This window comes from Siphateles boraxobius, unplaced genomic scaffold (genome assembly GCF_051911475.1).
Source record: "Siphateles boraxobius isolate OS27281-9 unplaced genomic scaffold, OSU_SipBor_1 90, whole genome shotgun sequence".
NCBI lineage: Eukaryota > Metazoa > Chordata > Actinopteri > Cypriniformes > Leuciscidae > Siphateles > Siphateles boraxobius.
In genome coordinates, this window is record NW_027509220.1 from 1042509 (window position 1) to 1171507 (window position 128999).

Here is a 128999-nt window from a genome sequence, read left to right on the forward strand (position 1 = left end):
GAACCTAGTCGTTGAGTGCGTCTTCTCTCCAGAGGAGATCCTGAAAGCTTTCGATCACTTCAGTGCTCTCTTTCCTGCAAAATGGGTTGCAGTAGGCTGTTTTCCTTCACCCTCAAAATGATGTTGCCTCGGTGTTTAAACGACGCTCATCGTGTTGCAGAAGTATGCAGAAGCACGTTCTGATCGTCAGGTTCCTGAGGAGCAAGGTCTTGTAAATCCTTGTGTCCCTCTTTATCCTCTTGGGCCTTGTCCCTGGTGCGACTGCACTGCAGAGACCGCCCCTGAGCCACTGCAGGTAGTGAGTTAAAGATTCTGTTATATCAGTTCTCCTGCTCGCGTGGTCTCTACTAGAGGGTAGGGACTTGCTCGCTTTCGGTCAACGTATTGTGCCTGGAGTCTGGGCCGGCTAACTCTCACAAGCTGAGACCCCGGCTCGGATTGTGCCCAAGGTTCCTACCTCTCCCGTAGTAGGAGCAGGTGGTGAGCCTGCAAGCGCTGCCCTGGAGGAGGCAGATCCAGCCCTGGCTTCTCTGTTCGTTCGCTTGGACGTGTACAGAATGCAAGTCATAGACCTCAGACCAGCTCTTCAAATATCTGTTGGAATTCAGCAGAGAGGGAAGGCTGTTTCCATGCAAAGTTGCACTTAGTGCTTGCCTTCATTTCGGCAAAGATCCGAGATGCAACATGTCCACTTAGGTGTTGAGCTCCTCTATGATGAGTGTAAAGTGCTCCGCCTGGGCGTTGACGATATACTTTGCTAAACAGATTCTAGAGTTGGGGGCTGGACGACACCTGGTTGAACCGCTGCTTCCCGTGGGCTCCCTTCTCATGAAGCCAGTTTCACCGTGAGCCCGGTTCAAGTGTCGGCTTGCTGCGCCATTCCCCTCCTATGGACTGGATACGTGCGCTTTTCTACTCCAGTTGAGTTCCCTTAAAATTGAACCCTGTTGAGTTCCTCCACACCCCTCCGACGTCGGACGTGCGGAACGTCTGGTGTTAGGCCTACCACTCGTAAGCAGTGTGGAACCTGTGTTAGGCTGGGTCCATATGTTGCGGTCCCTTCGGTGACCCCATATGTGTATTCTTCCACGATACGGCTCCCTGCGGTGAGCCCGTGTCTTCCCTCGGCAGAGTCTCTCTGCCGTCACTGTCCGGTGTGTCTCCCCCCGTCTTAGGCTGGAGCCACCCCAGTGACATTCCATATGTTAGACTGCCCGGTTTCCGCCCAGTTCATATGTGTATTCTCCACGTTACCTCCCTCGGGTTGGATGTGGCTTCCGCAGCGTCCCTTCCTTCCAACGTACGGGGAACGCTTTCCCAGTGGTCCTGTAGGAACAGCAGTGACTTCCCTGGCCTAAGCCCTGTCCTTCCCCGCCTTAAGTTTGCGGGGGCATCAGGAGGCTTTGGTTTAGGCACTGGAAGGTGGCAGCGTTAGTGGCGTGTTCAATGGGTGATCCCAATTCAGTCGACCGTCGACTACGTCTGACGTTCTCGACTGAAAGGGAACGTCCTGGTTGCGTATGCAACCCACCGTTCCCTGAAGGAGGGAACGGAGGACGTAGTCCCCTTGCCACTACCGCTGGACCACCGCTGACCCCGGGTTACTCTCGGCTCCTCAGCGAAAAGCAACTAGTGCGTGCATCCACTTCCGTATTTATACCCGCGCCGCGGGGGCGGAGTGTGTGATGCGAATCACGCACGCCAATTACATTGGCTCGTTCAATAGTACTCGAAGAAGACAGGCTCTCTAGCGATCTCCCAATTCAGTCGACCGTCGACTACGTCCTCCGTTCCCTCCTTCAGGGAACGGTGGGTTGCATACGCAACCAGGACGTTACTAACTATAACTATAAATAGTTATACTACTAATAACTATAAATTGTGCATAATTAAATGGAACTAATCCTAAACCAAACCCTAATCTTTACCCTATAGTAAGTATACTTAACATTACTTAAATGTATAATTACAGTATAACAAGACACCTTCAAATAAAGTGTAACCATAACCCATAAAATATTTAGGCCTACATTTAAGATTTAAGTATTTCAATTTCATATAAAGTTTTCATCCATTTGGCTTACAAAGTTTTAACATAAACAAACCTTATGTGAAGCATATTTGTCAGTCATACATGAAACGGGTAAGATTTCTGTAATGGTGCTAATAAACTGTGTTTTAAATACAAAATAACAAGCTTTATATATTTATCATCTTTAAATCCAATTTGTTTCAATCTCATACATTTTGACTAACTGAATATTGCTTGTTTCACAGTTAGGCATATTTAATCAGTGTTCTTACTTTTTAACTGAATACATTTAATTGTTTTCAATATTAACAGATTTATGCTGGTTCTAAGCATTTTGAATATATGAATTTTTAAAATAGTATTATTTAAATAGAATCAAATAAATGTAAATAGTTAATAATAAACAGCCAGTTTCATTCATGTATGAATGATAAATAAGCATCACATTAAGTTTATTAGTTTGTTTATGTTAAAACTGTGCAATCAAATTGGATGGAAATTGTATATGCAATTCAAATACATAAATCTTAAATATAGCGAAGAAAAAAGACAAAAACCTCAGAAAACAACCGAACGGATACAGAATGAAAAGCCTCAACCAGACAAAATCTATTTCTAGACTTGCTTGAGGTTGTTCATTCTTTATCCCTTCAGTTGTTTTCAGATGTTGTGTGTTTTCCTTCTTCACATCCCAAAGATGAAAATGTTCTTTTAAACTACACAGAACCTCGTAATTCCCTTTTACAGCTGATGCACAAACCTGCACATGCGAACCCAAACAAACGGCAGATGTTGGCAGTCTGGGAAACACCTCCCGTGCTTCTCATCCACCTCACACAGCAGAGTTTGTTGTGCTGTTTCAATGAAACGTGCAAATTTCACCAGCTAACGCTTGAGGCGGAGGAAAAACCCAGGCCTTTTTATTTCCCGACTAAAAAACGCTCAGTTTATGTGCGCTGGCACTCAGACCTGCTTTCCGACTCAGTCCCTGCCTCTCCCTCTCTGTCTCTCCAGTGTTTGTGTGTGTGTGTGTGCGCGCGTTTATCTGCATGTGTGTTTTTTGATCGGAGGCTGTGTCTACATGGGAAGTGGGAAGGTGCAGCTGGAATGTTGCCCAAAGGCAAGGAAAGCACACAGCTTCCACGCTTCCAGCAAACGCAGAGAGAGAGAGAGAGAGAGAGAGAGAGAGAGAGAGAGAGAGAGAGAGAGAGAGAGAGAGAGAGAGAGAGAGAGAGAGAGAGAAGCAACTTGACTCACTGGGGCACTGCGCTGTCTGGGTCAGATGTGCGAGGAGCAACACAAGACTCTCCTGAAAGGAATAAGCAGGGAACATAGGAGTCAGATCTGTCCATGAAGACCTTGAGATTATTTTCCCCAACTTAGCCAGCTTGGAGAACATCTCATCCCCACTGGAGTCGGATTGAGTCTGGAAGGGACATGAGGAGGGACCGGCTGCTGGTGGCCATCACTTTGGTCACCCTCTTGGCAGCTGACATCCATTTTGTCCTGCTTCCCAGACTCAAAAGCTGGTATCATCTGCCCAGAGAAAGCTGCGAGTGCAGGGTCACCAACGGCAGCCTGGACAACAGAGCCACAACCTTAACATGGATGACGACGAGCCAGAATTTCACACCGGATTCCACCGAGAGAAGCTCCAAGCTGGAGAGGCTGTTCAGTCATCCGCTCTACAACATCCGTCTCCCAGAACTGGGGCCCGACGAACTGCTTGTGCAGCGTGAGGAGCTCAGGATTTACTACAGGAGGAAAGTGAGCCGCTGGGAGAGGTACTCAACAGTCTTTATGTTAAATAATGTGGCATGTTTATGTTAGCAGGAACGCACTCAGATCACTGAATGAATCGGGGAACACTTTAAGTCATTGAGTCAGACACATACTTTAAAGTCTTGGCTACAAAAAAAAAGTGTTGAACATTTCCGCCAGTGTTTAACACACATTGATTATATGGGATAAGTTGTCACAGTTGCAACCTGTTGTTTATTGATGAATTTTAGAAGAAGAATATTTGAACAAAATATTCATAAACAGCAAAGTAAGATATAAAAAAAATGCAATGCTTGAAATCAAACCATGTAAAGCAATTGGCAACTTTAACCTAACTGACATTAATAAAAACACTCATGTCCTGAGAGCAAAGTTCAAGCCTTGCCTGAATTTATGCTAGTGTGTTTTATTTTGTTTAGTTTTTCACTCAATAGCTAAAGTATATTGGATATTCTAGAAAAAAATAAATATTTTAAATGGGATTTTGAACAATATGAAGCATATAAGCATATTAATAACGTTAACTGAAATAAAATTATTTCAAAACAAGTACCTTTTTTATTTTAGGTAGTTGCTGTACTTGATGTACTAAAATCAAAATAAAACCAAAACATAAAGCAAAATTATAATATTTAAATAAATACTAATTACTGTTATATTAATTCATATAATAGTGTATTATTATGATTTTGTTTTTAATAAAAAAAGCAAAATTATAATATTTATTTATTTGAATAAATATGAATTGTTGTGTTAATTAATATAATAGCATTATTATGCCTTTATGTTTAATTTAAAAAAATTGAATAAAGCAATATTTTATATTTATTTCAATATGTAAATATTAATTATTAGTATTAAATGAATCAATATATTATAGTATTATATTATATGCATGGTGTTTTAAAAAAAGCAACCCTACAATATAAAAAATTATAATGTTTTTCATTCAATATTTTTTGACCTTCGTCACTATAGTCTTGCTGAAGAATCGACAGCTCAAAATAAGAGCTCAAATACTCCCTCTTGCTGCCCCATGGAAATGCTGTTTTCAGTTGAGTTTAGTAAGGGCTTGTTTAAGGTCATGCTAAAAGCAGTCGTATTAAAGCCAGGGATGTAGACAAACCACTCTTTTAATTGCACTGGCCGTGTGATGCTGTTCAGCAGACTCAACACAAGTGTCTCCCACATAATCAGAGGTTTGCCAGAAACCACCCACTTAAATCAGCTCGCACTAGTCAAGATTTGTTGTTTCAGAAGTTGTGGTTAAAATCTCTGATTGCTGAACCTTTAAGAGGGGAAAACACCTAAGAAGTTTTCTTGCGTTCACCCGCTATAGGTCTATTTATAAGTGTAAACGCATTGATGAGGCATAATGGGAGCGCTCTGTATGAAAGCACTGCTGGATCCCTGCCACAGAAAACATTTCTGTAGTTTATATTTGTCTTTCAACTCATTTCTCTTTTCTTCATGATGTTGATTCAAGCTGATGCTTCTAGAGGTCATGGTGACAATTTTATGAGGAGCAGCGGCAAATATTTGCTTCAAATAGGATCAATAATCTGTAACGTGGTGATGTTGTGTCTGCCGGAAACTCGATTCCATGACGCATGAATTTGATCAAAGGTGCTGTAGGCTATACATTGAATGCAAAGTGGATAAAAAAAGTGTCATGTTAACTAAAATGTTATATAAAAAAAGTTGCCAGCCAGCACCACCATTTTTGATTATTTCAACAAAACTTTAAAGCCCCCGACAATATTTAAATGAATGAATATCTGAACATGCAAAAAGAAAGCCGGTTTCCACCACAGAATGAAAAAATTTAAAAGATAATCGCAACTTTTTATCTCACAATTCTGACTTTTCATTCTCAGAATTGAGAGGTAAAAAGTCGCAATTGCGAGTTATAAAATCCATTTCTGAGGAAAAAAAGACTTTATTTCTCAGAATTGTGGTTTATATCTCGCAATTCTGATTTTTTAACTCACAATTGTGACTTTATATCTCGCAATTCTGATTTTTTAACTCACAAAAAAAGTCAGAATTGTGAGATAAAAAGTCACAATTACCTTTTTCTATTTTTTATTCAGTGGTGGACACGAGCCTCTATAGAGAAACATTGTGTCATAATTGACGGAAAATTCCATCAATGCCAGGAAAAAAGTTAAAGGTTAAAAAAAAAAATATATATATATATATATATATATATATATATATATTACAGACTGTTATTTTCCTCTAGTATTTTGTCAAATAAATACCATAACCATAAGTTATCATAATACCATAAGTTAATTTTTTGTTCTTCCCTCATATTTAAAAAATATAAAATATTTTCCTCATATTTTGATGGTTTAATCAAACTTTTTTCATCACTTCTAACCTCTACTTTGTGTATATATACATATATGGTTCAGTTCTAAAGAAATAATAAAAAGGTCTCAAAAAATGCTGTTGGCAGATTGCTGAAGCTGTGCTGTTTTTACATCTTAAAGGTTCCTACATGTGCAGACTTGTGTACGCCAAGGGAATCATAATTTTAAGAGCTAACAATACCTGCTTATAACTTAAAAGAGAGCTAACCACATGTGCCATTTCTACTCATTTTCTCTTCTACAGAGTGAAAAAGTTCTACATCGAGGCGGCAGCAGCTTCAAACATCACTATAGCTGATCATCCCGTGACCTTTGACCCGGAGGCCAGTTGGCTGCGATTCCACCTCGGGATCAATCGCTATGCTCTGTATGCGAGAGATGACAGCAGCGTGGACAGACTCCTGAGGGACATGCAGACGGCCACCGTCATCAGTGCAGGTTTTCTCTTCCCCATAGAGCTCCAGCATATGAATCTGAATATGCTAATGCAATACTTCATTTCAATTTTGCTTGCATGATCTGATCCTGAGAAGCTGATGTGCAGTATTTCATTGTGTCTGACAGATTTCACTCAGGATGAGAAAGCTTTGAAGGGTGCGTGCGACTGCTCCCAAGGTACATATTGTTCTACCAGATTATTAAATTTTTACAAAATAAAAATAAATATTATGGTTTCTCCCGAGGAAGAACTTCTGGGAATGTTAATTATAAGGTGATACCATTTTATTATGATAAACACTACTTTTCAAAAGTATGGCGTCAATAAGATTCTTTTTAACAAATTAATACTTTTCAGAAAGGATACATTTTATTTAATTGAGTAACAGTAAAGAGATTTATAATATTGCAAATAAATGCTGTTCTTTGAACTTTCTATTCATTAAAGGATCCTGGGGGTAAAAGTAAGTTTCCCCAAAGATATGAAGCAGCATAACTGTTTTCAACATTGATAATAATGAGAAATGTTTCTTGAGCAGCAAATCATCATATTATACTGATTTCTGAAGGATCATGTGACACTGAAGACTGGAGTAATTAATGATGCTAAAAATACAGCTTTGATCACAGGAATAAATTACAGTATATTCTCATAAAAAACAGCTATTTTAAATTGTAATCATATTTCACAATATTACTTTTTCTTTTACTGTATTTTATTTATTTATTAAATATGCAGCCTTGGAAAGCAGAAGATACTTCTTTCAAAAACCTTAGACTTGGACTTCTTACCAATCCCAAACTTTTAAACAATAGTGTAACTTTAACAACATTTAAATATAATAGAAAACAATATAGTATAATAGATAAATAATATTTATATAGTCTTGTTAAATAAAATATAACCTATCACTGTTTGAAATATTGTGAAAACATATTGTTACAGTATTTTAAAATAACATTTAGCATGTATTTTTTTAAATATAATTTTCATCCATTACATCAGGTAGGCTAGTTTTCAGTTAAATATCTTTGTCATCCAGTTTGAAATCTGTAGCTTTGAGGCTAATGAGTAAAACCAATATATATATAAAAGTATTATTGTAAGTTGGTGGTGAAGAGTAGAAGGCCACTAAACAGAAGTTGTATTTTATTGTCTTTTCTTCCCTATTGTGTCGTATATCCGAGTGAATCACTTCTGGAACAAGAGCAAATGTAGGGCGGACTTGATTTTGTCTGTGGGGAATTGATTAGATGGTTGTGGTTTGCAATTGGTGGATGTCATGTGAGTGACAGGTTGCCCCGCCCTCATCATCAGAGAAGAGAAGAGATGCTGCAAGAGGGAGGGGAAGTTATTCTGATTCAAGATTACTAGAATTGTCGATTTTGATTTCATGGTGACTTTAAAACCACACATCCCGCACTGTCCCTGAGCTCACACACATCAACCAAATGCTATTCTCTCTTCAAGTTTTCCTCTTTTGCCACGTTTTGGCCTAAATGAGTGTCCAATACAGTACAACTACAATGTTTTTATTGTTTGGCTTGTTTTTCTGTTTGGTTCATTACGTGTGTGTTATTTTGGAGCACGGCTGAGTTTGTAAACTATTGATTTGATTGAGCTGGAAAGGAGCTAAAAGAAGTTTGAACGGTGCGGTTTAGGGTTGCCGGCAGCTTGCCACGGCTTCTCACAACCTCAGACAAAGCAGAAAGACCACTGGAGCGTATAGTGAACACCGCAAGCCCTGCTTATGTAAAGATCCCGCTATAATTAAACTACTACAGTTGAAAGGTCGACTCTGGGGAACAAAAAAAAATCTCACAGTCCAAAAACAGTCATTTCCTCAGAGTCAGGTGTTGCAACAATTTCCTGACATTTCTCATCTTATGTACCAACGCAACACAATAAAACATCAAACTATACTGTATGTCAAGAAGAATTATCATTAATAATGGCTATATTACTACAATAATTCACCTTTTAAATAAAGGTGTAAATTGGTGTTTTTTGGACACACATATAAGAACAAAACTTACAAATACTATATTACTATTTTAGTTCAAATATAACTGGATATTAATGTCAACTAAAAAAAACGTTAATATATTTAGAGAATTATTCTTTATAATTGCTTAAAATTTTGACAGCACTTATATTTTCATATTACAGATATGTTTCCGTTAATATTAAGAAGGAAACATGAACGTTTTCTTTCTTTCTGACTGTCCAATCAGTGGTTAAACCAAGCGGTCTTCATCTGAAATTAACCCTGAAACTCCAAGACTTTGGCAAAGCTATGTTTAAACCAATGAGGTAACGCTTTGTTATTCAGATTTCCAGATTACTACACCTTTGGTTTAAAAGTAGTGTGACTGATAGAAATAATCCTTGTTGATTTCAGACAGGAGCGCCACGAAGAGACGCCGGAGAACTTCTTCTATTTTGTGGACTTTCAGAGACACAATGCTGAGATTGCAGCTTTCCACCTCGACAGGTGAGACGTTGCAACACTGATGATCACAGTCACCACACCGTAGACAGAGAGACTGGCAGGAGTGAGCTATACTGTGAAGGATCTGATATGAGTAAACACAGATGAAATCCCTCAGGCACCACCACACTGGGATACTATACATCATTGTTTAGGCCTGTTGAGACAATGAGGTTCAGCACGATTAGTCTCACCTCAGCATATTTGGTGTGGTCTATGGTGGACGATTATGTGATGATGAAGCCCTAGAGCAGACTGCAACACACATCAAAGACATTCACGAAAACACAGTAAAAAAAAATAGCCCACTTACGATTTAACAGAAAAGATCTTATAGATTTAACTAAACACACAAAGACTCATTCGTGCGTTTTTGTGCTTTCAATAAATAAAAGAGTTGCAATTTATTTTACAATACTTCGTGCACTTACAGTGTATTTACCTAAGAAAGTACTGGGTTAGGTTACTACATGGGTTAAGGTTAGGTTTAGGGGTGGGTTCAGGGTTAGTACCTAGTTATAACCCAGTTATTTTAATTACTATAGTAAATATATAGTATGTACATGGGGGACAGGACTGTAACATAAAGTGCTACCGATACATTTATAGAAATATATTTGCAGCGTTAGTTCAAAGAGATAATTTTTTTCTATTAAAATACTCTATCGAGCTTAATATTCATAGGCAACTATCTGTTAGCCATTTGCAGGTTAATTCCCCTGAAAAAGTCAAAAAATGTTTTTTGCTGCTTTTTTGAACATCCCATACAGACCTAATCGAGTGCAACAGTCGGGTTCCAGAAGTAAAACTCCATTCATTTCCTCCATAGGGAAATTGATTTTAAACGGTAACTTATAAACTATTAAAGACAGACCTGCTGTGAGCTACAATGTTGTTAATCGATGGCATAGGCTTTCGTTGAAGCCGTCAGTCTGCATTAGTCTGAATTGCTGGTGAACAACTATTAGAGAGAAATCTCCACCAATCAGAGAATCAAAACAAGCAAATTGCGCCAAAGGAACTCTTTAGCTCCGCCCACTCCCACGAAACACTACACTATGTAATATTGTAGTATGTGTTACTACATTATGTGAATGTGTTACTCTATGTAATAGTCTCCCTATGGACTCAAACCACTATATATTATGCATGTTTTGCAGGAAGCGTAAAATATGTTGTTTCTATATACACTGTCAACATCTTTAAGTTGATACTTAAAGGTGCAGTATGTAAGAATGGCAACTAGTGGTCGAAATAGGTACTGCAGACGCATTGAAAATATCGGAGATCGTCGTTTCTCCTGCCACCAGACTGGACGGCGCTCACACGGGTTGCCAGTTTGAGCACATGCAACAGGAACGAGCGCAATGGACAATGCAAATTGGCAACGTGAAATATCACAGACCAAAACAAAAACAAACATTCCAGCCTGGAAACGCACATTTCAAAGTAAAATAACTGGCGTGTTGTTAACTAAAGTGTTTTTCAGAGAAACAAGTATGTGAACTTTCAATATATGCAAACATATTATGGTATTTTTATGCTTTAGTAGAGTGAAAAGGTTACATACAGCACTGTTTAAGTCAATCTGTCGATTTAATTTGATTTTCATTCGCAACGCTTAATGGGATTGTATCCTCATTAAAGCCGTTAAGTGTACCATTGTCTTTTTGTGTGGTTTTCAAAAGTTTGCAATCTTGCGATTCACCCTGTAGCTTGTTGGTTTGGTTCATGGCAAAAAATGCTTTAAGATTTTATTTTTTTAAATCCCTATGGGAGAAATAAATAGGGAAAACACTTCTATCTGTTTGACCGGTCGATGGAAGATGAGGGAGTGTTTGTTCACCTTCACCTTAATAGTGTTATTGTATTGTTAGCTACTGTAAAAAATATTGTTGAATCCATTTTCTTACTGCGAGCGACAGAATATTTCAGGGTTTATTCGTATAGTGCTTTTCACAATACATATCATTTCCAAAGCAGCTTTACGAAGAACAACCCCCCCCCCAGTCGACAGTGGCAAGGAAAAATCCCTTCAGAGTTCCACCCTGTCATTAGTGGTGAACTGTAAGCAAAGACACTTGAGAAAAGGGTGTTTTCCTGCAGGTTTTTCCTCATTAAACAGAGCTCAAACATGGAGATAACTTCTTCAGTTGATGAAAAATTATCCTGAAGGAAAGCTAATGGCATTTTGATCATAGTTTGGAGCCGATCCTAAAGGGATGAATTAAAAAATCATCTAAGAGTCAAATAAGATCCTATTGGATAATTAGCATTTTTTATTATTTCTATTGATCTAATGTCGCAATCTTATTTGATCCCTTCAAGACTGGCTCCAAAGTAAGATAAAATTCCATTAGTAAACCTTCAGAAGATTTACGTGCAAAGTGCCCGTGCAAAATCAGTTTTTGTGTGTGCATGGTAAAAAGCTAATACTGATACTGACATAAGGACATACAATAAATATGGAAAATTTAACTACACGATTCAGGGAGCAGCGACACGGTGAACTCCGAGAAAGCGCTACACTTGAGCAAACAGTTTGTGAATAGGCTACTACAAATGATGGCCGTGAAAGAGACTGAACGCAGTGTGTGAACGCACCAATGTTTAGTTGGTGAATAGCATAGGCTACTATTAAACAGTAGCCATAACGTTAAGGGCACCAGAATTAAATATAATATTCAGAAGTAAACAGCATAGCTGACTTCTGATTTAAAGAGACTTGATTGGTCAAGAATCACAGGTTGATATGAACGCTGATGGTCTGTGTGCAGAGTGCTGGACTTCCGGAGGGTTCCTCCTGTGGCGGGGCGATTCGTCAATGTGACGGGGGAGATCTTGTACATAACCCACAATGAGGAACTGCGCAGTGTTTTCTTCATCTCTCCAGGTGGGCATTACTCGTCAAACTAAAACTGCGTATTACACACAAAAAATAAATAATGCTTTCATTCAGCAAGGATGCATTCAATTGATCAAAAGTGACTGTAAAGATGTTTATAATGTTACAAATGATTTCTATTTCAAATAAATGCTGTAATTTTGAGCAAAGGAACCTTAAAAATAGAATGAATCACAGTTTCCACAAAAATGTGAAAATTATAAGTGTTTCTTGAGCAGCAAATCAGCATATAAGCATGATTTCTGAAAACAACATGTGATCACTGCATTTTTGTATACTACACTGTTCACTATTTTGGGTTTGATTTAAAAAAAAACTTTTATTCACCAAGGACACATTAAACTGATCAAAAGTGACAGTAAACCCATTTATAATGTTATTTTAAAAATATATTTAAAATAAATGCTGTTCTTTTGAACTTTCTATTAATAAAAAAAAATCCTGAAAGAAAATGAAGCAGCAAAAACCGTATTCAACTGATAATAACCATAAATGTTTCTTGAGCATCAAATCATCATATTTGAATGATTTCTGAGGGATCATGTGACACTGAAGACTGGAGTAATGATGCTGAAAATTCAGCTTTGATCACAGGAATAAATTACATTTTAACATATATTCACAGAGAGAACACTTCTTTTAAATTTTAACAATATTTCACAATATCCCTGTTTTTACTGTATTTTTGATCAAATAAATACAGCCTTGATGAGCAGAAAAGACTCATCTGTGAAATATATCATCTGTGCATTTGATGCATTCTGAAGAACATTTGAATGCTGTGATATTAATATACACACTATTGACTGCAGGAATATGATTCCAGACATCCTGCATATTGTGTGGCATTTGCTGAAATCCATATTAATTTTGTAGCCTCAAATTATAAAAAAGTGCCAGCTACTGCTTCAAGTTATTATTTTCAGTTCCCATCCAACAGATGGGCCTGAATAATTGACAAATTTTAAATTAACTTGGTAAATCATGTTCTAGCTTAGACAAGTCAGGACTGCTGGAGTGCAAAAATCTGATTTTTACATTTTTCAATATGATCCTATTATGATTTTCCCAAAAAAACACATAGAAAAGAGTTATTTTAAATTGCATTCAATAGTATTTCACAATATCACTGTATATTTTTTGATTAAATGTATGATTGTTTTCTATTAAAGTGAATGTGTTTCTTTATCCTTGACAGCCAACAACACATGTTTCTTCGCTAAGTGTTTATACGTGTGTAAGTCGGAGTACGCAGTGTGTGGTCACCCGGATCTGCTGGAGGGATCCATGTCTGCGTATCTGCCCGGTTTGAGCATCGCCCCGCGCATCTCCATCCCGAACCCCTGGATCCGCTCCTACAGCTTCACCGGGAGAGAGGAGTACGCTCGCACACACACACACACACACACACACACACACACACACACACACACACACACACACACACACACACACACACACACACACACACACACACACACATAGAGACACAGACACACATAGAGACACAGACACACACATAGAGAGAGCAACACACACATAGAGAGAGCGACACAGACACACATAGAGACACAGACACACACATAGAGAGAGCGACACACACACACACACACACACAAACATAGAGACACAGACACACATAGAGACACAGACACACACATAGAGAGAGACACACACACACACAAACAGATAGAGACATAGACACACACAGAGACAGACACACGCAGACACAGACACACACATAGAGACACAGACACACATACACAGAGTCACAGACACACACACAGTGACACAGACACACACACAGAGACACACACACACACACACACACACATACATACATAGAGACACACATAGAGACAGACACACACACACATAGAGACGCAGACAGACACACACACACACATACATACATAGAGACAAACATAGACACACACACACAGACACATGCAGACAGACACACACATACACATAGAGGCACAGACACACAAACACAGACACTTCTTTGATTATGAAGAAAAAAAAAATTTCTCTTTGGAAAAACTTGAACTTGACAACCAACAACACATGTTTCTTCGCAAAGTGTTTATACGTGTGTAAGTGGGAGTACGCAGTGTGTGTTCACCCGGATCTGCTGGAAGGATCCATGTCTGCGTATCTGCCCGGTTTGAGCATCGAATCGATCGGCTCTGCTGCCTCAGTCAAAAGAATGGAGCTGTCCTTTGATAATGATGGAGTTCATGTTAAGCCTTCGTCATCGGTTCATAACCTTGGTGTCTTAATCGACTCAACTCTATCTTTTGGCTCTCACATTTTTTATCTGGTTAAAAACTCTTTTTTCCATCTTCGTAATATCGCACGTCTTCGATCCTCTCTCACTTTAGCTGATGCTGAAACCTTAATTCATGCATTAATCGCATCACGTCTGCATTATTGCAATGCTCTATTTCTTGGTCTGCCCAAAAAACGTATTGCAAGATTACAGTATGTTCATAACTCAGCATTACTCCTCTGACCATTGACCTTCACTGGCTACCCGTGGCATCACGTATTCACTTTACGATATCACTTCTAATGTTTAAGGCTTTAAATGGTCTTGCACTTTCATATCTGTCTGATCTACTGTACTCTTACCACTGAACTTAGTTTATTGTCCATCCCTCTTTTCCGGTTGTCTACTGTAGTGGAAGGTCATGTAGTGTTAATGCTTCACTACCCCTTACACTTCATAATATCTCATCTGTGGCTACTTTCAAGACTCAGCTAAAAACATGTATTTTAGGTAATGTGCCTATATGTGATTGTAATGTGTACGGGTGTGTAAATGTATTGTAATGTACAGTGGAAAGGCGCTCTATAAATAAAACTACTGATGAATGGAGCACAATGAGAGCAGGAATGTGGTAAAGGGTTTGAACTTGATTTATAAAGATAATAAAACAGTATTCCAGTCTGATCAACATTGTTTTATGTAACATAGAACGTCCTTATTTGGATTTGAGAAATCCAGCTCTTGATGGCTAAGAAACAAAAATGTTTGTCATGCTCACGAAAGGGTTTAAGGTTCAGAAATGTTCAGACGATTCCAACAGCTTGAAGCAATTAACGTGTTCTTTCTTTTTCTTTCTTTCTTTTTTTCTTTCTTTCTCAGGTGGGAGGTCAATCCGTCATACTGCGACACGGTCAAAAAGCTTTATCCCTACAACTCTGGGAACAGACTGCTCAACATTATTGACATGGCCGTTTTTGACTTTCTCACAGGCATGTAAACACTGTCCATATCAACTGGAATTCGTTTTGTGTCATACTTGACAATGAAAGTAGCGTTAAAGATTGGATTGATGATTTTGTACCCATGTAAGCATAAGGAAATCTTTAAAGCCAGAGTTGCATAATGATTGTCCTTCATGTTGTAGGAAACATGGACAGGCATCACTATGAAATTTTCACCAAGTTTGGAGATGATGGTTTCCTTCTTCACTTAGACAACGCCAGAGGGTTTGTGCTCATACGTTTCTGGGGCCGTTCACAAACAATAATGTTTTTTTGCATTCAACTGCGCTGCTTTTCCATTGTTTCTCGATGCAAACATTTGACCGTTGCACTTGTGTCTTTTGCATCATCTTTTACATTACAAAAAATATGCAGTGCTCAACTCCGAAGTTGTTCAACTTTTTAAAGATGCGTGTGTGTGTGTGTGTGTGTGTGTGTGTGTGTTTTCTCTCAACTGCCTTAATCTCTCATTTTTTAATGTAAAAAACACATTCTGTGCCTTTTTTATTGCTCAATTATCAGTGCAGTTTCTTGTTGAAGCCATTTTCCAACAATATAATGTTTTGGCAAATCATAATTATGAGATAAAAGTCAAAATTTGCACAAGTTAAAGTTACGACACAAAAATTCCCAATTTAGATAAGTCAAAATAAATAACAAATTACAATTTTGAAATACAAATGTAAAACTTTTTGATAACTTTGAAATTGACAGTTAAAATTATTCAATAAAAATGAATAGTTATGAGAAAAAAATATCAAAATTGGCACAGGTCCAAATTTTGACATTTACATTTTTTTGTGTGTGTGTCATAATTATGACCATTCATGATTATGTCCTAGTATCTCATAATTTCAAACTTGTATCATAATTTTGGCTGTCATGACTGAGAATAATTATATTTATCTCCTAATTATGACTTATTAAAGCATGATGTGTTTTCCTGATGTGGCTGAAAGGGGTTCTCCCTCTTCTTGTGTGCTGCAGATTTGGACGGCATTCCCACGATGAGATGTCCATTCTTGCACCACTGACCCAATGTTGCATGTAAGGATTGTTCTCAAATATTAAAAAAATTATTTAAATTATTCTGAAGCACATTTAAAGGTGCATTGTGTAATATTTAGGAGGATCTGTTGACAGAAATGCAATATCATATATATAATGTTTTCAGTGGTGTATAAAGACCTTACATAATGAACCGTTATATTTGTATTACCTTAGAATGAGCAGTTTCTTTTCTACACACACCGCGGGTTCCCTTACATTGAAATGCGCCGACATGTTTCTACGGTGGCCCTAAATGGACAAACGCGCTTCGTCACCATGTTGTTTTTCGTGTAAAGATGCAAGCTTAAGTCAGCGAATAAAACACTGACACAATGATGAACAAGTAACAATATTCGCAATAACATATAGTTTTACTGAATAATTAAGTAAACATAATGTCTTAATTTATCTTTGTAAAGAAACCTCATTGCTGAACTGCTACTCTCTGCTGTCTCAGACGACGACATCTTGTCCTGTCGGCCACCGTAACTTCTGTTGGTTGCAATTCACAACCTCACCACTAGATGCCGCTAAAATTACACACTGCACCTTTAAGAAGTGTTTTATTAAAGGGGTGGCTCAGGATTTTGGACATCTGACCTAATTTCCAAGTTAACCTGGGTGTTGTTTATCAGTGGAGACAGTTTTCAAAAAATTTCATCCAGTCCTTCCAGTTGCATAGTTTGCTGGTGCTAGGCTAGCACGAACTTAAAACGCCAGACTATCGATGCAAATGTCTATTGAGAGAATAATGTTGGAAATCAAACTACTCTTGCATCTCAATGACCGCATTACATTTACAGGAACTAGTTTTCAGCAGCGGCGGAAGTTTACTTTGCTCCGGTTAGTAGTACTGCGCCGAAAAGAAAACAGAAGCGCACTACAGAACAGAACAGAAGCGCACTACAGTCGGGACGTCTAGCTAGCTAGTAGTAGCCTTGAACAACGATATTGAAACATTCGATTGTAAACGAAGGAATTGGCACATGTTGATATACTCTGCTTCTGTAGTGATGAGTGTCAGCGGCAGGATATGCACTCGCGTGATTGTCATGTGACCGGCTCTCTCGGTTGCCTAGGTAACTTAATATCACTCCGCCGCTGCCGTAGACTGTGCTAATAAATACAGGGAACAAAGTCTAACTATTGCAATGCGATGAAAGGGTAGTTTGATTTCTTACATTATTCTCTCAACAGACATTTACATCGATAGTCTGGCGTTATCATTGATTTGCGTTTGGTGAACTGTGGAGTGGGTGAAACTGTTTTTAATGACAGGCTAGCAGATACCGTTGACTCACGCTAGCCTAGCACCGGCGAACTATACAACTGGAAGGACTGGATGAAAATTTTTGAAAACTGTCTCCACTGATAAATAACACCCAGGATAACTTGGAAATGAGGTCCGATGTCCAAAATCCTGAGCCACCCCTTTAAGACAAATGTACAAAGATGGCCTTATTCACAAACCCATGACCTCTTACAGGATCAAGCGCTCTACGCTGTTCAGACTGAAGCTTTTGGCAAAGTCCGAGTACCGGCTGAGTGACGTAATGAGGGAATCCCTGTCGCGAGACCCTCTCACGCCAGTCTTGAGTGACGAACACCTGCAGGCCTTGGACCGCCGGCTGGCACTGGTGCTCAGGACAGTGGGCAAGTGTGTGAAGAAGCTGGGAGAAACACACGTGGTGATCACAGACTTTGTGGAATCATCCGGAGTAACTACGAGACACCAAGGAGGAAATAAGAGGTGACAGAACGAGAAGAGTGATCTTAACACTCTCCTGTCCAAAATCATCACAACTAAACACATCAGGAGGAGAATTATTCTCTTCTCTGATTGGCTGAAGGTCTGTGTGGTATAACTTAAAAAAGTTCCCTAACAACATCTTTCAGTCAGACAAAAAGTCAGAATTATGACATAAAAAGCCATGATTATGTCCAAATTGACAAAAAGTCAAAATTATGATACAAAGTCTGTCATAATTTAGTCAGTCAAAATGATCACATGAATCAAAATCATGAGACAAAAATAAATATGAGGTAAAAAGTCAAAATAATGAGCTAAAATTTTGAAATTGCATTTTTAATTTTGAGATAAAATAATAGATAGTCAAAAATGTAATTAAGGTCAGTTAACTTATATGAGATATGAGTTAAAATTATCATACAAGTCGAAATATGAGTTCTCTAAAAAGTAAAACATTTTCATGACTTTTCATATCAAAATTTTGACTGTCATGATTGTGATTTGGTATCTCATATCATCAACTTTTTATCTCAGAATTATGACTTTTTAATCTCACATTCATCCATTTTGATTTCATAATTTTGATTGGCTAAAAAGGTCTGTTATTACTTTTAAAAAAACTCCCTATATTTAAAGTAATATAAAAAGTCAGTTATGACATAAAAAGCCATAATTATAAGTCTGAAAGGACAAAAAGTCAAAATGATCACAGTCAAAATTATGACAAACACTGAAGTTGAGATAGAGTTGTAATTGCATTTTAATTTTATTTTGAGATAAAATAATAAAAATCAATTCTATAAAGTAGAATTATTGTCATAATTATGACTTTGTATGTCACAATTTGTTGATTATGATTATTTCACTTTTTTATTTAAGAATTTGGACTTTTTAATCTAATATTTATGACATTGTTTCTCATGATTGGCTAAAAAAGGTTTGTGTGGTATGACTTTGAGACGTTCCCTAACGGCAGCTTTGATTGGTCGTAGTGAGATGGGTTAGTTAGTTCTCTGGAGAAGCTGCCGGCAGCTTTAAATCAGATGATGAAGATAAGATCTTCAGATCTCCTTACATCAGCAAACACGTGATGCGTGTGGTCCTTTAACTGCACAGTTCCTCTGATTACCCCTTCCCTTTCTGGCCATTTCTACACAAGCAGGCATTAGTGTGTCTGAGCACAAACAGCCACATCAGCAGCAGAGGAACACTGAGACCTGCTTCACAGGAGAACGGATAAAACCAAATCAGTTGAAGTTTCCTGAGCAGTTGCACTTTGTGGTTCGCCACACTATTGCAATATTTGTATTGTGAGTTGAAGCTGGCTTAAACATGTCACCGTCAAGTGTCTCGGCTAGCAGAAAGAAATAAAAAACATTGTAAATCAAATGCTCAAAATGTTCATTTCTGAATTGGTGAACTGAACTGAATAAAATCTGAAAAACTCAATCAGATCCCGGTCATAATTATTCATGAGTAATTGTCACGTCGCTTCATTAAAATGCCAAAACATTTGCACACTTTCCGATTCAGTGCATTTCCTGACGACCAACTGACCGAAGGCTTTATATGACACCTATAAAACCTTTCCAGTACTGTAATAAAATTAAAAACCTGATATGATTTTAACACTCCAGCAGCCCTGGCTTGTCTAAACTAGTGCATGAATTACCAAAATAATTAAAAATTCATCAATTATTCAAGCCCATCTGTTTGATGGGAACTGAAAATATTAACTTTTTATCATTTGAGGCTATAACAATAACATTAAGGATTTCAGCAAATGCCACTCAATATGCAGGATGTCTGGAATCATATTCCTGCAGTCAATAGTGTGTATATTAATATCACAGCATAAGGTTTTTGAAAGTAGTCTTTTCTGCTCATCAAGGCTGCATTTATTTGATTAGAAATGAAATAAAACTGTAATGTGATGAAATATTATAATTTAAAAGAAGTGTTCTCTCTTTGAATATATGTTAAACGTAATTTATTCCTGTGATCAAAGCTGAATTTTCAGCATCATTACTCCAGTCTTCAGTGTCACATGATCCCTCAGAAATCACTATAATATGATTTGTTGCTCAAGAACATTTATGGTTATTATCAGTTGAAAACATTTTTTGCTGCTTCATTTTCTTTCAGAATTTTTTTTAAAATTAATAGTAAGTTCAAAAGAATATGTATTTAAATAGTTTTTTAAATGACATTATAAATGGGTTTACTGTCACTTTTGATCAGTTTAATGTGAATTAAATGGTGAATAAGTTCTTTTGTTTGTTTTTTAAATCAAACCCTAAATAGTGAACAGTGTAGTATACAAAAATGCACAGTGTATGTTTTATTCCCACAATGCAATGTACTCAAGTGGACCTTCCCTTTCTGTGGCAAATGAATCAGAAGTTAAAAAACCCATAGAATTTATTAACAATGCTAAATAATTGAATTTATTTTCAATATGATAACTGAACCGTACCAAAGAGTATAGAAGAACAAGAGGCGAAACTCTGATGCTTTTTTGGTGACAGACACTAGCTGGTGCTTCGGGAGCGCGGACGCCATTTTGGGGTGAAGATTCCAACTGGAGTCACTGGACAACAGCACAGATAAAGCGCTATATAAATGAGGATAACAGTTAATCCAATCATTAAATACACATTTGAGGTAGTTTCTTGCTTGATTGAGTATTTCCATTTTATGTTCCACAACTTTACACATTTACTACTATTATTAGTTACAAACTCCACTAGGCTCCATATTTCAGTATATTTTGTACGTTTAAATCCCCTGGATCATGCTACAAACATGATGATCTTATAGAACATGATGCATTGCTGTGTCCGTTATCCAATAATTGCCACTTTTGGACAGTGGCTGTGTTTTTTTGTTTACATAGTCTTGCTTTAACGGTCATTAATATAAGATAGTACTGCAAAAAAAAGTTTACTGTAAAGCAATTCTATTGCTGTTATATATTTATTGTCCAACATTCCCAATTATCTGATATAGCATGTCCTTTGCTTAGTTTTATATGTTGGTATTCAGTGTTTGTAATGCTAATACTAAAGGTTTTGTGGGAAAAAAGTAGAAGACTTGTCAAATCGCCACGGATCCGTTTTTATAAAAATGTATCAAAGATGTTGCCGTCGTTCATGAAACGTGAGCAGAATGGATTTCGTTTTCTGTTTCACGAACGCGGCCGACTGTGTTTGCGAGACCACGGCATTGACGTTAAAACTCAAGTTCATAATCCTTTCGCTTGTTTCAGTTCGACATTAAAACAGCAACAAGCCGGTTTAAAAAATGGCCACAGAAACACTTGAAATTATGACATGCGACTAAATACACCACTGTGCACCTTTGTGGAAAAATAAGCTTATTAAAAAATAAAACTGGTATTTCTCGGCATATACTGACGAAAAGGTAAATACTGAATCATCCTGACCGAAAACTTTTCTCAATCGGTGACGGCGCACATGCAGGAACGGACCAATGAGATCTCGGAGGCTCTGTCCAACGTTTGGCACTGGCATTGTAACAGAACAGAGGTTTTCTTGTAGTTACCGGTTTTAAAATTTTGATCAGCCACAATAAAACCTATATGGAGACACCGCACAGGAACGGCCTCACTAATTTACTACAATAAGCAACTGAACACAAATAGCAAGAGAGTGTGCTGGAATGATAATAAGTAATAAAACAGCATACAATTCCTATATGTTCATGTTCCTGACAGTGACAGAGGAGGTCAGCGGGGGGAGAATGAGGCCGTAAGGCTTATAGAGTAGAATCAGAATGTCAGTACAACCAAACATCACTCGTATATCATATATGTAGGCAGTTAATCTTAGAAAACTAGTCTTAAAAAACTAACCTGCGACTGTAAGGGTAAAGGAATTCGAAACGGTTTGCCTATAAATACATTTATACTCCTCTACTGGTTTTGTTTACTGCTTCGGATTAAAGGTAAAAACACTGTGATCTGATTGGAGGAACGTACAATGATTGTCTGTCCTTTGATTTGGCTCTAAATGTGTGATGTTAAAGCTCTCGGCGTGTCTGTGAACGCTCAGGAATACGAGGTGTGGATGAGAAGCTAACGGTGTGATGGGGGTTCTCAGACGGAGAGCGACACGAAGCTGTTGTACTGTTGGATGTTGCGTTTGAGGATGTCTGAACACGGTCCCAGCACACGCTCGAAGCGAGGCCTGTCCAGCTTGACACATTTGAGCGGCCCACGAGCCACCACTGTCGCCGCACGGGGCCGGTTCATCAGCAGAGCGATCTCGCCTGGGGAGAGAAACACATATTCACAATCTGAGTTTTATGATCATATATTTTCTAGACTTAATTAGTTGCACTATATAGCTTCATGAATAACTAATAAGGATCGTATTATAATGAATAAGGTGTATCATATCCAGTAAGATCGATTTTGAATTTTATTGACAGGACATATTCAGAGATCGGTCACACTTTATATTAGGTGTCTTTAACTACTATGCATGTACATCGAAAAAAATTGTGGTAACGCTTCATTTTACAGTCCGTGTTTCCCATGTACATACTATGTAATAACTGGGTAATAACTAGGTACTAACCCTGAACCTGCCCCTAAACCCCTGCAGAATTTAGTTCCAACCCTAATCAAACACACCTGAACAAGCTAATCAATGTCTTCAGGATTACTAAGGCTATAGGCAGATGAGGTTTTTTTCAGTGTTGGAGCCAAACTCTGCAGGACAGCGGCTCTCTAGGACCGAACTTGCCTACCCCTGCCCTAAACCCATTACTTCCCTTATATTACCCACTACTAAGCGTTTTTTTCACGCGGCTGGCGTATTTTTTCAATCGTTTACAATGGGAGCGCCGCGTTTTTAGAACGCCATGAGCGTAACGAGGCGCTGAGCGGTTTTTTCACGCTGAAGCGCTGAGCGTTCTGCGTTTTTTACTGGTCGCCGAGGGTTGAAGAATGTTCAACTTTGGGTAAAACGCAGCGCTCACCACTGTCACTTTTTACCCAGCCGTCCAATCACAGTGGAGGAGGGGTGGGACTAATACCACACGTGACCAACTGTCACAACATTCTTTCTGTACAACGACGCCAACCAGCAGAGCTAACCGAACAAGATGGATGAAAAATAATTCATTTTTATATGAAACAAATAATCTGCGAAATCAGTTACTAGTAAACTGTGCTGCCGATATTCTGTATCATAGCAACGAATCTTCTCAACTGAAAAAACACTCTCTAGCGCCCACAGCTAGGTGTTTTCAGCAGAGCGTCTTTGGTAGACACACGGCCTAATTGTGTTAATTGCAAAACACTTTTGCTTTTATTGAGGTGGATACGGTTCAGGTTTGGTGGTAATGGAAGGGTCAACAGTGTAATAGTGTAGTCAAAAATATCGATATTTCGATAAATATCGATACTGAAATATCGGAACGGTACCAATACTAATTTCCCGAAGTATCGATACACCGATACTAGCCGAGGGGTCACTTTCACTTCTCGCCAAAGGCGCGTTGACAAACACGACACGTGACGCACTCGTCTCATTCGCTCTGGTTAAATAGCAAAAGTGAATGGGAAGATGGCGAGTGCGGCGCCGCGACCGGCTTTGGTTGATTGATAAAGAACACCGCGAGCGGGCATGCCGGAGAATAGCGCGGACACGCGTAAAAAACACACCGCGAGCGGGCATGCCGGAGAATAGCGCTGACACGTGTAAAAAAACACACCGCGAGCGGGCATGTCGGAGAATAGTGTGGACAGGGCACGCGCTACACACCGCGAGCGGGCATGTCGGAGAATAGTGTGGACAGGGCACGCGCTACACACCGCGAGCGGGCATGTCGGAGAATAGCGCGGAGACGCGCTTCACACTCCAATTTGATACTGTTAAGTGCTTTGACACAATCTGTATTGTTAAAAGCAATATATAAATAAAGGTGACTTGACTTCATGCCAATCCTTTGAGCATTGTTTCCGCGTGTGATGCACGCACGTTTGCATTTAAATCTGTTCATCAAATTACGTTAATGTAGGCTATTAACCAGCATTTATGACCGATGAACAATGCATTTGTTACAGTATATTTTAATCTTTGATTTACGTTAATATATTAACCAGCATTTATGACCGATGAACAATGCATTTGTTACAGTATATTTTAATCTTTGATTTACGTTAATATATTAACCAGCATTTATGACCGATGAACAATGCATTTGTTACAGTATATTTTAATCTTTGATAACAGTAGGTAATAAAAAAACAACGGCTCATGTTAGCTCTGGTCCAATGAAAAAATATTAACAGATAGAACTCAGGACATTTTTTTCATGTAAAATATACCTCATTGTCATGTTCTAGACTTGTTATATTTAGCTTTAAATAAAAAAAGACCCCCTTAATATTGTGGCAGTTTTTTTCTCTGTGGTATCGTAAATGGTATCGAATATCGATATTTTTCAAGGTATCGTATCGAAGTTAGAAATTCTAGTATCGTGACAACACTACAGTGTAATTATAGATTTAATTGGAGAAATTAATTACAGCTGTAATTGCATGCAGGTATTTATGCAGGTGATATTCAAAAATTAGAATATCGTGCAAAAGTTATAATTTTGATGATTATGGCTCACAGCTTATGAAAACCCCAAATTCAAAATCTCAGAAAATTAGAATATTAAATGAAATCAATAAAAAAAAAAGGATTTTAAATACAGAAATGTCGGCCCTCTGAAAAGAATAATCATGCATATGTATATAGTTATATATACTAAATATATTCGTTTCACCTTTTAATTTGAATTACTGAAATAAATGAACTGTTGCACGATACTCTCATTTTTCGAGTTTCACCTGTAAATAGAACAATGTAAAACATGTCTGTACACAATAAGTGCACTGTATCAAATGATTCATTTAAATGTGACACTTGATATAAAGTGGGACCCAGAGACCTACTGTATTCATATATTTGAAGTTAAACGGACAGTTCCTATAAAGATAAAGCTGAGCCATTGTTTACTCTCATGTCGTATTAGTTTCTTTATGCCAAACTGAGATCTTCAGCAAATATCTAAGCTTCTATTTTCAATGCATGAAATGTGGATGGTGATTTATACTGCAAAACTTACCGTTCACTTTTGTGTATGGAAAACAGAAGCTCAGGTATCTTCTCTGGTAACACTTTATTTCAATAGTCCACTTTAGACATTATTAACTATAAAGAACTTTGCTACTACATGTCAACTAGCAGTCATTGAAGTATTAGTAGACTGTCTGCTTAATATCTGCTAACTCTTTATTTCTCTTTAATAAATCTATATTACACAACAGACATTATACTGACTATAATAGTGTTGTCAACTTATTCTACTAACCCAACCTCGAACCTAACAGTCTACTAATACCCTAATGAGAGTTATTTGATTATTTGAATATAAAGTTACTTGTCTAAAAGTGGACTATCGAAATATGTGACCTCTCCTTTTTCTCCGTTTTCGGATGAATTATCCCTTTAAGAACATGTACTGGTCTGGAACATCCATGTTTTTCAACACTTACCGAAGTAGTCTGACGGTCCTAACCTGCCGACCTCTACGAACTCCTCGTTTTCTGACCTGCGCTGCAGAACGGCTGCACATCCCTGAGGAAAGAGACGTGACTTTAGAAATCACCAGACTTGCACACACACACACACACGCTTCGAGCAGACGGGACACTCCACCTCCAGGATGATGAAGAACTCGTCTCCTGGTTCTCCCTGGACCACGATCTTCTGACTGTCCTCGAACTGCACCGGCTCCAGAGCGTCAGCCACAGTCAGACGCTCCCACTTATCCAGAGACTCTGCCATCATCACACACACACTCATGTTACAGGAACTCCAGAGGTATCTCTCTCTCTCTCTCTGTGTCACTTACACCAATACAATTTCAAAAGGAAAACTATAGACAGAGATAGAAATACATATATAGATAGACAGATACAACAATAGACTAGCTGACTTACAGAGAGATAGACAGATAAAATGGCAGATAGATAGAATGATAGACAGACAGATACAATAACAGACTGAATGACAGACAGAGAGAGAGAGAGAGATAGATAAAACAATAGATAGACAAATAGATAGATAAAACAATAGATAGATAGATAAAAACAGATAGATAATAGTTAAGATAGACAGAATTACCTAGAATAGATACTTTGCTCAAGAACTCCTCGTACATCTTCCTCTTCCTCAAAGTGCTTCCCTATAATCAAACACAGGATGTTTTGTAGAATGAAATGCCTCTTGAGTATGTCAGTCGTGTGTGTGTGTGTGTGTGTGTGTGAATGTGTGTTTGTGTGTGTGTGTGTGACGCACCATCAGTATTCTCCTGTAGCTGTCTCTGTCGATGCCCCAGAGCTTGGCGTTGGTCTTGGCTCTGACGGTGGCGGCTCTCGGGGTCCCGTAGATCAGAGCCAGTTCTCCAAAACTGCCGCCCTCTCCGATGTTGGTGGCCCACTCGCTGTTCACATACACCTGAGAAGAAACACCTTCGTCACACACCACTGAGTCACACACACCTGAGAAGAAACCCCTTCGTCACACACCACTGAGGCCCCATCCACACTACTACGTTTTAGTTTAGAAACGGAGACGTTTGCTCCTCCCGTCCAGACTAAAACGGCAAAAACGAAGACCTAAAACTGAGAAGTTTAGAAACGCTGCCGACCCCGTTTTGTGTTTTGAATCTCCGGAGGGCGTTTTAGTGAAGACGGGTCAAAACGGAGGACTTTAGAAACGATGACGCAGAGGCTCACGTGGATAACGAATTACAAGCGTTACTGACTTTGATGTCTCTGCTAGCAGCTGTTGTGCAAGTAAATTGGTACCTTTCCAATATGTCGCCGTTATTTGGTTTGCGACGACTCCGAGTCTGTGTTTTCTGCCGCCATGGCTGTTTTGTATTCCCTTGTAACTTTAAGTAAAAGTTCCACCTCGTCGTCGCTCCATGAAAAGAAATCTCTGGTCTTCGACATTGCTAATCTCAGCAGAGGTAACTTAGCTACTTTCTTCTTCGTCAAATCTGAAGAATAGTCAATCTGTTTCCTGTTTACACCGGCACACGCATGCCCAGTGTAGGTGAATGGTCACGTGATCCGCATTTTCAGTCGTTTTAATGTGGACGGAGATCAATTCTAATGCGCAGCTAAAACACTGGTGTGGACGGAGATCGTATTCGTTTTAATTCTCCGTTTCTAAACTAAAACGCAGTAGTGTGGACGGGCCTGAGTCAAACTGGACACATCTACAGTGGGACTTGATTTTCTCCATCAGGAACTGTTTAGGTTGAAAACGTTTATGGTTTATGCTAACACTTTACAATAAGGTTCATCAATTAATGTATTAACTAATGTGAATTAACCATGAGTAATACATTTGTTACTGTATTAGTTCATCTTTGTTAATGTTAGTTAATAAAAATACAGCTGTTCATTGTTAGTTCACAGTGTTGAAATTGTTGAAATTAACATTAACAAAGATTAATAAATGCTGTATATGTGCAGTTCATTATTGGTTCATGCTAACTAATGTAGTTAACTAACGAACCTTATTGTAAAGTGTTGGTTAAACCTGGTTTATTATATGAATACATCCTAAACTGTGGAGCTGTAACTTACATCCATTTCACCCTGGTCAATGACATAGAAGTTATCGCCCTCGTCACCTAGGAAACAAAAAATGAAGGTAAATAAAATGTACAAATAATGCCAATATGACTCTTCATAAGTGTGTTTAAGGTTCTACCTTGTTGGATGACAATCTCTCCTGCAATGTAGGTGACGGGAAACATTGCGTCAAATATGTCACTGTAGGAGAGAGCGGAATAGAAATTCGGTCAGTAAATTATTTATCATTTATTTAAAGCAAGACAATCAAAGGGTAAAAAATTAACTACTAGATATCATCATACTTCCCCCGCAGATTGATCACATCTTTACATTTTATATTACAAGTTTTCTTTCGTTTCAAATTTAAACATACAAATGAGGCATTATCTAATTAACAATGCACTAATTTGCATATATTTCCAGACCAAAAATCTGAACACTTGATAAAGCCAGGTTTCAAATTCTTTTTGGGTATCTCTTTTTATCACTCCATAAATCAGAAAATAAAGTCAGCAGCCATTTAAAAAATTATTTTTTTTAGAAATAAAATGTTATAAATAAATATATGAACCTTCAGAATATATGGGAATTAAAACTGTAAAGTTTGGTGTGTGTAAAGCTGCAGAAGTGGAGATTTCTGAATCAGAGCAGGAGGAAAAACAGACAATTATAGATTGAAATCTATAAATCTATATCCAAATAGACCCTTAAAAGTCTATGTTGCATGTTTTCTTTCCGATAGTCTGAAAATAGTTATAGCCCAAAATCTCAAAACTGACCAGTGCATGAAAAAAATAATAAAAAATAAATAAAAAAGTCACCTTCTTTCGTTGTCATCCAGATGTGAGAAGAGCACGTTCTTTTCGATGGCTTTGGCGAGAGCCGCCATGGTTTTGTAGTCTTTAGGGATGACCTTCACAGAGGACAGAAGAACACATGACTGCTACACCTGACTGACATCAGACATGATCATGTGACTGTGAGACATACACACCTTCCTGACGTAGGAGGCGGCGTCCTCCTCGGTGTAGACCTCAGCGCTGATGGCTCCTCTCCGCCTGCGACCCTTCACCACGGGGTTCATGGGAGGAGACGCCTCATCTTCACGGGAGTCAGAGCGAGAGCTGGCTTTCTGCTGGTTCAGGAGCTGCTTCACTTCCTCCTGCGCGTCAAGCACATGCAGGCATATTCAAAAAATCATCTGAAGTCACACTGAAACACAAGCATCGTTAGATCTGGTCTTCCGTATTGTGACACATATTTAAATGAAACAGATTATCAGGAACTAAATGTAGAGCAGGGCTTGGTTCTGTCCATCGGTTGTTGGATTTCGGGATGTGGGAGTTGCACTCGAGGCTTGTAGTTAATGTAAGAAAGCGAGGGATTTCCAAACTAAACGATTGGAGAAGTCAGAGAGCATACGTCATTAGAGAGATGTAATAAAAAAAAAAGATAAAAAAGATGAAAGAAAGCTGAAATAAATAAAAAATTCAGATATAAATGAAAACTTAAACTTGTTTCAAAGCAACATTTTTATTTTAGACTGCTAACTGAAAATACATAAACACTCAAATTGAACTAAAACAGAAATAAAAATAAATTAAATGCATTTGGTAAAATATACAAAAAAAGACTAATTGGAATGACAAAAGCCAAAAAAAATACCAAAAATATTAAAACAAGTGCTAATTAAAGAATTAATGAAAACTATACAAGTTTATAAATCATACTATTACTAATAAATTGTCAATTACATTAAAAGGTATTTTTTTATTCTTTTGACAAAAAGATCCAACATTATAATTTGTTACATATGCATATTTGTACACATTTAATAACTAATTTTCTGGATAAATAATTCCAATTATTATGAATAAGTAACTATTTATTGAAAAGTGGATCTTATATTATATTGCTTCTGCCACTGGTTTAAAAAAAAAAAAAACTCGCTCAAGCTCACTAATTGTTTTAATAAACACATCCCAACTTTCTTAATGCAAAGCGATGTCAGCAAAGGTTCCAGATCTCAGTCAGAATGAATGTGACGCACAAACCTTTTCCAGCTTTTCGAAGTGTTCCCTGAGGAAGGCCATGGGTCTGTCGGGCCGTGAGGTGCACAGCTGCACGATACAGTCCTTCAGCAGCTGCTGGATGTTGTGTTTCTGCACGTATATCTCACATTCCCGAAGACTCTTCTCCTCCTCACTGCCCGCGCTGCCTGATGCCATGATGAACACTCGATCTGACCTCTGACCTGCAGGGACACAAATCCATAAGACACCATTCAAACAAGAGACACGCGGAAAACTGACTAAATGAAATGTAGTCAATTCAATCAATAATTAAACATATGAAGGATCCGTGAAAACAAATACAGTACATGTATTTATTTATTTAAAATGTAATATTCCTTAATATAAAATCCGATAACTACAATAAAACTAAAAAAACAGTCTGTCATGTTTCAGCCACATTAATAAAGATATTCTGGATTATTCAAATGATGTTGGATGTTCTTGGTTATGATGATGGGGGGCTATTGTTGTTCTTTCCTACAATATTGAGAAACTCTGATATGTAAATGTTGCAGAATTAATAACAATATCATTAACTTCTGCACTGTACATGATGAAAATACATTCTGACCCAGCTAGAGGACAGGAACAGGATTACAGCATCATTTATGAGACTGATGTCAGAAATAATCTGGAGATTATCTTTGTTCTCAACACACCTGTGCAGTTTGATGATTCACTGCATGAACTATATGCGTTTCCTATGATTCATTATTATTCACAGAAAAACAACTTTATGTTGCTTATTATTATTATGTTGACATAAAATCGTTTTCCACTTCGACAACATCAATCAGAGAACTAGTATATTTAGGATGAACGACACGATCACAAATTTAAATCCATTTCACAAGACCAACAGAATATGAAGATATAATTTTAATACACATCAAAACGCAACTCAAAATGTCAAAATACAACAGAACAGACATGCCGTAATCTAAAATGACCTCGAAACCTCAACAAGAAGGTTAAACCTAAAAACAAATGAACCTTAAAACAAATACAATATAACAGGCTCCTAAATGGCCTGTTAAATGATATTAAAATGAAGCTACAAATATCTAGCCGAAGGCCGCTGAGTGGTCGCCATCTTTATCTGTATCATAAACAAATGACATTTACAGCATTTACCGATCGTTACAGATGTTTAGCGCTACATCTACTCGACAGAAACATGACATTTCGAGTATCGTTATTTCTTACCGAGCCTTTATAACGCGACTCGGCTTCTGCGTTATTCTGTTATTCAGAGACGGCGCAACAACACTTCTTCACAGGCGCTTGGACGTCTGCCAACCGGAAATGGTAAAACACCAATCAAAGCCTGCCATTGACGTCAATGCGCTTCGTTCTCACATGGAAACTGTAACCCCTGGTAACCTTAAAGGGAACGTAGCACCTGAGGACCATACTCGTAATTCTCCTCAATAAAAACACGTAAAGGCCCCTTCATATCAAGGACGATAACTATAAAGATAACGATGAAGATATAGTTTTAAAAATCGTTATCAATGTTAAATAATAGCAGAGTTCACACCACCACAACTATAATGATAACAGCACAGAGAAACGATATCGTTGTAATCACCTTTGAGGCCCGTTCACACCAAGAATAACTATAACTATAATAACAATAAAGATAACATAACTGTATTAGCGTCCACGCCAGTAGACGATATTGTTCTGTTTGCTATAAGCACGTGATTGTCTGTCACTTTAAATGCTCGAGCTCTTTTCAGCAGGATTGATAACCCATGTAAGAAACTAGAGAGAGTGCAACTAGAGTCAATACTGGAGGAGTGGAGAGGAAAAATTATTTGGTGCGGGGATTTTAATGCACATAGTAAGGTGTGGGGTGAAAAAGAAGATTTGAATGGAGAAATTTTAGAAGAAATATTGGATGAAAAGGAATTAGTATGTCTAAATGATGGGTCTGGTACAAGAATAAATTTAAGTAAGGGTATAGAGACTGCAATAGATCTTACGTTGGTGTCCCAGTCTTTGGGAGGGATAAGTAGTTGGGAAGTGAAAAAGGAAAGTACTATAGGGAGTGATCATTATCCTATATATATAGAAATTGGAATAGAAAGGGATATGCAAAAGAAAGAAAGAGTAAGTAGGTGGAAATTTGAGGAAGCAGATTGGAACAATTTTAGAATATTGTCCAAAGAAAAATTAAAGGAGGTTTGTATAAATCAGGGAGTTGAAGATCTTAATGAAAAAATAAGTAGTATTATTTTAGGTGCAGCAAAAGAGTCGATACCAAAAAGAGGAGGCAGTATTAGAAAGAAAATTGTTCCGTGGTGGACACAAGAATGCACAAAGGTAATTAAAGAGAGAAATAAAGCATTTAAAATCCTGAAAAGAACACATAACTTTCAGAATTTAATTGATTATAAGAGGAAGCAGGCTGTAGTAAGGAAGACAATAAAGAGAGTTAAGAAAAACTTTTGGGGGAAGTATTGTGAATCTCTAGGAAGAAGTACACCACTAGATAGAGTATGGGGTATGATTAAAAGAATGTCAGGAAATAAAAGAGAGTATGGATATCCTATAATGAAAGAAGGTGAGAAAATAATAATAGAGAACAAAGGGAAAGCAGAGTTGCTGGCAAGGACATTTGTTAGAATACATAGCAATAGTAATTTGAGTAATGAGGAAAAGACGCAGAGGGAGAAAACAATAAGAGATAGTGTTGAAGTAATACAGGATGGTGGGGAAAATGAAAGTACCATAAATGTGATGTTTACAATGGGTGAGTTGAATAATGTCTTAAGAAAATCGGGAAGAACAACGCCAGGGATTGATCAAATAAGTTATTGTATGATTAAAAATTTAAATGATGAGAGTAAAGAAACGTTATTAAAGTTATATAATAAGGTATGGGAAGTAGGATGTTTGCCAAAACAGTGGAAAGAATCAATTATCGTACCTATATGTAAACCAGGTAAGGATCCGAGTTTGGCAGAAAGTTATAGACCGATTGCTTTAACTTCACATGTAGGGAAAATTATGGAAAAAATGATAAATGAAAGATTAAAGTATTATTTGGAGACAAAGGAATTGATAAAGGATTACCAGAGTGGGTTTAGAAAGGGACGAAGCACAATAGATCCGGCTATATGTTTAGAGAGTGAAATTAGAAAAGCTCAAATTAATAAAGAAAGTATATTATCTGTATTTTTTGATGTTGAGAAGGCATACGATATGTTGTGGAAACAAGGACTTTTGATTAAGAGTTATCAATTGGGAATAAAAGGGAGAATGTATAGTTGGATTAAAAATGTTTTAACTGATAGGTGAATCGCAGTAAGAGTAGGGACCGAATTGAGTACAAAGTATTTAGTGGAAAATGGAACTCCTCAAGGGAGTATAGTTAGTCCAGTTTTGTTTTCAATTATGATAAATGAAGTGTTTAGTAGAGTTGATAGATCTATAAGGGTTGCTTTATTCGCAGATGACGGTGTTATGTGGAAAAAGGGAAGAAATATAGATTATATAGTGAGGAAGATGCAAGAGGCAATTGGGAAGGTAGAGAGTTGGGGAATGGAATGGGGTTTTAGGTTTTCAGTGGCAAAGACCAAAGTAATCTGTTTTTCTCAAAGGAAAAATCAAGAACAGTTTCAACTTAAACTTTATGATAAAAATCTAGAGAGAGTGGAATGTTTTAAATATCTCGGGATATGGTTTGACAAAAAACTTATCTGGAAAATACATATTGAGAAAGTTGTTGAAAAATGTAAAAGAATATTGAATGTAGTAAGATGTCTGAGAGGTAGAGAGTGGGGAGCAAATAGGACTTCATTGAAAGTAGTTTATATTGGATTAATTAGGGCAGTTATAGATTATGGATGTACAGTTTACCGGTCTGCTTCAAAAACTTTACTGAAAAAGTTGGATGTTATTCAAAGTCAGGCGTTGAGACTCTGTTGTGGTGCTTTTAAAACAACCCCAGTAGCGGCATTACAAGTAGAAATGAATGAGATGCCATTAGAGATTAGAAGAAATCAGATAGCATTAACGTACTGGGCAAATTTAAAAGGGCATAAGGAAAGTCACCCGACTCAGAAGGTGTTACAACCATGTCAAGAAAGGGAAAGACGACAGATTAAGAGCTTTGGTTGGATAATAAGGGATGCAGTCGATGAGATAGGGATAGGAGATATGACGGTAAGTCCAACTGTGCCATTATCTAATGTTCCACCTTGGCTATTAGGGGAGTTATAGGTAGATTTGCACCTTTTAGAGTGGAAAAAAGAGAATAGTATTGATAGGAGTCAGGTTAGTAGATATATAGAGGAGAATTATTCTATGTTTATTAAGATATATACAGATGCATCAAAAACAGAAGATAATAGAGTAGGAGCTGCGTTCATTGTACCAGAAGTGAATGTTATGTTAAATAAGAGAGTAAATGATAAAATATCAGTGTATACAGGAGAAATGCTGGCCATTCTCTTAGCCCTTGAGTGGGTTGAAAATAGTAGGTCAAGGGAAGTGTTAATAGGGTCAGATTCAAGTAGTGCGTTAACCAGTATTAAGAACATGCAATCCGAAGCAAGATATGATATTTTGTTGGAAATAGCCCAAGCTGTTTATAGAGTTAATAGAGTAGGAGTAGTAATAAAATTCATCTGGATTCCAGCTCATATAGGAGTAGAAGGAAATGAAATGGCAGACAAATATGCCAAAAATGCAACCAAAAGAACAGAGATAGATATGGTAATAAGCTATAGTAAGGCGGAAGTTAAAAGCATAATCAAAGAAGAAATGAGAAAGAAGTGGCAAGAGGAGTGGAATAAAGAAACAAAAGCAAGAATGTATTACAGTATCCAAAAGAGGGTAGGAGGTATGAGAGAAAATAATAGGAATAAAAGGGAAGAGGACATTATTTCAAGAATGAGATTTGGGCATACTGGATTGAATAGTACGGTTAAATTAATAGGGAAACATGAAAACGGGATGTGTGAGGTCTGTAATATTAATGAAACAGTAGAACATGTTATTATAAATTGTCAAAAGTATAAGGAGGAAAGGATGAGGCTGAAAAACTGGTTTAGAAAAGAAAAAATTAGATTTGAAATGAAGGAACTATTACAAATGAATTCAGGACATGTAGGGTATAGAGCGATATTTATGTTTTTGAGTAAAACAGGGCTTAGTAGAAGAATATGAGTTGAGTTGTCTTAGAAAGTTGTATTTAATAATAATGATAATGTATGAATATTAATAATGTTATTAAATATTTATGAAGTTATTTATTGGTTTTATTATGGACGTATGTATTTATTTATATATTTATTTAAGGGTAGTGAGGAAAGGCTATTGTGATCCACACTCCATATCAGAAGGTGGCGGTAATGCACACTTAAAAGTTGTTTGCCAACCGCCATTAAAAGAAAGAAGAAGAAGGAAGAAGAAGCAGGATTGATTCTGATTGGCTGTCAATGGTTTTACTGTTCATCATCTCGATAAAATCGCTGTGGTGTGAACTCTGCTACTATTTAATATTGAGATTTTTTTTTAAAACTATATCTTTATCGTTATCTTCATAGTTATTGTCCTTGGTGTGAACGGGCCTGTAATCTTTAAACATTTATCTTTATGTACGTTAACTATCTGGATATCATTATTTTATTTGACCTAAGTACAATAAATAAATAAATAGAAACTGCCTTTTACAGACCGTAACTAAACAATCTCATTGGTATCATGGATAGTCTGTCTTGAATTTTATACAATATCGTTTAAAACAATTTCTATGTGGAGAAAATTACAAAATTTTTACCTAACGCTGCGTTCAAGCGCTGCTGTCGCGACCTTTATTTTGAAAACTGCTTTACACACCGGAAGTTTCGTCGGTACTCTGTTCATAGTGCTGAATTTGCTGAGAGGAGAAGTGTAGCCTATTATTTTGAATGTGTGATCACCCTTAACGTGTTTCATTCATTTGCGAACATGAGCTGAATCACTTTATGAGCAATTTGGTGGAAAAACCTTTACGGAACCAGATTTGCTGGTACGTATCTTTTAAATCTTTTTCGTTTACCTGCCAGTGCATTATGAGCATCTTCACGTGATGTTCACATGTGCACTGCAGTGACAGTTGAAACACACCAGTCCTCATATACTTCTTTACAAGTCTGTTCGTCCATTATTTGACCTGGGTTGTCTTTGTTCTGCTGTTGTAATGGAAAGTTTATCCTTTGATTAGAAGTGAAAGTGTACACCTGCGGTCATATACCCAGTTACAGTGTGTCAATCATAACCATGGCAGTGGAACCAGGTCAAGTGTGGGACAGACGGCAAACGTGCACTCTCATGCCCACAGTACTGAGCTTTGCTTGTGTCTCATCAGTGTCTATGCTGGTTACTTTAGTCCTGAAATAACACACAAAGTGCATGGGTAACGTTAAGTAAACGTGCTAAAAGGATATGTGAGCGTACTCCGCTGTAAGAAGTGACAGAGGTTAAGCCTTTCCAATTACAGTGCAAAGCTCCTTACTTTTGGAGGAAAAGGGGCTTCCCATGCAAACACATGCACTTACTGTCTAGTGGACTGGATGCATGTCTTTGGCTTGTTTTGCTTGCTTTCATGTTGTTGCAAACTCTTTAAAAGGAAATCTGATGCATTTTGTCAGTCACCATCTATTTTCTTTGCATCTTTTTGGAATGAAATGAGAGTGAATGGTGACTGAGACTCTAAATAACATCTGGGATTCACAAAATAAATGAATATGAGTTTGGAGCATGTCAGAGTGTAAATGATGAATATGTAATGTTTAATTGCTAGTTTTTGTAAGCAAATATAAATTGTGCCTATTTAGAAGTTTCCCCAGAGAACAAATTTGGGTTACACTAACCAAACCCTAATCCTACATTTAATTTGGTATCACTTTATTTTACAGTGTCCTTGTTACCCATGTTGCATGGTGTAGTTTGTATAGTATAGTTACTATAAATGATGCATAATTACATGCAACTAACCTTAAACCAAACCTAATCCTAAGTAACCCTTTAGTAAGTACATGTAGTTAATTAGTATCACTCAGTACTTAAATGTCTAATTACACTGTAACAATGACACCTTAAAATAAAGGGTTACACTTTATTTGGTAACACTTTATTTTATAGTGTCCTTGTTACAGTGCAATTATAAATTAAGTACTGAGTGACAGTACGCTCATTGAAGACTGCGATCCATGCTCTTATTACCTCGAACCTGGACTATTGTAACCCTCTTTATTTTGGTGTATCAAAGTCCCAAACGGCCTGCCTACAGATTGTTAAAAACACTGCGGTGAGATTCCTAATGGGAAAAAGGAAATTTGACCATGCCCCCCGCCTTTTAAGATACCTTCATTGGCTACCGATACATTTTAAAATTGAATATAAAATTTGAATACTGGTCTATAAATCTTTAAATGATTTAGCACCTTCTTATCTATCTGACTTCATTTCTATTCTCCCACTAGAAGTCTTAGGTCTGAAAGGAAACTTCATCTTCAGATACCTAACACCCGGCTAAAATCAAGGGGAGACCGAGCATTTGAAGTGTCTGGTCCCACACTGTGGAGCAAGTTCCCACTTTATATTAGATCAACTTCCTCTCTGTCTGAGTTCAAGTCTTGTCTTAAAACCTGTTTATTTTCTGTTGCTTTTAGCTTACACTATTCACTGTTATGACTATGCTCTGAACTGCTTATCATCAAACGAGACGAGGCATCTGGACACCCCGACACACTTCGTTTTTCCAAGTGTCGCAGGTGGAAGGTGAGCTTGTGGTCAAGACAATTACATGCCGTGACGTGATGATGACGTCATATTGAAGTCACATGGTGTCAGTAGCTCGTTAGCAAGTTAAAAAGCTTTTAATGAAAGACAATGCTTGAATGTAAACACAGATTTTAATGTTTTGATGGAAAAAAAGGAATTTATCACTAAATTCCATTAGTTTCATTTTCTATGTGTACAGCACTTTGGTCGGCCAGTGGCCGTTAAAATAAACTGAAACTGAAAACTGATATTAATTGACTACATGTACTTACTATAGGATTGGGTTTAAGGTTAGTTGCATCTAATTATGCATAATTTATACTAACTACTATACAAACTACATGTAACATGAGTAACAAGGAGGACACTGTAAAATAAAGTTTAACTCTTTTTTTAAGGTGTCCTTGTTACCGTGTAATTAAATAAGTGCTCAGTAATATTAATTAATAACATGGTTTGGTTTATAGGGTTAGTTGTTGCTTATGCATAATTTACTGTTATTACTATAGTGTGTACGTAGATGTGTAACAGGGACACTAAAATAAAAAAGTTACCCAAATTAGTTTATTTTAGTTTTATTTATTATAATATAATTATATGATTGTATATATAAAACTGATAAAAAATGATATAAATATATATATGTGATATTTTAATTTGTTTATTTAATATCTTCGGTCTCTGCATATACTTCCATTTGTGTTATTTTATATCTACCTTTTTTTCCATCAAAACATTAAAATCTGTGTTTACATTCAAGCATTGTCTTTCATTAAAAGCTTTTTAACTTGGTAACGAGCTACTGACACCATGTGACTTCAATATGACGTCATCATCACGTCACGGCATGTATTTGTCTTGACCACAAGCTCACCTTCCACCTGCGACATTTGGAAAAACGAAGTGTGTCGGGGTGTCCAGATGCCTCGTCTCGTTTGAGAGGAAACCCCATGAGACTGGGATATAAATACTGCCTCAGTCTTGTAACTAATACTCACTTTCATCATCAGCCACTGGCGTATCAGATGGACACTTATTGTCCTCCTGAGGAAGTGCATCCAGTGCTGGGTTACATTGGTCTTGTGACTCGAAGCTTTTCTTAAGTTGGTTGTTGTTGTTACATAAGGTGAACTGCCAAGGACTTGATCAAATATTTAGTGTGTTTTTTCCTGCCTCGGACATTAGTTGATAATCCTGCAATAGTTATACACCCCTTGACCAGGTATTTTGATCTCGCTACGTTTTATGTAATCAAACTGATGCTTTTCTGTGTGCGTGTCTATGGTTGCAGTTCTGGAGTAGATCTCTGGGAAATGGGACAGTTTCTCTCTCGGTACAGACAAGCTAAGGACAATTTTTATTCAGTCCTATTTGAATGCATTTATTTGCTTAGGAAATCAGAAACAATAAGAGTTGGGTAAGGATTTTAATCACAGTCTGTGTGCCTAAAAGATTTTGTAATTTTTTTGTGCACAATTTATTTGCTTATTTAATATCCTGGAAATTGGAATATGTTCTATATGTGTGTGTTTTTATTTGATTTAAAAAAATAATTAATTTAGTTATACACTTGCTTTTCTATTTATTTATTTGTATTTATTCATTTATTTTTCCAGAATATCTTTGAATGTTATATATATATATATATATAATATATATATGTCTGTGTGTGTTATTGTATTATAATTTTTAAAATTAAATGTATTTCTGAATGTATGTACTCATATATTTATTTTCTTGGACTATCCAATGTTTGTGTTTGTTTGTTTGTTTTTTACATTTTGAATGTATTTGTTACTATTTTAACGTACTTGTATATTTTTCTTGAATATCTTCTATATAATGTGTGTTGGTTTAATTGGTTTTCAAAATTATTTATTTATTTGACATATTTTTCTGGAATTTCTTTGATTTTTTCTTTTAGATAGGTACCTTATTCTTACATTTTTAATAATAATAATAATACTAAAAAAAGATATTGACTAATTCTGCTATTTTAAAAAGATAATTAATAGCTTTATAATTGTTAATCATTTCTTTCTCAGTTTTATTAGTTCACAATGTCGTTGGTTCCATAGGCTGTATCATTTATTGATTGTGTGTGTTTAATGAAGAGTATAAAGCTGAATAGAAGCTGGTATTGCTGTTTTCAGGTGTGGAGGTCAGGCTGCTTGTAACCTGTGTTTGTGTGTGCTGCGCCGAAGAGAAACACTGAGCCTGTGTGTGTGTGTGTGTGTGTGTTGTAGGAGGGATGCGTAGCTGGAGGTGGTACCTCTCCAGGGTCATGCGTCTCTTCCTGCGCTGGTTCCGGCTCTGCCTTCGACGAGGACGCAGAAAGCTGACGAACAGAGTTCGAGACCTGTGGAACTACGGGACGGTGCTAATGAAGTCCCTGTACTACAACGTCCTGACCAATTCAGACACGGTGCTTGACTGTGTCTTTGAGCCCATCTACTGGCTGGTGGACAATATGACCCGCTGGTTTGGAGTGGTAGGCAGAACAAAATCTACTTTCTTAATTCATTTACATCATAGTTTTAGGGCTGAGTATATTGCGTCCATCGTAAAGGCTAGTGCACAGAGCTGCACGATTCATCTGCAGTGAACCAAAGACAGTCTCAAAAACACGGTTTCAAATCGCTGGTGTTTCTGATGTCACAAATTACCTTGTAACCAATCAGATCAACGTATTATCGTCGACGCGTGAGTGAGTGAGTGAGTGGAGGCGGGGCTCATTTGCATATTCATAGAACCCCGCATACTAAATGAGGCAAGGGTGTAGTTACATTCAAGCAATTTTAAGACTTGAAAAAAACATTTAAATATGTCATTTTGGTGATCAAAGATGAGTTTAAAGTGATAAAATGATTGACCACAGGCCATCGGGACTTTAACATTTTGTCAGAACCTCTAGTAAATAACACATTATAATTTTGTTTAGCTGTCTATTTAGAATCGTAATCTATATTTTAAACAACAACAAAAACAAATCGTGATTCTCAGTTTATCCAGAATCGTGCAGCTCTTGTGGGAACTTGTTAGTTAATGCATGTTCACATGATTTACCATTTCTAATCCGTCATCTGTGTTTCCCCTGTAAAGGTGTTTGTGTCTCTGGTGATCACCTTGACCAGCTCCATCGTGATCATCGTGTATCTGTGTGTTCTGCCCATCATCTTCAGCACGTACCCCGTTCACTGGATCCTCTGGCACCTCTGTTACGGCCACTGGAACCTCCTCATGCTGGTCTACCATTACTATAAAGCCACCACCACGTGTCCGGGTTTCCCACCACAGGTGCCTGGGGACTTTTTTTCATATTACAATTTCACATTTTAAGCAAGCAATAGAGTACAACAATTGGGTTCTGGAAGTAAAAGTAGTTCTGATTTTTAACAATAACTTCTAAACCGTTTACAACAGTGCTATGAGGTTATTATTCAATGATACTTGCTTTCAGTCTGCATTATTTCAACTCGTTTTAAAATAATCATGTTTAAGTGAAATTCCTACATTACTCATGATTCTGAAAGAAATTCCACCAATCAGAAAATTAAAAACAAGCAGATTACGCCAAAATAACTATTTTTGTGTTGGCCCAATCCCGTGAAACGCTGCAAAAAAAAAAAATTCATTCATTGTGTACTTTTTATTTTCAATTTGTGTCTTTTGTTTTAGGAAAAGAGTGATATACCAACTGTTACTATCTGTAAAAAATGTATAGTCCCCAAACCAGCTAGAACTCATCACTGCAGTATCTGCAACAGGTAAGACAGCAAACTGAAGGAATATAAGCCAATCTGAAGTGTTGCGTGTGCTTTTACATACGTTACTTGTCCTAACTGAAGTAATGCATCAATTATGCATAATTACATTCAACTAACCCTAAACCAAACCATATTCCTTCTTTTAACCCTATAGAAAGTACATGTTGTTAATTAATATTACTTAAATATGTAATTTTAAGAATTACATTTGAATATTACAGAATCCTTTTGATTTATGGAAATAAAATATTAATATTAGTCGATTATTAAAATGATCAATTGCTGCAGTCTAATTTTTAATAAAATAATGCGTTATATTTTGTTTTCTCCATCACAGATGTATTTTGAAAATGGACCACCACTGTCGTATCCTTGTGAAGCAGCCAGTAAATAAAAATGACTTAAAAAAAAGAAAGAAAAGTAAATGTTCTTTCATTATTTCCGTCTTAACTGCCCACTCACCCAGCCTGGTTGAATAACTGCGTGGGTCATTTCAACCACCGCTACTTCTTCAGTTTCTGCCTGTTCATGACCATGGGCTGCATCTACTGCAGCATCAGTGCCAAAGACATGTTCCTGGACGCTTATAATGCCATCGAGGTGAGTTACCCATTCTTGACGTCCTATTGGGGTTTTACTTTTACTCAGGCAAACTTACAAGATCCAAATGCCTTCAGAGAGTTTACTCTGTGGATAATGTTTTTAAAAGAAGTCTCTTCTGCTCACCAAGGCTGCATTTATTTGATCGAAAATACAGTAAAAACTGTAATATTTTGAAATATTATTAAAATGTAACCGTTTTCAATGTGAATATATATTGAAATGTAATTTATTCCTGTGATCAAAGCTGAATTTTCAGCATCATTACTCCAGTATTCAGTGTCACATGATCCTTCAGAAATCAGTCTAATATGATGATTTGCTACTCAAAACATTTATGATTATTATCAATTTTGAAAACTGTTGTGCTTCTACAATTTTTGTGGAAACCGTGATAATATTTGATGAAAATAACAGAATTTATTTGAAATATACTCTTTTGTAACCTATAAATGTCTTTACTGTCACTTTTGATCAATTTTAACGCATCCTTGCTGAATAAAAGTATTAATTCATCTTAAAAATAAAACTTTAAATGATCATAATGGGAAATTGTTTAATGGTGAGCTTGCGTTTGTATTGTTTTTATAGTCAGGCAGGTATATGGACATTCACACACAAAGGGAGGCGGTCCTGGGGAATTGAAATTCCTGATTATTTACTCAACCCCACGTCATCCAAGATGCTCATGTCTTTCTTTCTTCAGTCAAAAATAAATTAAGGTTTTTGAGGAAAACATCGGGATTTTTCGCCATATAATGGACTTCAACAGTTTGAAGGTCCTATTTGCAGCTTCAAAGAGCTCTACACGATCCCAGCCGAGGAACAAGAGTCTTATCTAGACAAACCATTTGTCATTTTCTAAAAAATAAAATAAACACATACTTTTTAACCACAAATGCTTGTCTTGCACAAGCTCTGTGATGCGCCACGATTACGTAATCATGTTGAAAGGTCACGCGTGATGTAGGCGGAAGTGCAGCCCTAGTGTACAGGCCCCGCCCCTTTATTCTGCGTATGAATTATTATAATGAGGAATATTGTGACGTGTTCGTTCCCGGAAGAAAACGCAAGACTACAATGGAGGCGTTTCAGGGAGTGCAGAAACACTGACTCTGATATAGAGAAGCACTTTGTGCTTTGGAGGGACTTCTTCACTCTCTAACAGCAACATTACACACTCAAGAAAGATGAAGATGTAAAAAAAGCACAAGGCCATCTTTAAGACTAGTTAGTCTGTTAACTTTCTGTCCAGTGAACTTGCAGCCACAGACAGTAAATCAATAATTGTCATTCATCAGTGTAGAATATTAGTGAATGTGATTTGTAGAATTATTGAAAATTATGAAGCTGATGGTTTTAGTCCTCAGAAATGTTGTTACTTTAACTACCATTCAAAACTGTGGGGTCAGCAAGAATTTTTAATTCATTTCAGAAAAAAATAAATCAAAGGATGCATTCAAATAAAAACATTTATAATGTAACAAGTTTCTATAATGTAGATAATGTAACAAGATTCTATTTCATATGAATGCTTTGTAACTTTCTATTCATCAAAGAATCGTAAAAAAAAATGTATCACGGTTCCCTTAAAAATATGAACTGTTTTCAACATCGATAATTATCATAAATGTTTCTTGAGCAGCAAATCATCATATTAGAGTGATTTCTGAAGGATCATGTGACACTGAAGACTGGAGTAATGATGCTGAAAATTCAGCTTTGATCACAGGAATAAATTACGTTTAACATATACAGTTATTTTAAACGGTAATAATATTTCAAAATATGACTGTATTTTGGATTTTAAGAAATGCAGCCTTGGTGAGCAGAAGAGACTTCTTTCAAAAACATACCGACCCTAAACGTTTGATCAGTAGTGTTGGTGAGTTATGAAAGTGAGTAACAATGGTTGTGTTTGAAGAGCTCGTATCAGACGCCTCCGCCTTCCTTCACCCGTGAGGAGAGAATGCTTCATAAGAGCCTGGTGTATCTGTGGGTGTTGACCAGGTAAGACTGCTTATTACTTCACACATTCATCTGTAGCTCCTGACGTCCTTCTCTCCACCAGCTCAGTGTCTGTGGCGCTGGGAAGCCTCACACTGTGGCACGCAGTGCTGATCACCAGAGCAGAGACCAGTGTGGAGAGACACATCAACCACAGAGAGAGAACACGACTCAAACTGAGGGGCAAAGTGAGAGATCACATGACACAAGCTAAACACAAGTTTACAAATCGATCAATAATAATCATAACATTGTTACTAATAATCATATTGTAATATTAATAATAATATATATTTTAAATATTTTACATTTGGAAAAATATATGTATTATAATAATATATATGGAAACTGGTTATTTTATTAGTGACAATGTTATTATTAATATTGTTGTTATTATTATTTTTTAAACCTTTTGGGTTTTAATTGTGTTTGTTAATTTATTTTTTGGTTTTCATTTTTGCTTTTAGAGATTAAGTTACATAAAACTAACAAACAACACAAAATGCATAATTAATAATGATAACATTGTTACTACTAATAATAATATTGATCATTTATTTGAGAACAGTTATTTTATTATTAGTAACAATGTTATTATCAATTTTGTTGTTTATATTATTATTAAACTTTTTGGGTTTTAAATTTTTTGTTTTCATTTTTGCTTTTAGAGATTAAGTTGTATAAAACTAACAGCGCAAAATGCAATTGCAAAAATCTATAATAATAATAATACAATTTTTACTATTATTATTTTGGGGGGTTTTCAGAGATTAAGTTCTATAAAAATGTAGTATTGTAATTTTTGAAGATGAACTCGACTGTCTGTTCACAGATTTTCCGTAATCCATACCACCATGGAATACTGAACAATTGGAGAAGGTTTTTTGGTGTTGAGAAGCGGAGGTGAGATGTTTAACTTTTTTTTTCTTTTTCCTAATTTAGGTAAAGGCAAAACTTAACTGTACAACTATTTCACAGTGAAAATTTTATAATCAGTTTTTTATTGTCTTTCAGCGACTGGCTCACGCGAGTTCTGTTGCCCTCCGCTCATCTTCCTCATGAGGACGGCCTGACGTGGGACTGTCCTGCATACAGGAACAACACTGTGGTCATATGACGTGTCACATGATCAGATCCGCTCATTTCTCAGACTCTGACTGAAGGGGCTCGGCATCACCCCTGACTTTTAGGCCGTCTTTTTATTTTGAATGGGTTTATGCCTCAGTGTGAGATCCTTGTGCTGAGTTCAAAGTAGTTCTTGGTGCCAAAGACTTCATGTGAATGGATTTTGGTGACATCTGTGGAATATTTATATATTTTTTACTTAAAAGATTCACTTCAAATGGCGATCATGATGACACACGGGAATCTTTGAACGGTTTCCTTTATGAAACTGTTTTACACCTTGTATTTGAATGTCTAAACATTTCCAAAGTGGTCCATGCATTTTGTTGAATTGAAGTTAGTCAAACATTTGCTGTAATTTGCTAATGTTTTTGAATGAACACACTTTTACATATGAAATGCGTCTGTAGTTTTACTGCAGGTGTACAGACATGCGATGGGCTCCAGAAGTCTGAGACTACTGGGGGAAAAATATTACATAAATATGTTTTATTCTTTTCTAATTACATTTTTTTCATTATAAAATATATTTTCGGTATTACAATTAACATTAATTTCAGGATGTCTTGGTATTTGTAATGTTCCCCGTTTACTTTGTTGATATTTGCATTGCGTCTTGTAAGTAATAACATGGCCAAAATGTGAAAACCTTTTTTAATTGGTTACTTTGAACTGTTACTGACTCTATATTTTTTCATTTTATGAATTTGTTTGAAAATTTTCTAAATCCTAAAATGAAAATGTTTTGGTAACACTTTACAACAAGGTCTCATTTATTAGTTAATGCATAATCCGACATGAACTAATATTGAGAAATTATATTTTTAAAGCATTAATTAATCTTTAATGTTAAACCATGAACAATTTTTTAAACGTTAGTTTAAACTGCATTAACGTTAACAGAGAAAACGATTGATTTTAAAAATGTTTTAGTAAATGTTGAAATGAATATTTATACATTTTTGTAGAAGTATTGTCCATTGTTAGTTGATGTTAAATTAAATCTTAAGTATTATTTTTAGTTTCCCATGTTTTATTTTCATTTGCATATTTTCAGTATGTTCTCAGACTTCTGGATGAAATGTGAAATAAATGTAAGCAAACTGAAAACATTTTGGTGTTATTGATGATTGTGTGATGTTCAGTGTTTGTTTAACCACCTGAAATACGCAGGTCAGGTTCATGTCAAGGCCAGTCCAGCACAAAGGAACTGGTGTGATGTAAAACATCAGTTCCAACTGGGAAATTACCACACAGAGTGTACCTTTAGTTTTATAACACATTGGCCCTCATTTATCAAAAGTGCGTAGACCAAATTTCCAGCGTACACCTGGCGTACACCCAAAACCACGGTGACTTTGATATTTATCAATATGGACGTTGGCGTACGACACGCTCAAATCCTACGCCAGGTCAGGAGGTGGTGTACATGTACGCACGTTTTGAGTTAGTGCGGAAATGCGCAGAAAAACAATTCCTAACACAACAAAACGCACTGACAAACTAAAAGATATGAGGAGCTCTTTTCCAAAACCGCGCTAAACGCCATTTTTTAAAATAAATTTGTATTTTATTTCTATTAATAAACTAGTGTTGTGTCTGCAAAGATGAAATTGATGATCACCATCTCCGTAGTGAACGCGCCTATAGAGAGATTAGCCTATTTATATTCGTTTATATTTGTTTCGTTTAAAGACATTTCAAGCTTTCTTTATAGATATATTTCTCATGTCTGTGAGGCATATACTGAGTTTCGGTTGATTTGTGATGAGATGCGCTCCAGTTCACGTGCAATGCAAGGGACCGCCTCCATGTCATGACTCATGATTATATTGTCGGCTATTTGCTTCTTATTTATTAAATCCAGGCAATTGGTTGATGAAAAAAATATAAAAATTAAGATACAATTTATACAAAACGAAATTCACTTTAAAGAAAGGCTTTCTACAAAACAAAACTTAGTTAAGTGGCCAAAATCATGTCTGAGCATGTCTCCCGATATATTGCGCATCCTATCTTAGCCTATGTTCACTTTTCATAATCAACATAGATGGGGAAAAAATAACATTATAATTTTTTAACAAATATGAAACTAAATGCACTTAGTCAATGGCTACAACACGTAGCCTAATAGTAGGCCTGAATATTGTTATCATTACTTTTCAAGTTCGGCACGAATGACTATTAGCCTAAATGTGTTACTAAATGATTTGAATGTATTTTTAACATTGTTGTATTTAAGGACTGTATTTGTGTGTTATTTTTAAATTATTTGTTTTATGTGGTGGACAATATTGGAACGTGACATTGGAAATATTTATTTTAATTTTTACTATTTAATGTATTTTACGATTTATTTTGTTTGGCTTTTATTTATTTCATGCAGTTGCACTTATTTCATTTATATACATTTATAGTATGAGTCCCTGATTATATGTTGCATGTTCTCTTGTTGTTGTTTTGTTTTTTAGACAAAAAATGGATGGATTTATAGCGTTTTGAAAAAAAATACAATTAACTTTGAATTTATCATCAACAATATTGTTGTTTGATTTAATAATAATTTTTCATGATGATGATGGTCTTGATCTCCAGAGAAATGTCTCCTCTTTGCCGTCTTCCGTGTGTCCATGGCGTAAAATGAGGGTGTGGGGGAAGCGGATACTTGAATATATAGGGGCGTGTTATTCTAATGACGATCGTTTTCAGCCGCGGCATTTATCAAGGGCAGGTATTGCGTACACCTGGATTTCAAAGGTACGCACAGCTTCATAAATCAGGCGGTGAGAGGAGTGTAAGCATAATCTTACGCCAACATATACGCCCGTTTCTACGCAAGAATGATAAATGAGGGCCATTGTGTTTGACTTCTTCCTTTGAAACGTCCCATTAATAACTAAATCACTGCTAAAGCTTCACAATCTACACATTTACAAAAAGTTTTATTGACAGGTTATTTGACATTTAAATATGGTTTATATTCTTGGCATCAGTTTTGTCAGTCTTGAGAAAATGAAAAAACCAAGCAAGCTTGTGGCAAATGAAACAGTTTAAAAATACTGACATCAGGACAGTCGTATCAACAGCACATTCAAAGATCCTGCATCTAACATTCCTATAATATGGACACGACGTGATTGAAGAAATGATAATGGCGCACGATGCGCTGTGGCTTGTGCGTGTGTGTGATTTACTCTTGATTCAGCGTCCGCTGCTGAAGCTCCAGCTGAAAAGAGCATCGTTGGGGTTTGTGTTCAAGCACTTCACGGCTGCCGGCAGTTTGTTCAGACATTGTTGTGGCCATGTAGGACAACCACCTCATGCCACATCATAAAAAAGGGGATAAGGAAGTAAAATCAAAGGCTGTGAGTGGTGATCATCTGTTCATCTTCCACCGGGGCTTCCTAACAAAAACCTATGGATGAGGAAAGCAATATTAGATGCTGTTGTTCAGTAGCCATTTTTCCATTGTAAACAACGAGCCGGGCCAATAGCCTCGGACTTCAAGCACCGAGCCCAAAATCAAGTTGTGTTTCCACTGTTGGCCCAGTAGCCTTGCGGCACTAGCCCCAAACCTGCCCTAAACACGCCTACATTATCAAGCTGACTAAAACTAGCTAGATCACAAAATGAGCATGACCGTTTGGTCTTTACTTCAGCTCAAGATTACAGCGTCAATATTTTACCAATGTTTTACAATAAAACATTTTTTTTGTTAATGTGTCTCAGGAGTGCACATCAATCATGCTGAATCATACTACTATACGGCTGGGTATCGTAAAAAAAATTTCGATACCGATACCTTGACTTCGATACCGGTTCCTGAACGATACTTTTTTCGATACCAATTTTATGAAACCAGTTTTAAAAATATAACATTACCTAAAAAAAACTTTTATTTTTTCAGTTTGACTTTTTTACACTCATATTTTGAGTCTGTAAAAAAGCACCAACGCTAAAGTTTTCTATGTTTCCTAATAATTTAGCAACATGTATTCTTTACTTCAATGAGCTTATTGTTTCTGCCTTAACTTAAAGGGATAGTTCACCCAAAAATGAAAATTGTGTCAGTATTTACTCTCCCTCATGTTGTTCAACCCCGTAAGACCTTCGTTCATCTTCGGAACACGAATTGAGATATTTTTGATGAAATCTGAGAGCTGGATCACTCCTCCATAGGCTTCTAAGGGATTGAAACTTGTTCCCACGAAAAGTTATTAAAGAAATCGTTAAAATAGTCCAAGTAACTACAGTGGCTCAATCCTTAGTTTATCAAGTGACGAGAATACTTTTTGTGCGCAAAAAAAACTAAAATAACGACTTTATTTCAACTATTCATTTCCTTCTCTGTGGGCCTCGAGTGAGTTCACTAGTGTAACAGCGCAGCGCTTCTGTGTTCTACGTCACACGCATCACACACATGACCAGCGTCGGCCAATAGTGAGCCTACAGTACGTGTGACGTAGCTCTACGCTATCACAGTACGTTAACACACTAGAGGCCCACAGAGAAGGAAATTAATAGTTGAAATAAAGTCGTTCTTTTTGTTTGTTTTTGCGCACAAAAAGTATTCTCGTCGCTTGATAAACTTAAGATTGAGCCACTGTAGTCACTTGGACTATTTTAACGATGTCTTTAATAACTTTTCGAGGCCGGCAAGTTCAATCCCTGAAGAAGCCTATGGAGGAGTGATCCAGCTCTCAGATTTAATCAAAAATATCTTAATTCGTGTTCCGAAGATGAACGAAGGTCTTACGGGGTTGGAACAACATGAAGGAGAGTAAATACTGACAGAATTTACATTTTTGGGTGATCTATCGTTTGAAGGCTTTTAAGTCCACACATTTTGAAAAATATTCATAAAATTTCACGTTTACACGTCACTTTAGAAAGAAAAAGAGTGAGCATTTCTATTAATTTTCCATGAAATGATGCGCTCTGAGGAGTTTGAGCGATCTCTCCGGTCTCACTACTGTACTGTTATCCTTTCAGCCAGAGCAACAGAGAAGCTCATGAGAAGAAAACAGGAGTTATGAGTTATACGAGTGCGTGTGTTTCATGACATAGGTGGATGCATTAGTCCGGTATCTAATAACAAAGGCACAGGGAAGAGACCGATAAAACATTAAACCAAATAAATACACATTATTATCATATATGATTTTTCTACCATCTTCAAGCAGTCTCTGGTATTTTCCATAAACATATGAGTATGGTTAGCATAAGCAGCATATAGCATCATATATAAATTTATTTATGCCTCATACGGTGATCAGAATCCCCATCGGATCGCAAGGAAGTTATTTCAAATACTCGCTGGTGTCTGAAAGTGAGTTTTGAGCTGAAAAATGTTAGCTGGTAGCCTGGTATAATAACATGGGAACTGAGCAGTGATGTTGACCGTCTCCTGACTCGGGTAACTCTGTTCGTAACCACTCCTCAAGCCCCAGTTGGCCCGCTTTGAACCAAGGTATTCGGCGGGTCACAAACCCCTGGCCGTCGGTTCAGAGGAAGCCCTGAAAGTGATAGTGGAAATGGCCCTAGCAAGCACTAGCACAGCAATTCCCAAACTGTGGTTCGCGGTACTGCAGGTGGTCCGTGGAAAGGCAATATAATATTTTTTTACCTTCATTTTACCAGGAAATTCCCATAAATAAATAAAAAGAATATGTAGGCCTATATTGATATAAAATTTTAAATAAATTGTCAAGTTATTGTGCGATTACTAAAATAGTCTAGTGGCGCTCGGCCGTGACGTTCAAGTTCAGTGCCGTTAGAACCACAACATGGATCGGTGGATAGCAACAGGTTCACATCACACGCATAGCCTTTATAGGCAGTTTATATGAAACAAAATGTTTATAAATGGAATGAATAAGGCCTGTTATTATTTTAATTTCCAGTTAGTTTCTCGCGTTTCTGAAATGTTTTGCGGATGTGCTGCTAAGTGGACAAACTCAAGCCTAATTTTGAGGACTTGTAAAACTCTGAAGATTTATAATCCCCTAAAATCGCAATAGGTTTTGAAATGTTGACTATATCCAAGTGTTCTTATTACTGTATAGATTTCATACTCCATTGCTATGGAAATAAGCCTGTTGTTCAAATGAACCTGATTATGCCGTCGGGCGCTCGAGTAAATAAATCAATTAAATATGTGGCAGCCGTTGTGTGCAGTAAACTTTCTTTTAACAAGCATGTTGTACTGATGTGATGACCAGTTATAGTTTTAGTGCTAGTAAGCCTATTTAGGACTGTGTGTAGACATATTTTATTATGTGTATTATGAGGTGGTCCGTGAAAATTCTTGATTACAAATATTGGTCCACACACACATAAAGTTTGAAAACCCCTGCACTAGCACACTCGCTTTTGGCCCGACAGTGAAAACAGGGCGTTTGAAACCTGCAGTGTTTGAATGTACGTCTGCCTCACCATTGCCCTCGAGCCGCCACAGCCTCGTTCCTCACCAGCCTCTTTCTGTCGTCCAGACACACAGCGAGAGCTTTCAGCACTCTGGCACGAAACGGCAGAACCTAAACAGACAGCAAAACTATAAATGAAACAGTCAAATCTGTGACTTTAAAGTCAACGTACTTTATTCTTGTCCTCATTGTGCAGAAATCATCTTGCCGTGTTATTCTGAAGAAGAAATTATTTACACATTGCACCCATAACTTTTCTCAGGGCTACGAATTATCGGCAGAAGTGCAATATAACAACATGTTTGATTGTTTTTTCAGGAGAAAAGCTTATTTGTTTGGGATCAGTCTGAGATTAAGACTTTTATTCAACAAATATTCATTAAATTAATCGAAAGTATGCACCGTCAAGAGCGCTTAGGTCTGCAGACCATTTGATTTTAGTTGTCCCTCGGGTTAAGCAGAAGAGCAGGGGCGAAAGAGCATTTGCAGTAGCTGGACCAAAGCTTTGGAACAATTTGCCCTTGTACATCAGACAGGCTCAGACACTAACTGCTTTTAAATCTAGTCTTAAAACCTATTATTACAGTTTGGCATTTGATGCTATGTGAGAGTTGTTTTATTTGCTTTTGTTTTATTGTTTTTATTTTTGTGTCATTGATTGTTTGTAGTAGTGATATAGGATATAAGTGTACAGCACTTTGTCAAACACTTGCTGTTTTTAAAAGTGCTTTATAAATAAACTTTGACTTTGAAAGTGTCAGTAAACGCATTTATAATGTAATAAAAGATTTCCATTTCAAATAAAAGCTGTTTTCTATTCAAAGAATCCTGAAAGAAAAAGATATAAAATCAACAAAAATATGAAGCAGTACAAATATATATATATGATTTACAGGTGAAACTCGAAAAATTAGAATATCGTGCAAAATAATATATGATTATGGAGCTTATGAAAACCCCAAATTCAAAATCTCAGAAAAATAGAATATTACATGAAATCAATAAAAAAAAGGATTTTAAATACAGAAATGTTGGCCCTCTGAAAAGTATAATCATGCATATGTATATATTTATATATACTAAATATATTCGTTTCACCTTTTAATTTGAATTATTGAAATACACAAGCTTTTGCACGATATTCTGATTTTTCGAGTTTCACCTGTATGTATGCCTGTATGTATGTATGTATATATATATATATATATATATATATATATATATATATATATATAACAATTATTTAATTTTCAGCCCTTGAAATCACAATTGAAAAAAAATTTGGAGATCAAAATATAATAATGCATTTTAATGATTCATATTTTTTTTTAAATAAAGTCAAATAAAATGCTCAGCATCAATTAGCCCTAAAAACGGTGTCTCTTACCACATGTTCAGGCAGGCGAGAGAGAGCATGAACGCAGCAGATAGATGCAATTCTCACTTTCTGTCAGAGTGAAGATAAAGTCAAGATTAGCAATCGCTGTCGATAGATCTAGAATCACATGCAACTGCTCCGAGCACAGTTAAGCGATGTACCATGTCAGGGCTGGTGGTGAGGGCTAGCATGCGTGAGAACAGCGCCTCCAGCTGGTTCCTGAGGGCCTCCGGGGGCTCCAGTAGCACCGGCTGCATGCAGGACAGGGTGGAGAACTGGACCTCTCGATCGGGACACGACAGCGCCTCCAGCAGGAGCGGCAGCAGCTGCAGAGAACAGCACAGGACTCTCAACACACTGCGTATCACTCAACACATCTGAAAACAGCAAACTCAACTCACCGCAGGAAGCTCTGTGAGCTGCACTTCTCTGGGAAGGTTGTTGACTATGTGTGACAGGGCTTTCAAATAACAAGACTTCTTCTCTGTGGAGCAAGATCAATTATTTACACAACCAGTCAAAAGGTTTTGTACAACTTTTTTGAAAGAAGAAAAAGCTCACCAAGGCTGCGTTTATTTGATTAAAATTAAAACCGCAATATTGAGAAATATTATTACAATTTAAAATAACTGTTTTCTTTTTTAATATTTTGAAATGTAATTTTTTCCTGTGAACAAAGCTGCATTTTCAGCATCATTACTCCGGTCTTCAGTGTCACATGATCCTTCAGAAATCATTCTAATATGATGATTTGATTATTTGTATTCAAATATTAATAATGTTTCTTATATTATTCTTTTCAACATATAATCATATAATAATAATCATAAATGTTTCTTGAGCAGTAAATTATCATATTTGAATGATTTCTGAAGGATCATGTGACACTGAAGACTGGAGTAATGATGCTGAAAATTCAGCTTTGATCACAGGAAAAAAATACATTTCAAAATATATTACAAATAGAAAAGAGTTATTTTAGATTGCAATAATATTTCACAATATTACTGGTTTTTACTGGATTTTTTATCAAATATTTGCAGCCTTGCTGAGCATCAGAAACTCTCGTTTCTCCAATGTTATAATGAAATGTTGAGCAGAAGTTGTAGATGCAAAGCAAGCAAAGTGATTCCGCCATAGCGGTGGTGAAGACAGGAAGTGGTAATGGAGGTACCCTGCTCTGCTGAGTTGAAGCCCTCAACAAGTTTGCTTGAGTTTTCAGCAAAAAAGCGTTGTCTGTACATGATGCGCACGTCGGCGTGGCAGCTGCGATTGAGCACATCTGGAGAGTCGCTCATGAGGACGCAGAAGCCATCAGCCGCCTGAGATCCTAACTCCGGGTCACTTAACAGAGCAAAGAGCTGAAAGCAGAGGACAGAGAGAGACCACTCAAACACTGAACCTCACAAAATGACTGGGGGGGCAAATCAGAAGAAAAAAGCCTACCTTATCAGTCAGGGCTGTTGATAGCGGATGGTACCGTAACAGTAAGGCTTTGGCCACCTACACAAAAGAAAAGGTTTTTGAAAAAACTCAGTGGTTCTTGAAACAAGCACGTTTAAAGAGCTGGTTGATTATGATTTCACTTTTTTTAACTTCAGTTAGTGTGTAAAGTTGCTGTTTGAGCATAAACAACATCTGCAAAATTATGACGCTCAAAGTTCAAAGCAAAGGGAGATATTTTCTTTTACAGAAATCGCTATTTAGGGACTTGACAAACGGCTGGTATGGACTACAATGAGCTTCTTCACGGGTTAGTGACATCACAAACCCTAAAATGTACATAAAACCTGCCCCCTGTAACGTGATTTATAGATTATCATGACAGAATATGCTAATCAATGACTAGAAGATAGTTAACTCCACATCAGCTAATACATAAAGCTCTGTGCCGGGAGCAGCAGCTCATTTGCATTTAAAGGGTCACACGAAAATGGCATGTTTTTGCTCAGCCTTAAAAAGTGACAATTTCATACCTGCCAACCTTGAAAATATTTTTTGCTTAGCATCAACTTCAGCATCATGGGGGGGGGGGTCGGTTCAAATTTTAACATTGCACGTTTTAAACAGGACATGCATTAGCTGAATAAACGTTAGCCAATACAAACATATTTTTAGAAAATAGTTGACAATGAATACACAGGAGTCCAATAATAGCAAAACGAATCACTTATTCTAAAAATAATATCAAGTATATAAGTTTAGATGAATGCGAAATATGGGGCTGTGTTAACAGTAAAACGTCTGTCTTTTAACAAATTTTAAAAACATGGATGGATAATACAAAATGCTTTCTGACATTTTGACAGAAAAAACCCAAACTAAAAAAAATTTAAACTTAGCCCGTCAATTTACAATTATCTTCTCTCTGTGCGCGCGGTCTGTGTTTGTGAGAGAGAGCTCGCGCAGCACTGATACAACGGTACTTTTTAATCCATAAGTAACTAATACGCTAGCATTCATACAAAATAATTATGTAACATAATTAGGTAGTTATTATTAACACAATAACATAACACATGCAGACTACGATTTTTCTCAACACTGAGAATGAATAAATAAACGCCTGTTTCTCCAGACTCGTGCTTATCAGTAATCCACAAATTACAAAACTTTCATAATCACTAAGCCATAGCGATTTTAATTTTATTTAGATTTATTGTTTATTTAGATTTAAAATGCATACTTAAGCATTTTACAATTTGCATGGCTGAATGATGTTTTCCTCTTATCTGAGTGACCATGAATGAAGGAGTATTTTAATCCATGCGATCACTCCCGTATGATCATCGAATCCAGATTAAGTTAACTAAAAACAATATTTCAACTTTCCACATCCACCCCAGCCCGTTTACCTTCAGGAGTCAGAAGTGCTGTGACTACTGTACTGTCCTCGCTGATGAACTCAGTCAGAGGCGGCCGCGGGAGTAGAAGAGGATCGAGCGGGATTCTTTATTGCTGCCGATTTTCAGTCTCTTTTTAATGATAGGCCTTACGCATCTGTCAATCATCCCCGCTTGCTATTTGGGGAATGAACCCAGCGCTATGATTGGTCGAACTCCGCTTCTTTTGCTGTTGCTTGATTTGAGGACTGCGCGTGCACTGAAGCGTCACCAGGTTTTTGCGTAGTTTAGAGTGATAAATCGTACCACCGTACTTTGAGGTCAAAATGCGTACCCGCTACGCAAAATGCATACAGGTTGGCAGGTCTGCAATTTTAACATGCCCTAAAAAAATATCTGTGGGGTATTTGGAGCTAAAATTTCACATAGACACTCTGGGGACATCAGAGACTTATATTACATCTTGTGAAAAGGGCATTACAGGACCCCTTTAAGCTTTTGTTTGCTATATTTTATGTGCTCTATATGTATGTGTTGATCAGCGTTTGTGCGCATAAAATCCTGCATTTAATCTGTTCAAACAGTGGAACAATGGAAGAGACAGTTCAGAAATTAAAAAACTGGTGAGACTGTTGATTTGGTCATTACCCAGAGCAGAAGTGTGAAGGCTTGTGTTCGCTGGGATGAGGAACCGTTCTCCAGCTCTATACTGATCCTCTTCAACACTCTCTCCAGCACTGCGTCAAGAGCTTCACCTGAACACACACACACACAACATGCGTGATATGCAGATCAGGTAAATCAACTCCAGAGCTCAAATAACCCATTCATTATTCCACTGACCTACACTGATAGAAAAGAGGCAGTGGTTCCCAAAGCTTTTGTAGAGGTAAATATATTAAAGCCCCCCACCCACATAAAGACTCTCTCAGACATGACCTTGCATGCATAATCCTGTAGGATTTATTTGAAACATTTTAATTATTACAGTGCATCCAACTTCAACAGGCGTTTCTTTATTATTGTGATGTGCAAGTGGCGTCTTAACTTGTTTAGCTTCATACTATCAAAAGCTAATATTTAGAGGCATGCGACACAGTGGTCTCTCTTCATTACAGAGAGCGAGGCATGCCTTATATTTTCGTGTCTTTAGGCTGTCTATTCTTTTAATATCAAGCACGTTTAGCAACAGTGGATTGCATTTTACAACACTCACTTATTCGACTGATTTGGATGTTAAGTTTGGCTTAGGAAGGAACAAAAGCGCACTGCTGAATGTGGCAGCGGCACAATAATCGATTTACCTCGATTATCTTTTTTTCAATCGTTAGAAGCCAAAATCGAAATCGAAAATCAATTAGGATTAATTACACAGCCCTAGGTCATGTAGCACAAAATTCAGTACATGTGATATAGGAAGAAGACAAAACCATCCTGTGTGTACCTGCCGGCCTCTTGTTGACCAATCCAGCGAAGCATTTCGCTGCAAACGTGTAGGAGAACAGGTGTGAACACGTACAGACCAGATCTTCCAACTGGACCAGAAGCCTGTCAATCTCAGGGATATCCAGCTGTTGTGGAATTGGTTTAATAAAAATATTTTACAATAGCTACAACATCTGACATGAACAGTCCCATAAATGGTGTTTCTTATACTCAAATTGCATTAAAAACATCTATTTTGGTTCAGCCAATGTGCAAATGCATTCCAAAGTGCAAGTCTCAGTTTCCATGAGAACAGCAGCTTCTGATTTTAAGATTTCCATCTAAAATCAAGCTTTTTCGGATGTTTGAAAATTAAAAAAACAATTAGTTTAGGGTCCAGTTCTCACTATTAACTAGTTGCTGATTAGCATGCATATTACAAAGGATATTGGCTGATTATTAGTACTTAGAAATCACATATAAATGACCATATTCTACATCTCTTAATCACCCAATATCTAAACTTAAATACCTTACTGTTAATAAACAGTAATTAGAAGTTTATTGAGGCAAAAGTCGTAGTTAATAGTGAGAATTGGACCCTAAATTATAGTGTGACTAAAAATTCTGTCATCATTTACTCGCCCTCAAACTGTCCCAAACCTGTATGAATTTATTTCTTCTGTTGAATACAAAAGAAGATATTTTAGTATCTTATTTGGTGTTCAGCAGAAGAAAGAAACAACAGAAGAACAACTTCAGGGTGAGTAAATTATGACAGAATTTTTATTTTTGGGAGAATTATCCAGACAGGAACTAAGACAGCCAGAAATATTAGGATTGCAATTTTACAGTTTGTATTTTTAAATAAAAATATAATAATTATTATTATTACTATTATTATAGTCATATTTCGAAACAACCATACATGTTATTGTTATTTTATTTTTAAACTGTAAAATAAAATTGTTCATTGTTTTATTTTTAATTTACAGTGAAATGTTACAATAAAAATATAAAATATAATGCAAATAACAGTTACTATTATTATGTTTTTTATATTCTATTTTACTTATATATATATATATAAATATATATATAAAATAGTAATTGCTATACAATCATTAAACAAAAATGACCAAATTGTGAAGACCTGCACAACAAACTTTAAGATTTTTTTAAAATAAGTTGCATTTTAAAAAGTCATTGTGATTTTAGTTTTTTTGTCAGAAAAGAGAATAGTGCAGCCCTACAATAAAGAGCTCTGTAGAAAACACTGTACTAAATGAATACTCTAATGAGATTGAGATAACTTACGCTGCGTGGAAGAGAGCAAACACAGGCCATCAGTAGACACACCAACTGAGACGGACCCCGAGACTCTGCCTGGCTCTGTGGGAAAAGCAGCACAAACAAACCCTAGAATCATCCATAAACACTTGCTTGTGGGAGAACGTTGAGTAGATACTGATGATCCGAGAGACATTAGACCACCATTCACAATTCTTCCAGAACACAATCTGGTGAAGGTAATCTGGATTGGCAAATGTAAACCTGACTATCGAGTGTGATTGATCTCGTCACACCTGGAGCAACTGGATTTGGGAAGGGAAGGCATTCTCTGGCAGAAAGGACACGTCTCCATCCAGGAACAGAGAAACAGCCTGGGCCGCCATGCGGGACGCTGATCTATAAGAAATCAAGAAGACGTGTATTCGAAAAGGTGTATATTTTTTAATTAGGGCTGGGTTAATCACAATGATTAATCTATTTTAATCTATCTTCATTTTTGATTAAAGGTGCTGCATGTAACTTTTTGACTGCACTAAAGCACAAAAATACCATAATATGTTTGAAGATATTTAGGAAACATTCTAAGTTCACATACTTGTTTCTCCAAAAAACACTTCTACATCTAGTTATTCTCTTTTTAAATATGCATTCCGTGTCAGAATGACGTCTGAATTTTAGTCTGCGCTTGAACGGACAAAAACACACAAAATTATGCCAAAATGCCCGTTTTGTCGAGTACCCTTTTAAATGAGTTAAATGAAGTCTTAAATGTAGTAGAGTTGTGTGAAAATGGGATGCGTGTCAGATCCGCGTCATATCTTAAAGCTTAAAGCACTGTTTACAAGGTTACATGGGTCAAAAACAATAACTTTTTGTGTATTTTGACAGGGCAAGTAAAAATCTGAACCGGTCTGACTGGGCAAATAGAAAATATTGAGGCCTGATATATTGAAGGGCAGGAAAATGTGACATTTATTATAATGGCTTTATGTGAAGATTGTTTTAAGTTCACTTAATTCACAAGTGAAATTATTTACAATATTAAAAACTTTACATGTTAAGTGCGATTGAATTACAGAAAAATGTGAGAGTAATTAGTTAGTTTCTTTTAATCAACTGGCAGCACTAATTCACATGAATCAATAACGTAATTGGCATAGACTCAAAAGCTTGTAATCAGAATCAAAATGAATCTTGAAATTGTCAAAACCCAGCCCTAATTATCAGTATACATCTGAAAGTCACATCAGTCACATAATATAATATATAATTGTGGCTCACTCTGATTGCAACGCAGCACAGGCTGTGCTGATGACCGGAACTAAAGCAGAAAGAACGGCTTCATCTGTGAGTGGACTACTGTGACCTGTTGAACAAACCCACAGTTACATCTACAAACAGCACACACACTAACACACACACACACCAGAAAATCATGACACACACTGACCTGAGTCTCGACTCTGCAGCGCAGCCTGTAAGGCCAGTCCTAGAAGTCGTGGAATGATGTTGCTATGAAAGAATCGTCCGATCACCTCAGTGTCACGTGCGTGCGCTGCTATCCGCTGCAAACTGATGCATACAGCGCTCACTTCCTCCACGGAGAAACTGCAGCTACCTGAAAGATGAACACGTTTCTGCATTAAATCAGTATATTAGGTAACGTTTTTCACTGTAAAGCTGCTTTGAAACAATCCGCATTGTATAAAGTGCTATATAAACAAAGGACTTGACTTTGTATCAGAATCAAATAATGAATCCATAAAGTACAAGGAACTGTGAGATACTGCCAAATGTATTGACCAATCAGCAAACAGAAAAGGAACAACCAGATTTATAATATTTATTACAGTGTTAATTACCACTAATCTGTTCCGCCAGATTCATAATGAATCGAAAATATTTTTATAGATCTCTAACATTTGTTTTGCACTGTTGCTTTAGAAAAGTATCTGTCAATCGAACTCGAATCGAATATCATATTATTAATATATAGTCTGACCATTCAGAGTAAAGCATTTCACTGTGTTTATTTGCATGCGAGCAGTTCATGATTCAGGGTTTTTGGGAACGCAACGTGCGCCACTTTATTTTTACAGTTGCCAATCTTTAACATTTTGTGTACCTACTGATAAAGAACCTGATAACAGTCCTACAGTTTTCAGCCAAAATAAAATCTCTTGCAAGTGAAGAAATTAAACATGAGATTATTGTTTATCTTCCAAACACTAATTATATTTTTAATAAAACCAAAGAGATTTCTGTCCTATTCCCCTAAAACTAGAAAAGTCCTAAAAAAAGATCAAAGGTGTGAAAAAGCTACTTAATTGAGCGGTTTAATCAAAGTCTTCTGATTAAGGTTTACCGTAAGGTAGTGACGGACGATTTCGAAACACTGTTTCATAAAGCTTCGAAACCTTTAGGAATCTTTTGTTTTTCGAATCAGTGTTTCGAAGCGTGTATCAAACTGCGAAAGTCACATGATTTCAGTAAACGAGGATTTGTTACGTGATAACTGTTTTGAAAAGTTGAATCGTGCGGATTCACTGAGATCGCCCCACCTTTGAACAAGTGTCTATGCTTTTAACTTTCTGCCTGACCTCTGATCAGCTTTATACATTTGTAGACATTTTAATGAGTCATTATTATGAGTCATAATTAAAATGAATAATAGTAGTTATTAGTCTCTTATTAGCCTGTTTAGCTGAGCGATCCATGGAACAAACAAAACTAGCACTGAAAATTGATAAAATAACATTATACAGACACTTGATATTAAATCTTATTAGATGATTAGTTAATTGCATTTGATAAATTTTACTTTCAATAAAACATTTGCAATGTGTTTGTAAAAGATGTTTTTATGAATGTTTGGCACGAGTTTGTTGCATTTCCACTGTTCTGACCAGTAGTGTTCAGCAGCGTGTGGAGTTTCAAACGCTTCCAAACAACGAATCATTTTGCGAAGCAATTGGTTAAATTGATTCGAAGCTTCGAAAAGCTTCTTTTCTCCCATCACTATAATTGTCATAATTCATCAAAAATAGATCATAAGCAAATTTGTTTGCGAACTGCTCTGAAACCGCGAGCCCGTAGAACGAGCGCTCAATTAAATCATAACCTTCTGAAGTTTAATAATCACAAGTCACATCGTGATTCCTGTTTTTCTGTTCCCAAATTTAAGACCTCTTGAAATGATAATTAAGACTTTTCGTATACCACTTAAGATATTTAAGACTTTTTATGGTCTTAAATTTGATACAACTAATTTATGGACCCGAGGGGACCCTGACAATTTTTCAAAAATGATTATCAGAATGAATATGTACCTGTGTGGGCTGAAGCCAGCACCTGTAGCAGGACGGGGGTGCTTTCCTGGACAACACTGAGCTGAGACGACACAGAAGCTACCGCCGTCACACACCGCAGACGTACAGCTGCGTTAGACTCTGTAGAGGAAATTAGTCCCAGATTATCTGGTAAACTGCAGTGTGTGTGTGTGTGTGTGTGTGTGTGTGTGTGTGTACACTTGGTCTCACCTGATAGGATCTCTTCCTTGAGCCGAGGAATCATCCTGGAGATGAAGGCTTTGGGATGCAGATGAGCCAGAGAGCCTGAACACTCCACTACAGCCAAACTGAGAGACAGAAATGTCAGTGTGGGAAAAGCTCTCAAGGAATAATTCAGATAAAGATGTAAACACATTAAAGACATCCTTCCTCTCCTATGATGTCCCGTGTGCGATAACTACCTCACTTGAGTATCTTCTTCCTCCAGAATGAGTCTGGTCAAATGATCAACAGCTTTCTCAACATCTGTCTGAGCCAACAAGCCTGTGAGGAGCAAAACACGAGTGACGTAACACACACCATGAGCATGTCATCCTTTGACCGCCCACAGTTATTCAGTCTTCAGAAACTAAATAAATAAATAAACCTTATACAACAAGTTAATTTTCTATTCATGAAATGCATATTAAATACAATTAATATAAAATGTTAACAAAGGCTGCATATTTACCAACTTAATAAAAAATACAATATTGTGAAATATTACAATTTAAATTACAATGTTCTATATTAATATATGTTAAAATGTAATTTATTCCTGGATTTTCAGCATCATTATTCAACTCTACAGTGTCACATGATCCTTCAGAAACTATTCTAATATGCTGCTTTGCTGCTTAATTTGTTTGGGGATTATTATCAATGCTAAAAAAAAAACAGTTGTACTGCTTCATATTTTAATGGAAACCATGATATATTTTTTACCGGATTCTTTGATGAATAAAAAAGTTCAAAGGAACAGCATTTATAAATCTTCATAACATCATAAATGTCTTTACTGTCACTTTATTTCAATTCAATGCATCCTTGCTGAATTAAAGTAGTAACGTCTTTCAGAAATATTGTGTTCACTCACAGGGCTGCTGTCCCAGTGCAGTAAGCACACGTGTGGCTGTAACCTGTAGACCAGCACTAGACTCCGCCAGCGCAGAAAACACCACGCTACACAAAGACTGCTGAAACGCAACCAACACACTCTCCACTGCGTACATGCAGGAGACAGAGGGAGAAATGCATCAACACTGAATATTACACAAACATTTAAAACATTTTATATTAAACTAGCTGAGACTACACCAAGCATGCACGTAAACAAAGCTGTAAAAAGTCTTATGCATAAGATCTAACGGTATCGGTAGACATGTTGCCGGTATTCGGTAATGCGATAAATCGCGGTAATGAATATGCACGATATTGTTATCGCGGGTCACTTCAAAATACCGTGAAAAATAATAGATCCGAATTTAGATTTTCAGAACGCGCATTAGCTTATTTTCCATCAACCGCTTAAAAAACACTGTGTATATTCTGCGCAAAACTTGCGCACTCTGATGTAAACAATCCCCACATGTGTGCTTGCGGTGCAGTGTGAACTCTAGTCTAATGTAAACAATCCTCACATGGAGAAGAAGCATGGCGGAAGGAGGAACGCTGGCGACGATTTATCCCCCTTCTAAGGCTATGTTTACACTGAAACGATCTGAAGAGAAAACGCAAAAGTGGCGTTGCGTTATCACTTTTTATTCTGCGTTTAGACGAGCGTTATGGGGGGGAATCTGGGTGCATATGGTGACGCAAAAGTGTGTGAAATTCGATGTAGTATACAATCCAGGCAGCTAGGTGGCAATGTGAAGCACTGTCATACAACAACACCAAGTCCGTGCGCCTGCGCACAACCTTCCTTCTTCTCTCCCTAGTAGCGCAAAATCAAAACATGGCGAAGCGAACAGCAAAAAGACTCTTGTACGTTTATCAGCTGCTAGGGCAACTTGAAGGTTCAACGTATAGAAATAATCCGACATGTTGGTTGTTATGTTCTTGTCCTGGCGCATGCCTGTGACGTAAACGCGTACACGACGAGAGCCACCGTGAGCAGATTTACGTTTTTACCCTTTAGACGGGAACGCGACGGTGGAGCGTTTTAAGATTTCCACTCTGGAGAGTGGTTTCACTTTTTTTGCGTTTTTAAGCCCCAAAAACGGTTTCGCCGTGTAAACTAAAGGCACATCTGATAAAATATTTTTACGTTTTCACCCGCGAGCATTCTCGTGTAAACAGGGCCTAAAAGTCAGGGCTGCCAAAACTCACGCAATCGACACTTTTTACACGCTCTCATGCCACACATCAATTTTTTCACGCAGAGAAAAATCACGGCGCAAAGAGACACTTACACCGACAGACAAGACAGAGCAGGATACTTTTGATATGAAAAAAATTCTCAGCTCTCACGTTCTGTCCATTTTATTACAAAATTCAGACAATAAATACCGTTTTGGCGCTTGTAAATTTGACGTGACAGATCGTTGTAGCGCCATCATTGCAAGTAAACCGATCATCTGTTACTTTTTATTTAAAGATACAGTACAACTTACCGAAAGGTATATATGTTTCATATATAATATTGATCAATCAGTGTTTTTCAACCACGGAAAGAGGTCAATAAAACTGCAGGAGAACAATATTTTCACAGAACGTTACATTTACCTCAGGAAAGCCATTTAATGACCAGGACGTTAGTTGACTAGAAAAAAATAGCTATAGAGGAGTATTTTGCTAAATATGTGCACCACTATATTACATATTTATTATATTTTTACTTGTGTCATTACATATTTGTTATTATAATGAAAACAGCATTATATTTAATTTGTTATTTATAACCTTTAATAATACCAGCTGATAGGGTTCTCTGTATGTTTACAGCATTATATGAGATCTATTTTTTCTTGAGAAAAACTAACATGTAGGCTATCTACTGTAGCCTACCTAATATATATCCAAATGAGTCAATATTGAAATCAAATCAAGAATAGAACTGAAATCGAGAAAATTGTGTTAAGCAATAATACAAACAGTAGCCTACTAGTCATTGTACCATGTAAACATTGTAACATGTTGTCACTAAACTTAATAAAATTCTGTTTAGTAACCAAATGTTTTGATAATCACAATTACACCTATTGTGATGCAAGTTGTTTTTTACATCCCCCCCCAAATCCATCCGTTTCCCTTGTACAACTAAAATATCGTGACAATACCGTATACCGTGATAAAAGCTCAATTAATTAATCGCAGCATGAAATTTGATACCGGCACATGCCTGGAGGTGAACGTGTTGAGCATGTTATCTGGTCACATACCTCCATCTGCAGGCCGGCTGAGCGGGCTGGGCTGAACGAAGCCCTGCAGAACCTCCAGCAGGGTGCGCCGCTGAGCACACTGTATAAAGATACGCTCAAATGAATTATGCATTACAGCACAGTGTGCTTGTGTAAATACACTGGCTCATTTCTGAATATATATATATGCAGTAGCACTTAGGAGCACATGTTGAGAAAAAAGCCATGTGCAGAGACTATTGCTTTAAGAGACTACCTGTGTCCTGTTATTATACTGCTCCAGGAGGGCCGGTATGACTGCAGCCGACACTATCAGACTCGCTCTGTATGAGGCTCCGGCGGCGGCCTGCAGGAGTTTGGTACTGGGCCACACCAGCTTAAGGTCTGGCTCGCAGAGATGGTGCTGACAGTCTGAGAGGATGAGACACACACAAAGTGAGATGGTAGAACAAGCCTGGGCGGCACTGATACGCGTGTCGAGTCGATAGTTATGAGTCTGATCAGTCTTCTTTGTCTGGATAATTAAAGATGACCTATTATGCTTTTTTACATGTCTTTAGTGTGTAATATTGCTGTTTGAGCATGAAAAAGGCTCCCCAAAGAGAATTATTCTCTATATTAGTGTCAGTGTTTCTGAACTCCCTGAAACGCCTCCATTGTAGTTTTTAGTTTTCTCCTGGGAATGAACACGGCACAATATTCCTCATTTAAATAATTAATACGCAGAATAAAGGGGCGGGGCCTGGTTGAGTTATTTAGTAGTGTGTTGAAATTGGCGGTTATGGTAAGGGGCGGGACATTTCCAAAACACACTTGAAGCGTTTGACCAATCACAACACACTGCTCCAGCCGACCAATCAGAGCACAGTGTGCTTTTCAGAAGGAGGGGCTTCAGAGATAGGAACTAAACAGAGCGTTACTGACAGACTGGGAAGAGACGAGCTGCAACAATGGAGAATATGGGGAAAATAAGGCGTTTTTTGAATACAAGCATGAAAACTTATTATAATAGAGCTTAAAAAATAAATCAAGACTTTGTAAAAGGGCATAATATGGCCTCCTGAACTTGTTAGCCAGGAATAATCATCCAAAGATGTGCTCATTCATAATTTTGCATGCACAGCTATTTTTACTCTTTATGCATAATTCTTGCATTAAACCAACGTACTACTAAGAGAACATCCAGACTTGTTTGAATCCACCATTTGCGGATACCTTTGAGGACGAGGTTTAGAAACAACTGCAGGGAATCCTCCGAGTCTGAACTGAGCACAGAACGGGACAGACTGGACGTCAGCGCACCGAGAGCCGACAGACCGGCCGACTCCACACGCTCACTGGCCGTCTGGAACACCTGCACACAGGACATATACTCAAAGATCATATATACTCAAAGATACAGCAAAGATTTCAAACTGTTTATGCCATGGACACCCAGACATTATGACCCCCCTCCCTGAAATTAAAAAGTCAGCAATATGCGTTCATGTATAAATCCCACTTATCCTGTGAAACAATATATTTTTATCTGGATTACATACGAAAAATTTATTAAACATAATCTGGGAAATACCATCCATCAAGTTGACACTATTACTGAAGGAAATACTAATAAAGTCAAATTATAAAGATTTACAATATACATTTATTTATTATTTAGTAATTCATTACTTAACTTATTATTATCTTTATTAATTTTTACATCCAAAAACCCTAGCTTGAAATTCCCTGCGAAATACAGTGTCCCTGAGTGCTTGTATCCACGAATTGATTGAAGTGGGAAAAAAAAAAAAGTATGTATTCGTAACAGCTATTTTTAGCTACAGCAAAATAGAGAAACTCTTTAATGCATTGTATTGCAAGTAACTCACTTAAGTGGAAGCACCTTTTTTTAACTACTCAGTATTCGGCAGTTGCGCATTCAAGCTTTTCAAGAAATAAATCCATGTTTTTTTTCTCCTGCATATTTTAAGCAACTTGAACCATGTAATGTAAATGCGGCCCTTGTCCAAACCGGCCCTCGACCTGAAATGACTTTACTGGAAGCTTTGGCATTACACAAGTAATTTGAACCTTCAAATCTTGGCATAAAGTGGTGGGAAAAGTGTTGTACAGACCAAACTAATATGAGAAAAGCACCTGTGAGTTCCTGCATTCATTGTTTTATGCCATTGTATCTTACCTCTCTCCGTATTGAGCTCCAAAGGCCCGGAAGGAATTCTGCCAGCTCTTTATGGCTGTATGTCAGACCACAGGCGGCCTAAAACAGAAGAATAGAGTGCAGTTTATTTATAGCACAGTAAACTAAGACATTTTTATAGGTAACACTTTATTTCGATTGTCCACTTAAAACATTCTACTGACTATAAGTAACTTTGCAACTACATGTCTACTAACTCTCATTAGAGTATTAATAGACTGTCTACTTAATATCTGCTAACACTTTATTTTTATGCTCCTCAACAGACATTCTTCTGACTATAAGTAACTTTGTAAGTACAAGTGTAAACTTATTCTACTAGACATACCCATAACTCATCAGTCTACTAATATTCCAATGGCTATTTTCAGCCAAATCATTGTGCTAGCAATGCCAAAGTCATGGATTTGATTCCCAGGCAATGCATGAACTGATTAAATGTATAGCTTGAATGCATACAATGCAAGTTGCTTTGGATAAAAGCATCTGTCAAATGCATAAATGTAAATGAAAGCTTGGTTCTCAAATGGTGGGTCACATTTCTGCTCTGTCATCATGGAAAAAAATAATGCTAAATGCAATATAATAAAACAACAACTAACAATATAATCATGCATAATTCTGTACTAGATTCAAATTGGTTATCTAAATAATAATAGAGAATCTGAAAGTTATTCAAACTAGGCAGACATCTTGAAAATTCAATAAGCAGATGTTTGGTACTGTGTTGGGTCATGATGACCAATGTAAAATCTCAATCCTGAAGCAGAATCAATAATGAAGAATTATAATCCAGTAAGTGCAGAGTCTGTACCAGTGTCTGCAGGGAGTCCACTTTGGCGCTCTGAACATCTGAGTCCAGCTTCTCAATGATCAATGGTAACAGAAACTTTCAAGGAAAGGATACAAAACACAATAAACAAACACACACACACAAGAGTTCCATTCATTGACCTATTTGCATAATTTCCAGTCTATTGATACACACAACCATTGAGTATAATGCTAAACAAAGGCTTATTGAGTTTAGGTCCTACCTCAGCAAACCGAGACGTCCCAGTAAGAACATTTCGTAGAGAAAGAATAAGATCTTCCTGTGTGATCCCGTGAGGATCATTGGGTGGCTGAGAACAGACAGAGGAACAGTTATAGAAATTCAGTTTGACATGACAAGTCATTTGTGCAATTGATAGAATGTACTAGGACTGCAACAGCGAATTGGCTATATGTGTATTAAACCTTTGACAAGTAACTTATGATCACAACGAACATTCAGATCTGTGTTGGCGATTAGCCAGAGATATAGAAGTAAAATAATTGCTGTATTGCTGTAATAATTGCTCAATTGCTGTAAATGAGTTTTTATGAATGAATGGCCTGCTCTAAATGTTGCTCTGGTCTTCAACAACACGCGCGTTTGCACCTCCTGCTGGTGAGGTCGACTAACAGCAGATGGAGATTATGCTCGGTAATCTACTGCTTTTCCTGCAGTTCCTCAACGTTGAATTTACTGTCGAACTTGAAACACTGAATTTGTGGACGTAAATTTGCAAAGCGAAATAAAATGGACCGTAAATTGCCTGTTGAATACTATATGTTGAATTTTTTTAAAGTTTGAATATTTTGGAAGTGAAAGATGAATATGATTGATTGAATTTTTATTAATGAAAATGTGTTTGAAATGTTTTCATTTGAAATATTCACAGCTTAAATATAAAAACCATGCTGAATTTCAGCCCATTAAATGCAAGCCCTAAAAATACAATGCATTAAAACGCAAGCAGGGTTAATGCAATGCCTATTTTTTTCAAGTAGTGCAATTCAACAGGCTTTTTTGTTTAAAAAACATTTGGCACTTTTTACTTCCATACAGAGAGAACAGTTATGTATAGGTCTTTTCAACCACACGGTATCATTATTTCAAATTATTAGTTACAAATATTCAAATTATCACAGAAGCACAGAGATTAAATTTTATAGTTCAGAAAATATTTCACCAAGTTAATAAAATTATAACAGGGAAACATGTTAGATAGAAGTACTTACAGGGCTAAAGTCTATGGGAAAATAACAGGACGTCACTTCAAAGAGTTCCTCTACAAATTTACCTGAAAAAAGAAAAAGAAAAAAGGAGACACTTAAATCATCTGTTGTCAATTGTCAAATAAATATCCACATTTTTTACATCAAATAATATGTTAATATTAATATAATTATATTACAATATTTTAAATGCTTTATTAGATCATACTAACATTTTACTATACATTAATAGCCTTTCTTGTATCTGTAATTGCATTCTGCACTAACCGAGATCGTATCCCCTGTGAATGATGTTCCTGGCCACCTGGAACGCTAGCATGAGGTTACGAGGATCTCGTTCTCCATCTACTGACTGCACAAATCCAAATGTAAAGTCTGCACCCAAACCTTTGAGCTCTGTGGAGCAAGAGAAATTTGAGCACGGTTCAGATAGTTTACACTGGTGCTGTTACAACTCTTATAATAAATACAAACAATGTAAAGCCATTAATATAAAGGGTGAGAAAGACACCTTACCTTCCTCTCTGGACTCCATTAGGCTGATGAGGATGTTGTAAACACATGATCGCTCCGCCAGCATCAAGGACTGGAGAAACAAGTTAGAAAAACAAAACCATGGTTTGTCGCTTTGTCTTTAAAAAGGATTTCCGTCTAGATACTTGTGGCATACGAGCAATGAGGATCGACCAGTGTTCACAACATTGGGATTGATGAACATGTCAATGATCGAAATATGCCAATGATGTAACATCAACTTAACAGATAATACAATTTCAAGTATGACAATCAGTTATGAATTTCTTTACCAATGTTTCCTTAAAAAATTAATAGTCTTTTTTGCTCACCAAGGCTGCATTTATTTGATCAAAAATACAGTAAAAACTGTAATATTTTAAACATTATTTATTCCTGTGATCAAAGCTGAATTTTCAGCATCATTACTCCAGTCTTCAGTGTCACATGATCCTTCAGAAATCATCCTAATATGATGATTTGCTGCTCAAGAAACATTTCTGATTATGATCAATGTTGAAAACAATTGCAGCTTCATATTTTTGTGGAAACTGATTAATTTTTTTTTATCGGATTGTTTGATGAAAAAAGTTCAAAAGAACAAATAGAATCTTTTGTGACATTATAAATGTTTTTACTGGCACTGTCGATCAATTTAACGCTACTTGCTGGATAAAAGTATTAATAAAAATGTTTTTACTGATCCCAATATTTTGAACAATAGTGTAAATATATCATTTTTGTGTCAGGATCAGTGAAAATCTGAACTACTAGCTGAATAGGCCAACTCCATGCGCGTATTTCCTGTTGAGTCGTGACATCTTCTGAGTGGAGTGTATTCATTCATATTAAAATATTCACCTGAACATGAACATCCTGAAAGATGGATCTCAAAATGGACACGGCTGATCCAGGAGGCAGAACTGAGCATTTCGTCTGAAAGAAACCAAATGTGACCGAAAGTGAGAAATATTACGTTGACCATGACTGTGTATAAGAGATCATTAATAACATGCTCGTTTGATTGTAAAAGAACTCCGACTTACCAAAGCCTTGAGTCCCTGAAGAACGTGCGGAGTGATCACATAGTGATCCTTCAGTCTGTTTTCATAGAAAGCTATCAGGACCTCCACTGCAAACAAAACATGTGTGTGAGATGCGTCACAGTCAAAGGTCATTTAGACCACCATGATCAACCCTCTCTACGGACACACTGAAGCACGAGACGCCAGTGGCTAGTTCATTTTTTATTTTACACACCAGACTTTTTTACAATGCAAGAACAAAGCAAATGAAAAAATTCTACATATAATATAATATACATACAATATAAATGTAAAACACTAATAAAGTAAACAGTCTGTAATAAAATAAGAACAAATAGTCAAACTACAAGCATTACCACAAATAAACAACAGAACAAATATGCAAATTAAATAAACGGTGCTTTTCATCTTTATCTGATAGATTAAGTGCAGAAATTGAATAAAGGATTTAAATGTAAAATAACAGCATAGTCTTCACTCTGTATAAATTAAATATAGATAAATCCTTATTCTCGTCTTCTTGCGCTCGAGTGTTTAAATTGGCATGTCTTAAAAATGTGTGCAAATGATCAAACTTTCATGACGACGCAGCACTGCTCTGACAGTTCGGTCAACGAGCCCTACATGTGCTCTCTCTTTCTCTTACGTTGAGTTTGGGTGTGTGAAAGAAAGCGACAGAAGGCGCTCTCAGCCAAGCTATGTTGCGTAAAGCCAGATAATGAAATTATATCTGCGCTAAACTTATTTTTTGCCCCTAATTCAATTACAGACTGCAATCGTACAATTTACTAGCCATTGGCTAATTAAAGACATTTTTAGTCGACTCTTGTGAAATTTGGTTGCATATGCGAGTGATTTACTCACATTGTAGGGGTGCACGGTTCAGAAAATGTCACAATTCGATATCGATTTTTAGGCTCAAGATTCGATTCAAAAACGATTTTCGATTCAAAAACGATTCTCGATTCATAATATGTAAATCTAGTTTACTTTTTCCTATGTGATTGATTGCAGTAGACATACAATTTAAAAGAAAAGAAACAACAAATTAAATGTAGTTTGATATTACTTTGTGTCTTCATACAAAAATAAAACTTTTGCAACTAAAAAGTGCAAAGTGCCAAGCTTTGGCCAGCTTTCAAATACATTTAATTCAAGTTTAAAATAAAACTTAAATAAAAAAATCTTTTACATTTAGCTTTAAAGTGCTGTAATCAGAACAAACAATACTGCTAAATGTGGTTTAACCCTCTGGGGACTAAGCTCTTTTTGGTCCGTTTTCTCTATTTTTACATTTGGGGTTATAAACTATATGTAATGGAGATGGAACACTATGTGTTTAGTATCTATGGATTCAGAAGACCCTAAGCTAACATAGGCATGCATGTAATATGTTTATAAAGGAAGTATGAGTGAAAATGTACAATAAACTAGAGAATTTCAAAAACGGAAATTCGATTTTTGGCATTTATTTCTGAAAGTCACACATCACACAACAATAGTGAACAGTTTTTGAACAAAAAATATATTTGTCAAAGCCTTTGCTTGACAGACATGTGTAATTGTTAAATAAAATGTGTAAAGAACAATGAAAAATGTAACTTTATTTACAAATAGTCCCAGGCGTTTTTCTTAGGAATGCTTAGAATTTTCTAAGCAATGCTTTCTCCTCATCACTCTCCAGTAATTGTCCCAGAGCTTGTTCCACCGTAAATCGTTTACTGCTTGCCATCATAAAAGTGCTAAAACGATAAATAATGCTATAATTGTATTTGTATATATAAATATATTATAATTGTTCTGTCTCTCTCTCATATCTCTGTGCGCTCTCGCTCCATAAAGCCTTGTTTATACTTGACAGTGCGTTATAACCTTCCTCTGATTGGGTAAGAAAAATATTCCTCCATCGGCAATTTTTCCATTGGTTGTTGCTCGTGAATCTGCCAAACAACATCGATTTCATTGGCATTTGACGTGGTGGTATTGCGCAACAAGGAAGTGTGTATATAAGCCGGGTAAGTTTGTTATCACTGTTTTCAGCGGAATCTGAGGAAGACGGCAAAAAAGACCGCACCTCTCTACCATTAATAGTTTTTAAGATAATTACACATTTGTAAAAGTATGCCATTTTGGGCGGTACCGCCCAATCCGTCCCCAGAGGGTTAAGGAGTACTTCAGCTACCTTAACTTTCTTGAGCAATACTTAACTTTCGCTTTGCAAAGCCTGCATATAGCATGATTCCTATCAAGTTCCATCTTTCCCTCGAGGTTATAAAAGCCGAAATGTGCCCAAACTCTCGCCTTCAATGAGGATGGAGCAAGTTGAATAATTCTTTCTGTGTAGGGTGACCAGATTTCTCGGAGTGGAATACGGGACAGATACAGAACGCATGCGTATAGAGGGAATGCACGTGACGTCACCGTTGGCCGGAGTGACAGCGGTTACGCCCACTAAGTGGCAAAAAGACTGAGCGGCAGCATTGGTTTTCAGTGTGAATGCTGCGGAAAAACACACAAAACGCGTCTAAAACGGGAAAGAGCTTTGAGACTGACTGTACAACTAGATTTGACAAGAAATATGAGGAATATTTTTACAGACTACCTAAAGCTACAGAACAGAGAAGCAAATAGATCACTACAATTCATAGAAACAACTGGACTCCAGGCAGCGAAAGGTGGATTTGCAGTTATCCTTTTTGTGTCAATATGCTGAATTTAGTGGTAAAATCATTCTCTATATATTGTATTGTTATATATTGCAGTGACAACTCATCAATCAAATATTTACCACTGTATATTCTGTATAATTTGACATTTTTAAATAAACACTGACAAAAAACTATACAAGTTTTAAGTCTCTAGACGATATGATGATATATATAACATTGATAAGTGATCACCTGGATTTAGACCTGCCTATTTTGTATTTATATAAAGCGTTCACAGGCAAATTTGCTGTATGTATTTCCCTGGTGTCGAAATCAGGCACATATAAATGTCAGGAAACACGATTCCTGGCTGCATGTTAATATCCATGGATCACTGGATCTTTAGTAAGTTGTAAGGAACACTATATTGAGTCCAATCTTTAGTTTAAACTGATAATCGTTTGTTTTACTTGCGTTTTCGCAGTTTTCCCTATTAAATCCAGTCACGCAGCTGCTCTTCTGCCACTCAGTCCGGCTGAGGGGGCGTGTTCCGGCGGGAAAGTGACGTTAATGCATTCCCTCTATTAATGCGTCTTACATGAGCTTCATTAGGCACACTAGCACACACACCCAAGGGCTCTCCCTCTCTGTCATGCGCGCGCTACACGGTTTGAACGTAACATATATATTCACTTAGCCTTTCGGAAACGAAACCTATTATATATATACAAAAATATATATATTAATGATGAAATAAGGGACAAAACATGATTTTTTCAGAATAAGTCGGGACACTAAAATTAGAGTGGAAATACGGGGCTGTCCCGGGAAAAACGGGACGTCTGGTCACCCTATTTCTGTGAGGTTTGCCATTGTTTGCACCGACTCATAGATATAAACACTAGATGTCGCCTTGGGGTTCTAAACATGCGTCAAAACCGCCACCATCTTGGAACAGGGGTCTTGTCATAGGAAGTAGCTAGGTAATGCTGAATTCATGGATGATGCCGGACTTTTGTGCTGCGTATGGATGTTCACACGAACGAAATCTAAAAACCAGACAGCAAGGGATTACATTTCACAAGATTGTGAAATTTTGTAAACTTTTTTAAATTTCTCTGGACTCTATAATAAATACATGTCTGACCGTTGGAACAAACCAAAACAACTAGAAAATCACATTCATGACGATTTATGGTGATTTTATTTCCGTTAGACCTTTTCCTACATTGACGCTGATGAGGGGTTCCCCTGTTTCAAGATGGCGGCTCTATTGACGCATTCGTTCCAATGAACTGCCGTAGCCAAGGCGACATCTAGTGTTTATATCTATGGCACCGACTGACTTCTGCTGCACTTCAGTGTGAATTTGACGCAGCGCCATCTATGGGAATGGCGAGCTAAACTCATTTCAGGACAACAATATACACACCATTACAAAAGGAAAAAATATACATATATATGAATCGATTTTTGGAATTCTATGAATCGATTTTGAATCGGTAAAGCTTGAATCGCGATACAAATGTGAATTGAATTTTTTGCACACCCCTATTAACAATGCAGCGCTGGCAGAATTAATTAAAAGAAAAACAATTGAAAAGGACAGAAATCTTACCCTCCCTCTCAGATAGGCAGCTGTAGCATTCCTGCAGGACTTGAGACAGGAGCTGAACTCCTCTGCCACGCGTATGAGGCTGAGAGCTGGTCAGACTCAACCTGCATGGAGGATATCAAATTAATACAGTGCACAATGGATTTTCAGCTGTCACAATCACCACTGTTGTCTAAAATCTACAGATTAAAATATCAGGCATACATGCAACCCTTAAATAAGCACTAATATTAAGTTACACAGTACTTTTATTACAGTTTGAATACTAGAGAAAGGCAGGAGGAGGGTGACACCACAAACTCAGTTCTGTAAATGTATAAAGTTTACTTTACCCCAATGCTTCAACCAGCTGGAGAATTGTGAATTGTCCGGTCTTGACACCTTAAAAGAGACACAAACTCATGTTTAACCCTGACGTATGAAACAACAGTGTTTTATTGAATCCTTAAACAATTTTTCAAAAATAAGTTTGATATCGTATTTGATAGATCAGGCTTTTATGGCTTATAAAGTGAGAATATGGAGGGGAAAACAGCTCAATTTTATTCAGAGGTCCAAACTGAGCAAAAATATGCAAATTTTTGCAGATGCTGAAATATATGTCCAAAAATTAAGATGAAATTCTGATAGCTTGTAACTTAAATCAATGATATCTTTATAACACAATACTTAATGCAATGCAATACAAAGATGATTGAGAGATGAACAAATAAATGTTTCTCAATCATCATATTTGATACTTGCATGATTTTTCTTAAAATTATGTATGGATATAATCAAATAAACCCTTTAGTCCAGTAAGTGTTCATCTTGAAATATTACTAAAAATATCAAAGTTATTCTTGTCCACGTTATAAAAACCAGTAACACTATTTTAGTGTCCTTGTAACGTTACTTACTATAGGGTTTGGTTTAGGGTTAGTTGCACGTAATTATGCATAATTTACTGTTATTACTATGGTAAGTATGTAACATGTTGTTAATTAATATTACTCAGTAAAGTTACTTAAATATATTACACTGTAACAAAGACACCTTAAAATAAAGTGTAACCTAAAAATCATTAAAGATTTCCACAGCAAAAAGACACAAGCTGAAGGTAGGCGTTTTTACTGTTATTCTAAAAGGCCTTTTACTTGCTAAAAAGTATAAACTGTCAATAAGAAGACATGAGGCATGTACGTTTTGATCATATTGATAATTTAGAAGCCTTACAATTTCACGTATCAGATATGAAAGTGTAGGCTTTAGAGTTAATGTACATAAATACAGTGAAGTAACACAGAGTCCACTGTCAGGTTCACACAGAAGGGCTCCGCTAGCACACTAGCAAGGCAAGCATACAAGCCCTGAATAAAGAGAAAAAACGCCATGGCAACTCCTGGTTTTGGGGTATTATCAAGCAAAAAAGCTGTGGAAATCTAACAAAGGTCTGATCTTTGTGTTCAGCCGCTGCCAGCAGCCACAGTGCGTGTGTGTGATACAGGATGTGGCGGTTAGCACACGGCATTCATACAAGCACAGCATCACACACACGCGGCGTTCGTGTACAGCTTTAATTAAGGGTCAGCGCTTAAAGTGGCAAGAAACAGCAAACACGAGAGAGGCCAATGAATGAACTACCTGAAGCGGTTTCTGTAGCCTTGCTATCAACCTGTCCAGACACGAATTCTTCCACTAAACCCAGGAGCAAACTGTTATCCGCGGCCATCCTGAAGACAAGAGCAGCCAGCCAGCCGCTTCAAACTCACAGTCACCCGCGCATGCGCTCAACCACCGCAGCCACCGCGAAATCTCATTTTTTGCATCGAGTTTCGTCTTCTCATTTTTGAAATTGTTTCAACGTACATTTTAAGAACAGTTATAGAAAAGTAATATATATATATATATATATATATATATATATATATATATATATATATATATATATATATATATATATATGAGGGTTATTCTGGACTTTTGAATGTTATATTTTGCACAATTATTTTTTTTAAGATTAACTTTGTTAAAAAAAAATTTCCGAGAAAAAGGTTTTGGAAATAAGGTAAAATAACGTATTATTTAAAAAAAAACGGTCGTTTATTTTAAAGTCAATCCAAAATGAGAGAGAAAAAGACAATTATAAATAAAAGTAAATGTTCGATGTTCTGTGTGGAAACGTCTTTGCTATAAAAGAAGATTAGCAGATTTTAGAATCTGATTAATTGGAAACATTTTATTATATCACGAGAATACTGTACTCTGAAACACAGATGTGAGACTTTTGTAAAGTTCACTAAGAGCTTTCCTAAACTGGTGGAGATGCCAAACTGTATCATTCGTATCGGTCGGATCTAACTTTAAACATCGATACTTTCTTAAACTCATATTGTATGTATGGATCTCAAATAAAATATCCTACGTGTTTTGGGATTACATTTATTTGTGTTATTTAATTTAGCACAAAAAGTTTCGTAAGATTGAAACTATTTTTCTTTCTGCTACAAACACGAACAAACATGCTGAAAAGTGCAAGTACTCACATAAGCACAGCACCCAGTCAAACTGAGAGAGTTGTGTTCGCTATAGACAATTATAATGGCCTTTTTACACGTTTAAACCGGTTTAAAACGCTTTGAATCATGCACTTTTGAGTGGAGTTTGAAGGCTCCATCTAGAGGAGAGGCTCTGGTGGAGTCACGTGGTCAGAGCGCTTGCGCAGTGAGCACCAGTAACGTGAACTAGTAGGAAACATCACTCAGTCAGTCAGTGGGGGGGGGGGAAGGTGTGAGAGATAAAGAACTCAGGCAGGTTTGCGACGCATAAATGTTTTAATATACTATAACGCGAGTACGAAATATTCAATAAAGCTCAAATACTAGCTTGTTTTTGTTTCAATTTAGACTGGACTTATGAGTTCAGGCAAAAGCTCGTGCTCTGGCTGTTTGTTAAGTTAACGTTAGCTGCTGTAAGTTAGCTCGTGGGATAAAGCCAGAAATAACTATTAAACGCAAGTATCGTGCCAGATAACTGATATTAAATCTCGAGCTCTGCGCGAGACCCTCAGTCTGGAGTTTTGGTGAGTTTTTTTTCTCGTTGTTTGGACTTCCCTTTGATGTACGTACGTACTGTTGACACATCATCACCCATAGTGAACAGTAGTTTATTTGAGTTTTAATACTGGTTTACTTTTGGCAATTCAAATGTTGATACAGCAGGAGTGTATATAGGTGGTGTCTTGAGATGTGGCCTGCGTTTGTTTGACGATCATGGGAGGATGCGTGGGGCGCGAGCGCGCGGAGTCACGCGGATCGAGGACGCAGAGGAAACGTGGAGGTGAGACACACTGTTGCTGTAGACTACAAAACATTTTTTTTTTGTTGCATGTTTGTTTCCGTGCTCGGCATTCTTGAAAACATGCAAATATCAGGGGTATTGTGGGAGCCATCAGCAAAAAGTACCATGTTATCATTTAAATACCCAACATGTGAACTGGTAAGTTATGCCTGCAGTGCTTTGATATATGCATCAAACTCACATATGTTTGCCATTACTGTACCACAGTTTCTTTGTTGTTGAAGTTACACGTCTAAATAAGATTCATTAGATGATTGACTGGTGTTTACTAGTACAATGCCTAGTACTACAGCTTTTCTTCATGTCAGTTTGATTGTGCTGATTCTGAAACTTTTTTTGTAAATGTGACAATTCAGGCCCTCGGAAACATTGGCAGTTTTGATCATTGTCGGTCTCCTCTCTGTTGTGTGTGTTTTTTTTCCACCTGTGTGCATGTTGGAGCCGGCAGGCGTTCAGGCTGAAGTGTCTCGTCTCAGGGCACGTCCATGCATGTTTGCTCGGTTTGCCATGAGCTGAAGTAAACCGTAATTTGGGATAGAAAGATTTTCTTTCCATCGCAGGAAATGTAGTCCAGTGATGACATCAACGACAGTGACATGCGTTTGACTTCTATCAGTGAAAGTCTTGAGGACACTGACGTCTTGCAGCCAGTATCAGTGTATTGTAGGGTTATCTGTACTTCAGCAGGGTGTGTGTGTGTGTGTGTGTGTCTTGCTTTGAACAGGAGATAAGATTTTCTTTTACACATGGATGTATATTACGTGACCATTGCCTGCTAAAACAGGAAGACATTTAATTTCTCCAGTCAAGAACATCTTTGCACCAGAGTAAAGTTTGGGAAGTTTATTAAATAACAGCAATTCATTCTTAAGCATATGTGTCGCTAAATCACTATAATAATCTACTAAGAATATATATATATATATATATATATATATATATATATATATATATATATATATATATATATATGATTTATGAGTGTTTTTGACACTAAAGAATCAGTTCATAAGTTATTTGTTTTGGGAATCTGAGTAAACGGCTATTATTATTATTACTGATTTAATTAAATTATTTAATTTAGCTTAATATGAAATTCATATTTTTAAGAGGAATTTTAGTTTTTTGTCCGTAAGAGTTATTGTTATTTATAAAGTTTTTAACTTTTCAAACTTTGCGTAATATAAAGGTCATAATGAGCATATAAGACTGATTTGTGAGTGTTATTTTACTTGAAAGAATCAGTTCATAAGAGTTATTTGAGAATCTGACTACACAACTATTGTTATTTATTAACAGAGCAACATTTGAAGTTTAAAACTTTTGAAAATTATTATTATTACTTATTTTAAAAGATTTGTACTTCTCAAACTTTGCTTAATAAAAATAGTAAATCTTTATAATGTGCATAATGCATATAAGTGTTTGTGAGTGTTTTTGACTCAAAAGAATCAGTTCATAAGAGTCATTTGTTTGAGAATAGAGTTTTACGTGGTGTGCTGTGTGTGTGTTTGTTGCGTGTTTGCTGCAAGAACGAAGATATTGTATAATGTGACACACAGGAGTTCAGACTCGATGCTCACCGCAAACCAAAACCTAATGTCATAAAAATCATTTTCCCAGCACTAATACAACAATGTAATCAGTTCTGCGGAAGAGCCACATTATTTTATAATGCAGCGTGCGGAAAAGGGAACATCTCATGTTCCTGCTCTAATGACAGGAGAGGAAGAGAGTCTGTCGCAGCTTGCGGTGTGTGTGTGTGTGTGTGTGTGTGTGTGTGTGTGTGTGTGTGTGTGTGTGTGTGTGTGTGTGTGTGTGTGTGTGTGTGTGTGTGTGTGTGTGTGTGTGTGTGTGTGTGTGTGAATGTAACGAGAGAATTACAGGAGAATAATGCATCTTTATGCGGCTCCTCACAGCTCTCGGCCTCAAGACACTGCGTATTTACATATAATTTGACTAAGCTTATATTAGGTGCTGAACTTTGACAAACAGATTTTGCATTACACCCACATTGTCTCCTGTTGTTGTGGCATAAGTCATTATCATAAAGTGAAATAAGCTGGTTTATATAAACAATGCCCTGCTGACTCAAGACTCAACCTCGTCACCTTTGATGCTTGAGTTGTTGACTAGATCAGAAGTGCGTGTGAACCCAAGCGCCTTCCTTCTAATCGTGCATATAGGACAAATTATTATATATTAAGTTGTTTTCACAATTTGCAGGCTAATTTTCAAGTGTGCACACTATCCTGACAGGTGACAGAGCAGCGACCGAAGAAATGAGAGATGGCCATCAATCTTTAGTTCACTTGCCTTCTGGGAACATTCAGAGTTCTTCACATAGTCAGTGGTTTCTTTTATTTGACCAAACATTGGCTTGTAAATGGACATTTGTCTCTGATTGTGATTTTGAAACGCCGATTTAAAGGGTTAGTTCGCCCATTTAAGACATGAAGTTGTATGGAATCCTTACCAGCACTATAGTGCATACACACTGACCCAGTCTGTAGTCACCTCCCTGGTCAGAGTTCTGGCCGCTGGAAGTTTTTTAAGAAAGTACTCTCGGTTAGTTTCCGGGGCCTCAAAACTGTACGTTTTTACATGAAAAAATTATTTGCGTTTCAAACCTTGATTAATTAAACACACAAAAAACACGCCGGTCAAAATTCATACCTCAGTTTTAATCGGCACTATTTTCTTTCCATTTCTATCAATCCGCGCTGCTGTCAACGTCAACAGTGCGCACGTTCCGATCAGCTGTTGATAGCGCGACTCGCTGACAACATGTCTGACTGCGAAACTTCTGATGATGAAACCAATTTTAGCACAATGTCAGACGGAACTGATGAGGATGAAAGTAATTTTAGCACAACGCCATACCTTTATGAACCGGAGTATACCGATGCCGAACTTGTGTGTGTGTTCAATCAAATAGTTTTCTCAGCAAATATATACTGTTTTTATATTAGACATCTTTTCACGTGTTTTCCACTGGAGTCTAAACATCAGCTTGTTTACCGTACAGTTTAGACATGGGATCATTAGTAAATAGAGCTTGCCCGTGCCTTGGTACTGGTACAGCAAAACTCTTTAAAAATCAGTTTTTTTCTTTTTCCTCCTTGGTTTGGGATGTAATCATCTTCGCTGAAGTGAGCACTGCACACACGATAATCCTTGATTCTGGATATTTTAGCTCCCGCAGAGTAGCCGATGGCAACCAGCCAAAGCTGTCTCGTAGCTATATCCGAAACAGGAAAACGATGGAATCTGAACGGTGGTCCCGGCACATTCTTGTTGTCACACACCCTGGAAATTTAAAAGTTCGCACCATCGTTTATTTTCTACTTTTTACGTCGTTTCGTAATCGATTGTGTAAACACTATGGAACAGCTGATCGGAACGTGCGCACTGTTGACGTTGACAGCAACGCGGATTGATAGAAATGGAAAGAAAATAGTGCCGATTAAAACTGAGGTATGAATTTTGACCGGCGTGTTTTTTGTGTGTTAAAATAATCACGCTTTGAAACGCAAATAATTTTTTCACGTAAAAACGCACAGTTTTGAGGCCCCAGAAACTAACCGGGAGTGCTTTCTTGAAAAACTTCCAGCGGCCAGAACTCTGACCAGGGAGGTGACTACAGAGTGGGTCAGTGTGTATGCACTATAGTGCTGGTAAGGATTCCATACAACTTCATGTCTTAAATGGGCGAACTAACCCTTTAAACTTATAAGGCCTACTGTATCATATTTGATACGTGAATTTCTATGCTCTTTAAATTATCAACATGATCAAAACATTGCTGAATAACCTGTTGTACACACGCCTTCATATTTCTTTTAGCAAATTTAACGGCATTTTAGTATAATGGTTAAAACATCCAACTTAGGCTCGTGGTTCACGTGTCTTTTCACTCTAAAATCTTTGCTTATTGTTATAAAGTAGCCTACATGCAAGAATAAATTCGATTTTGTCTGTAATAATTACTTGCTGGACTGAAGCAACACAGGTCTTGGTTAACCATACACGGTTTTGTTAGAAAAATTTGATATTAGGCTTTTGAGGAAGGTTTATTTCTCAATCATCATTGTATTGCATTGCATTGTGTTTTGCAAATTTGCAGAACTTTGATCATAAGACTAATCATTTAAATATCATCTTACTACTTTTTTACATGCATTTTTCATGTAATTGGTGTGTTATGCTGCTATAAAGTTCTCATTGATTTACATTACAAGCAATCAGAATTTAATTTCTTCCATAATAATATTGGCATCTGCACACATTTTTGCATATTTTTGCTCTGTTTGTGTCTCTGAGTCTGAGTTTGAGCTTCATATTCTCACTATATCATGCTAAAAAGCCTGATGTATCACATTTGCAAACAATTTTCTTTTTTGGCTGGAGTTTTTATAAACACCATTTCAGAATTTATAGGCTATTTTTCTATCACTTCATATGTCAGGCTATACAGTGTTAATCTGTTTAGAGGACCAGACCTCCTACAATACTTGAAAGTCCTAAAAGTTGTTTAATGTTGATGAGATTCGTTCACTCCTTCCACCATTGTACTGTCAATGAAGCATTCTGGGTGGAACATCGCTGTAAATCACACAATGTGTCCTGTTCATTTGTAATTACACCTAAGCTGGCCATGCTATAAATAATGTTTGGATGATGTCCTTTGGATACTTGGCCATCAGAGCAGAATCGATGGGAAAGCGCTGAATCACACACCTACTATCTCCCCATCAGCCTGAACTTCCTTATTTCTATAGCAGGTTTATTATTAGAGGTGTTTGCTAAGACAAGCATCATTATTGCTTAATCGTATGGAGTAACAGGAAGATTCTCCTCAGTGATTTCCTGTAAAAGAGCAGTTACGGTTGTCTGTTGCTAAATCTTCTAAACATTACTTACTTGACTCTGCATTCTCATTTTATGGTATCTGTAGCCTTACAAATATAGTTTTCTTGGTCGCTTTCTGGAGTCCTTTATGAATAAGATTAGGCCGATATATCTGCCAATATTTAGCATTTTTTTAATTATCGTCAGCAGCCGATATTTTTTTTCTGTTTGGTTGAAGCAGTCCGAATCCCGTCTGTTGTGGTTTATTATTTTCAGGACGCTTCTCAATAATTCAGACTTCATCAAATATTTTAAGTAAAGCTCAGTTTGTTGGGATGAACCGATATGAACATTTTGGACGATACCGATAATTGTTTATATTTGAAAGCCGATAACCGATATATTGGCCAATAAATCTAAACCCAAATTTTCATATAGTTTTTTAGAGACTAATTACAAAAGTCTCAAAAGATAACAAAAGTCTCACCATTACAAGCCACGTCCAAAGCACTTGTATAATCAAAAGCACCAACATAAATCAAACATATAAGGTACAGTAGCCTAGTTTGAACCAGTGTAAGTTTTCAAATTAATTTTACACTACGTTGGCCAACTTTCTTTATCAAAACAATTGCCTTAAAAATAAATAAAACAAAGCCTATCTAAGCCTATCCTTATCCACTATCCAGTAATATCATTATCAGTCCTAATCACCAGTGTGTTGGGCTCAACATATCATTGTTGATTGAAAACAAGAGCTGTCTTTGACCAGATAACTACAGGGTCATGGAGGGGGTGTTTAGAGCTTGGCCGTTGCCCTCAGGGTTGTTGTGAGATGTGAACTGGATAGATGAAGGCTGAATTGATCTGTCATTTGCACACAAACAGTCATAAATGCTCAACCTTTGCTCAGTCATGTGTATATGAGTGCGTATAGTTCACTTCTGCTTTTATTTTGAGACTGAGACCGTCACTGTATATTGATACTAAATAATGGTTGATTTATGTATCTCTAAATTGTGTGTGTGTGTATACTGGTGTATATATGCACACACAATATCAACTTTAATAATTTAAGTAGAAATGGCACATTTCATTACCTAAGGATACAAAAATATAATAATAAAATATATCATTCAAATGTTTGGGATCTGTGAGATTTCTACCCCAAATGTTTGAACTTTAGTGTATGCATGTATAAATGTATTTTTTATTTATATTTTTTGTAGTTATTTGTGACGAAATATGCTCTTTTTACTTGTTTTATATTCTTGATCTTGTGTAAAATATTCCTTCCAAATGTTCCATTACACTATAATCATTTAATTGCACAACATGTCAATTCTTGTTCATTAGACTATTACTTATACATTCCACTCAGTTCTCTGTTTGTTGCCCAGTTAAAGCATCAGAGAAAGTACTGATGGAAAATACGAATGGAAATACTTTGTCGACCTTCATATGTGATGTCATGAAACTAACCTCATCATAATTCACTGGAATATTATAATTCTGGCCCAATGGTCAAAAAATAACGTGGTCGTCTTTTTGATCATCAAAGCCACTCTCAAGTCATTCTCCAGCAACTTTCTGCTAAGCCATTGTTCCAGGAAATGTTGTATAGCCTACACTTCTCTCACATTAGTGTTAATTCACACGTCATCTGCGTCTCCAGGTCGTAACGAGCCCCTGAAGAAAGACAAGCTGAAGTGGAAGAGCGATTACCCGATGACGGAGGGGCAGCTGCGCAGTAAGAGAGATGAGTTCTGGGACACGGCTCCGGCGTTTGAGGGCCGCAAGGAGATCTGGGACGCCCTAAAAGCTGCTGCTGTGGCTCTGGAGTGTAGCGATCACGAGCTGGCTCAGGCTATAGTGGACGGAGCCAACATCACGTTACCACACGGTGAGACTCATTACACTGTCGGCTGTGATCAAACCAGCTTTGGGTGTGACTTGCTGTCTTTTTTGGAACAGAAATAGGAGAAATTTGGATGAATGTTCATGCTGCTCTTTTCCATAAATCAAAAAGCAGTGATGTGGTGCTGCCAAGCTTGAAGTACAAATAATTAATTATACATGTAGTACATACTGTGTGATAACCAAAATGTAAGTTGCCAAAAAAGTAGCTCAATTTTGAGAGAGAGGGACGGTGTATGTTGCATTTTATTTTTACATTCAGAAATTATGACAAAATACAGGTAAATAAATTTTTTTATATAAAAAAAGTCCTTTTTATAGGTATATAGAACAAGAATGAAAATATAATTATAAAATAAATAATAGCTGCAATTATTATAAGCATAATTTATTATAACAAATTGGCTTTTATTATGAATATGTTAGCCCTATTGTTATCTGCAAGCTAGTGTGCTCCAAAACAATGAGAAAATTCACATTTAGAAGGTATAAGCATTAAAATGTGATTTTGATGACATCACTCTGCACTGCAGCTTCTCATCAGATTTTCTGTCCAATCAAATGCTCTCTAGAATCTGAAGCTCCGCCTCATGGCGTAATCCATGTACCTCTCGTTTGACACAAATCCAAATGTTTAATGTAACGTTTGGCTGCTATACCATTATTCATGTTAACAAAGCTTGGTACTCAACTCGTGTCTCAATATGTAAAACGCCAATTTGTACATGCAAAAGTTGCCTTGGAATATAAATGGCACTTTTCAGATGATTAAAACAGTGGGAAATGTTGCTTGCTAATGTTGCGGGTGGTCAAATGACACACAGGATCCAATTCTGTTTGTCATTAATAAAGGGTCTCCACAAGTTTGATTATTTTCTAAAAAAAAATATATATATATACATTTTCAGATTTCATTTATTAATATTAATTTTGTAATCAAATAATTATGTTTGTTTCTATCAAATAAGTATATTTATCTGTTTAAATAGCTTATTATCTTCACACCCTGACCCTTATTTTCTTTACTGGCCCAGAAGGGAAGTTTTCACCATAATGAAGAAGCATTTAATAACATAAAGAGTTTGTGTAAATGATGACACGCATCATCTCTCATTGTTATATTTGTAGCTCGTTTTACCCCTCATCACTGACGGTTGTTTATATTCTTTCAATGACTCTAGGATCCCTGACCGAGTGTTACGATGAACTCGGAAACCGTTACCAGCTCCCGGTTTATTGCCTGGCCCCGCCTGTCAATCTGATATCAGAAAGAAGTGAGGAAGACCTGTCGGATAACCCTGAGCCCCAGACGGCACAGAAGAAAGAGTTCCAGCTGAAGGTTCGGCTCTCCACCGGCAAAGACCTGCGCCTGAACGCCAGCATGACGGACTCCATCGGCCTGCTGAAGAAGCAACTGCAAGCTCAGGAGGACATTGACCTGGCCCACCAGCGCTGGTTCTTCTCGGGGAAACTCCTGACAGACAAGACCCGGCTGCAGGACACCAAGATCCAGAAGGACTTCGTTATCCAGGTCATCGTGAACCAACTCACACCAAACCACTGAGGCGCAACTGCAAAAAGACCATCAAATGTTGTGCATCGAGCAAACTTGATCTCGCCGGAGTTTTGTCGGGACGCTAGTCGTCTTCAAATCGAGCATCTGGAGAAACAAATAAACAATTACAAACGGATTATGAATTATTATTTGGAAATAAACCAACCTAACGGATTGCATCTCTGCTAACTTCAGCAGAAGTGCCAAAATGATTCAATAGCGAGTCCCTTGCTATGCATATGCTGAACAGTACATGATCCTCTGAAAGTGATCTCCCTTTGTAAGATAATCGAACTTGAGCTTCATTTTGCACACTTTGAGTGTCTTAGAATAGTTGTGCCTTGAAAGAAGAGTTATTTTGCTTACGAGACATGTTTCAGTGCGGCCACACACACATGCTTTGTATTTTCTGACGTGACGTCTTTGAGCACAACCCAGTACTTTCTATGCAATCGTAAAACAGTTTCAGACTGATATCATTATATAGCTAGCTAATCCACATTTCAGACACGTTTGCGTGGCCAGTGAGGCTCAAAAGGCTCACTGTGTAAATCTAGTGCACAAAGACACATTACACTGACAGTGATGCTATACATCTTCATCTCCTGGCACTGCACAGTCTCCGTGCCCTGTAGATCACAGATCATCTTGTACAGGAATATGTGTCGCTGCCTCCAAACGGGAAGATTGGACGCACGATCACTTTAATGGCTGTCCGACGACTTCTTTTATAGAGATGTTATGCTGTAAGCGCTCAGGCTCCAATCAGAGAATATTGCTACTATTTTGAGAGATTATATTATATACTATTTCAATCTTTACCCTGCTTTTTTAAATGACTTATCATAACTTTTTACTGATTCTTAACCCTTTAATCAGTAGCATTACAAGCATTGCTTTAAGATTTCAAGTAACAAAAGGGTTATCTGCATTAGGCTTGCAACATGTTAACAAACATTCATCCATCTAGGTTTCAAAGTGTTTCTTTTGCTAGAGGTCTTCTGCTCCTGGTTATTTCACACCGGTTAGAAACAGCTCATTACCTCAGCGGCAACTGTTCCTCATTAGCACTGGCGTGTTCGTTAATTCGTCTCGTCTTTCTGCTCTGGGTTACTTCGTCTTCTGTTGTTGTTTTAAGATGCACACTGGTGTACATGAGCCTGCATGCATGTGTTAAATCACATTCATTTATCATTGGAAATAGCAGTTTTTTTCCCCCTCCAAATTGCGGCATTTTGCAATGGAGGAATATTCCAGGTTAAGCTTTTCCAGCTTTTACTGTATAGTAAACTATCACTTGCAATGCAAGTCTATGTGGCGTTTTCTTTGGTAATCGACAATATGCAGTAGCGTAAAGGGTGTGTGTGTGTGTGTGTGTGTATTGTCATTTACTCACTCTTATGTTCTACACCTGTATGACTGACTGACTTCTGTGACACAAAAGATCTTTGGAAATGTTGAATGTCGGTCACATAAGCCATAATTAGGATTTATTTTGTTTGTTTAATTCAGGCAAAAAGTTTGACTGTCATCTCAATGTTGACTTGACGTGCTATAATTTTTACTATCTCACAATTGTCAAAATTTAGTCATAAGTTGACATTTTTGTCAGAATTTAAAAGGTTGACTGATAATCTAGCTTTTTATCTCAGTTATGACATGTGAAACATAACTCAATTATTTGACTTATGACATCTAAATTTTGACTTAGTATCTCATAATTTTTACTATCTCATAATTGTCAAAACTAAGTCATTGTCAAGTTGACATTTTTATCAGATCTCTTAATTTTGACTGATAACTTTTTATGACATGTGAAAAACATAACATCTTAATAATTTGACTTATGACATCTCCAATTTGGACTTTTTTTCATAATTTCACCTTTTTGTCATAATTGACTTTTTTTTTTTTTATCTCATCATGAATTAGATTTAGAATTTTTTTTTTTTTGGTCTATAAAATGAAAGTCAGTGGGTTCCCATGTTGTTTCGGACCCTATTGACTGTCATTATATGAACACAAAACATAATGTATATATCTTTTGTGTTGAAGTCGCAGGTTTGGAACACGAGGGTTATGAGTAAAAGATGAAACTTGTCATTTTTGGGTAAACCAAGCTGTAATATTCCCAGAAGTCCCAGGCAGCGTAAAGCACATACCCTGTGGGAACAACGAGGCCTCAAAACCTCCGATCATCATTCAGGACGAAGAGTCACTCAGTACCTCAGTCATAATTGATTTACATGCTCTGATAAGAGAGAAACTGTACACAGTAATGTTGTGTTCGACTCCAATCCCGCATACTTTGCTAGTTTTCTCCCAGGTTGGGAGCTGTGTGACCTCTGGCTGTCTGAAGGAGAGTTCATTCCTCCTGGTCTTCGTCAGCACAATCTGAAACCCTTATGCTGTGACAACATGTGCTGATGCTGCTAATGATAGAGACCTTGATATTTATTCTCTCATTGGCATTCATTTCGGGAAACAGTGCTCTACTTTTGCTAGTAATTTAATGGAAATAGGCAAAGTAAGAATATAATTAAAATTGTTATAGTGACCGTACTGGTGTAAGTATGTACGTTGTGTTCATCAACATTTTTTACATGTGTGTGCTGATTATGATCATAATGGTTCATTTATGATCATTTTTATTGAAGAGGGCCCTGCTGTTGTATGTTTTTTTTCTAGGCGACACAATTCTCCTGCATTCCTACATGCAATGTTTCAGTAGGTGTTTTCTTCATGTATTGTTCGAATGGATGTATAATGTGTTTCGTGACAAAGTTTCCAGATTTGACTGAGGAAGCTGTTAGGAAGCCATACTGTACATGTGGATCTTTTTCGGCCCGCTGTGTTGGGACGGTTTCAGGAGACTCGCTTTGAACGTTTGTCTTTCAAATCGCAGATCGTAAGAAGCCATTACGCTTTACTCCAGCCGGATGTGGGTCTGGAAGCGGTTTCTGCCACATAAAAAATGCTTTGGTTAGTAATAATTATATGAAAACATAAGTCAACTTTATGAATACGAAATCATAATTACAAGAAGTCAAAATTTAGATTAGAACTTAATTCGGAGATACGTCATTAAGAAAAGTCGTAATTGTCATGATTGTAATTGTACTTATTTTGTAATATGTTATGTAATTTTGTCTTTTTATCATTTTGATTCTCATAATTTGTACGGTTTGTCATAATTGCATTGCATTTTTTTTGTCAATTTCAAAGTTTTGTCATAATTGACTTTAATTCATAATTTTGACTTTTTATCTCATAATTATAATTTAGTATCTCATAATTGGGCAATTGTAATGTCATGATAATTGTCATTTTAATGTCATTATGACTATCTCATATGTATGATTTTGTCAATTTTGACTTTCTCATAATTATGACGAAGTATCTCATAATTGGGAGATTTGAATATCATTTATGACTCATATGTATGATCTTTGTCAATTTTGACTTTTTCTCATAATTATGACGAAGTATCTCAATTGTGACTAATTATCTCATAATTGGGTGATTTTAATGTTATTATTATGACTATCATATGTATGATTTTTGTCAATTTTTACTTTTTCTCATAACTGTGACTAAAATCTCCTAATTATGAGATAATTCATGTCATTATCATGACTTTATGGCATAATTATTATTATTTGTATTCTTATGTGACAGAAACATGCTTACGTGTGTGCGTCCCAATTACAAAATACATGAACTTTCATAAACCTTTAAAAGGAATTCATGTGAATTCTTCATAGATTAATTTCTGTATATTAATAGATAAAATGTGTGATATTCTTATACTTAAATGTGCTTATGGCCTGTTTCACAAAAGTTATGTATAATTTACATGGTATTCTGTTTTTCAGATGTTTTAATCGTCAATTAAAATGACAGCTGTGAAAGCAAACAGATGTTTGTCCATAAACTGCTAATCATTTCATCATGTCCTCAGATCAGTTTCAAGTGTTTTAATGAGCTTGGGACGAGTTAGTCTGACTAATAAAGCAAGTGTTATTATCATTTTTAACTCAGCAGAAAAGCTGACCTGTCTGCGGCCGGGAATGTTGATGTGTTAAGCGCCATGATTTGTACCTCTCACTGGTTAAATTTCAAGAATGTATAGGTTATGAATTTTAATACCATCTGATGTGCTGATACATGTTGAGCATCTGTCTTAAAGTAGATTCTGATTGGCTGTTAATGTTGTTCATCAGCTGGGAAAAAAATGCCTGAATTTGATTCCACTGATATTGCCATTATCGTTATTGCTGTTGTGTGATCTTTGCTACTCTCATAGAATTAGAACGATTATTAAAACTTTATCATTATAGTTGCTTATCTCTGGACCTCCTCGAATTTATTAACAATTATAATGTACTGTTGTAAAAAAAAAAAAGTTTTGAAAAACTTTTATACTACTTTCAAAAGCACTTTAATAACTTTAAAATATTTTACAAATATCAAGATATCCAATCTTAAATTAACTATTAAATTATTTGTTAACTCTGATGTGAGCTTCCCTATTCTTATTAAATTAAATTAGAACGATTATTAAATCATTACATTTTATCATTATAATTATGGTGTGTGTGTGTGTGTGTGTGTGTGTGTGTGTGTGTGTGTGTGTGTGTGTGTGTGTGTGTGTGTGTGTGTGTGTGTGTGTGTATATATTGTCCGTTTTTGTTCGTTTCATATATTAAAAAACTTTTAGGTCTATACTATTTTCAAGAAAACTATACATTTTAAACATTTTACAAATATCAAGATATTCAATCTAATTTTAAGTTAAATATGAAATAATAATAATCAAATATTATATTATAGCTGTGGTGTGGATTTCTCTCTCATAGAATTAGAATGAGTATTAAAACTTTGTTATAGTTAACTCTGGACCTCCCAGCATTTATTAATAAATGTATTATACTAAATATAATTTACTATAATATAGTTATTATAAATTTAATTTTTAATTAATGTTTCATTCAGTTTTGAGAAACATTTATACTATTTTCAAAATAATTTTCTACAAATTTCAAGATATTCAATATCTTAAAGTCTCCCTGTTGTGAAAATCCAGCTTTTAATGTTGTTTATATGTCTATGTGGTATTTTTAATATGCCTTAAGACAAACCATGTGTAAATTCATAAGTCGACAGCATTGCTGAGTATTTTCTCCTTAAAACTGCAATGAACCAAAGACTGTCTCAAAAACACAGTTTGAAATCGCTGGTGTTTCTGACGTCACAAACTACCTTGTAACCAATCAGATCAACGTGTGATCGTCAACGAGTGGATCTCTGAGCTGAGTGAGTGAGTGGAGGCGGGGCTCATTTGCATATTCATAGAACCGCGTATACTAAATGAGGCAAGAGTGTCGAGTTACATTCAAGATATTTTAAGGCATGAAGAATTTTTTTTTCAAGAAAAAACGTTTACATGTGTAATTTTGGTGATCAAATGTGATTTTTAAGGGATAAAATGATAGACTACAGGGCACTTTAAGTTAAATATTAAACAATTATCATTAAATAAAAATATTATGATATATAAGGACTAATACAAGTAAATGAATGTCCAACATTTCCATACAGACAAAAACTAGAATAAACAATGATAGTTGCTGCTCGGTGATTTAAGTTAATGTTGTGGTGTGAATGACTCCTGTAATGCTGGAAGTCTCTCACCCGCCAGTAAAAAAAACTGCGGATTCGCCTTTTATTCTTGTTTTGTTTCTGCATCTTGCTTGAGAAACGTACACGCGCTCTGACCTTTGACCTGCTGCGCTTTGGCTTTGAACCGCTAATGTTTCAGCCACACGGTGGCAGTATTCAACAAGAAATACTCATACACGTGTGTTTTGATTATGTTCTGGCTTTAATAAAGTGGAATGATATATTGTGATAAAAAAAAATAAGCAGGCTAGAAGTAATGTTACATTTGATCCTTTTTTTGGCATCACACACCCTATACTCAGAGAAAACATGCAGGCCTGTTTCTTCTGTCCCACTGGACATCGAAAGTACTTCCTCTCTCCTGTTGATCTTACCAGAACTTTTTGTAACAGGTAGATTATTGATATTTCCAGATGGTTTTTATTATGATGATGTTTGAGGATGTGACCTTAGCTGACTGTTAGTCTTCGGAAATCTGGTTAGGAAAAGATATGGAGGCTTTCTTGTTCTTAAATGTATAGATCATTAAATAAACAGAAAGGCGCAGGGATCTTTCTTGATATGGTCAATTTGAGTCTGTACTTATGGGGTCTATGACAAATATGAGTGTATAAAAAGACATGATGTATAAAAAATAAAAAACTTTTTTAAAACATGCCAAGTTTTCATGTTAGTTTCTAAACCCCTAACCTAGAAAACGTCTCGGTTACTTATGTAACCCTCGTTCCCTGAGTAGGGAACGGAGACGTTACGTCGGATGACGACGAATGGGGGTTTCGCCTAGAAAGCCAATCATCTTCGTGTATTATAAAACGAGCCAATGGCGATGAAATGCCATGGGTCTGCGGAATTTGCATAGCGTAACTCCGCCCCACCTCGTGGGTATAAAAGGAGGACGCTCGGCAACATGCAGATATGTCTTCGCTGAGGAGCCGAGACTGAACTCAGGCGTCTACCCAGCGGTACAGCGGAAGTGGCAGGGAGACGTAACGTCTCCGTTCCCTACTCAGGGAACGAGGGTTACATAAGTAACCGAGACGTTCCCTTTCGTAGTCACTCCGAGTTACGTCGGATGACGACGAATGGGGGTCCCCGTGAAATCACGCCACCTTCACAGCTGTCTTCCAGTGCCCTGCGAAGAGTCTGATCCCCCTGTCGTGATACTGGCACAGACGAAGGAGTCCTACTTAACACAGGAATACCAAGGTACACTGGGAAGCATATCTCAGAGGAGATATGCCGCAGCATGCCTACCCGTAGGGAGGACTTAAGATACACATATGGCCGGAGGGCTACATATGGAGGAACACTGGAGTGACCAGCCCGAGGGGTGGCAACTTTCAACTCCAGGAGGGCAAGATGGCTTGCCAAGGGAAAGACACATGCTCAAGGAGGCTTACAGTGGAAATACACATGTGGGGGTTACTCAGGGAGGAACCATGCACACGGAGGCACCTAGCCGACGCCCAGGCAATAGACACTGGCGCCAGCATCAACAGTGCTGGAGGAACTCAGGGCTTCAGAGAGGAAGGCTCACCTGAGGAATAATCGCACGTATCCAGTCCGTGGAGTGGAAAGGCGAGCAAGCGAAGACACCTGAGCGGGTCCAGTACTAGCTGACTGAAGCGAGTACACGAGAGGACACAGGCTCCACTCGGAGATTATAGAATCTGGCGAATGTGTTGGGTGTCGCCCAGCCTGCAGCTCTACAAATGTCTGCCAGCGAGGCGCCATGCGCTAGAGCCCAAGAGGAAGCCACACTCCGGGTGGAGTGGGCTGTCACACCAAGGGGGCACGGTCGGCCTTGCTGTTGGTAAGCCAAAGCAATGGCGTCCACTATCCAGTGAGACAACCTCTGCTTTGAGAGAGCCTTTCCCTTCAGTCTCCCACCATAACAGACAAAGAGCTGGTCTGAGGTCCTGAAACACTGCGTTCTGTCTACGTAAGCGCGGAGAGCGCGTACTGGACAGAGCAGTGCCAAGGCTGGGTCTGCCTCCTCCCGGGGCAGCGCTTGCAGGTTCACCACCTGGTCCCGGAAGGGAGTGGTGGGAACCTTGGGCACATATCCAGGCCGGGGTCTCAGGATCACGTGAGAGTGACCGGGCCCGAATTCCAGGCACGCTTCGTCAACGGAGAATGCGTGCAGGTCCCCTACCCTCTTGATGGAGGCCAAAGCAACCAGGAGCGCTGTCTTCATAGACAGGAACTTAAGCTCCACTGATTGCAGAGGCTCAAAGGGAGCCCTCTGCAGGGCATTTAAGACCACTGAGAGGTCCCAAGAGGGAACGAGAGGAGGACGAGGAGGATTTAGTCTCCTCGCTCCTCTCAGGAACCTGACGATCAGGTCGTGCTTCCCCAGAGACTTACCTTGAACTGCTTCGTGATATGCGGCGATAGCGGCCACATACACCTTCAGGGTGGAGGGAGACAGCCTTCGCTCCAACCCCTCTTGCAGGAAGGAAAGCACGACAGAGATCGAGCACCTCCTGGGGTCTTCTCGACGAGAAGAGCACCAGTTGACGAAGAGGTTCCACTTCAACGCATAGACATGTCTCGTGGACGATGCTCTAGCGGAAGTGATGGTAGCCGCCACCGCTGGTGGCAGGGTACTCAAACCTGCCTCGTCCCGTCCAGGAGCCACACGTGGAGCCTCCAGAGATCGGGTCGAGGGTGCCAAAGGGTGCCCCGTCTCTGAGAAAGGAGATCCTTCCTCAGAGGAATTGGCCAAGGAGGTGCTGTCGCGAGGAGCACTAGTTCGGAGAACCAGGTCCGGGTGGGCCAATACGGCGCAACCAGAATGAGCTGCTCCTCGTCCTCCTTGATCTTGCACAAGGTCTGTGCGAGAAGGCTCACTGGGGGAAACGCATACTTGCGTAGGCCCCGCGGCCAGCTGTGCGCCAGTGCATCCGTGCCGAGAGAGCCCTCGGTCAGGGAATAGAACAGGGCGCAATGGGTCGAGTCGTGAGAGGCAAACAGATCTATCTGTGCGTCCCCGAACTGGTCCCAAATCAGCTGAACCGACTGGGGATGGAGTCTCCATTCGCCGGAGATGGGCCGAAACCGTGACAGCTCGTCGGCTGCAAAGTTCCGATCTCCCGGAATGTAGATAGCACGAAGGGACCTCAGGTGCTTCTGACTCCATAAGAGGAGGTGGCGTGCGAGTTGCGACATACGGCGGGAGCGTAGACCACCCTGACGGTTGATGTACGCTACAGTCGCGGTATTGTCTGAACGGACTAGTACGTGTTGACCCCTGAGCAACGTGAGGAAACGGTGCAGGGCAAGGCGTACTGCCAGCAACTCGAGGCAATTGACGTGCAAAAGGCGCTGGGGTCCTGTCCAGGAGCCCGCGGCAGCATGTCCGTTGCACATGGCGCCCCAACCCGTGGAAGAGGCATCTGTGGAGACAACAACATGCCTGGAAACTCGTTCTAGGGGAACTCCGGCCCGTAGAAAGCTGAGGTTCCTCCACGGAGTGAAGGACTGACGGCAGGTCGGAGTCACTGGGACTCGGAACGTGCCGTGATGCCATGCCCACCTCGGGACTCGATCGCGAAGCCACAGCTGAAGCGGTCTCATATGAAGCAATCCGAGCGGCGTTGCTGCGGCTGCGGATGCCATATGCCCCAGGAGCCTCTGAAACAATTTCAGTGGGACCGCACTCTTGCCATCGAACTGTCGAAGGCAAGTCAGCAGCGAGTGTGCGCGCTCGCTCGTAAGCTGCGCGGACATGGCGACCGAGTCGATCTCCATACCGAGAAAAGAGATCCTCTGCACGGGGCAGAGTTTGCTCTTCTCCCAGTTGACCCGAAGGCCCAGACGGGCTAGGTGCCGAAGCACAAGATCCCTGTGTTCGCAAACCTGGTCTCGAGAGTGAGCTAGGATCAGCCAGTCGTCGAGATAGTTCAGGATGCGAACCCCGTGTTCCCGAAGGGGAACAAGGGCAGCCTCGACGATCTTCGTGAAGACGCGAGGAGACAGGGCTAGCCCGAAGGGGAGAACCGCGTACTGGTATGCCTGCCCCTCGAAAGCAAACCGTAGGAACGGTCTGTGTCGAGGTAAGATGGAGACATGAAAGTAGGCGTCCTTCAGGTCTATGGCTGCAAACCAATCCCGTGGCCGCACACATTCGAAAATGCGTTTGGCCGTGAGCATCTTGAACGGCAGCCTGTGAAGGGAGCGGTTCAAGACGCGCAGATCCAGGATCGGCCGTAACCCACCGGATTTCTTGGGGACAATGAAGTACGGGCTGTAAAACCCTGACCTCATCTCGGCTGGAGGGACAGTCTCGATTGCACCCTTCGCCAGCAGGGTAGCAACCTCCGCTCTCATGATAGGGGCATTGCCACCGACCATAGTGAAGCGAACTCCCCTGAAGCGGGGAGGAGACCGTGCGAACTGAATCGCATAGCCGAGCCTGATAGTTCTGGCGACCCAGCGAGAAAGGCTGGGAAGCTCCAACCAAGCTGTCAGATACTGAACCAGCGGGGTCATACGAACCACAGGCGTCCCCCCGGAGGGGCAGCGAAGCGGAGTGACCAGCCCAGGCGAGGGTGGCAAAGCGGCCCGGAGCGGGGGCGCGGTCATGCTCCGCGTCCTGACAGAGGAGACCAGGGAAGGACCAGCGTTCCACGGGGGTCTGCTCTGCCAGGGGTCTGGCGATAGAGGGGGACGAGAGTGGTGAGGTCCGGAGACGGCACACACTGTCGCCCGCACCCTCCGGGACAGAGGGGGACGGGAGTGGCGAGGCCCGGAGGCGGCACACACTGCGGTCCGAGAACTCTGTGACAGAGGGGGATGAGAGCGGCGAGGCCCGGGGGCGTCGCGCACTGTCAACCGGCTCTGTGTGCTCAGTGATGGGTGTATTGATTCTTTCTTTGACCACAATAGGGTACTGCCCACCCGTGGGTGGGCAGCGGGAGAACAAAAGATTCTCCCCCGGCCCTCCGCCGGGGGAAGGAGGGGGCCTGCAACCACCTCCTGGGAAAAAACCGACACCATCACTGAGCAGCCCGTCTCAGGAGCGCCGCTTAGCCTGGCGTTTAGCGGGGCGCGGGGCTGGAGAGGGCTGTGGCGCCTTCCTGCGGCCTCCTCCACGACGCGGCCCGGGTGAAGGCTGCTGCTGGGGCCGTGCGGGAGGGGAGGGAGCCACAGGAGGGCGCCCTCGGCGGCGAGCAGTCTGAGGTGTCTGTACCGACGGCTGGGTGGAGGCAGCAGCAGGCCGTCGGGGCAGAATATGCTTAATCGCCTCAGACTGCTTCTGTGCGGTTGAGAACTGCTGGGCAAAGTCCTCAACCGCTCCGCCGAAGAGGCCGGCCTGGGATATGGGGGCGTCGAGCAGACGGGTACGCTCGGCGTCCCGCATATCAGCCAGGTTCAGCCATAGGTGACGCTCCTGGACCACAGAGGTGGCCATCACCTGACCCAGGGAGCGTGAGGCCACTTTCGTCGCTCGGAGAGCGAGGTCAGTGGCGGCACGCAGCTCATTGAAGAGCCCTGGGTCAGTCCCCGCCTCGTGCATATCTCTGAGCAGCTGGGCCTGGTAGACCTGCAAGGTGCTCATCGCATGCAGAGCGGCAGCCGCCTGTCCTGCAGCTCTGTGAGACCTCGCCACTAAGGTGGACGAGAATCTACAGGCCTTGGACGGGTGCTTAGGATTACCACGAGATGAAGCACTCTGAGGACATAGTTGCATGGCAACAGAGCGTTCAACCGGGGGAATCCCAGTGTACCCATGGGCGGCTGCCCCATCGAGGGGAGGAAAAGCGGAGAAAGCTGACGAACGTACACGGGAGGTCAAGGGAGCCTTCCATGATTTCGTCAACTCCTCATGCACCTCCGGGAAGAATGGCATTGGGGTTGGCTGTGGCCGTGAGGCGGCAGCCGCACCCAAAAACCAATCATCCAACCGCGAGCGCTCAGGGCAGGGCGGAGGGTTCCACTCAAGCCCGATGCTCGCGGCGGCCCGGGAGAGCATGGCCGTCATCTCGGGATCTGATACGGGCAACGCTGGAGCTCCAGAAGGAGGCAACGCAGCCGCATCGTCACTTCCCGATGACTCTTGCCCGCCTTGTGATGCCGCGATCGACATCGAGTCTTCCTCTGGAGCGCCGAATGAAACACGCGGGGCATCGAAGGATGAACCCGGTAGAATCACCGCGGCACTCGCGGGTTGCAACACTGTAGAGGGGGGCGTGGTCCGAGGACGCATCGTCGGATTGTCCCACACCGTAACCCTCAGATCACCCTGTCCACCAGCCGAAGTACAGCCTCTCGTGGAGGATGTAGATCGGGGTGTGGATGAGGGGACTCTCTCCCGAATGAGATCATTGAGTCTAGACCTCAGTGTTGCGATGGCCATGTTCCCACAGAAGGAACATGAGTCATCCACAAGCGCTGCTTTAGCGTGCTCTAAGCCCAAACACGCAAAGCAGCGATTGTGCCCATCAAAGGAAGACAGGAGACGACCGCACCCAGAAGAACACGGGCGAGACATCTTTAAAAAGACGTGCCACGTGCAGCTCTTTTAGAGAAAAAACTCAGCGATGCTGAGGCGACCAGGGAGAAACACACAGACTGGCAGATCACTGCTCAGATCGCAGGCAATGTGAACTCGCTGGGTACCGCCGTCACACCAACACCGGAGAGTTCGCTCGTCACAGAAGATGAAGTCAGGATTGGCTTGTGGAGTGAAGAGAAGCTCTTGGCTCCGAAGCGAAAACATATCTGCATGTTGCCGAGCGTCCTCCTTTTATACCCACGAGGTGGGGCGGAGTTACGCTATGCAAATTCCGCAGACCCATGGCATTTCATCGCCATTGGCTCGTTTTATAATACACGAAGATGATTGGCTTTCTAGGCGAAACCCCCATTCGTCGTCATCCGACGTAACTCGGAGTGACTACGAAAGGGAACCCTTATTTTCAACAAAATTTTTAATTTGAATGTCTCTAACAATGTTGTGTAGTGTAACTATTAGTTAAAAAGCAATATATTTTCCTTGCATTTTGAATTCACGTAAGCTAAAATTTATTTAATTATTTGAAAAGTTAATATTTTTGGGGTAAAACTTCACAATAAGGACCCGTTAGTCCCAACTAATGTTTGACTAAATGATAACAGATACAACTTTTGATTTAATTTTTTTGTTGTTAGTTCACTACATGATCTAAAACCTTATTGTAAAGTGCTACTTTTTAAAATTATTTTATTTTATTATTATTAATTCACAAATATGACTGCGTTTAGGGAGTTGCACCGTATGTCAGTCTGAACTACATAATAAAAAAATAAAAAATAAACGTATTGACCATAACACTTTTATTTGCCAGACATTTTTCAAATAATAATTAACAAATGAGTAAAACTTCCTCGTTTTTTTCTCCCTGAGAAATAAAGATCATGCCAATGTACTTGTGAATGCATTTTCTTTGAGCATCATTGACACATGCACATATTTGGGCGTTTCTTTAAGCGATGCATATAAAAACGAAATGTCTCTGGCTCAGGCTCACTGAAAATAAGCCTTTCACCATGGTGTGGTTCCTTACATAACATCAGGCTTTGTTCACTGTGAGGTGTAATGGTTCAGGTCAGGTGAGGATTACAATCTGCAGACAGTATAAAACACAACAGCTGCGGCCCAAAAAAGTCCCTAAGATTGTGGGAATGAAGACTAATGAGATAAATGTCTCAGCCAGAAGCAAAAAGCCTTTAGCCAGAGGAGATGAGGAAGTGTAGTGTGTGTAACAGTGACACATTCATAGACTCCACACGAGCAAATACGCATTCATCGCAGTGCAAGCTTGGGAAAAAGCCTCCATTGATGTGAACTCACAAGGAGCCGTGTGTTCGTCTGATTCCCGCTCAATAGAGGGACGCTTTCCCGTTTATATCCTCTGTAGAAGGTCTAAATCGCCAGATTTGTGTTTTATATGAAGTCGTATATGTGTCAGGATGGTGAGTTCTGTCTGCTGAAGGTTTGGAAATACAACTTTTTGATTCAGATTGCATGCAGGTGAATGTGGCCCAAATCAGTTTGTTTTTCTTTCTTTCTTTTTTTGCTCATGTGACTCAGATTTGTTTTTGTCAGGATCGTGAAAAGCACTTACCTCATGGATAGGTGCCTCGAAACAGATCCGATGTTTTGTAATGCGACCTCAGTCTGAACAATCAAATCAGAATCCATGCGACTTTTACGTCACTATGGACATTCGTCGCAATTCTGGGCTGATGGGATTCCCTTCAAAGTTTTACATACACGACGTTATCAAGACAGTTGCGAAAGGTAGTCAGTGAAGTACGTGGACAGGTTTTCATGACATGCACTTGGAAACTTAAAACAAAATAATTCAAGGTAACAGAAACTACAACCGTGGCTGCATTAAATTCACTTCACTTGCTATGAAAACAGGATTTGTGCCGACAGTGTGTTTTGTGCAGTCATTAAGGCTACTGACTGCTAAGAGTATTAAATTAAATGAGTTCGTTTTTTCTATGTAACCTATTGTGCTGTAAACTATGGAAGCTTTTTTTCTGCCACAGAATAAAACATAAAAAAGTTTTTTTTTCTCACAATTGTGAGTTTACATCTTTTTATCTCAAAACTGCGTGATATAAAGTCGCAATTACGAGTCATAAAGTCAGAATTGTGAGAAATAAACTCGCAATTCTGACTTTTTTTTATCTTTCAATTCTGACTTTATTACACGCAATTGGGAGATATTTAAAGTCAGAATTGCGTGATATAAAGTTGCAATTCTGAGGGAATAAGCCAGTCTTTTTTTCTTAATAATTGGACTTTATAACTCGCAATTGCAAGTTCTTATCTTACAGTTCTGAGAAAAGATGTTAGAATTGCGAGATTTAAACTCGAAATTGCGAGAAAAAAGTCAGAATTGCGACTTTATATCACGCAATTCTAACTTTATATCACACAATTCTAACTTTATATCACACAATTCTAACTTTATATCACACAATTCTGAGAAATCAACTCAAAATTGCGAGATGTAAACTCGCAATTGTGAGATAAAAAGTTGCAATTATATTTTAAAACGTTTTTTATTCCGTGGCAGAAACAAGCTTCCATAGTAGCCTAAACATTTCTGCTAATGCTAATATAAATTCTCGGGTCCTGATGAAAACAGGTTGAGATCCACTAACATAAAGCATTTAGAGAAATCGCTTTAAAAAGCAGCCAGAAGCAAGCTGAGATTTAAATTGCCATAAAAATGATAATGTTTCTCTGTTGTCAGTACTTCTTTTTCATCCCATAAATACAGTAAGTACTGGAACTTGTCTTTGGCAAGTGCAGAAAATGTGTATGTTGTGAAGAGAATGGCAACAGCCGGACTAAAACTCCCTGGGTTTGCTATAACTGAGCTATTCTGTTTCCTCTTTGGAAATTATGACCATCTTCCCACCCACACTCTCTAAACGCTCTACATGTGCCTGAAACACAAGCCAAATACAGGCCGAATACAGCTGGAATGGGCACATCTGTGTGGCTGGCAGTGAATGTTTGCAGCCTCGATTTCATGGTTTTCATGCCATTTCCAGAGAGCGACCAAAAACACTCTTTCTTTCAGAATCTTCTAGAAGAATGGCAAATGCATGAACATTTCTGTACAGCCTGGGATCAGACATGACCAGGGTTTCATGCACTTCCCCTGAAATCGATCATATTTTTGTTCAATTCCAGTATCTGAATGTTTTTTTCCCTTTTTCACCATCTGGACAGAGTAATGATGTCATCGCACACCAGATCTGAGGCGATGGCTTTAGTGTATCTGGGGAGACTGGTCAATGCCTCCTGAATTTAACACAGACAAAGGGATTTGAAGGTTTGAGATGAAACCACCGGCACGTCTCACAGGTGAACTTAACGCTCCTCTCTGGAAAGATCCAACCAGAATAGCCGGAGGAAAGCGGCTCAGAGCTCAGAGAGCCGCTGAAAGCACTTGGCGTGTGTGTGTGTGTGTGTGTGAGTCAATGAAGGAGAGAATGGGGCAACTAGAGTAATCGCTTGTTTTCTTGGTTAGCATGTCACTGAGAATGACACCTGACTCACTCACCGCTGCTCATTCAGATCAGAAAACTCAGACTAACAGCTTTTAACTTTTGTTTTTGTTATATAAAGGTCACATTAAAACTTTTTAGCATGCATTTATTATTTATTAGGGCCCGAGCACCAATGGTGAGAGGACCCCATTGTTTTTGCTCCGTTTATTATTATTCCGCTTCTTCTTCTTCTACGTCTCCTAAATGAATCGCTTTTTAGAAGGCCTAAACATGCTCGAAAACTCATGAAACTTTGCACATGCTGTAGAACTGGTGAAAATTTACGTGTGATATGGTTTTCAAAATTGGGTGGGGCAAATTCTGTAAATTATTGCCCCCACATTTTGCCCCGGCTCTACGTTTCACGTACAGGTATGAAATTTGGTACATATATGTAATGACCCAATACCTACAAAAAAGTCTCTTGGAGCATAGCCCTAAACACAACACGAAGTCAGCTATTTTGAACTTCCTCCTAGATTTTGTGCATTTTTCGTAATTTCCTGATGTTGTGCTTTAACGAACTCCTCCTACGGTTTTGATCTGATCCTCTTCAAATTTGGTGAGTGTAATCTTAAGGCCTTTGCGACGTTAAATTGCGAAGATCTTGAGTTTTCGTCGAAGGGTGTGATCTCGGCGGCCTGACAAATGTGTGGGGCAAAATGGCTCAATAGCGCCCCCTACATTATTGCCCCGGCTCTACGTTTGACGTACAGGTGTGAAATTCGGTACATACATGTAATGACACAATACCTACAAAAAAGTCTCTTGGAGCATAGCCCTAAACACAACAGGAAGTCAGCTATTTTGAATTTCCTCTCAGATTTTGTGTAGTTTTTGCCATTTCCAGACGTTGTACTTTAACGAACTCCTCCTACAGTTTTGATCTGATCCTCTTCAAATTTGGTGAGTGTAATCTTAAGGCCTTTGCGACGTTAAATTGCGAAGATCTTGAGTTTTCGTCGAAGGGTGTGCCCTTGGCGGCCTGACAAATGTACACCCAATTTCAGCCTTTTGGTGATTTGTACATTAATATGTCATATAGTTCAATATTGCTTGCAGTTCCAATGTTGCTAGGCAACCACAGACAGCCAGCAGTAACTCAGGCATACAATATCCGATCTTCCCCAAACTTCACATGTTTGATAAGAGTCCTGTCCTGAACACATGACCATGCTCATATTTGGTTATAGCAATAGCGCCACCTGCTGGTAGCAGGAAGTGTGCAAATACAAATCCTTTGACATAGTCCTCCTATATTTATTATCATTACATACTGCCCACCGTGCTCTGTTTTCCTAAAACCGCTGGGTGGTGGTGGCACGGGTGCGAAATTTACATCTGATATGGGTTTCAGAATTGGGTGGGGCAAATGGGCAAAAAGTTGGGCAAACAAATATTTCGACTAATTGCCCCTGGCGCTACGTTTCACGTACGTGGACTAAATTCGGTACATACATGTAATAACCCAATACCTACTAAAAAGTATCTTGGAGCATAGCCCTAAACACAACTGGAAGCGATGAACTTGGCAGGGTTCATCCAAACTTCACATGTTTGATAAGAGTCCTGTCCTGAACACATGACCATGCTCATATTTGGTTATAGCAACAGCGCCACCTGCTGGTAGCAGGAAATGTGGCAAATACAAATACTTTGACATAGTCCTCCTATATTTATTATCATTACATACTGCCCAACGTGCTCTGTCTTCCTAAAACCGCCGGGTGGCGGCGGCACGGGTACGAGGGCCCTCTTCATCGCTGCTTGCAGCTTTAATTTTTGTTGTGTTTCAAAATGCGTTTATGCAGATTTTGTTTTACCAAACCCAGACACTGAATCTTAAACTATGCAAATCCATTAAAAATACAGTGAAATAGCACATAATAAATATTGAAATGTAAATATATAATATACAGTATGTGTGGAGTATACTGTTTAAGTATACAAAGTTGTATGTATGTAAGATGCGATTAATTTCATTTAATTGATTTGCCAGCACTAATGTGTGTGTGTGTGTGTGTGTGTGTGTGTGTGTGTGTGTGTGTGTGTCTAATATTTTCCATTGCAATTGCATTTCTCCGTAATAATGTGACTGAGAACAAGAAGAAAAATATCACTTGTGAACCAGATTGTTATTGTGCATCATTTCCAGTCAAGCTATAATTGAGTCTATTACATTAAATACTAATATATGCTTCCTTTTTTTAAAAAATGTCAGTTCCATCACTGCCAAAAATAACCCGTCAACACACCGTCTGCCATTGGTCAGACAAACAGACTCACACTATTGGGGAGAGAGCACACTTTTCATGGGAAATTAACCAACAAATGGTTTATGTGTATTTGTCTGTGCATTTTAAACTGGGCTAGGAGAAAGCATATTAGCATTTTAAAAATTACACATTTCAACTTTCAATTTGAAAAAAAGCTAATAAATGTTGCTTATGTGACTGACACACATTTTGTCCCAGTCAGATCAGGCTTAGGAGGGACACATGCCAGTACATCAGATGCATTTAATCTGGCTTAGTGAGGTTTGTAAACCAGACAGAAATCTCAGTCAGACACAGAGGCAGAACATATGAACCCGTCCAGCCCAATATCATACACACAATAATCTCTCTGTCGTTCAGCTGTAGATATAAACTTACTTAAGGAAGTAAACAATTATGTAGAACACGCATAGCACGACACTAAACACCAACCAAAAGAGTAAAGACCTCATGCTAGAGAAACAAGTGCACTGAAAGTTGAGTTTGAACTTCTGTTTTTGCTCTATATATTTCTATGGCATCGCTGTCGAAGAGTAATTAGCTGGTAACATGGATTTTCTTATTGCAGAGTTTACGAAAGTTATCATGAGCATTGAAGCGGATGTCATAACTAATGTCAGTAGACCGGGAAGATTTTAAAACGAGTGGTTCATTCATAAATCCGTAAGATCTTACCTCTGTAGTGAACTTTTTCCTTGTAGAAAAGTTAGAAGCTCAGGCCAGGAGACGGAGGAAGTTTTCCAAGCAGAAGTTCTTTTATTGCTTGTCGGTAGCTGCAGTCATTCCAACATCGTCTGACTTCTTGAGTCAAACATTGTAATATATATACATTATAAGAGGGAGGGATTACATTGTGATGGTGGAAACTCATATACAGGTTTAGGAACCGGTATTAAAAGAGAGAGGGGAAAACTTATTCAAACCCTGAGACTCCAGAACAGGAGTGACAGGACTCTCTCTTGCTAAGACAAAAGCTTAGCGAGAGTCTCCAAGAGTTTCATTAACATGTTTCATTTAACTTACAATAGAAAGAAAACCCGTCTGACAGCTGTATATAGAGACACAGAATAAGACAGGAGTTTCGTGCTCCACAGCTGAATGCTAAATTCAAGTTACAGAACTTTCTCAGTTTATATATGAAACTAAATTAAACATTTGACAAAGTTGTATTCCTTCAATTCCCCCTTTGGGAGTTCTAAATAACTCCCACACTATATACAAATTTAAACAATTAAAAATTCATTCTTGCAACTCGTGATAGTTACAGACACATAAGGCATGTTCTGTGTTTGTTTTTCTGTAATTGCATGTTGACACAGAAACAAAACATGCAATTAGGGTCCGTGAGTCTTTTCTGGTTGGAACTGTGATTTTCTCGTGATCAATCAAGTTTCTGAACCATGAAGAATTATCTTCAGTCATCTTGGTGTAATTTTGCTGAAAGATCAAGAATGTCTTGTTGGACCAACATGTTTGTGCACAAGTGAGTCCTGGAATGCAGTCATCTTCGGATGTGACATGCACACTTTCTTTCCAGCAAACAAGGCATTTGTGACATATTCATCAGCTCTAAGAATATGTTGTTTCTGGAGTCCGGACTTTGTGCGATCTTCATGATGTGTAGTAGTAGGACAATCTTGATGATGTCGATGGATGACTGAAGGTTTCGTAGTCTCTGCGTTGTGTATTTTTTTCTTTTTCTTTTCTTTATCCTTTTGTGATAGTTGTCTCGGAAGTGGGTCAAGTTGTTTCTTGAGGTTTTCTTGTGGCTTCATACGCAGATGACGAGGTCAGTGCGTATGGGTCTCGGGAAGTCATCAGTGGTATCTGCACAGAGTAAGAAAGAAAACAAAAGACAGGAGAGCAGTATTTGTTCTAGGGTTGTACTTTTCTGAGTCTGCTCGACAGTAGAGCAGTATTGGTTCAAACACTGGGGTGGTAAATTTTACGAGTCTGCTATTGTTGTTCTATCTTTCTCTATTTCTTAAACCTTGACACCTAAGGAACAGTGAGGTAAGGATGGACTAGGATAGGGCCTATGAGGGAATCTTCACCGAAGGGTTGGCGCTCGAAGCCTGTTGCAATCGGTTCTTCCCTCGGCTCCCCACTGGTTCCGTGTCCTAACCTATCCCTGTTGGTGGGGGAACAACCTTACAGTGTGTACAATGAGTCCAGGTTTTCCTTCCCTGACACAATACTGCAGCTGCTGTAATCAACATCACTTGATGTGGCCCATGCCACTTAGGTTCTAACGGAGGAACGTCTTTGTACAGATCAATTATTGATTCAGGAGGCATAATTGTCTTCTGTGCTGCACTACATGAACACACTTGTACAGTTGCATAGAAACAAGCCTGTTTAGCTGCCATATCAGCAAGAGCATTACCTTTAGCTTCCGTAGTATTAGTTGTGAGATGTGCTTTCACTTTGATCACTGCTAATTTCTTTGGAAGTTTCATGGAAAACATTAGATCTTTCACTAATTCAGCATGCTTAATGGGGGATCCAGCAGAAGTTAGAAACTGTCTGGTTTGCCAAATGACAACAAAATCATGAATTACCCCAAAAGCATATCTGGAATCTGTGTAGATATTAGCAACTGATCCTGAAGCTAGCGTGCATGCTCTTGTTAGGGCTACTAGTTCTGCAGCTTGAGCTGAAAAATGATCTGGAAGACGTCCTGAAGCTAACACTTCCGTGGTGGACGTTACTGCATAACCTGCTCGTCTGTTGCCTTCAATTACTTGAGCTGACCCGTCAGCAAACAACTCAAATTCTGAATTCTCTATGGCAGTTTCTTTTACTACACTCGTAGGTGTATATGTAAGCGTAGCACAATCGTGAGTCATTTCTCCTTCATCCTCTAACAAATTCTCAGTCATTGCAGACATCATACATGAGGACGGATTCGTGACAGGTGCACGCTGTAAGACAATATTCGGGGCTGTGAGAGTTGCTAACCAATTTCCGAGGCGAGAGGAAGTGACAGAAGTGACTTTTGCTTGATTCATTAATGCGGACACTGCGTGCGGACATCTTACGTTTACAGACTGTCCTAACACCATTCCTGATGAAGCCTGAAGCGCTAGATGCACTGCCTGTACTGCTCTGAGGAATGGGCCCATACCTTGAGCTACTATGTCAATTTTACCAGAATACTAATGAATTGGGCGTAAACTGCCCCCATGATCTTGCATTAGACATGCAGTCATGAAGCTTAAATGTTCATGGACATAAAACACAAATGGTCTATCAGTTTGGGCAATTCCTAATGCTGGTGCTTGACATAGTGCTCTCTTCAAATCATTGAACGCTTTGAGGTGACATTCTTCCATACAAACAGTATCAGAATCTTTACCATGGCCTTTCAACAAGTCATAGAGCGGCTGTGCAATTGAGGCATAGTCTTCAATCCAAGGTCTACAGTAACCTGCTGTTCCTAAAAATGATCGGAGTGTTTTAATGGTAGTAGGCGGGGGTATGGCTTTGACTGAAGCCGCTCGATCCTGTGTAATGGATCTGTTTCCTGCACCAATTGTTTGACCCAGAAATGTGACTTGCTTTTTAGCAATTTGAGCTTTGTGAAAGCTGCATTTGTGTCCTTTCTTATGCAAATAGTCCAACAATGATGCCAATTCAGTTTGATGTACCTCGTGATCTGTTGAGGCAATCAAAATATCATCGACATATTGGATCATAGTGGACTGTTTTACCGGACATTCTGGGTCACACAAATCACGTCTGACAGCCTGATGGTATATGGTTGGGGAGTTTTGAAATCCCTGTGGCAAACGTGTCCACTGGTATTGCTCATAGTCAACTGTGAAAGCTAACCATGGCTGGCTGTCAGAGTGCAAAGGTACAGAAAAGAATCCATTAGACATATCAATTACTGAAAAGATCTTACTCTCTAATGGTATGCCATTACAAATTGTGGAAGGATCTGCCACTAGAGGGGTGATTTTATTAATATTTTTATTGGCTACTCTGTAGTCTATTGTAAGTCTCCATGTCCCATTGGATTTCTTGATGGGCCATATGGGCGAGTTACAGGGACTATTGGTTTTAACTAGCACTCCCTGCATCAGCAACTTTTCTACAATAGGTTTGATCCCCTGTATAGCTTCCTTATTGATCGGATATTGTTTGGTGACCGGAGGTGGAGTCCCCGTAAATTTTATTGGTTCTACACCTGTCAACAAACCACAATCATCCTTTTCATTAGCCCAAATTGGATGATTCTGTAAGAAAGCATACTCTGGAGGGATTACATTATTGGTAGAAACTTGTGCAGAGGAAATTTGAATGCTAGCAGATTCTGAGGACATGTCTAAAGTTAGATGTACCTGTCTCAGGAGATCCATGCCTAAAATTGCACCTGTGTTTAATGGAGCACATAGCAGTTTTGTAGTCAGAGTTTTAGGGCCAAATTGTACCTCTATGGGCGGGGTTTCATACAAAACAGAATCTTCACCTACTACACCAGTTAAAGAAAGTTTGGTTTTCTTGTACGGTATGTCTAAACCTTTAGCCAATTTTGTAGGAATTATTGTAATCTCTGCACCTGTATCAAGCAAAAAATCTATTTCTTTCTCTTGTATGCTACCTTTCACAAAAATTCTTTTGTCATTATGATGGATTACAGGTGAAAGGTAGCTACTCACAGCCCCAACAATTCGTTTTTTTCCTGGTCTTTTTGTGCTCTTAGAAGAGCCTGAACTAGCTGTCCTAAAGTTTCAGTGGACACTTGCGGAACTATTTCAGGGTTGTATGCAGGCTGAGAAGGAGCAGAATTATGCATAGCATTTCTTTTTGTATCTTGCAACTTCTTCCTACACTCTTTCTCCCAACGTCCTAATTTTCCACAGTAGTGGCATTTGCCATCTTTTTTAGACCACCTGTTTACTGGTGGCGTTGTGCTAAATGTAGCTGCTGCTGCTACTCTCACTTTGGCTTTAACATCAGCATCTCTTTCCCATGCTGCCAAACTGTCTAAGTTACTTCTGAGAGTTCTGTTAGACCAAGCTATATCTAGGAATGGCAAAGCTCTTCTGTATTCAGCAACAAGACCATCTGACCAGATACGAATCAGTGGTCCTTTGTCATCAAGCACACTTTCAGAGTCATCCACTATTCCAATGTACGTTACAGCTGACTGACAAAACCTCTCAGTATATTCGCACACATTTTCATCTTTCTTTTGTACACAGCTAGTAATTCTAGACCAATCTATTTTGGGCCCTAAGATATTCTATAGGATTTTCAAAACACCTTCTCTCATATCACTTCTACTGGCATGTTGTAGTTCAGAAGTCACGGCAGATTCAAAACTGTTGAATTCAGTTTCAGTTAAAATTTGTGACATTAACTGTGTGACCTCTGTTAACGACATGTCATATAGACGCATTTTGCTGATTAATGTTCTTCTAAATTCAGAAAACTGTTTACGTGCTGAAGGTAGGCTCTGGGACAGTCGCTCTATGTCTTTAGGTCCAAGTGCTTTTGCAAAAGTTTGGATTTGGACAACAGAAGAGTTGGGAGGAACACTTTCAGTTCCCTCAATTGCCTGCGATCTCTTTCTAGCACCACACACATTTACTGAATTTACAGGCACATCAGTTACTGGGCGGAGAGCCGCATCTGTTTCAAAGAACGCTCGTAAGTCAGGGTAAATGTTATCCGGCTGACTAACTTCTTCTACATCATTCTTTTCTATAGGTTTGTTGCGGTTCAATTTCTTAATCAAAGAAGAAATTCTAGCACGGTGCTCTGTTCTCTTTTTCTAGTTCTGAGTTATGCTGAGACTGTTGTGTAGCTACTGCTAAACCAAATTCTCTGTGACAACAGATAATTGCTTCCACATTGTTCTTGCGAACACTTGCTCCTAGAACCTTTTTACACTCTTCTACAGACCAAATCTTATCTGGATGAATCTCATATTTCTGTGTTAGTTCTTGTCTAACTTTTTCAGTGACTATTAGATCCATCTGTTCTCCTAATAGTGTTTTAAATTCGCTATCTGACCACAAAGGAGTAGCAAGACCACCTTTTTCCGTTGTTGGAACCAGCCGAGCATTTTTTCTAACCATTTTGTGATGTTTCTTTATCACACAATCAAAAACACTAAAACTTCTCTGATCAACAGAGGGTACACTTGTTAACACAAATCAACTATTGTTAAACTTCCTTGTTACCAACACATCACAAACTATTAGCATGTTACGCTAATCTTCCCTAAAAGAAAAATGCAAAGGATCTTTCACCTTCTTAACTTTTAGAGGATAAAACAAACAAAAACACTAAATCTTCTCTGCTCAAAAGAGGCTACACTCCATAACACAGTTAACCTTCCTTGCCCAGAGCAAAGGGTAACACATAAAATATTAGCACGCTACGCTAATCTTCTCTAAAAGGAAATGTAAAGGATCTTTCACCTTCCTAACTTTTAGAGGATAAACACATCCCTGTTTGAACAGAGGTTCACCAATATTAACACGTAATGTTAACCTTCCCTAACTTTAGAGGTTACCTTATCTAGCAACGTAGAGGCTATACTTTCATCTTTAAAATAAACTTTTAAAGGGTAACTTTGTTAGTCAGACACTGCAGCTGTCTGATAACTGTTCTCTGACGGCGCAGAGGATTGTACTGGTCTTCAGTGGTTCTTTGAATAGAGTGAAACTCACGGCGCTGAAAAGGGGCGGAGCTACAGAAGATACATACAGTCGGCAACACGTCATAGTTAGGGGGGGTGGTCGGCGTGGGGGAAAACACCGTGAACATCATGTGTATTTGAATGACAAAATGTCTTATTGAAGCATTGACGCCTGCAAACCGGCAACGATATATTGCTAATTTAATTGCAATATGGTACGATAGCCCATATTTAATTAAAAACTGGGCCAATGACCCGACCAAATGGCCGGAAGTGTCGTTTCCAGACATATTTTGCTATCTGGTTGAATCTCCAGGTAAGACATCGCGGTAGCTACCGGTAACATTAGCCTATAATCAGTGTTGGGAAGGATACTTTCAAAACGTATTTCGTTACAGAATACATGCCCAAAAATGTAATTTGTAACATATTCCGTTACGTTACTCAATCTGAGTAACGTATTCTGAATACTTGGATTACTTCCACATTGAATTGCATTTTAAAAGTTTAGGAATGCGGCCATCAAATCCTGCTTACTAAATAGGCCTATTCTGGTGTGTTTTTTGTTCCAACTGGCTGAATGTGTTAGGCCCATGTCTTCCTATGGTTGGGCTGCGGAGAGATTTTGAGATGTGGTTGGGTCTCAGCAGCAGGAGGGATGTAGAGGTCAGTAAGCAGGGCTGAGTTGAGTGGGGGACGGAGGGGGGTGACTCTGGGACGCAAGAATCACTGTCTTCATGTTTTTTATCATTTACGCCCGTGTTATGGAAATCATTATGAACAGCAGCTACGCTAATTATTTTCCCTTTTTGCTTTTCTGCTGTTATCTCGGGATGCGAGTCCGGAGAAAAACGGCGTTCGTCAGCTCCAGTTTGTATCCAGCCTTTCACGGAGACTTCAGATACGCCAATCACAAAGCCTGTGAAGAGACGACTCAACACCGGCGATATGGACCCTCTATGGTGGACGGGACTGATCCTCAACAACTCGTCTCGACACCGGCGTGATTACTTGGACTTCCAAAAGATGGAAATGGATAAATATTCTAAATGTTCCGATCCAATCTGACTTGTAATGCTGCCCGAATCATAAATCATGCACTGTTCCTTCGTTGGCCAGAGGAAAACTGGCCCTCCAACTGAGTCTGGTTTCTCCCAAGGTTTTTTTCTCCATTCTGTCACCTGATGGAGTTTTGGTTCCTTGCCACTGTTGCCTTGGCTTTTGGCTTGCTTAGTTGGGGACATTTAATAATCAATAATATTATTGATCTGCCTTACTTAAGGTGGACGTTGACTCAATTTTCTTTTAGAAACAAACTGTTATATATTTTCATGTTATCACTGTGAAGCTGCTTTGATACAATCTGTATTGTAAAAAGCGATATAAATAAAGGTGACTTGACTTGACTTGACTTCCTGAAAGTGCAATATATTATAATTTGCTATAGAAGAACAAAGACTATTAGTGTATGTTGCGGTCACCGCTGCGGTGATGTGGTGACTCGTACATTTAACATGTAAGGGTGGCGCTGCCAATAAAGCACCTAAAAGCTGTCACAAAGAACCGGCAAAAGTAATGACTGAATTATGTTAGTGTCGGATGCAAAGATGAAGTTGACGATGCTGACTCGCGATCTTCGCAGCAGCCTAGTGAACGCGCCGGAGAGAAATGCACATTTCATACGGATTACATAAACAGAGAACAGTCTGTTTTCTTTCGTTTTGAATTGTTCTGTTTAAAAGTAGACATTTCTGTGAGGCAAGTAGGCTAGCCTACCTTACACGCTTCGGTTCATTTATGAGATGAGCCCCAGTTCACGCACCAGCGCCTCCATGCCGTGATATCTATTGTCTGTTATATTTACTACTTATTTATTAATTCCAGGCAATTTGGTTGATGAAACATTGATTAAAATTAAGATACAATTAATACAAATCGAAATTCACTTTAAAGAAAGGCTTTGTGCATCTGTCTGATGTCTCTGTGAAAGTTTTAAAGCAGTCTTTTAGTGCCGCTTTCAGAGTGGTCACGTCCGTAACATTGTTTTTTCCTCATAAATGCGAACAAGAAACATAAAATAAAATGAATATTTTATGTTCTGTGGAGAGCCAACCCTTCTTCATCCGGTGGGTATTACTTTTGGTTTGCGCCGTGTAGCCTAATTCACAGAAGTACTAAAAAATGTTGGCCTAAAAGTTAAATATTTTTTGTGTCACGCATGTTTATTTCCCTCATATTAAATATAAAACGAATGTGTAGACAGATATTTTTCTAATGTCTGGACTCCTTTATTAAGGGAGTATGGATATACAAACCGATGTTTCGATATATTGGTATTAAATTACATTTGCAGTCAAAACTTGAAATATACATTCTCAGAAAATGCATGTCCATAACGCAATTGCTAAATTTTAAATAATTATTCCGCAACTAGTTTTGTGGTGTATGTCTACGTATTTTATAATCTTAACTTCAAATAATACTAATAGTAATTTAAAGATGTGGTAGCATTGGATCTGGACGGGAAGGATAACTCTGAGAGTTGGAAGGTGAGTGTCGCAATTTTGCCTTCTCGCATGCGATACAGGTTCGTGGATCTGAGTGTCGCGATTTCGGTTTCATATCGCATATTGTTACAGCCCTGTAGCTAGTATGTACCTGATACAACTATAAAATAGCAAGGTGACCAGTAAAACTACAGCAGACGACTACCCCTGGCTAATTAAAAAAAAAAACTTTAAGATGCTTCTTCTGGTTGGAGGTGGAGACTTTGGACGCTGAAAGGAGGATGGTTGCTTGCAAGCAGAGGTTGCACTGCACAGTTATATTTGTTCTCCCTTCTCTTTCTTTAATGTGAAATGCTGTTTGAATTTCCAAGATAGAAACGCATTCTTGTCCTGGCTCTGTTTTTCCTGCTCCATCTCTACATCTAGCTCCCGCTGCTCCTCTTCCGACTCCATTGTGACCGATCACGCAAACCACGCATTTTTTTGATTTTCATATTGGGGCTTCTGGGAAATGCATGGAGTTGCCTTAATTTATTTAGAGAGTGAATAATCTCACGAAACAGAAAAGTATCGTCATGTAATCCATTGATTTCAACAATGTAACTGTATTCTAAATACCAACTATTTAAATAGTAACTGTAACGGAATACAGTTACTCATAATTTGTTCTGAATACGTAACGCCGGTACATGTATTCCGTTACTCCCCAACGCTGCCTATAACTAAATCATATGTTGCATACTATAACTCCATAAAACCTTGTCACTTACCAATTGTACGTATGCTTCACTCCAAACTATTAATCCTTTTGTAAAACAGTGATCAGTAGGCTAGTACGAGGTTGCCGAGGGACTGTGCTGACAGTTATCCCTAACGACAGACTGCAGTCTGTATTGAGTGTAGACCGTAGCGATTGGCCTATCAAGCGAGCCTTCAGCTGATAACGCTAATGTGAATAAGACATCCCTTATGAAAAACAACTATAGGAATCTTGTAGTATTTAAGGACAAAATAATATAGGAATACTATAGTATTTTGGGACATACTATAGAAGTACTATAGAGGTATTACAGAACATCACAGAAGTATTACACTACAAGGATGTAGAACTTCAATTCATAATTTGTTTGTTTATTGGCGGTACAGAAAACGACACAGCACCTCTTCGGCATGATTGCCGCGTGTATAGAGAGCCTAAGTCCCTCCCCTTCAGGTGGACCATGGGACCTTATTTCGGAAAAATATTGTATGGTAGTCAATGGCGAGAGACAACAAATATTTGGATCCCGTTTGAATTGTGCCCTGAATTACACATATGATGTTTGTCAATTTAAAAGATACATTTTAAAGTCAAGAAAGTCACAGTTTGATGTAAAACTGTTGAGGTATAAGACTGTGAAAATACGTAATTACAAAGACTACAAACCCAAAAGGCGCGCATGTGACGTCTTACCTTTTCTCTCAATGAATGAAGCTAACTTTACTGAAGCTAACGTCTGTCATTTCTATAGTCTAACGTTATAATCGTAACGTTACGCCGTCATGCCTGTGTGTTTTGTACCAGACTGCGCACACACAAGCTTGGTGACGTACATAGTGCGAGACGAGAGATGTAGTTCATTGAGCAATTTTCACATAAAACTAAATGTTACTCTTCTGTTTTATGTGCTTTCTTGACTTTCATAATTATCTTTTAAATTGACAAACATGTTATGTGTAATTCAGGGCACAGTTCAGACGGAATAAAAAGATAAGTTGTCTCTCGCCATTGACTACCATAATTTTTTTTTCCGAAATAAGGTCCCATGAGCCGGAAGCACAGGGGAGGGGCTTAGGCTCTCTATTTCAATGAGCGACCAAGGCAATGTTTTCCCCCACGGGCTAAATTCACATCACGTGACGGGGCGTTCCCAGACCAACCGACTGTATCTATTATAGCCACCAATCATGGGCTAGTCTTACAAGTTAGTCAGGAATGTTTTTCTTTAAGACTGTTCATAACTAGTTCCTAAAGGAATAGTTCACTCAAAAATGAAAATTGTGTCATCATCTACAGGTTTACTGTTCTAAACCTGTATGAATTTCTTTCTTTTGTTGAACAGTAAGATATTTTGAAGAATGTTGGTAACCAAACAGTTGACGGTAGCCATTGACTTCCATAGTATTATTTTTTTTTTTTTTGCTACTATGGAAGTCAAAGGCTACAGTCAACTATTTGATTACCAACATTATTCAAAAGATCTTTTGTGTTCAACAGAAGAAACACGAGGGTGAGTAAATAATGACAAAACTTTTATTTTTGGGTGAACTATCCCTTTAAGACACAGTCTTAAAGGGTCATTCCACCGGTGGATACATGAATATGTATTGAAAGTGGGTCATATATGTAGTAGAATAGTATCATAAATTTCTAATTTGGGACCTTCTTGGCCGATAAAAGGCAGAAAATGACTTTTTAGTGCTTGTGGATTGTAGACAACAATCCCCATAGTGCATTGCAATGCTCAGCTCCACAGACCACTCCCACTACAGTAGCTAGCTTAACTGCAAGATATTTGTGCAATGAACCTGCCACGTTAGCCTGTTAACAAAATGAAAATAAACTTACTTTACAGAAAGACGACCATTTGACCCTGTAGGCTTTGGCTGACGTTGCCAGTTGACGTTAGGTATTCTAAAGTAGATCTCCAGGACGCCGCTATCCATATGGGGTGTGAAACTCGGGTGAGCAACCACACACACGTCCGTGTCATCCTCCGATTCCGTAGCACCGCTGGAACTCTCTGCAGCAGACAGACTCTTGTTCTGTGTCCATTTGCGCACAGAGAGAGCACAGGCACCACCAATCTGCCCCAGCTCGAGCCATTGCGGGCTCCTCGTCCGCGGCAGGCAGATCGTCTGCATCGGCTGTGGTGACAGCAGCTTCAGCCGCCTCCGGTTCCTCCATAGCCCTCAGCTGCTCGTCACTATACTGTGGCTCATAAAGGTAGCCACGAACATCCGTTTCTACCATAACTTCGTCAAAATCCAGATCCTCCATAATGCATCCGCCTGTGTATTCAGTACCTTCGTCCATATTTTCAAAAAGTTTCTGCCGGTGATTTCAAACGCACTGGCACTGATCTGATAGGTCTGTTAGCGCATTAGGTCCAGCCCCCTATGGGCGGGTTTGAAAGGGTGGGAACTAGTGCTTGTAGTCTTCACAGAAATCCCCCCCTTTTACAATTCCTCCTACAATGACGTAAAATGACGATTTTTGCGTCATTGTAGGAGGAAGTGAAAAAGGTAAATAGAGGATTTCTCTCGTCTCAGGGGGAAATGAAAGAGTGTTGCACGACCATTCAAGAGTATGACCGGATTTCTAACAATGGAAATCTTAATGCAAATGGGTGGAGTGACCCTTTAACATAATAGCGATGTTTATGCAACTGACCCCGGAACACCTTAGCAACTGCATAACAATTTCTCATTTTCTTCAGAACTAGTTTACACATAAAGTAGACCAGTGAACAGCTCTGGGACACAATGAGAATGTTTACCTTAATGTTTCCTGGCTTTAATTATTTTAAGTGAGCACCCCATGCTGCTTCAGGAGCCCAAATCTGCCAGTAATTGTATGTTTTAAAGCACTGTAATCCCAGAATCCTCTCTGTCCTGTCTGTGCAGGCATGTCACTCTGCATCTGAAAGTGATTGACTCTTCCGGTATAGTTTTATTAAAGATCATCATGTTCTTCACTAAGGGCTTTTTTAATGCACTCAAATAAATCTGCCAACATTAAAACGCACAAGCTTGCGTAACATGAACAGTAAATCTTCACTTCAAACATACTATTTAGCAACATTGTTTTACTTCTCGCTAAATTAATATTCTGTCATCATTTACTCATCCTTATGTTGTTTGTTCTAAAATCGTATGATTTGTGTGGAATGCAAATGCAATCGTGCGTGAGATTTTGGAGCTGCAAATTAAGATTTCCTCACACATTTCTATGGTTGTCATTATTTTTAAGTTGATCATTTGAAGTCCAACATATGGCAACATGTACATTCTTTATGTCCCACACACAACATTTTTTTTAATAAATAAATAATATAATAAGCAATCACTGGGTTTTCTTAATAAGTTTGATCATGCTATTCTTATTTCTATTCTTCAGTTTTGAATGATGTTTACTTGCAGATAAATGAGTGTCCAAACACTAATAAATAAGCAATAATAGATAGATAGATAGATAGATAGATAGATAGATAGATAGATAGATAGATAGATAGATAGATAGATAGAACAATAAAAAATAATTTATTGGCCCCCCCCAAAAAAATGCTATAAAAAAATAACTGAATTGTAAAAGTATATACTTTTTTTTTTTGCAAAGCCTAACAATTTTATAGAAACCTAATAAAACCTTAAAAAAAGTAAATAATAAATTATCATAATATTCTTTTTACAAATATGAATATAAAAACAATCAAGCCACAAAAATTTCTTATCCCAGACATAAATAAATAAACAAACAAACAAATAAATAAATATTCATTATACAAATCAAGACAAAAACTTCTAATTTAGTTTTAATAAAGAAAGAGACATCCAGTTCTGATGTAATTAACTCATCGTCCAGTTCTTTTGCTTCTTTCATCTTCTTCAGTGCATTCAGTCTTCAAACTCAGTTTTAACATGCACATTCACTCAGCAGATCTGGGATCAGATTTCTCTGCTGTTTCGAACATTCTTTCTCATCAAACCCCAAAACCTTGTGAGCGAGCTCAGACTGGTGTTGAGGTTGACATCTGGAGCGTCCTCTGACCAGCAGGAGTCAGCGTAATCTCTCCAAGCCCAGTGACACGAGAGCGGGGGCCGCCACAGATCTCGCCCCCGGGGCCCCGGCGGTCTGGCGCTGCCAGTAAAGAGGAGGAGGAGGAGAAGAGGAGAGGAGGGGGCAGAGGACGGTGCCACGTTTGCATGACGGCCCGGCACATGCAGTTCACACCGGCCCATGAAAACCCTTTACTCAGCATGGCTTAGCAGTTTCAGCATTACACTCACCGTATTATTCATCAAGCATCTGAGGGAGTTTATTTGTCTTTGTATCAGACATACAATGACTTGAATATGGCTCTTCTGTGATGTGTCTTTAATTTCTAAATTGAAATTCATTTCGATATTTGTATTATATACTTTTTAATTTACGGCTCATAAAGTAAAAAATACAACTGTTCTGACATCATAATGGAGAAAAATGGCACATTGAAATAATTAAATTCTTCAAAAGCAAACATTATTGAGTAGTATAACATAATATTTTATTATTAATTCTTATAAAAAATTTAAATGATTACTATTACTTAGCTTTGTTCAAATTTTTATACTGAAAAATATATTTGATGTTATATATAATAATATATAAAATATATGTGATGTTATATATAATAATATATAATATACCAAAGTCATGTGGTCCAACCAACATGGAGATACATGCAAAACAAATAATTTCATGTAATATAGTATAGCATAAATGCAAGTATATATATATATATATATATATATATATATATATATATATATATATATATATATATATATATATATATAGATATATACAATAATTGAAAAGTATGTTTAAAACCTGAAAATATTAATGTTTACATATTTGTGTTTCATTTTTAAACTTTCCTTAAAAACTGCTTCAAAAAAAAAAATGAAACCAACATGGAGAAACATTCAGAAAAATAAATTAAAAAGGAAATGGAATAATTAAGTCAAGGCAAGGTTAGTTGAGAAAATGCCACTTGATGACATTTTTTAAAATTATGATATTTAAAAGAAACTTTTAAACATAACTTATAAATATATTAAAACTATATATATATTTATAAACCTTTATGAAAATATTAAGATGTATATATTTGATGGTTACACTACATGACATTTTTACAGTTATAAAGTATAAATGTTTTTGGGGTATTTGGCACACTTATCTTAAACCAGTTTGTCCTTTTCTTTATCTCTTACTTTTTGTGTTATCTACATTTAAAAAAGTATAATGAGTTTTACTAATGCCATTAACACATTAAATAAATGAAATGAGTCTTTTTGAATTATTAAAGCTTTTGGGCCAAGATCACAGACATTTCCAGTGTTGCTTTTATTGAGCAATTATTTACAGGAAAAAGCATCTAGCTTGTATCTAAATATTTTCACAAATAGATCACAAAACTGTGCAGACATTATGTAAATGTGTTGAGGTCTGGGCTTCCTGCAGGGTTCATGTCACGTCTTGATTACAGTGTGTGTTCAGTGCAGAACGTCTGGTCAGATACACTCATGTCGAAGGCCTATACTTGTCTTCTGCACTCAGTCTGTCCTCACAAATTGCTTTGGCTAACCGAGAAACATCTGTGTGTGTGTGTGTGTGTGTTACCTTGGAGACAAGGGCATCCAAATAGTAGGAATAAGGATCGCAGGAGAAGCTTCGATGAGGGAAGTTCAGACGGGGTTGCAATGTGAGAACGGCTCCAAAAAGCCTGACAATCAGCACATTCCACTGGCCCGGGGTTTTTGAGCAGAAAATATCACCGAGTGTCGGTTGACGCGGTCAGGCTGTGCATAAACAAAGACAGGGGGGATTTACAGTTCGGCTGTTGTGTGTGACCACCACAGATTCAGGAGGAGAGAGAGAGACCAAGTGTGTACCCTTAAATCTGGCGTCTAAGGGTACACGACAACATGCTTACAACAGAGAAGTGTTTCCTTTGAGTTTTCCGCCTACACACAACACTGCTGTATTTTGCTGCCAGGCCATTATGGCTGAAACAGGAAACACTATAGATTGAACTCTTGATACGCATGTGCGTGCCATCATCGTCTTCAGAGATTCGCGTTTTTGCTGTTTACACGGAGACCGTTTTGCGCTTTCAGGCACCAAAAAACGCCATTGTCGTATAAATGAACGGCCAAAACTCATAAAAAGTCACATAGCCGGGTATTTAGAGAACCGGATATTTTCCCCCCTCTGTTTTCAGTAATAACATCGTGCACACAACATCGTTTTCAAAAAAGTTGTCATTTACATCAACCCGCATAAATACGCCGTTGAGCGCCATCATAACTATGCCAAACTGGGCGCTCACATGACGTTAAGCATTTTCTGGCGCATAATGTGACGTTTGATAACCTAAAACCCCGTTTCTCCCAGTTGACACGGCAACACATAACCGGCTGAGCGTACAAAAGTCAGGCTCAGGGGCTGCATCACTGATTTCATCAGCAGAGGAAGAAGCGCCTGAAGAAGCCGGCCGTCTTCGCCACCTTCAGCCTTCCGTGCTTGCTACGCCATCCGGCGTTGAGTATCCTTTAAGTGCTTTTGCCTTCTGTGAGTGTTCGCCGTTGTGACACTCACTCTCTCTCTGAAAAGCGAAAGCGGTTTTCTCAAAATGCCTCGCTTTTCCTGCAGCTCGTGCAGAGCCCCGCTCAGCGCCGGAGACCGCCATGTGATTTGCGCGCTCTGCCTGGGCCCAGACCACTTAGCCCTCGCCCTGGATTCGGGAGGCTGCATGCACTGTGAAGCGCTTCCGCTGTCGACCCTGCGGGCTCTACTCGAGGCCTTCACCACGGACGCTGTCACTCTGCCCTCTGGACCGCGCAAGAAGAAGCGCCGTTTACAGTGGATACCGGAGCCTGTGGCCACAGTGAAGTGCTCGCCGGATTGCATCCCGCCAGCTTCCCTCTCTCCTTCTCAGCCCCTCCCGGATGCGCAGCTGCGAGGCTCCACTCACATGTCTCCTCGGCGCTCTCCCAAGTGGACGGCGCCGCCGAGAAGGGGTACAAAGCTATGCCCCCAGGGTAGGAGGCGGTCTCAGCGCACCTTTGCCCGCCCTCTGCGAGATGGCGCTTAAAGTCTGCCCTCCTGTCTCAAGCCTGCAGGACCGCAGAGAGGCACCTCTGGCTGATGCTTGCTGATATGAGGGTGTCTGAGCCCTCCGCGTTTCTCGATGCGCCACTCTCCCCTACAGGTCTCATCGGCGGTGGAAGACCTCGCAGGCCATGAACCTCTTCCTGCCTCGACGCTCTAGCTCCGCTGCAAGCCGCCCAAGTGACCCTCCTGCACAAAATGCTAGCCAGCGCCCAGCTCAGCCACAGCCTTCGCAGCGATGACAGGGCGGCCGCCCTAGATCGCACTCGTCCAGCCGCCACCGGCCGCCCCCCCCGGGGACCCCGGCCCAAGATTGCGCTGAAGCCCGAGCATGCGAAGTCCTCCTAGCAACAGCATAGAGGAAAAGACGACTGGGTCTCGCCGCGGCCAGACCACAGTCAATATATTTCGTCCTGTCAGTCCCGTCAGAGAAGGATACTGTAGATGTAAATTTAGCAGCCAACGAGTCGGCAACACAGCCCGCTCGCCTGCACACAACCGCCGTTTTTATGACGACCCAGAGAAATCTGAAAAAGAGTATAATTATAATGGTAATGGTTATCCGGCTCACGCCGATGGGGTTTTAAGTGTAGAAAAAGTGCCCACAAACCAGTGCTCACCCCTACACATAAACACGATGCCCCACGTGTCTCACACACTCACAGAGCCCACTCTCATAAAGCTGGCAAATGCCGCTCGAGTGCTAGATGTAGAGAATGTGCCCACAAATCTGTGCTCACACCTACTCGCTGCCTGCTCTGTTACACGGCAACAGCCTCACAGTGGCCAAGTTATGAATGTAAGTCACGTTTGAATGTAAGTCATGTAAGCTCACGCTTACTGACAAACACTTCGCCCCAGGCTCCGCTCGCACAAAATATCATCACAAAATGTTCCCCATTCCCAGCAATCGGGTCATCACAAGTGATACAGACAGCCACCGCTGTCAGCGAGCCATCGTTCCTGAGATCCGAGGGCGCGCGCGTGGCGTGGCGCACACACCTCCGGTTCAGTTTCCCGAGCCCACGAAATGCGGCGATCGGAACCCGGAGTCCATTCTGCCCCTAGCTATACATGTAAAAGCATGGGAGGCTATTCCAGGAGTGTCAGAATGGGTGCTGAGCACAATAAGACAGGGCTATTTGCTTCAGTTCGCTCGCCGTCCCCCTCGCTTTCGAGCACGGACCGAGATGAAAGTGAAAGCGGATGTAACGCATCTTCTCCGCGCAGAAATAGCCAAACTGCTGTGTAAAGGGGCCATAGAAGCAGTACCTCCTTCTCTGAGCGAGTCAGGTTCTTACAGCCGCTATTTTCTCGTACCCAAGAAGGACGGAGCTCTAAGACCTATCTTAGATATTTGAACAAAGCTCTCATGAGACGGCCCTTCAAAATGCTCACGACCAGATAAATTCTCGCGCAAGTTCGCCCGAGAGACTGGTTTATCTCTCTCGATCTGAAAGATGCATACTTTCAGATTCCGATAGTCCCCCGTCACAGGCCATTCTTGAGATTCGCCTTCAATGGTCGGGCATATCAATACGCCGTCCTCCCGTTCAGCCTGTCTTTGGCACCCCGTACATTTATGAAGTGCATGGACGTGGCTCTCGCCCCCTTGAGAGAAAAAGGGCTGCGAATTCTGAACTATTTGGACGATTGGCTGACTCTAGTACAGTCAGAGATAGAACTGTTATCTCACAGAACAGTGCTTCTCAGTCATCTGGAAAGCCTGGGTCTCACGGTCAACTGGACCAAGAGCTCATTACTGCCCAGTCAGTCAGTTTCCTTTCTAGGAATAGAACTGGACTCTGTGGCTATGACGGCCCGTTTATCAACACAGCATGCGCGCCGTGTTTGACACCTGGCCGCATCTTTCCAGGAGGGCAGCATCACTTCTCTGAAAACATTCCAGAGGATGCTGGGCTGTATGGCATCGGCTGCGGCTGTGCTTCAGCTGGGCCTGCGGCGCATGTGCCGCTACAGCGCTGGCTGAACGTCCAAGTGCCTCACCAGGCTTGGGTTTCAGGCTTCAAACGGATCAGAGTGACTCAGAGCAGCGTTTTGGCTCTGCAGCCCTGGTTAACGGCCGATTGGTACCAGCGGGGAGTGACAATGGGAGCTGTCTCACACCAAAGGGTCGTCTCGACGGACGCCTCCAACTTAGGATGGGGCGCCCTCTTCGAGGGCAGACCGGTCTTTGGCCTGTGGTCAGACCAAGAGAGACGCTTCCACATAAACTGTCTGGAAATGATAGCGGTCGAGAACGTGCTCAGGTGCTTCCTCCCGTTCATACGGGACCACCATGTGCTAGTCCGCTTGGACAACATTTCTGTGGTGTCCAACATAAACTGGTGGTGTCCACTCGGTGCTCCTTATAGCCCCGCGATGGGAGAATCAAATCTGGTTCCCGGAGCTGATGCGGCTGTCACACACAGCTCCTTGGCCGATTCCGGTGAGGAGAGATCTCCTCTCTCAAGCCCGCGGCTCAATCTGGCATCCCCATCCAGAGCGCTGGTCTCTGCATGTATGGTTAATCAACGGATACCCGTTGTCCTGCCAGAAGGAGTGATGAACATGATTACGCAATCCAGAACTCCCTCTACGAGGCGGCTTTACCTGTCTAAATGGTCTGTGTTCTCCAAATGGTGTGCTGATAGAGATCTAGACCCACGAACGTGTGGGGTCCCGTGGTTGCTTGGCTTCCTTCAAGAGCTGCTGGATAAGGGCAGGTCCCCATCCACGCTTAAAGTATATGTGGCAGCCGTTGGAGCGTTCACTGAGTCGACGCGCGGTCAGTCAGTAGGAAGAAACGAGCTCGTCATCCGCTTCCTTAGAGGAGCCAGAAGGATGAATCCCCTGCGACCCCCGTCGGTTCCCATGTGGGATCTTTCATTGGTCCTAGAGGCCCTGAAAGCTTTCCCCTTTGAACTGATAGACTCCGTGGACCTAAATTACCTCTCGCTCAAAACTGTTTTTCTGACACCTCTGTCATCAGTCAAACGTGTGGGGGATTTACACGCGTTATCTGTTAGCGCTGCATGTCTTGTGTTCGGGCCAAATGACTCTAAAGTCATCCTCAAGCCAAGGCATGGTTATGTCCCTAAAGTGTTGGGCACTCCCTTCAGAGCGCAGGTCATTTCTCTATCGGCTCTACCAGCATCCGATAGTGAGGTTGATGTTAATCTCCTCTGCCATGTCAGGGCGCTGAGGGCTTACATTACACGCTCCGCCCCTTTCAGGCGTTCGGAACAGCTCTTTGTCTCGTTTGGTGGGCTTCTGTCAGTATGAGCGTTGTGTATGTCCTGCCCAGATTTATCATGCGCAGACTACTCTCACGCGACTTTAGCTCTCCTGGTTGAGCTGCACTGTATGGTGAATATTTATATGGACCGGCAACGCCGCTCTGTAAACCCTATATGTGCTTATAACATGTGCTGGCCCGCATTGCTGGCCACCTGTTTCCCACTTATCTATGTTCCCCGGGAATCCCTGGGACTCATGAAGTGGATGCTGGCAACGGACAAGCTCAGTGGTAGGCTGCAGCATTTGCCGCAGGGCAGCCAATGGGCACGCAAGATAGCCTGCTCTAGGTCTGCTGGCTGCTACACTGCGTTGACAATATATGAAAAATTAAGGATAATTTTTGGCTTCAATATCTCGAGAAAAGATGACTTTACCCGTAGATTAAGCAACTTACGCAATACTCATTCCCTTTTCTAGAGAGAACCGAGGTTACGTAAGTAACCGAGTACGTTTTCTGTGATAAAAACTGGGTTTTCGTTTAAACGGGGCCTCAGCAACTGTGTGTGTTTGGTGAAATGCAGAGCTTTGTTTGTAAAGCTCAGATTCTCTGTGGTCCTGTTTGCAATGGCTGTGCTATCCTTCAGTTTTCCTTTTCAAATAACGAGCATTTAATTGTTTCCAGTTTTGGATCAAGGGCAAAGCTTCAGTGAAACATACAGAGCTCATAAATCACTGGACTTTAGTAAGACGCAACATTATAGCATTTCAAGAAATGTGTGTGAATGGCTTGATGTTTGTTGCAATGCCAAAACCTCAAAGCCTTTATCAGGCACGCTAAAGACATCCAGAAAGAACAAACTTTCACACATTTTATCTTATTCAGCATATGAGAGGTGAAAACGAATTGGCACCTGCTGTTCCTGTAATGGGGCTTTTTATCAACATCAAGGTTGTCTATGGTCACAAAATTTACTTAGTCTACCAAATCATTTCAAGTCATGTTGTCCATCCAGTATGTATGTATATATATATATATATATATATATATAGCAGTCCTCTGTTTTCCTCTCTTACAGTCAGCAAGTGCTTGTTTTCTGTATAGTCATTCCTTGTTCTCTTATTCTTCATCGTTAAATCTGGCTGTTCTCCCACCTGTGCCGTCTGAGATCCCGTCTGCCTACACAGCACATGTGATCTGCTCCACCTCATTCCTAGTGTTCCCATAATTCCACAGCGGAAAATACCTCCCATTGTTCACCCTCTTCCTACAGTAGGTTGACTTCCCTCAGTCCTTCATGTGTATCAGATTGATGCCTCCACCATCTGCTCTTATGATATATTTCATTTAGTTTAAGTTGAAGTACTAAAATAACTAAAACAAAATAAACTAAAAGTAGCTACAACTTAATTTAAAACTAGTGGCCAAAAGTCATGTCTGATCAAGGAAAATTTACATTTTCACCCTTTATTCAAAAAGGCCTATAATTAAAACCTTTTGTTAAAGATTTTTTAAGTATATTGCGTAGTTATAGCCCACAAATCTAGACGCACCCTAGCGGCAGCAAATTCGGCTTGTCAGGCTAGCGTAGTTGTGTAACGCAATAAAACATGATAAATTGTGTGGACAATTTTTGTCTGTCATACAAAGAAATTATGAACACATGCAAAAACAGGAGAGAACCAAATATTAATAAGTGATTATGGTGTTCTCAGTGTATGCTTTTTTCTGTCCGCTTTTTTTTTTCTATGCGTTATTGTTTTTAATTAGTTTGCCTTTTTTGCCAAATAATTTTTCCAGATAAATACTTTAACCACGTTTAGTCTTTTGTTCCTCATAATTAAAATATATAAAATAAATATATAAAACTATACCAAAAAATAAAAAACACACAACAAAATTAATTTAAAATTTAAAATGAAAATATAAAAATAAAATCTAATTCAAAATATTAACAAAAACTATAATAGTAATAATAAAACAACACTGGTCAAATGTTTTATTCTTCCAAAAAGTTACAATACTGTTTATAATATTCACATTTTATTGTAAAAACTATGTTTAAAAAACAAAAATTCATTAAATTCATATTTTTGAAAGTATTAATGAGAATCAAGTATAAATGAGATTTGCTGTTGTTTTGACCTGCTTTTTTTTGTATGATTGAACATTTTATAAATTATAAAATGAATCGTATAAATTCCAGTTAGGGCCAATTTGATCCCACCATAAAACAGGCAGATTTTTAACATGATAAAAGACAGACACTTTTAATATATCCAAAAAATTGTTCAGGCTACTTCATATTACCAACTCCTGATTCTCCCATTATATTATGTTTCCATCAAGGAAAAACCTTATTTCATTAACATTCATCCGTAGCTCACTTTTCATTTCCCATGGATTATTATCTAACAGCCACAAGAATAAGATTTGCACAGACCTTGCTATGAGACCCAAAGTAGATCCTATACGGGGATCAGTGAGAGGTTTATATAGCCTACTCTATTATTAAAGGTACTTGCTAGTACCAGGATGAAGCTATTTTACATTCAGAACTGCCTTAATTCTTATGGCACAAATTCAACAAAAATGCTGGAATCAGAGATTTTGCTCCATATTGTTATGAAAACATCACTCAGTCGCAACAGATTGGTCGGTATGTTTTTTTTGGCACACTTTGGGCCTCTTAGTATCAATTGATCCCCAGATTTTTGAATCTCTCCTCATGATTTGTTCTGGTTCCCTCACAGCCCCACCTGATATGGCCATTATGGGAGGGTCTTTGTCTTTCTCAGGTGTGAAACACGTCAATATTCATGATGATTCACGCCTCGCATAGAGCTTTCTTATACAAAACATGTCTTACAAATTCGAAATCAATATATTATATGTGAATAAGTGGGCAGGATGATTTTCATAACATTTTGAAACAAAAACTCTGGACATAGTGATACAATTTTCAAAAATCTTCAGAACAAATAGTCATTTTGGGTTCCCTTTCAAGGGAACTCAGTTCAGATGCAGTGGGAATGCCCCTGCGTGATTGCCTCATGAAGTACCTATGAAATCAGTCCAATGGCGTGAACGGAACGTCATGTGACATCATAGACCAGGAAGTTATAAAGCACCCCTGAAAACAGACCGCGCTAGTTTCTCGTGTAATGGAAATCATGAAGATCTGGATATGTCCAGTGACTGCAGTGAATAGTGCTACTGGCAAGAAGAGAAATACCTTGTGACAGCCTGGAGAGACAGCTGACAGGAGGAAAGAGACCCCAATGGGGCCGGTAAGGGTTAGTTACCCTTGTCGGCAGTATCCAGCTCTGTGTTTACAGGATGCTGGAGACACCCGCCCAAGGCTTCTGAGAAATGAAAGAGAAAAATACCCCTAGAGTCTGCGAGAGCAGGGGCGGAAGATGACTCAATGTTGGACAACATGGTTAACGACGTTGGAATGGAAACGGATATGAGTATGGAGAGTACTTCACAAAAGACTAGTTCAGGTTCTGCAGTTAGCAAAGTCATTGAACTCCAAGCCTGTGTCTGTGGCTGGAGCAAGGCGACAACGGTCAGGGGGTTGAAGATTCATCAAGGGAAAATGAAATGCTTGAGGGAGAAGGGACAAGGGCCTCGCATTGATCAGTACTTCTTTCGAAGTCAGTCAAGTCAGTCGAATGAAATCCAGCGACAGGAAGCAAACCACAGTTCGCAGGATATCATTCCCCCTGTCATAGAGGAGATGAGGGTTTGCAC

The 128999-nt window shown here is 38.8% G+C and overlaps 5 protein-coding genes across 12 annotated transcripts; 3 read left to right on the forward strand and 2 right to left on the reverse strand.

Moving 5' to 3' along the window:
- The first annotated feature begins 2696 nt into the window (after positions 1–2696).
- On the forward strand, positions 2697–25754 carry fam20a (FAM20A golgi associated secretory pathway pseudokinase). 2 transcript variants are annotated; one of them, XM_077224689.1, is made up of 12 exons: positions 3250–3816; positions 6437–6630; positions 6757–6807; positions 8866–8944; positions 9033–9125; positions 11900–12015; positions 13226–13406; positions 15179–15288; positions 15444–15525; positions 16288–16347; positions 17837–18122; positions 25644–25754. In XM_077224689.1, the coding sequence occupies exons 1-11, from the start codon at positions 3470–3472 to the stop codon at positions 18102–18104; spliced, it is 1581 nt and encodes a 526-aa protein (XP_077080804.1). In that variant the 5' UTR covers positions 3250–3469; the 3' UTR covers positions 18105–18122; positions 25644–25754. The 2 variants fall into 2 exon arrangements, with proteins under 2 accessions (XP_077080803.1, XP_077080804.1); XM_077224688.1 differs by lacking the exon at positions 25644–25754 and having other exon boundaries at positions 2697–3816; positions 17837–19549.
- prkar1ab (protein kinase, cAMP-dependent, regulatory, type I, alpha (tissue specific extinguisher 1) b) lies at positions 20074–31216 on the reverse strand. The gene is made up of 11 exons (XM_077224691.1): positions 31055–31216; positions 29828–30027; positions 28768–28935; positions 28595–28686; positions 27910–27971; positions 27783–27829; positions 26482–26640; positions 26308–26368; positions 25840–25961; positions 25677–25758; positions 20074–22390 (listed from the first exon to the last, which is right to left on the reverse strand). Exons 2-11 carry the CDS (start codon positions 29999–30001, stop codon positions 22218–22220), a joined length of 1140 nt encoding a protein of 379 aa, XP_077080806.1. The 5' UTR covers positions 30002–30027; positions 31055–31216; the 3' UTR covers positions 20074–22217.
- Positions 31217–35691: 4475 nt separating this feature from the next.
- Positions 35692–46238, forward strand: zdhhc16b (zDHHC palmitoyltransferase 16b). The gene is made up of 10 exons (XM_077224699.1): positions 35692–35870; positions 39874–40118; positions 40730–40924; positions 41306–41394; positions 41732–41760; positions 41861–41994; positions 43919–44004; positions 44066–44189; positions 44834–44904; positions 45016–46238. The coding sequence occupies exons 2-10, from the start codon at positions 39879–39881 to the stop codon at positions 45116–45118; spliced, it is 1071 nt and encodes a 356-aa protein (XP_077080814.1). The 5' UTR covers positions 35692–35870; positions 39874–39878; the 3' UTR covers positions 45119–46238.
- Positions 46239–48051: 1813 nt separating this feature from the next.
- On the reverse strand, positions 48052–77018 carry mms19 (MMS19 homolog, cytosolic iron-sulfur assembly component). The gene is made up of 31 exons (XM_077224697.1): positions 76867–77018; positions 75576–75624; positions 75247–75347; positions 70981–71066; positions 70796–70870; positions 69938–70007; positions 69689–69817; positions 69425–69486; positions 68416–68502; positions 68193–68267; positions 67361–67438; positions 66394–66532; positions 65435–65589; positions 65200–65278; positions 62916–63041; positions 62242–62323; positions 62030–62127; positions 61820–61939; positions 59941–60108; positions 59772–59856; positions 58784–58886; positions 58515–58589; positions 57217–57343; positions 56421–56527; positions 54376–54432; positions 54104–54290; positions 53331–53413; positions 53091–53255; positions 52939–52998; positions 51562–51662; positions 48052–48541 (listed from the first exon to the last, which is right to left on the reverse strand). Exons 1-31 carry the CDS (start codon positions 76952–76954, stop codon positions 48511–48513), a joined length of 3048 nt encoding a protein of 1015 aa, XP_077080812.1. The 5' UTR covers positions 76955–77018; the 3' UTR covers positions 48052–48510.
- Positions 77019–77909: 891 nt separating this feature from the next.
- On the forward strand, positions 77910–90821 carry ubtd1b (ubiquitin domain containing 1b). Of its 7 annotated transcripts, none has more exons than XR_013201257.1 (5): positions 77951–78304; positions 78444–78561; positions 85109–85336; positions 86532–90301; positions 90520–90821. XR_013201257.1 is itself a non-coding variant. In XM_077224612.1 (4 exons), the coding sequence occupies exons 2-4, from the start codon at positions 78495–78497 to the stop codon at positions 86912–86914; spliced, it is 678 nt and encodes a 225-aa protein (XP_077080727.1). In that variant the 5' UTR covers positions 77910–78304; positions 78441–78494; the 3' UTR covers positions 86915–90821. The 7 variants fall into 7 exon arrangements, 5 of the variants coding, with proteins under 5 accessions (XP_077080727.1, XP_077080729.1, XP_077080728.1 ...); XR_013201256.1 differs by having other exon boundaries at positions 77964–78304; positions 78441–78561; XM_077224612.1 differs by having other exon boundaries at positions 77910–78304; positions 78441–78561; positions 86532–90821.
- Positions 90822–128999: the final 38178 nt, after the last annotated feature.

Excerpts from the sequence above, each read along its gene's own strand:
- mms19 (XM_077224697.1), bottom strand. The coding sequence starts at position 76,954 with ATGGCCGCGGATAACAGTTTGCTCCTGGGTTTAGTGGAAGAATTCGTG. Across the intron at positions 75,625-76,866 it reads GGCTACAGAAACCGCTTCAG|GTGTCAAGACCGGACAATTC; the intron begins GTAGTTCATTCA and ends GTCTCTTTTAAG. Across the intron at positions 58,887-59,771 it reads TGTGCTGCGTTGCAATCAGA|ATCAGCGTCCCGCATGGCGG; the intron begins GTGAGCCACAAT and ends GATTTCTTATAG.
- ubtd1b (XM_077224612.1), top strand. The coding sequence starts at position 78,495 with ATGGGAGGATGCGTGGGGCGCGAGCGCGCGGAGTCACGCGGATCGAGG. Across the intron at positions 78,562-85,108 it reads GACGCAGAGGAAACGTGGAG|GTCGTAACGAGCCCCTGAAG; the intron begins GTGAGACACACT and ends CTGCGTCTCCAG. Across the intron at positions 85,337-86,531 it reads CAACATCACGTTACCACACG|GATCCCTGACCGAGTGTTAC; the intron begins GTGAGACTCATT and ends CAATGACTCTAG.
- zdhhc16b (XM_077224699.1), top strand. The coding sequence starts at position 39,879 with ATGCGTAGCTGGAGGTGGTACCTCTCCAGGGTCATGCGTCTCTTCCTG. Across the intron at positions 40,119-40,729 it reads TGACCCGCTGGTTTGGAGTG|GTGTTTGTGTCTCTGGTGAT; the intron begins GTAGGCAGAACA and ends TCCCCTGTAAAG. Across the intron at positions 41,995-43,918 it reads ACGCTTATAATGCCATCGAG|AGCTCGTATCAGACGCCTCC; the intron begins GTGAGTTACCCA and ends TTGTGTTTGAAG.
- prkar1ab (XM_077224691.1), bottom strand. The coding sequence starts at position 30,001 with ATGGCATCAGGCAGCGCGGGCAGTGAGGAGGAGAAGAGTCTTCGGGAA. Across the intron at positions 27,830-27,909 it reads AGAGATTGTCATCCAACAAG|GTGACGAGGGCGATAACTTC; the intron begins GTAGAACCTTAA and ends TTTGTTTCCTAG. Across the intron at positions 26,641-27,782 it reads TTGACCAGGGTGAAATGGAT|GTGTATGTGAACAGCGAGTG; the intron begins GTAAGTTACAGC and ends GTTTCTTCTCAG.
- fam20a (XM_077224688.1), top strand. The coding sequence starts at position 3,470 with ATGAGGAGGGACCGGCTGCTGGTGGCCATCACTTTGGTCACCCTCTTG. Across the intron at positions 8,945-9,032 it reads GCTATGTTTAAACCAATGAG|ACAGGAGCGCCACGAAGAGA; the intron begins GTAACGCTTTGT and ends TGTTGATTTCAG. Across the intron at positions 13,407-15,178 it reads AGCTTCACCGGGAGAGAGGA|GTGGGAGGTCAATCCGTCAT; the intron begins GTACGCTCGCAC and ends TTTCTTTCTCAG.